At 37.6% G+C, this 144179-nt stretch overlaps 1 protein-coding gene across 2 annotated transcripts; it reads right to left on the bottom strand.

Moving 5' to 3' along the window:
- Positions 1-9103: 9103 nt before the first annotated feature.
- Positions 9104-106626, bottom strand: RDX (radixin). Of its 2 annotated transcripts, XM_059069489.2 has the most exons (16): positions 106432-106626; positions 92903-92976; positions 84312-84395; positions 72362-72457; positions 71572-71846; positions 65496-65579; positions 65142-65288; positions 63920-64016; positions 62885-63048; positions 57630-57760; positions 45405-45565; positions 43635-43727; positions 39144-39386; positions 38031-38191; positions 12449-12546; positions 9104-9724 (listed from the first exon to the last, which is right to left on the bottom strand). In XM_059069489.2, the coding sequence occupies exons 2-15, from the start codon at positions 92912-92914 to the stop codon at positions 12480-12482; spliced, it is 1815 nt and encodes a 604-aa protein (XP_058925472.1). In that variant the 5' UTR covers positions 92915-92976; positions 106432-106626; the 3' UTR covers positions 9104-9724; positions 12449-12479. The 2 variants fall into 2 exon arrangements, with proteins under 2 accessions (XP_058925472.1, XP_058925471.2); XM_059069488.2 differs by lacking the exons at positions 9104-9724; positions 12449-12546 and adding an exon at positions 18992-19078.
- Positions 106627-144179: the final 37553 nt, after the last annotated feature.

Consider the following 144179-nt stretch of genomic DNA (forward strand, 5'->3'; position numbering starts at 1 on the left):
AGGGGCGGGGCGGGTAGGGGTGGGCAGAGCAGCAGCTTTGGAGACACAGACCTGTCTGCCAACCTAGTGCCCCGTTGCCACACTTACAACCCTGAGCAGGTCCTTAATCTCGAGGCGGCTCAGCTACTTCCTCTATTAAAAAGGGGGATCTTTTTACCCACCTTCCAGAGGTATCAGTATAATTAAATAAGAACTAGAACCTGGGACATAATGGTGGCTGAAAGATGTGAACTCCCTTTCCAGCCAGAGCCCTGAGCCTGGCCCCAGCCTCCCTCTACCTCCCTGCCACCCCCAAAAGCTTGCAGGGCACACACGGCATCTCTGCAAGGCCTCCATGCCACCCTTTCCAGATCTCACTTCATCACCTCCTGCCCAGCCTCCCCACTGTGCTGGCTCAGCCTCCAGGAACCCTGCTTCCCTGGTCGACCTCCCTGCGCGTCCCCCCTCAGATCCACCCACTCCCTGTAGCCAGACCAGAGTTAACCAGCACTTCCTAGAAGCCTCTGAAGCCCCACGCCCGACACGCACACACTTCCTGTGTGACGCAGCCAGAACTCCTTACAATATTCAGAGCCCCCGTCACAGTGGTATCCAGTGCACCTCTGTCCCCCAACACCCGCCGTGACCACTGACCCTGCAAAGTATGTACTACAAGTGCTTTCATTCCTCTGGGCTGTGTCCTGCAGGCTCCTCCGCCTGGATAACCTCCCAGCAGACAGGAGAGCTTCACAAAGAAAGCAGCCTTGCACCTGGGTCCCAGAGGTCGACTGCTTTGGGGAAGCAGAAAATATAAAAGAAGAAACTGACCAGGCGGGGAGACGTGACAGAGCAGCTTCGGAGGACAGAAACAGAGAGGTTCAGAGCGGCCGAATGACTGAGTTCATGGAGAGGAGAATGGGAGGACAGCTTGTAGACACTCAGGGTGGGGGCCTTTAAACGGAGAATGACCAGTGGGGTGCGCATGCCTGGTGGGATGCCGGCTGCGCACGCGTGGGCACAGCTTTCTCGTGGTGCTTTCCTCTGACCGCCTCCAGCCGGGGCCGCACCCCCTAATCAGGTCATGCCTGGCTCCTGACCATTCGTGTTTGAGGTCCCCGCAAACAGGCGATACTGGGGCCAGTAGAAATACTGCAGATTTTTACACAGGATCACAATCTTGAGGAGGAGGATGAAACGATGGGAAGGCCGGCGATGGGGAGACAGCTCGCTGCAATTGCCCGCCCGCCTGAGGGTGGAAACAAGGCCCGTTCAGTGGGCGGGAGCGGAGGACGGCCGGACACGCCTCTGAAGCCCAATCAAACTGGGCCCTTTATGCGGGTGATGCTGACAAGGGCTTTGCCGCGTGGGCCTTCATGACAGTAAAATCCTGCGCCTGAGGCAGAGTAGCGACTAATGCCACACCCTAAAGTCCTGTGCTGGCCCAGAGCGGCTGCCCAGCAAATGTCAGTTCCCTGGCCTATAAATTCTCTCTAGGACATTAAGGCCTCATCGTCCCAATTCCACTTTTGCCCCCAGACCTACTCTCCACAGAGCAGCCAGAATATTCTGTGTATATATTATAGAGACAGTCACTCCGCTACTGAAAACCCTCCCTAGGGCACCCTTTATCCTTAGGCTTCTGCACACCGCTCTTGACAAAAACTACCCAGTTGCAAAATTTGAGGTCAAATGTGTAGATCTGCCTTGTCCTTCGGGTCCCATCATTCTGTGTGGCAGCCAGGTCGGACTACACCCGGTCCCCTCACTACGGCCAAGGATTTCCTGAACACCTCCAGCTCTGGGCCTGGACTTGCTCCTCCCCCACTGCACCTTGCAGAATCTGGGGGCCAGAACTGAGGCTGCTCCCGGCCGGCACGCTCTCCCATTACCTCTGGGATGGCAGGTCCCATCCTCCCGTGTCACCCGCTCCCCAGGCCGCTTCGTGGGCAACAGATAGCACCATGATCACCCTGGCTCTGCTCCGTGGGACTGCAGCCCCTGCACTGGCCTTCTAGCTGCTTCTATAGCTTCAAAACTAGGCACCCTCCTATCTCGGGGCCTTTTGATTTGTGCTTCCCTCTGACTGGTTTATCCTCCAGGTACCTGCATGGATCCTTCCCTCAATTTCTACTCCAGTGTCGCCTCCCCAGGGAGGCCTTCCTGACCACCAGTAATAGAACTGCAACCCCGGCGCTCCCTCAGGGACATGGCCCATCTCCATTTCTGAGCAGCACTTCTCACGACGTAGTATGTTTACTACTCATCTTCCTCAGCTGGAAACAGAATTCCATGAAGGCAAGGGCTTGATATGTTTGGTTGCTCAATACGTGTGTGATGAAGGAACAGATCACATTGCAGGCATCACCTGGGAGGGAGCCTGGCTCTACCTGAGTGAGCACTGCTCAGGTGGTGGTTGGGACCCAGACTGCACACACTCAGTGGTGCGGGGCTGCAGGTCCAAACTCTGAAGCCATGAGCTACTTGAGGTTGGCCGCTTCCACTGCCCTGGTCCTGGGGGGACAGGAGGTGGGGAGCTGGAGCCTCAGGGCTTGGCCAGCAGTGGGGCCAAGGGCCCTGTGCCCTGGGGTTACGATATGTGGATTTGAAGGGTTTCTCACCCTTCAATGGACAAAGTCAGGACCCAGCTGTGCAGTCCAGAGCTGAGCTATCATCTCCCAACAGAACGAGGAAAGGGAGGTGTCCAAGGCCTGGTCACCATGCAGACGAGGGTGACATTTACCAGAGCAGAGTCACTTTCTCTCTCTTTTTTTTTTTTTTTAAATTAATTAATTATTTATTTATTTGGGGCTGTGTTGGGTCTTTGTTGCTGCGCACAGGTTTCCTCTAGTTGCGATGAGCGGGGGCTACTCTTCACTGTGGTGTGTGGGCTTCTCATTGCGGTGGTTTCTCTTGTTGCAGAGCATGGGCTCTGGGCTCGTGGGCTTCAGTAGTTGTGGCACATGGGCTCTAGAGCACAGGCTCAGTAGTTGTGGTGCATGGGCTCAGTAGTTGTGGTTCGCGGGCTCTAGAGTGCAGGCTCAGTAGTTGTGGCTTACAGGCTCAGTAGTTGTGGTGCACAGGCTTAGTTGCTCCGTGGCATGTGGGATCTTCCCGGACCAGGGCTCGGACCCATGTCCCCTGCATCGGCAGGTGGATTCTTCACCACTGCGCCACCAGGGAAGCCCCAGCAGAGTCATTTTCCATCAGCTCCGGCATCCCCAGCAGCAGCCTGAAGAAAAGGGCAGTTTTTACTCCCAGGCATTGTTAGTCACCTCACACCTTGCACCAACAGGCACACCTGAGAGTAAACTTGATGACTGAGTACAAACACTCCTCACGTGGCCAGCTGTAGGCTCTAGGCCCCTCCCTGCCCTCCCAAAGCCCACTCTCCCCCTGCCCCCCCCCCCACTCCTGGTGGCTTCAGGACAAGGACAGAACATGGGAAAGGTAGCTGGTGGGATAAGACACAGCAGCTGGGCTTGCTGCTTGAGCAGCTTTCCTAGAGGAAATAGTTGCAGCTTCCAATTCTACCATGAATTATTGGCGAGTGAGGTACCACCGGGCCTGGCCCTGGCGCCAGGGGAAGTGGGAGGCCAGGGACCCCTTTCAACCACTCATTCTGAGACCACTGCCTGGGACCCAACAGATGATCCTAAACAGTTGTCAGAAGAATGAGTGAAAGAGCCGCCTTCTCTCAGGTGACCTTGTTCCCCATTATCACGCACATATGTTTTTCGACACTCATCCCAAATTCTTCATTTCTACCTTCAGGTCACCTTTTGGGCCAAGTGAACAGACTCCCCAGGGTGATAGGACTAGCATTGCTGCATTAAATTAAGCCAAAAGGAACCAAAAATGGGTTCTGAGCACCTACAGACTTTATTTGTGGGGAAATAAATGTGTTGTAAAAATCAATTTATTCTTTTATAAAAAGTACTTTCTGGGACTTCCCTGGTGGCGCAGTGGTTAAGAATCCGCCTGCCACGGGTTCGAGCCCTGGTCCGGGAAATCTCACATGCCATGGAGCAACTAAGCCCATGCACCGCAACTACTAGAGCCTGCGCTCTAGAGCCCACAAGCCACAGCTGCTGACCCCGCGTGCCACAACTACTGAAGTCCACGTGCTCTAGGGCCCATGAGCCACAACTACAGAGCCCACGTGCTGCAACTACTGAAGCCTGCACACCTAGAGCCCATGCTCTGCAACAAGAGAGAAGCCACGACAACGAGAAGCCCGTGCACCGCAACAAAGAGTAGCCCCCACTCACCACAACTAGAGAAAGCCCACGTGCAGCAACAAAGACCCAACACAGCCAAAAAAAAAAAAAGTACTTTCTATTGTTTATAGAAAGTAAAGCCCAGAGAGGTTCAACGAGTTGCCCAAACTCACAAAGCAGAAGATGGCAGAGTTGGAATTAGAGTGAGTCTCACTTCAGGCCACAGAGGCCAGTCCACTGTGAGGACAGGAAGAGTAATGACTCACACTTGCTAACATGGGCTCCTTGGTTCAGCCACCACACTGGGAAAAGGTGGTACCAAAGGGATGCGAGAGATTCAGGGTACAAGATATGTGGATTTGGGTCTGGGTCTGTGTGTTCACATTCCAGGGCCCCGGCTCCTCTCAGAGGCCCCTGAGGTCAGTGTTGCCCTGTGTGCAGTGAGGGTCTGCAGGTGAGGGACTCCACCCAGACCTGCTGTCCTTGGAGAGGAGGTTGGGTAAACTGTTCCTTGTCCCCTTCTTTCTCCACCACCACTCGATACCCTGGTCACCTGCTTCATTTCTATTAGTGGCCCCCTCGAAGGGACAGGCCACAGGCCACAGTCCAGCCTGGCTGTCTTCCCATGCCGTCGTGATCTGCTGGGAGTAACGTAAGATCTGTGCACAAGGGAAGCAGCACCTGGGACGGTGGGGCTCTCAGCAGTGGGGGGCTGGCACTCCTGGGGCTGGGTGATTCTTTGAGGGACACACTGTAGGATGTTTACCAGCATCCCTGGGCCCTCCCTGCTAGATGCCAGTATCTCATACACACTCACAGGTCCTAACAAAAAATGTCTCCAAGCATTGTCAAATGTCTCCTGAGAGGCAAATCGCCCTGGTTGAGAATCAGTGGTATAGAGAATATAAATACTGTAGGATAATGCAGAGGAGAGGGAGCGTGGTGAGTGCCCGAGGGCAAAGGAGGACAGAGTCTGGCCTGGAAAAGTCCAACCAACCAGCATAGCAGAGATAGTGACGCTCACCAAATATTCCCTGGGCTCCCCTACCTCTCCCAGCCCCCCTGGAGCTAAGAGGGGTCATGTGACTATTTCTGACCAGTGAAATACGAACAGAAGAGACAAGTGTCACACCGGGCAGGTGGTGGGAAGGCCACATGGGGTTTCCCAGTCTCTACCCACCTGCGACAGTGCCTAAGAAACCATGTGTTCTGCACGATGCAGGGAAAACCAGGTGCCTGCAGAGCCGCAGGGAGAAACATGCCCCCAGATGCACACAGAGCAAGGGATGAGCCTCAGAGGCCTGGGCATTGTAGGGGACCAGGCTTGAGCCCCACCCATTCTGACTAATGGAAACTGGGGACAGGAGCCTGTGGGAAGACCTGGGAGTGAGAAGCTCAGCTGTGACAGATGAGGGCAGGCCAGGAGGGGAAGACGCGGTGGTGAGCGGGGCACAGCCCCACAGCAGTGGCCGGAGGGGCCAGAGTGAAGTGCCGAGAGGTAAGCAACAAGGCACACTGGACACATGTGATTTTTAAGAATCCATGAGTCTGTTGAGTAAAAGAAACCATTCACTGAAGACTATGAGCGGAATGACTGCATTTATATAAAGAACACAGTAGTAAAACCTAGCTCTCCTGTTAGAATTCAAGACAGCACTTACCCTTGGAGGAGAATCTAGTAACAGAGAAGCACAAGGGTCTCTGGAGGGGAGAAATGTTCTCTTTCTGGTCTTGTGCTGATTCCACGAATGCATTCACTTTGTGAAGATTCTTCACACTGTCCACTAAACTGCAAATGTTTGTACTTTATATTGCAATGAAAAGTTTTTTCAATGCAGTAGCTTCAGCACTAACAAAAAGACCCAGTGAAATGCTGATTTGTGCACGGAACTCTGCAAGGTCTTATCAAAGGAGAACTGCACACACATCTTGGATTGTTTTTAAATCCGCATTTCAGGGCTGATTTATGGCTGGCATTGATTCATCTCGTGTTTTACTTAGAACAGAAATGAGTATAATCCATAACCATTTGTTCCTGCCCAAGGCTGTGGGCTAGAAGAGGACACTGATTTGCAAGAATTACTCATACAGACCGAAGAGTGTTTGCTGGCCCCAGCTGAGTAAAGGGCACCCAGCTGACTCAGACAGCCTTGGGAACATTCAGTTCTGGGGTTTAACGGGACTAGTAAACAGAACTCCTTCTCCCATTCCGGCGCCCCCTAGGTCTATAAGTGAGGTCCCCAGTCCAGGCGCCTCACCTGTGCACTTGGGAGAGGTACACATCCTTGGGCGCCACCCCTGACCTGAGAATCAGACACTCTGGGGGTGGGGCCAGCATCTGTGGTTTCACAAACCCTCCGGACGATAATCATGCTCATAAAGTTTAAAGTAAAAAGCACTGGGTGAAATCAATTCAGAATTAAAGCAAAAGAATGAGCAGGTGAAACCCACAAGATCACCCTTATCATTGATGAAGCTAATGCTGGGAATCTAGGCTTATGCCTAAGGCAACTAACTGGACTCCCTCATATCGAATCCCAAATTAGACAGGCACCCCGCTCCTGTGGGAGCCCAGGCCTGCCTCAGCAGAACTAGGGCATGGAGGAGCTGACAATAATGTGTGCTTCCTGTAGACAGAGAAACAGGACTGGGTACACAGCTCCTCTCCAAACTCACTGCTCAAGCAATCCATCCCACCTGCCTGGAAAGGAAGGCGGGGGCCAAGAGGGCAGGAGTGTTGTGCTAAAAGAGTAGTGTCTGCCCACCAATGCGCTCCTAAGAGTGGATGTGGATTATTCATGACTGGAAGAGATCAGCTTTTCTCCCTTTGGGTGGCTACACCCCTGTCAGCTTTGCTTGACCGGGACTGAAATCCAACAGTTCACAAGGGCCTGAGGTACTCTTCATGGCACTGCCCCATCTGGTGGGTGTGAGCAGTTCCTGAAGAAAAGTGGCTTCTGGTTCTGAGGCTTCAAGTCCCCACCTGTCCGTCCCAGCGCGCAGTGTAGACAGCAGCCTTTCTGCCCAGCACAGAAGAGAGCCCAGGAAGAATTCCAGCCATTTTCCTCTCCCATGGGAAGTGATAGCTAAACATGTTGTTTCCTCAGAAGTGGTGTGATGAAAATGGTGCTTTAAATTGTCATTATCTTCATGCATTTCTTGTTACCTGAAAATAAGCGATCTTCATAACTCTCCTCTGCCTCTCAGTTGCCCACCTATGCCATCCCATGAACTTCCTCTTTAGCATTAAAAGGAGGCTAACTCCTTTCCCTTTCCAAAGGAGGAGACTCAAAGAACAGAAAGGATCTTAGAACTCGTTTAGTCCAAACACCTCATTTTCCGGCAGACCCGTCAAAGGCCCAGGGCATTGAAGTGACCTATCCAGGGTCTTAGTCACGACCCATGCCCAGGCTTGACACCCACCGGATGAAAACCCTCAACCCTCCACAGCTCCACAAACAAGCTTATGAACTCCTGGTTATATGGCATTATCTATAATTATGTTTATATCATCGCACTATAACCAGAAGCAACTGATAATCTGTCCTGTCTCTTTTTTAATAGTTTCCCCCTCGGGCTTCCCTGGTGGCGCAGTTGTTGAGAGTCCGCCTGCCGATGCAGGGGACGCGGGTTCGTGCCCCGGTCCGGGAAGATCCCACATGCCGCGGAGCGGCTGGGCCCGTGAGCCGTGGCCGCTGAGCCTGCGCGTCTGGAGCCTGTGCTCCACAGCGGGAGAGGCCACAGCGGTAAGAGGCCCGCGTACCGCAAAAAAAAAAAAAAAAAAAATAGTTTCCCCCTGTATTACCAGTCTGGGCCAGACCAGTCTGTGTGTGGAAGAGGTCTGTACGGTGGTAGCACATGGGAATTTGCTGTGGCGGCAGCAGCCCACGCTGTGCCTTCTTTACCTGTTGACCTTGAGGCCTCAGGTTCTCTGATGGATCTGTTAAAAGGTGAAAGTAAGAATACACCTGGCATGATTTTTCAGACAGTTACCTGATCAGTGGTTCAAGGGCCCCAACCAGATGATTTCCTCAAGCGCTTCCAGTCTGTATCGTTTTAATACATAACAAGCAGTCTTTCAGGTGCTGCCTATGAACCTCGGCCACAGGACACCAGCTTCTGGCTCCACTTCATCTCCAGGCCTTAGGGCTGAATGGTTCTACACCACCTGCCGCTTATAATCGAGGAGAGGCCTGGCAAACAGCAATTTGATAAGAAACCACACAAAGTATGTGGTTATCTTTTAAGTTATAAAAATGCCTGATAAGCAAAGATTTCAAATAAATTATGAGACCAGTTTGGGAACAAATATGTCTTGATAGTAGACAAACAGCATTATTTCTGCCAAATAAAAAGTTTATTTGCTTATGTGTCCACTTTAGAAGGGCACTGTTTCTAAAACAACCAGACTTACTTAGTGCCCTTGAAAAACATCAGGGACAGATGGAAAATTCAATATCATGTGGGCATATTTTGTGTGTTTTTTCTGAAAATCTTTAAGGGGTAACTTTGTGACTGGCAGGTGAGTACCTGTCATATAATCCAAGCACAATACATTCCTGAAGGATTTAAGAGTGACTATAAAATAGCTGACTCCTGTTGCAAATTGTCACCCAATCCTCTAAGCTTCAGTCCTCAGACATTCAAGCCACCTCGGAGCGTCAGGAATAGCTGCAACCTAGTGAATTAATAATGTGGCTTCATGTCCCAGCTCTGCCACCGCACCCCTCAACCTTCTTTCTCCAAACACTGGCCAGCTCCAAGCTAACACTCTGTGAAATCAGAGAAGATGAGAAACTGAGAAGGGGCAGGCAAGCCCACTGGTCAGTAGGGCAATTCCTCGAGAATGTGATATTCACTGCCTACCATCGGTGTGCAGAATCAAGCAGAAACTAAATGCTCCAGGCTGATGTTAGAATATATTTATTGCTACATTTATATACAGTTATACAAACAGCCCAGACAGGAAAGGGAGTATTGCAACGATTTCTCCAGATGCCACAGATGTGTGCCAGGAAACAGAGCTGTGTACCACTAACTTTGCTCTCAGTTCGAAGCCCAAAATAAGTCACATACATATTTTTTAAGTGGAAAGTTCTTGGAAATTCTCTCCACATATTCCTCTTTACAAGCTAGTCATGCAGAAAAAACGTGGGTTCTCAGAAACCTGTGCCTTCAGGCATCTGTTGCGGGGATGGTGCCTTGCAGACAGGATGCAGAGGATGCTGACTTAGGACTGCCGGGTGCAGTGCAGAGTTCCCACGTCCTGGCCCATCTCTCTAAGGTCTGTCCCGAGGAAAGGCAATCGAGAGGGGTGAGGAGAGAGACAGAATAGCAAGAAAGGGAAAACCAACAGTTGACTGAGGTGTGGAAAGAACCATCAACAAGAGCCCTGATTGAGGGAACATTTGTCCATCGGGTTCCAGCTGAGATTCTGGACTTTGGGGGATACAGACATTCAGAACATCAGGCATGTCTTAGTAGGACCTTTATCCTAAAGCTCGCCATGTGTGTCAGATGCCAGGGACCTGTGTGAAGACACAGAAAGTGAACAGGAAAGTTAGGCAAGAAAGAAGAAAAGTAAACTTTTAAATATTACCATGATAGTGTTGAAAAGGGCACGACCCTGATCACCTTTCAGTAACGCGTAGCCAAGACAAGAGTTTACTACTGAATTATGAAGGGGGATGGAATGCCGCCAAGGAAACACGATGACGTACAAATTGCACCAAAACAAAGGTGGTTCCACAGGCTCTACACTCTGACCTCAGCCTTGCTAGAATTATTTTTGGTCTCAAAAGGAATCTAACATGGTAGATATTGCAATGTTCAGATCCAGAATCATGATGTGGATATGAGAACATGGTATAAACATACTCCCCTTCATGTCACAGTCTTATAAGCCTTTGTGACGTGAATCACAAGAGAAGTAAGCAGCCTGTGAGGCAGATGTCCCCAAGGGATTGGTCACCTTATTTACACCATCTCTGTCTTACCCACCTCAGGCTACTTCCTCCCCAACCCCCTGACCCCAGGGTCTAGGAAAGAAGGTCATCAGATCAGGTCTAACTCAGCCTCCTAAGCTAAAATCAGCCTAGCACCTCAGAGAAATGACAAGGCCTGAAGGTTGAGAGCAAGAAGCCTGTGTGTCTGGATGCACCAGACAACCAGAAGCCTTCGGGGTTGATTCAAGATTTGGATACAGCCTGACACCCGAGGCTGTAGGGTGTTCTATCCCTGAAGAAACCAGCCAGTTCGTCCAAGGCTATCCATGTACTTCCTCGCCACCATAATCCCGTGGGCCTGCCCGATCACAAGGAAGAGGGTGACGATTCTGATGGAGAAACCCTCAGGACAGTGGGAGTAGGACCGGAAACCTGTCAAAAGTTCCTGTCTTTTTTCTTGGGTCAATAACACTACAATCAACTAAGGAGGGGCCCAGCTGTTCTTCTGAGGCTGTCAACTATGTGACTTTTCAAGCTGAAGGATGCAGCGATTGCCAACTCCCTTGATCCTTTAATAAATTCATCTTTGGACAATTCAAAACCTCTGTCATTTGATCTTAACTTTTCTGGTAAGTCATGCAGAAACTTTCTTTTCCTACTTCTGAAGGCAACAGCAGAGTCACACTTACTCAAAGGATTTGCTCTAAAAAGCAAAAACACTAAAGGGTGAAAAATCAATGAGGAAAAATTGCAAAACATCAGGCAAACTTCAGTTGGAAGGATCTTACCAATCAGCAAACAAAATAGAAAGAGTTACATAAATGCCTGCACTGGAAGAAATTATTTAAAGATGAATAGCTAATAACAGTATTGTTTGTGACAATCTATGGATCATTAAGAACATGTTTTAGCCAAGGATTTTAGCTCAAATGTCAAGAATAAGATTAACTGGATTCTATGGAGTCACAAACACCCCTTTCAAAATGAGTGAAAGCAAACAATGATGGATGTGTCACAAGGCCTTCAAGTGGATTTTGAAACAATGAAAATATTTTGGTGATGTCATGGAATGTCAGAGATTCTTGCATGACCTTAAACTCGTTTCATAGCAATCCAAAAGTCAAGGTCATTAAAAAGAATGCAATAATGCCATTTGCAGCAACATGGATGGACCTAGAGATTATCACACTAAGTGAAGTTAAGTCAGACAGAGAAAGACGAATACCATATGACATCATTTATATGAGGAATCTAAAATATGATACAAATGAACCTATCTACAAAACAGAAACAGACTCACAGACATAGAGAACAGACTTGTGGTTGCCAAGGGTGAGGGGGGTGGGCAGGGAAGTATTGGGAGTTTGGGATTAGAAAATAAAGAAATACAGAAATAAAGTCAAGGCCAAAGAAGCAAATAATTTCTAAAAGCTCCCCAGCCTAAGTGAACGTATATCACCATTTTTTCTATGTCACATGAAAAGAACCTAAAAAATAATATTGTTATAACAGTTATTCCACATCTTAAAGTGTTATCTAAAATATATTCCCATATAGCTAGAGATTGGTTTATAGAATTGTGGGAGGTTTAATCAGCAAGTTGGGGGAACTCAAATATACCATTCAAGATCTACAAGATAAACCACATGGGTGTAGTTTTATTTAGAAATGGGATGGGTCAAAAAATCAATTAAAGAACTTTGAAACAACCTCTTATCATGGTAATCACATTGATCAACGATTTTTAAATATTTCCAAGTTGAGATCAATGTATAATACTAACCTGGCTTATGAACCAATTCTGGAATTTTTCTACTTAATATATAGGTATGGCACTTCATTTTTAAGTATATCTGAACATTTTTTTAAATAAGGAAAAAAAAAAACCTTCCAGCAGCACAAAAGTGTCATATGTGTGAGCTTGCACTATAATACTCTACATCAAGGGGGGATTTTCACAAAGGTAAGGAAACAGTCTAAAGTAGCATGTCTAATCAGCTCACCAAGATTATAGGTAAAATTTCATTTTAATAAATTCTATCTGACCTCAGTGTTGATTGGCAAAGAGCCAAAGAGATGCAAACAACTGAGAAAAAATCTGGAGGGGGTGGGATTAGTTGTTGTAATGGTAGGGCTGGCTCTGGGTCAGCTCTTTTGACTGGCATTTCACTAGATGAAAGGCTCTGGGCTGTGGATTAACAGATTCAGGTTTTACGGGGTCCCACCAGCATTTTTGCAGTGGAGAGGGTATAGCAGGTCTAATGGGAATGTGGGCTAGCCCTGGTCAAGGCTGCCAGCTGTACTTACCCAGTGAGGGAGGGAGCCTTCTTCCTAACTGTTACATTTGCTTTATACTGCTTTGGCAAGAACGCATCTGGAACAATGCATACAGTTTTGGTCCCCACCTTTCAAAAGAGACATCAAAAGGTTAGAAAGCATTTAGAACACAGAAGGAAGCCAAATACTGTAGTACAGAAGCCAGAAGCACCCTTGTCACCTTGCATTATGTAGAGCCTTCTAGGTAAGCAAAATGCCAAAGTAATCTCCTTCCTAATCTTTAACCTCTAACTTTTCTTTTTCAGTCACTTTTGAATCTCCACTATTGCAATGTGGAAATAAGAATAACTTTAAATCTCCCTTTTAAAAAGATGCTAGAGTTCTAATAGTTGCAGCAGCTCTGCACAAACTAGTCAGTTTCATAAGACTACCAGATCTCAAAGCCATCAAAATCTTTTTTAAGTAGTAGAGTAATGCTAAAGATCAGATTTTTTATTTTGAGGTTCTCTCTTGATTAAAATATCTTTCAGGCACCAACCAGACTTAGGTACCAAAACACTTCGTGGTGCCTACTTTAAAATCAACACTTGCTATCTATGAATAAGCAAAGGCTCAATATACCGTACCTGCCTACTAAGACTAGGGTGAGTAAGACAAACACACAATCAAAACCACCTCCCCTGCAGCCATGTTAGCATTGCAGCGGCTAAAGAGATAAATTTCAGCCCTACTTTCTCTGTTCTACCAATGAAGCTTATACACGTGTTAGTTTTCTGACTGGGGAGAATATTGTTTACAGTATTTTCTATGCTTGAGAGTTAAGCAATTGGAAACGGTAATCTCTATCTTATAAATGGATTATATATCAAAAGGGCATCTGTGGTGGGCAGTTTCCTACGGAAACCATGTTATAGGTGATTAATTTGGTTTCCAAGCAGTTTAATGCATAAGGAAAAACTGAGTCTTGCAGCAAAATACAGCAGAACCCTCACATTTTGATAAAGGAACACAGAAACAATGAAACAAAGCAGTTTTATAATTTTTCCTTAATAGTGAACTTTGATGTTAAATGGGCAGAATGAATTAGAAGGTGATTAAGTAGTACTTGAATTTAAGAACACTTTAAAAGAATTTTAAGTATTTTCAAGGCCTTTGAAAGTTAGCAGAGCTGACACTTTATTGTACCAAATATCATTTTAAAATGTATTGCTGTATCTTTTACCCTAGTAACCAGCACTATTTTCATCATTCTTAACCATAATTGAGGTAGATTTGCAGTACCCATAAAGGAACAAAAGGGGAGAGAGAAGAAAAAGGAAGGAAAAGAGAATGATTGGCATGAGTATACTGAAAAAAATTTGGAGGAGCAAGAGAAAGGAGGATGGGGGAGTAAAGTGAATAAATATTAAGGTACAAGAGAGAAAATAAAGTTAAATGAGGGGTTACAGTGATAACAGAGTAAACTACATGCATACAGTTGCCTAAATGAAAGGTGGCAGAGACATCATCAGAAATGTTGAAAGTTTGCCACCAGGTGGCGCCATGAAATTAAAATACCTCTAGAAAACAGCAACCCTTGTTGGAGGGGCGGTGAGTGGAAGATACATACAAATCAGAGGGGCAGGATATTCACAATACAGGTGACTCAGTGTTCGTGGAGTGCCAAACCACAGGTTAGGACATACATCATATCAAGTTATCCCAGGAACGAAACTTGGTTTAATATTAGAAATATCTATTAATTCAATATATTAACACACACAAAAGCACACACACATATAATCACAATATACACAGAATTTGCATTTGATAAACTTTAAACACCCTTTTTATTTTTAAAAAAACTCTTAGAAAACAGGTGTGTATATATATATATATATATATATATATATATATATAAAAGATAAAAGGAGGTTTCATTAACCTGATAAAGGTCATCTACCAAAACAGCAAACATATGTCATGGCACATGTTCTTAAATCAAAAATGAGGTGCATTTATGTTCAACATTGTACTGAAAGCTTTAGTCAAATCAACTCAGTAAGATAAGGAAAAGAAGTAAGCTATATGGATTGAGAAGACAGACTAAGAGCTGTATTATTTGTAGAAGATGACTATTTATGTAGAAAGCCCAAAAGGCTTCACAAATTATGAGAAAAAATAAGAATTGAGCAAGGTTCTTGAATATAAGGTCAGCAAACAAAAATCAACTTCATTTTTATATACCAGCCACAAATAGTTTTAAAATTAACTACTAAAAAGATAGTAAAAAATAAGATGCTTAATAATAAATCTAACAAAAGAAGTAGATGATCTAAATGGAAAAATTTAAACTTTACTGAGAAGTATTAAGGAAGACATAACTAAATGAAGAGATATTACATATTCATGACTAGGATACTTAAATATTGTACAGATATAATTTTTTTCCAAATTATTAATACATTTCTATCAAAACAAGGTGGAGAAACTTTTAAAGAAAACAAACAAAAAAAGTCACTTCAAAGAGGAGACATGAAAGTCCCATAAATTTAAGAAAAATTCTGAACTATATTAGTAATCAAGACAATGCAAACTAAAAGCACATTTTAAACCTATCAAATTGGCAGAAAGTTTAAAAAGTTAGTGATATCAGGTGTGCTGAAGTCAGTGTGGGCATATCCTTCCTCTGGAAAACAAGTTGATGGTTACATAGAAAAGTTGAAATGCCCCTGTAACTGAACAATTCCCCTCTCTAGGTAGAGATACTGCTGCTCACACTACTAGGAAATATGTTCAAGATTTCAGGCTATATTGTTTGTAAAATAAAAAATACTAGAAACAATCCAAGTGTCCATTATCAGGGGAGTGGATAAATTACAGTTCATTCAAAAAAGAGACACCCTTACAGCAGTGAAAATGAATGAACCACAGCTATATTCATCAAAATGGATGTGTATGTGCACATGTATGTAATCCAAGTAGGTAAAGTTCATAGGCATGCAAAAGAAGACATTATATTGTAGATAAAAACAGTTAAAATCAAAGAAAAGGGAGACATGATAGAGGAGGAATACAGAATGCCAAAGTTACTGGCAATGTAGTATTTTAAAAACTGATGCATGAGTACTTATTACATATATATTTACATGTATAATACTACATAAGAATATATACTATATATAATAACAGATTTCTTTATATTTCTCCTAGGCACTGTTGTAAAACAATCTCTAGTTTGTAAATGTTTAAAACTTTCAGAAATTGATGGAGGAAAAATACTACAATAGACAGGGAAGTTATAAAATTTGTTCCAATTATCTTTGGTCTTTGAACCATTAGAATTTTGAAGGTCTCAAATCGTCTAGGTAGAGAAGTTAATAGCTACTCTAAGGACACTGAGTAAAAGAAGCAACTGTGGGGGCTTCCCTGGTGGCGCAGTGGTTGAGAGTCCGCCTGCCGATGCAGGGGACGCGGGTTCGTGCCCCAGTCTGGGAAGATCCCACATGCCATGGAGCGGCTGGGCCCGTGAGCCATGGCCGCTGAGCCTGCGCGTCTGGAGCCTGTGCTCCACAGCGGGAGAGGCCACAGCAGTGAGAGGCCCGTGTACCGCAACAACAACAAAAAAGCAACTGTGTTATTCCCACCGTGTCTGACACCCTCATCTCTAAATAAGTGATTCTCAAAGTGTGGTCCCAGAACAGCAGCCTTAGCCTCACCTGTTAAAAATCCAAGTTCCTAGGCACCATGTAGACTTACTGAATCAGAAACTTCAGGAGGAGCCCTGCAATCTGCATTTTAACAAAGTCTGCAGGTGATAATGATGTATGCTAGTTTGAGAACCACTGCTAGAAGTTTCTCAAATGTGTAGGGAAATCTCGTCATTACTACAAAACAAGACCCCTCTACCATGAAATAAACAATCTAGACAGCTGAGAAAGCCACACCACTGGCCCTTGGAAGAACGTAACTGTTTTTAAAATCCTTTAATTCAGAGGTCAGCAAACTACGGCTCATGGAACAAATCCAGCTCCCCATCTTTTTCTGAATTTTAATGAAATACTCCATCACGTTTAGTTCTGAAAACTAGTTTAGCAATCTCCTCCACAGGCATTTCCTCAGGTGTTTCACTTCAACTGTGAGTCTATCTCAAGGCTGCACTGTGACTTACTTCTCAGGCCTCAAGCTGTGGCCACCTTCCTCCCTGGCTCTTTCCCAGGCTGAAACTCTCCAGGCAATCTGATCCTCAACCTCTTGATTTTTTTCTAGACCAAGTTCAGTTCTTATCACTGAAGTCCTGCTCACCACATTTCTGAAATATTTTATATAACATCTATTAACTAGCTCAAACAGCCTATTTCTATACATAGCCATCTTCACTTCAAAAATTGCATTTTTTTCCTAGATTTCTAAGATCCCTTGAGCACAGACCCTTCATTTGATTTCAAGGGCTTTAACACTCAATAAAAAGAAAAGGATGCTTCCTCACCCCCACGGGTGTAAATCATATATTTCAACTTCAAACCTTTAAGCTATACTCACCTTTCCTTGAAAATGGGAGCACTACACTCTTCACAGGTTGGCGTTACTAGCCCACACCAAACAGTGGAATAAGTCTGGTCCCCTATTTCATGGGGTTTGATCTCCAGGTCACTGTTACTCTGTATTCAACATAATATTTAGAGCATTCTTCTTTGGCCTCTAAACTAATGAACATTCACTTTAAGTTATGCAGACAAGAAAATCCTCTGAAGGGCACCGTCATGTAAACATGTCTCAATTGGAAAGTTGGCATTTTGTAGTTTAAAAAAAAGGGTGGGGGAAGATTTCAATGCAAAGAAACCCAAACCCAAATGCAGACTCTGCCACCATGGTGGCCTTTGGGCAGGTTACTGAACTCTAAAATGGGATAGTGCACCTGCCTCCAAGGACACCTGCAGCATTTATGATATCTTCGTACAGATTAGGAAAGTGTGTCCCTTCCTCCAGGCACAGGTGTGGTCCCAAGGTGCACGCTTGTTTGGTACACACTAAATTTGTATGTCTGTCCCTCCACTTCTGCCACTATGCTTGTGTGAGCTTCTTGAGATCTGGCTCCTTTCCAACTTCATCGCACAAACAACTCTCCCCTGGGCTCACTTAGCTCTGGACATACTGCCCGCCTTCCTGTTCCTTGAACCAGTAAGCCCTTTCTTGCCTCAAGGTCTTTGCATATGCTGTTCTCTCTACCTGGAATGCTTTAAAGCGAATCTTGTAAATTGGTGTCTAGTGGGTCACTTCCAGAGAGCAGATATATTGTTTGGCTTGCAAAACATTTTCTAAAATTTTTTAAATAGCTGACGTGTAAAATTGGAGAGATTTCACATAAAGTTACATTTCTACTTAAATATTTAAAGCATTATTCTTTGGATGCTTTTTTTAAAAAGCTGTTTGCTGGCTTATCTTGGAAAATCAAAGTAGCACTACTTTGAGGAGCTGCCGCCCTCTTTAGACAGGGCGGGAAGAGTCCCCCACCAGGCAGACTGTGCTCATTTGATCCTTCAGGGCATTTATTTGCATTTGCCATCTTGATTTAAATTTAAAAAGCTAGGCTTCTTTTTTTTCAGGTGGCAACTTATATGCCAGTTCCTCACAGAGACTTTTTCTGACCTTCCTATCCCCGGTTATCATCCCTATTTTCCCCAACTCAGTCCCTTGTGTCTTTCACAGCATTGATACAAATTTGCTGCTTTTATAGGTCAAAGATGGTTGAATATTATGATTCAATCTAATACGATTCACAACTTTTAAATTATTCTGCATGTGTTTCATGACTTACCATAGAAAGTAAGTCCATTAATAAGGATCTAGTCTTCTTCACTATTATATCCTCAATGATTAGCAGGTACACAGTACCTGGAAGGTGCTAGGCACTAAAATATTTGGATGAATAAATGCAAGGATTCCTCCTACCAAAAGTTCCTTAGTAGCTCCAGAACATACACAAAACCCATTTTTACCTATCCTGAGGTACCTAGAAGTAGCCCAAGTTATAAGTGGACTTTCCTAACCCACAGCCCAAGGCAGTCCTACTATCTCCTGCTCAACTCAAGAGCTGGTTTTAGGCCCAGACTTCATCAGCCTCTGCTTACATAGCTGACACCCCTGATTCAGGCACTGGAAATTACTCCTAAGGTATGATTTTTTTCCTGGAACCCTTGTGCAAACCAGCATTGAGATCACCATTGGACATCCACTGAGATGTTCCCTCAGCCCTAATGGGAAGCTGGGGGAAAATTGTACGTGTTCCTGAGATAACTGCTGACAACTGCAATAACCTCTACATCCTTGGAGATGTTAGAAAGGGGTCTGTTGTTCCCCAGATCTTTGTTTGTATTGATATCTCTTGTCAACTTGTCTGTCACACTATATCTTAACTCTTCGTTTCTTCCTCTAGACTATAAATGTTTTTAAAAATTATTTATGAATCCTCAGGACCTAACTTCAAGTACTTAACAAGTGCTCAGTGAATGAAATTATTTGAATGGATTAAATCATTCAAATGCCACATAATGCACCCCTAAAAGGTAAACATGCATACAGATTTTCACTTACTAGGTACAATCTCATGGACTGGAGCAGGGCTGTGGGGTGGGGTTCACGCCAGTGTCAGCTTCAGACATCTGGAGTTGACGGAGGACACTACAAGAAAGAGCATTTTCCTGTTCTGTGTTTGTGGAAAACACTTCCCAGAAGATACTGTACAGTTAAGCTAAGCGAGAAACTAGTCTAACTCCAAAGAAATTGCTCTCTTCAATGATTTTCTTACTGCCAAAGCCAGTGTACATTGAAACATTGTAACAGACCTGTTTCCTATGGCGTTGGTGGTTACCCAGGATGTTTAACTCTGCCCTGTTGTGTTTCTGCAGCTTTCTCCTGAACGTACTCCTCTTGCTTTGGCCAGCCCTTAAATGTTGGTGCTCACCAGGGCTCTGTACTAGCTGTTCTTTCCTTACACTTTCTCCTTGAGAACTCTTATGACATTCCATCAGCATTCCAAATTTAAAATTGTCCAAAAAAAGTATCACAGGCACATCCACACCTGCTTCCCCTCCTGATTCTCCAGTGTTTCATAGCACCACCTTCTGAATCTCAAAGTTTATACCTTCTCAATACAAACAGGTAGTTCCAGCACACTCCAAGTCTTTTTGTGCCTGAATCCCACTATCTGGATAGCCCTCCTATCTTTGCCCCTCATGCCCTCCTGCCATTAAGAATAACTCATTCTTAAAGGCTTGGCTTAGGAATCATCTCCTCCAGGAAGCCTTCCACCAAGATTAGATGCCTTCCTCTGAGCTCCCAGAATTCACCCACCTCATTCATTTAACAAAAAATATTGAGCTCTATCAGGCACCAGGCATTGCTCGAGGCACTGAGCACATTTCATTGCACAAAACAGCAAAATCCCTACCCTCATGAAGCTTACATTCCAGTGGGAGAAGACAGATAATAAACAATACAAATAGGTAAAAAAATATTAAAATATATAAAAATATAAAATACATATTAAAATATTAAACATATATATAGTGTGTGGATAGTAAGTGCTATAAAGAAAAATAATTAAGAGACATGGGTAGGGAATACTGGGGAAAGTATAATTTTAAATAGGGTAGTAAGGGAAGGCCACACTGAGGTGACATTTAAGCAAAATCCTGGAAGTGACAAGGAAGTGCATCATAAAAATACCTGGGGAGAAAAGGCATTCCAGGCTGAGGTAACAGGAGCACTGGCTAGTTTAGAGAATAACAAGGAAGCCAGTTGACCTCAATTCAGTGAGAAAAGCAGAAATCAGCAGATGAGGTCTGAGAGTGACAAGGAATCAGATGATCTTGGGCTCTGAATGACCATTGAGAAGGATATACCTTTTACTGAGATGGAAAAGGTCTGGAGAATTTTTGAGCATGACAGGCTATGACTTACCTTTTTAAGGCTACTGTCTTCATGACTGTAGAATATCAAGAGAGGAATCCAGAAAACCCATCAGAAGGCTCTAGCAATAATACAAGCAATCCTGGTGTGTGGAACAGGGTGATGGCTGTGGAGGATGTATGAAATGGTTATTTTTTGAATATATTATATATTTTGAATGTTGGGCCAACAGATTTGTGGTTGGATCAGGGGTGGGTTATGAGAGAAAAAGAAGAATCACATTACAGTCAAGGTTTGGGCCAGATCCACTGAAAGGAGGGAAGAAGAAGAGGAAGACTGAGACAGGAGCAAGTGGGCAGTGGGTGGGAGAAGACCTCGAGTTTGGTTTGACATAGCAAGTTTGAGATGCTTATTAGATATCAAAGTGGACATGTTAGGTAGATAGTTGGATATACACATCTGGAGTTCAAGGTAGAGGGTTTTGGCTGGAGATTTGAGTTTTTAGCATACAGATGGTATCTCAAGCAACAACACTGGAGGAGGTCACTAAGTGAACCAAGTGTAGATGGGTTAGACCTGGGCCTTGGCACACTCCAACATTAACAGGTTGAGGAGGGAACATTACTTACTCATACACACACATTATTTACTTTGTCTACTGGGAGTAGACCATGAACTCTTTACTGCTCAGGACAAACCATGTCTATTTTAACTCTACATACTTAGCACAGGGCCTGGCACACACTCAATAAACATATGCTGAGCAATACCGTCTAAGGAGAATCACAAATAAAATCCTTAAAATGCAAGAAGACATAAAAATTGGAATCCAAAGGACTGGAGTATAAATACTAATACCCACAATACTGACAGATGAACAAAAATATTACGAAAAACAAAATGACAGAAGTTAATAAACACCTTTAATATGCCAAGCTGTAAACAAACTATTCCATGTATATTATTACAGTCAATGCTCATAAAATCAATAGTAACTCCCATTTAACAGATGAGGAAACTGAGGTTCAAAATGGCTGAGTGGCTTCCTAATGTCACACATCTAGAAAGTGGCCAGGCCACAATTCAAACCCAGATGCAATTAACTTTAAATCATGCTGCTTCACATCTATTCCAAACACTCTAAATGCCAGTCAGACTGCCTGTGTATCTAATGTGCCGATAAAACCTGGATCTAAGTATCTACTGTAAAAAACAAAAACAATGGCTGAAAAAGCAAGAGAATCTGGGAAAGGATCCCTGAGCCCTTAGAATGGGGATAACCATGGACTATGAAGTCTGTAATTTGACTTGACAATTTCTGACTATGCCTGAAAACCTATGCAGAAACAGCAGGGATCAGAACTCAGTAGCATTAGGAAGCTGAAAGAGCAACAGAGAGCAACAGAGATGGTGAACACTATAGACTGAGGACCTAGACTTTATGAGCCTCTCCGGTACATCAGCCTAGAATTTATTGTGAATCTCAGGGAACAGGGGAAGAGAGGGAGACTGCAAACCACTAAGATCAGTGTTTCTTCTAGCTGATTAACATGAAATATCATTAGCACTTTGAAACTAATTAGGCTGTACCCCCCAAAATATTTGATACCCAAGAAAATCACTTAAGAACCAAAAGTACATAGGTACAAGAGCAATATCTGATCTGGAAAGTGAGGTGTGAAATCAAAGGACATTTTCTTAAAGTCAGAAAGAAAGATCACATAATAGGATGAATTAAGTTGACCTACCTCCTTAAAAATCAAAGAAAACTTTGATATTCTTTGAAATAATTTTCCTGTTGCTTGGTCGTGGTCGAGTGTTTTGCAATGATCTGAACTTGTCATTTTCCATTTTAATAAAGTAAGCAAATGAAAACTCTACACTGAGGAAATGGTGGCACTCAAAGGAAATTAAAAACCAAAGTACCTTCAGAAAGGTACTGATTTCCTTCTTTTTTAAAAAATAGCATTTTCTGACTATAAAATTTGAAGAAGTCAGAGAATTTTTATATACTGGCAGATCTTTTACACTTGAGCCCTCAAAAGTGAAACATTAAGGCCATTAGAGCTATGTACACGGGCCTCTCTCTCACTGTTGTGGCCTCTCCCGTTGCGGAGCACAGGCTCCGGACGCGCAGGCTCAGCGGCCATGGGTCACGGGCCCAGCCGCTCCGCGGCATGTGGGATCTTCCCGGACTGGGGCACGAACCCGTGTCCCCTGCACATCGTCAGGCGGACTCTCAACCACTGCACCACCAGGGAAACCCAGCTATGTCACCTTTTAAACCTGAAATACAGAAATCCAATTTATGAAAAGGAAAAGTGCCTACTTTTCTTATAAAGGTGCTTCAATAAGCACATACTACTATTTAAATTTTTTTAATGTAAAAAGTGCACCTACATCATTTAAGTAAAAAATTCCTAACACAATATCTTAAACAGGATAAAACAAAAGCAGTGTTTGTACAACAATACATGGTAGTATTGTATATAAAGCAAAGTAAAAATATAAATGTTCATCAGAAGTTAAGGGGATCCACATAATTAAATACTGTGGTATTTTTGTACTTCTATGTAACGATATCCAAAATACACCATTCAGTGCAAGAAGCACAACACTGTGTATACAGAATGTTATACCTTATGTAAACAACAAAAAGTATACAACATATGCATGCTTCTACATGTACAGGTAATTTCCAGGAGGCACAAGTTGAAAAAAATAGTTACCTTTGGGGAGAGCTGCAGGGCTAGAGGACAAAGCAAGGAGGCTTACATTTTGTGTTACCCTATTTTTATCTATCGAATTTTCTTTCATGTTCACTTATACATTTTTTTAAATTTTAATGATTTAACCAAGTTTTTAAAAAATTACACTTCAGTCATAAAGTAGCTAAGTATGGCCTAAAGCACCTTTAGTATTTGGCAACTTCAACACATAACATGGTAATACTAGAAGCCAATGAAAAATATGCTTTTCTTAAAATAGCTATAATACCTTATTTCTAGTTTTTTGAAAACAATTTTCTTTATGCATAGCTGAAAGTTGTTTCTTTAATAAAAAAAGGAGGAACTCTGGAAATAACAGTTATTTTAATGCTTAAAATAATCTCCAAAGAAAATAACCAGGTACTTCCCTGGTGGTGCAGTTGGATAAGACTCCATGCTCCCCGTGCAGGGGGCCCGGGTTCGATCCCTGGTCAGGAAACTAGATCCTGCATGCATGCTGCAGCTAAGAGTTTGCATGCCGCTACTAAGGAGCCATGGAGCCACAACTAAGGAGCCTGTCTGCCACAACTAAGACCTGGTGCAACCAAATAAATAAATAAATAAATATTTTAAAAAGCAAGAAAGAAAATAACCAAAGGGGGAAACAACAATCCTTAAATATCCCAGTTTTCTGAAGCTTTGCTATGATACAAACTATTGCTATATACATTTACAAAAATCAACAAAGACAATTAACCAGTGTCTGAGAAGGAAATTCTACCTGTACTGTTTGAGGTAATGGGTATCCTGGTATTTACTTATAGTAAAAAAATGGTAAACTTAGTGGCAAGTTAAATAAGTAATTAACAAAAGGGTTATAAGAAAACTTTAATATTAAATTACATTTCAATACTGGCTATTCTCATATAAACCATTATTATTAAGGTTGCTTACATTCAATAAATTCTATTATAAGAAAACCAGACACGTTGATATTAAAGAAAATGCAACTCCTTAGTGGCAGAGAACCAAGTTAACATTAGCTAGCCTACCAAGTGATTAATTTATAACTTTGATGCTCCCCAGAAGCTGTAATTTTACAAATGAAGAAAATATTTCTCAGCCTCATTAATCAAGTCAATAGCCTGCTTCTTTGTATGATAATTAGCACCTACTAACAACCTCTCTTAACTCCTGAACATTTTATCTCAATTTTTCTTTTGGTTTTTACTACTTTTACTTTCTATACCTTAATTTGAGTCAACGTCCCAAGTCCCTAACTACAATTTCCTTGACATGGTCACAGGGTCACATCTATCTCCCATAACTCTACCAGTGCTTTGCATAAATAGCAACTGCTCTGTAAATCACTGGAAGAAGGACTACATCTATGAATGCATATGTATGTAGGTATTAATCTTATTACTTTATGGAAAAAAATCCATGCCTCCTCATATCCCATTCAGCTTTCTTTTCATAGTATCATTAAACTGAAAACCTCTTAAATTTGTAATGCCTAAGAACTAAGGCATAATTGCTCAAAAATAAGGTAGTGGAGAACATTTTCCTACCTGTATACATCACATCAGTAATCTAAAAGACATACTGGTTTCCAGTCTTCCTAATGCTTGAGAATATTCCTAAAACATTAATGCCAATAATCTCCTCTAAAGATGAAACTATTTCTCCAATGGATATATTTTCTATACATTTTGATTCAAAGCCTTTGATACAGCCTATGTCCCCCAGTTCATTATAAACATTCTTAAAACATCAGCTTATGCTGAAATGTAATGTGGCCCAGCACATTAAACTAGATTATAAATTATTCAGATGGTTAGGTTCTGGGTTCTAATTTCAGGTTTTATACTTTTTGGTACTCTAGTTTTTACAAAATGGAGGTATTCTCTTAAGGTATTTTAAGAATACATATAAACTGCTAAATAGTAGTGATTTGATTTGATTTAGCCTCTACCAACAAAAACATTTTTCATACTTATAATCAACTACTTTTAAAAGATTTTAATATTTCTTGAAAAAAATGATAATTTAATCAATGTAAAAGTTCAAAGAAACTAAAATGTGCCATCATGCAGTACATTTGCAAACATTAATTAAAGAATTTAAAAGAAAGTAAACAGATCTTTGATTATGATTTCCTTTTGCATACACTGATTTTGTCTTTTGATAGAAAGTACTTTTAAAACACACAAATTAAGAAGTTGCAAAATTCTACATTTAATCTACATACCAATGATAAACCACCATATTTTAAAGTTAGTGGGGAGGAAAACCATCCACCTGTAACTTAGATTACCGAAAGATCACATACCTATATTCAAACTTTTTATGGCCTAAAAATTGAGAAGTATATTGTATTAAGAATTGTCTGAGGAAAACAAGCAAAAATAAGGGAAAAAAAAAACACCTAATGTATCATTTGGGCATAAACACATGAATCGAACCTAGCAAGAAAGTTAAGTTGATGAGCATAATCAAATGATTCTCAACTTTTAAAAACCTACAGAAATTTCCAAAGTAATTTGTTCAAAGCTATCACAGCCAGTGAATAGTTAATTGTGTGTATATATTCTGAGATAATCTTCATTGAGTTGTTTTGATGAATATAACCCCTTCATAATGATCTGAAAGAATATTTTTGCCCTAACCCCTTAAAACCTATTTCAAAAAACCCTTCAAGTTTCTTCCAGTCACTACATTATTAGAATCATTGACAGGAGAATCATATCATATCATTCCCATGACCACAGCTTTTCTTCAGGCTAATTACATTATAGGACTTTCTAGTATACTTTACACAGCAGCATGAATTTTCCTTTGGAGCAAAGTTTAGTTATTATTCCCTTTTGTAACTGCATTCCCAAAGGCAACAGATGTCTTCAAATCAAACTAAACCACCTCAGCAGAGGATTAAAGGCTCCATAAATTCCTGACCCAACCTACCCTAGTTTTTTCATCCTGCAGTCAATACACAGGAAATTACATTTTCTATTGTAGTCAAGACAGTGTACTTTTCATCTCTCTAGACTTTGACCATTGTACATAATCTCTCTTCTGTCTCTTTAAAAAACACAAGACTAAAAGCACAGGCAACAAAAGAAAAACAGATAAATTAAACTTCATCAAAATTAAAAACTTGTGCATCAAAGGATACTATCAATAGAATAAAAAGGCAACTCACAGAATGGAAGAATGTTTGCAACTCACGTATCTGATACGGGACTAAAATCCATAATATAAAAAGAACTCCTACAATTCAACAAAAAACAATTTAAAAATGGTCAAAACATGAATATACACTTCAGCAAATAAGATACAAATGGTGAATAAGCATATGAAAAGATGTTCAACATCAGAGAAATGCATCATAGGGAAATGCAAATCAAAACCAAAATGAGATACCAGTTCACCTACTTGGATGTCTATTATCAAAAACAAACAACAAAGGGACTTCCCTGGTGGTCCAGTGGTTAGGACTCAGCCACTGCTGTGGCCTGGGTTCAATCCCTGGTCAGGGAACTAAGATGCCACAAGTGGCACAGCCAGAAAACAAACAAACAAACAAGCAAACAAAAAATAAAAATTGTTGGTGAGGATGTGGAGAAATTGGCACCCTTATGCATTGCTGGTGGGAATAATGCAGTTGCTGAGAAAGACAGTATTGACAGTTCCTCAGAAAATTAAACACAGAATTACCATATGTTTCATCAATTCAATTTCTTGGTATATACTGAAGAACTGAAAGCAGTAACTCGAACAGATACTTGTACCTCAATGTACATAATAGCAGCATTGTTCACAATAGCCAAAATGTGGAAATAATCCAAATGGCCATTAACCAATGAATAAAGAAAATGTGGTATATACATACAACTGAATATTATTTAGCCTTAAAAAAAAAGATAAAAACAACTCTGATACATCCTATAATGTGGCTGAACCTGAAAAACATTATGTTACATGAGATAAGTTTGACACAAAAGGACAAATATAGGAGTCAGTCCACTTATATGAGGTACCTAGAATTGTCAAATTCAAAGGCACAGAAATTAGGATAGTGGTCACCAGAGACTGGGAAGAGGGAGGAATGGGGAGTTAGTATTTAATGGGTACAGAGAATCTGTTTGGGATGATGAAATGTTCTGGAGATGGATAATGGTGATGGTTGCACAACAATGTAAATATACTTAATGTCACTAAACACTTGAAAATGGCTAAAATGGTAATGTGAATATACTTAATGTCATTGAACACTTGAAAATGGTTAAAATGGTAAATCTTACATATATTTTAACACAATACAGTAATGAAGATTCAACTGAAATCTCCCAACTCCACTGAACTTCACAGTACTTAATACAGATTACTAATTACTATATACTGACTGGTTTGTCAATTGGGTATAAAAATGAATCTTTCTATAAAGTTAGAAAAACTTCTAAATTAGGCACTTTATTTTTTAGGATATCTTTAAATATTGATCAGTGCTTAAAATTTGACCTATAAAATGAAAATTAAGCAATTTATCAGAGAACAACCATACTTGAGAAACTGTGCTGTGGATTCTTATTCTCTACCAGTTGCTTATTTTCCTCTATTGCTCTTTATGTTGTAGTAGTCTCCTTCATGACACAGTGTATCATTTTATCCAAATTAGCTAAAATTTAAAAGCAAATTACATAAATGAAATGATGGCATATAAGACTCAAATGCTAGATCTGAATTACATAGACTTTTCAGTATAAACAAAAGGAAAGGGAGGGAGAAGGTAGTAGTGCCTTAAGAGTTTAAGACATACTTGCATTTCTAGGTCTAAAACGAAAGGTAAAACATTTCTTTTTTTTTTTTTGTGGTACGCGGGCCTCTCACTGTTGTGGCCTCTCCCGTTGTGGAGCGCAGGCTCCGGACGCACAGGCTCAGCAGCCATGGCTCACGGGCCTAGCCACTCCGTAGCACGTGGGATCCTCCCGGACCGGGGCACGAACCCGCGTACCCTGCATCGGCAGGCGGACTCCCAACCACTGCGCCACCAGGGAAGCCCGAAAGGTAAAACATTTTAATTTAAGTTGCAAAAAGTTAAGAGCTATCATGGCATACATTGTAACACAGCACAAGAAGAATTTGATATAACAAATCCGCATTTTATCAAAAGGAATTTTTCCAAGGATTATTACATAAATCTCAGAAATTCTGATCCCATGTTACCAAGATGTACATTTAGCTATATAGACTTATTAAAGATAAACTAAAACCAGTAACCTACTTTTAGGAGCAAACTAAATGACATGCATAATTACCAAAGTGAACCTAAATTTTAAAAATGTTCATTAAATATAAGTGAACAATTAAAACAGAGCAATAAATTACAAGGATGGAAGCAACTGACTAGACATAAGCATGGAGGAATCTGGGCATACAAATAACATGAATCAACAAAATGTGTTGCCATCTTAAAAGAAATCTAGTATTGTACCAGATTATTGCAAATGATCCAAGAAATAAGATAAATATTTGAAGTTTCACATTTTAAGATAAAAGGGTCACAGTCATTCTAATCTTGCTTCTATATCCTAGAATATACCACATACTTAATGAAAGTGTATTGGCTAAATGAAGGTCATTAAATAAGAACCTGGGACCGTTAGTAGCTAAGGAACTCAAGCCAAATATAAACCTGAATTTAAAATATGTGCCATGGGGTAATTATCTTATTCAAAATCGTTAACCTTAAAATTTTGTGAGGAATAATGATGGATAGGTACTTCAACTCCTAAAGCAGCATATGTAACCTCAAATCAGAAAACTATTGTTATCACAATGGAAGAGAGGTTAAAATATTGAGGCAATAAAGCAAGAAGTCATCATCTTTCCAGAGGGAAAACGGCAGCTCTTAAAATCACTAAAGATGGAGATATTAAGAAATAGGTCCAAGAGGGCAGACAGCAGAAGCAAGAACTACAATCCTGCAGCCTGTGGAAAAAAACCCATATTAACAGAAAGATAAACAAGATGAAAAGGCAGAGGGCTATGTACCAGATGAAGGAACAAGATAAAACCCAGAAAAACAACTAAATGAAGTGGAGATAGGCAACCTTCCAGAAAAAAATTCAGAATAATGATAGTGAAGATGATCCAGGACCTCAGAAAAGGAATGGAGGCAAAGATCGAGAAGATGCAAGAAATGTTTAACAAAGACCTAGAAGAATTAAAGAACAAACAAAAGGAGATGAACAATACAATAACCAAAATGAAAACTACACTAGAAGGAATCAACAGCAGAATAACTGAGGCAGAAGAACAGATAAGTGACCTGGAAGACAGAATGGTGGAATTCACTGCTGCAGAACAGAATAAAGAAAAAAGAATGAAAAGAAATGAAGATAGCCTAAGAGACCTCTGGGACAACATTAAATGCAACAACATTCGCATTATATGGGTCCCAGAAGGAGAAGAGAGAGAGAAAGGACCCGAGAAAATATATAAAGAGATTATAGTCGAAAACTTCCCTAACATGGAAAAAGAAATAGCCACCCAAGTCCAGGAAGCACAACGAGTCCCATACAGGATAAACCCAAGGAGAAACACGCCGAGACATGTAGTAATCAAACTGGCAAAAATTAAAGACAAAGAAAAATTATTGAAAGCAGCAAGGGAAAAACGACAAATAACATACAAGGAAACTCCCATAAGGTTAACAGCTGATGTCTCAGCAGAAACTTAAGAGCCAGAAGGGAGTGGCATGATATACTTAAAGTGATGAAAGAGAAGAACCTAAAACCAAGATTACTCTACCCAGCAAGAATCTCATTCCGATTCAATGGAGAAATCAAAAGCTTTACAGACAAGCAAAAGCTAAGAGAATTCAGCACCACCAAACCAGCTCTAGAACAAAATCTAAAGGAACTACTCTAAGTGGGAAACACAAAAGAAAAGGACCTACAAAAACAAATCCAAAACAATTAAGAAAATGGTCATAGGAACATACATATCAATAATTACCTTAAACGTGAATGGGTTAGATGCTCCAACCAAAAGACACAGGCTTCCTGAATGGATACAAAAACAAGAACCATATATATGCTGTCTACAAGAGACCCGCTACAGACCCACTACAGACTGAAAGTGAGGGGATGGAAAAAGATATTCCATGCAAATCAAAATCAAAAGAAAGCTGGAGTAGCAATACTCATATCAGATAAAATAGACTTTAAAATAAAGAATGTTACAAGAGACAAGGAGGGACACTACATAATGATCAAAGGATCAATCCAAGAAGAAGATATAACAATTACAAACATATATGCACCCAACAAGGGAGCACCTCAATACATAAGGCAACTGTTAAAAGCTATAAAAGAGGAAATCGACAGTAACACAGTAATAATAGGGGACTTTAACACCTCACTTACACCAATGGACAGATCATCCAAAATGAAAATAAAGGAGGAAACAGAAGCTTTAAATGACACAATAGACAAGATAGATTTAATTGATATTTATAGGACATTCCATCCAAAAACAAACACTTTCTTCTCAAGTGCGCATGGAACATTCTCTAAGATCAATCACATCTTGCGTCACAAATCAAGCCTCAGTAAATTTAAGAAAACTGAAATCATATCAAGCATTTTTTCTTTTTTTTTTTTTTTTTTTTTTTTTTTTTTTTTTTTTTTGCGGTATGCGGGCCTCTCACTGTTGTGGCCTCTCCCGTTGCGGAGCACAGGCTCCGGACACGCAGGCCCAGCGGCCATGGCTCACGGGCTTAGTTGCTCCGCGGCATGTGGGATCTTCCCGGACCAGGGCACGAACCCGTGTCTCCTGCATCGGCAGGCGGATTCTCAACCACTGCGCCACCAGGGAAGCCCCAAGCATTTTTTCTGACCACAACGCTATGAGATTAGAAATGAATTACAGGGAAAAAAAACGTAAAAAACACAAACACATGGAGGCTAAACAACAGTTTTACTCAATAACCAAGGGATCACTGAAGAAATCAAAGAGGAAATCAAAAAATAACTAGAGACAAATGACAGTGAAAACATGATGATCCAAAACCTATGGGATGCAGCAAAAGAGGGAAGTTTATAGCTATACAAGCCTACCTCAAGAAATCAGAAAAATCCCAAATGAACAATTTAACCTTACACCTAAAGGAACTAGGAGAGAGAAGAACAAACAAAGTTAGCAGAAAGAAAGAAGTCATAAAGATTAGAGCAGAAATAAATCAAATAGAAACAAAGAAAACAATAGCAAAGATCAATAAAACTAAAAGCTGGTTCTTTGAGAACATAAACAAAATTGATAAACCAGACTCATCAACAAAAAGAGGTAGAGGACTCAAATCAATAAAATTAGAAATGGAAAAGGAAAAGTTACAACAGACACTGCAGAAATACAAATCATCCTAAGAGACTACTACAAGCAACTCTATGCCAATAAAATGGACAACATGGAAGAAATGGACAAATTCTTAGAAAGGTATAACCTTCCAAGACTGAACCAGGAAGAAATAGAAAATATGAACAGACCAATCACAAGTAATGAAATTGAAACTGTGATTAAAAACCTTCCAACAAACAGAAGTCCAGGACCAGATGGTTTCACAGGTGAATTCTATCAAACCTTTAGACAAGAGCTAACACCAATCCTTCTCAAACTCTTCGAAGAAACTGCAGGGGAAGGAATACTCCCAAACACATTCTATTAGGCCACCATCACTCTGATATCAAAACCAGACAAAGATACTACAAAACAAGAAAATTACAGACCAATATCACTGATTATTAGATGCAAAAATCCTCAACAAAATACTAGCAAACAGAATCCATCAACACATTAAAAGGATCATACACCATGATCAAGTGGGATTTATCCCAAGGATGCAAGGATTCTTCAATATACGCAAACCAATCAATGTGATAGACCATATTAACAAATTGAAAAAGAAAAACCATATCATCTCAATAGATGCAGAAAAAGCTTTTGACAAAATTCAACACCCATTTATGATAAAAAACTCTCCAGAAAGTGGGCATAGAGGGAACCTACCTCAACATACTAAAGGCCACATACGACAAACCCACAGCAAACATCATTCTCAATGGTAAAAAACTGAAAGCATTTCCTCTAAGATCAGTAACACGACAAGGATGTCCACTCTCACCACTATTATTCAACATAGTTTTGGAAGTCCTAGCCACAGCAATCAGAGAAGAAAAAGAAATAAAAGGAATACAAATTGGAAAAAAAGAAGTAAAACTGTCCCTGTTTGCAGATGACATGATACTACACTTAGAGAATCCTAAATATGCCACCAGAAAACTACTAATCAATGAATTTGGTAAAGTTGCAGGAAACAAAATGCACAGAAATCTCTTGCACTCCTATACACTAATGATGAAAAATCTGAAAGAGAAATTAAGGGAACACTCCCATTTACCACTGCAAGAATAATAATAAAATACCTAGGAATAAACCTACCTAGGGAGACAAAAGACCTGTATGCAGAAAACTATAAGACACTGATAAAGAAATTAAAGATAACACCAACAGATGGAGAGATATACCATGTTCTTGGACTGGAAGAATCAATATTGTGAAAATGACTATACTACCCAAAGCAATCCACAGATTCAATGCAATCCCTGTCATATTACCAATGGTATTTTGTAGGGAACTAGAACAAAAAATCTTAATCTTAAAAATCTTAATCTTAAAAAATCTTAATCTCTTATGGAGATACAAAAGACCCCGAATAGCCAAAGCAGTCTTGAGGGGAAAAAAACAGAGCTGGAGGAATTAGACTCCCTGACTTCAGACTATACTACAAAGCTACAGTAATCAAGACAATATGGTACTGGCACAAAAACAGAAAGAAACATCAATGGAACAAGATAGAAAGCCCAGAGATAAACTCACGCACCTATGGTCAACTAGTCTATGACAAAGGAGGCAAGGATATACAATGGAGAAAAGACAGTCTCTTCAATAATTGGTGCTGGGAAAACTGGACAGCTACATGTAAAAGAATGAAATTAGAACACTCCCTAATAGCATACACAAAAATAAACTCAAACTGGAATAGAGACCTAAATGTAAAACCAGACACTATAAAATTCTTAGAGGAAAACATAGGAAGAACACTCTTTGGCATAAATCACAGCAAGATCTTTTTTGATCCACCTCCTAGAGTAATGGAAATAAAAAAAAAAAAAAATGGGACCTAATGAAACTTCAAAGCTCTTGCACAGCAAAGGAAACCATAAACAAGACGAAAAGACAACCCTCAGAATGAGAGAAAATATTTGCAAATGAATCAACGGACAAAGGATTATCCTCCAAAATATATAAACAGCTCATGTAGCTCAATATTAAAAAAACAAACAACCCAATCCAAAAATGGGCAGAAGACCTAAACAGACATTTCTCCAAAGAAGACATACAGATGGCCAAGAAGCACATGAAAAGCTGCTCAACATCACAAATCATTAGAGAAATGCAAATCAAAACTACAATGAGGTATCACCTCACACCAGTTAGAACAGGCATCATCAGAAAATCTACAAACAACAAATGCTGGAGAGGGTGTGGAGAAAAGGGAACCCTCTTGCACTGTTGGTGGGAATGTAAATCGATACAGCCACTATGGAGAACAGTATGGAGGTTCCTTAAAAAATTAAAAATAGGATTATCATATGATCCAGCAATCCCACTACTGGGCATATACCCACAGAAAACCATAATTCAAAAAGACACATGCACCCCAATGTTCACTGCAACAGTATTTACAATAGCCAGGTCATGGAAGCAACCTAAATGCCCACCAACAGACAAATGGATAAAGATGTGGTACATATATACAATGGAATATTACTCAGCCATAAAAAGGAATGAAATTGGGTCATTTGTTGAGACGTGGATGGATCTAGAGACTGTCATACAGAGTGAAGTAAGTTAGAAAGAGAAAAACAAATATCGTATATTAACGCATGTATGTGGAACCTAGAAAAATGGTACAGATGAACCGGTTTTCGGGGCAGAAGTTGAGATACAGATGTAGAGAACAAACGTATGGACACCAAGGGCGAAAAGCCGTAGGGGGGGGGGGTGGGGATGGTGGTGTGATGAATTCGGCTATTGGGATTGACAAGTATACATTGATGTGTAGAAAAATGATGAGTAATAACCTGCTGTATAAAAAAATAAATAAAATTAAATTTAAAAAAAAAAGAAATAGGTCCACTAGGAAAAAATGGGAATTAAGATTAAATTGGAAAGGCCAAGGATGGGATGGTGATAAGCTTTAATATATGAAACACGATCGTGAGCCAATTTTTCCTTGCGAACAGTGTAGAATGTGAGGAGTCATACTGCCTTGACATTTTATGAAGTTATCATATCTGCTGAATCACTGTGCTTTTGAAAATGTAGTAGAATATTGTCATTCTACATGATAAACCACACTAGAATATTTAATAGATTATCTCCTAGTTAAAAGAAGAATGAAGTACAGAATAAGAAAAGCTAAAGTTCTGTTCATTTAGAATAAACTTAAAGAGAGGACTGTCTACCAGTGTAGTTCCATATTTAAATGTTTCCCCTTATTCTTATTAAAGATACCTAAGCTTGGGTTTACTAATCAGTTCACTAAATTAATTCTAAAGGCAGTAATTCCTATACTTCAGTTTTAAGTTTTAGATTTTAAAAGACTATTTTCATTATGCATACATAAAATGGGATACTGTGGGATCTAAAAAATCTTTTATCTTCAATTCTAAAAATATCACCAATCAACAGGTAATAAGAACTGAGATAGAAAGTGATGTGCATTTTTTATTTTTAAACACAGCACTAACATTGGAACTCTTTCCAATGATAACCAGGAGTGAGATCCAATACAGTGTAAGATAACTTTCTAAGTGCTAATTCTAGTTCTTAAAAAAAGAACTCTAATTAGACATAAAGCAAAATCTTATACTACAGAATTCCCTTTTCTTTTCTAACAGGACCAGACTAAAGAGGTCACCACCTGTCTTTGAGAATAGAAATAATAAAGTGACGGTTAAATATTACTATAAACTGAGAAGACAACTGGCTTTTCCTAGCTTAGAACAGATTTATCACTTGTTATTTAAGAAGAATAATCTTTATGATAAAAATTAGTAAGAAGCACTTAGTATACAGTTCTTTAAAGAACATTAGCATTTTAATAGTAAGATCAATCAAGGACAATGAAACTGTTTCTTCCTTAAGAAAACTAAACACTCACTATACAAGAAAAGCAATGATTAGAAATCTTAAATGATTTTCTATTATGAAGAGAGTCGATTTAATTTAATGATTTAACTTTTCTGGAGAATTATCACTATTACTTCCATACGAAAAGAGATATATAATTTGGGGGAAAGAGTAAATGTATGAGGATTCTGAACTTTTTCCTACCCACTTCTCGTTTTTAAGATGTAATGATTTATGGATCTAATAGAGATTATAATATTCAGGAAATATACAAGAAAGCCATGTTAAATAACAACAGTGAAGCATGAAGACATGAACTTTTGTCACTTTATTGTTAACCAATGAATGTTATCCAAAATTATAGATGTAACTTAATTGTACAACACAAAATTATGCTAATGGTAAAAGCCTGTTGGAATTTACCAAATACTCATTAATATATTTTTACATTGCTATATGAACATGTGCTTCTCAAATGCTAATAATAAAAGTAATAATTGGTTTAATGAAAACCCATATTGCAAATAGTTGTTCCTGTTTAGAAAAATTCACACAGCTTTAAAAATGGATTAAATCCATTTTAATTCTAATCTACAAATAGATTATAAACAGCAAATATAACTGGTAATTTTTCAACACTGATATCAAACTGATGTAGGAATGGTAGTGCACACAATTCAAAATGAAGCAAATTAACAAAAATCTAATAAAAATCCAAGTTTTCACCTATTATGGCAATTGCTTTAATGCTTTGGAAGAGTGAACACATGCTTTAAACCATGAATAGTAGGGCTTATCATCTGTTCCTCTAATGTGCTGCAAGGAGAAATGTCCTCTTCCACAGTGTTTTGAAGCATGTGCGCAACCACCGTACAACAGTCACTTCAAGGTTAACCAGTTATCTTTTGTCCTACTAAATCGAAAAAATATATTAAATGCAACCTTTCCTTTTCATAATGTCTGCCCAGATTAATCCTTTTAAAGTCAGCAAAATCAAAAAAGCACAGAGATTTTCAGACACAACTTGAATCTATTGTGCATGAAAAATGTGTAACAAAATGGCAATTTTAATAGATAAATGTAAATTTGAATGCATAATACCAAATGGAAAGTAGCTGAACCACCCAGAGAAAACAAGGCTTTCCTTATCTCCAAATCTAAATGTTTTATAATAAAGAAAATGTTAGAACCTGTGAATATTGAACATCTTTCAAACTGGAAAGATTTCTTTGTAAAACATAACTGAAATTAATATAACCTATAAAATTATAATTTCTAAAACAGAATTAACTAAACAAATTTAAGTATTTTTAGTTAGATTGAAAAAAAATAAGCACAATGATTTAGAAACCAAATATGCTAAAATGATTATGTAATAATTACATCAAGAAATGAAGGTACAAACATTCGTCGTCATATGCTACAAGGGCAATCTCTCTCTCTCTCTCTCTCTCTCTCTCTCTCTCTCTCTCTCTCACACACACACACACACACACACACTTCCTTAGACATATAACACCCCTCTAGGAAGATAGTATACCAGTGAGCGCTAACAATTTAAATACAAATCAGAGTCCCACAGTTCAGTTCAACAAAAAGGCAGTTAAAATTTAGCACTCTAAGATATTCTGAAGGAAAAGGAAATCTCAAAAATATTCCTTCATGATTGACAGTATCACTATGTATTATAAAACATACGGCTTACACACTTCACTGTGTTTGAACGACCAGTCATCGCAGGTATAGTAGTGAGGTAGTATTACTGTCCCCTCCTCGGGACTGCTGTTTTCATATGCTGCCCTTCTAGCAAGGTCCAGGGTTTTATTAATGATGATAATCAATTACCAACAAATGTGCTTTTTCTTTTATTAAACATGTTTTTCTAAATCAATCTATGAAAGAATCTTTCAGAGACAACTGTTATTTGCAGTAGTGTTTCATCAATAAACTTTCCTAGGTAACTACTTACTACCTGCTGTCTATACCTTTGTAAGATCAATGGGCAAAGAAAACCAAATGATGCAGGAGATGAAACACCAATCAATTCAGCTGTCAAAGATGACCGTAATTAAGTAAGCAAATAACAAATATCCAATAACATTATTAAATTGGGATTAAAAAAATTAACCACTAGCTGTATACTACACTATTAAACATTCTAATCCTTTTCATGATTCATAGCCATCTTCTATACAATGATGAAAGACTGTCCACCCTGCCACCTATGCTCATTTTAATCACTGCCAATGATCTGTATAGTGGCAGCGCTATGGTTACAGGGCATATCAAGGTATGAGAAGTACACACTGAGAAAACATGAATGAGAGAGAATGTGGAAACACATGCAGGTAAAATATGGAAGAAGAAAAAACAGAGTGCCCTACCTAAACACTCATTAAGTCACCACCATCCTTTAAAATGTACAAAGTGCTTAAATCATACACACACATTTGTCAGACATGATAATTAGCGTTAATCTTCAACAGAAAAAAAAAATGGAAAATGAAAAATGTTAAAAAGGAGGTGATGGAACACTGTTCTCCATTCCCTGGCCCAAAAGAAAAAGAAAACCAAGCATGATATCACACTGCCTTAATGTTGAAAAGCTCCCCTTAAATGTCTTATAGCTACCACAGTCAAACTGGTGTAAGTGCTTTGGCAAGGTGAGATGCATTCCATCACATCTGCAAAGGCCTGCTTTTCTCTGTTGGTGGTTCAGCTTATGAAGAACATGTATGCAAAATAACAGCTCTCACATTGCTTCAAACTCATCAATACGTTGCTTTGTATTGCCTTGCCGAATCTGTCGCAGAGTCTTGTACTTATCACGGCCTGCTTTAACATTCTCAGCATGAAGAACATCATTTTGTGTTTTCTTGGTTTCATCTCTGGCTTGGGCTAATTCTGAACTTAATGCCTATGTTTAAAAAATAAAAAGTATGACCATTATTAACTTTTTTTTAGATTTTGAAAACCTATGGAAGAGGTTTAAAGACACAAAATACATATATAACAAATCTCTGACTTTTTAGTATATTAAAATTTCCACTGTGAAATCTTTTTCTTTAAAGTGTTTATATTTGTTGTACTTTTAGTAATGGTGGAGGGTAGTGGTTAGAGAGGAATACCCATGGCCTTTCATTTCTACATTCCACAACCATGATGAGTGTATTATTCTAAATTTCCTTAAACTTTCTCATCTAATACTTGAAATGACTTACAAAAGGTTCAATATAGCTGTTATTGAATGTTACTGTAAGTTCTAAATTCTACACCATGAGAGAAGCTTTCTCCAAAAGTCTTAATACATTTATTACAATCACCACCTCATTTTCTTTTATTAATATTTAAAGATTTCACCAATTTAAAAATTAGAGAACTGATTCTATGAAGTTCTCTAATAGATGTAATATTAAAATTTACTATTTTAATCTAATTATGTACATTTAATATACTGACCTTCTGCCATTACAAAATCTCAACAAAAAAATTCAGATTATGTAATGTCATACAGGTAAGTCTATTAAATTATTTCTTTTTAATGTATACTGTTTAAAAACGAAATTTACTTGTTTTTTAAACACAGTATTTTATGTTCTACTTTTAACATGGCTCAAGTTATAATTAGATAATAGCTTAATAATTAAGGCCTCATTACACAAGGCTAACAAACATCTGGTAATAAGGACATACAACAGAAAAAATGAAATAACGTGACTGTAGGCCAAGTACTTACAAACCAATCACAAGGCCAGCTAGAGGTAAAGGCTTCCAAAAATCAAATGTTCCTTTTTAAATAATTTTGTCTTAACAAATGGGGAAAATGCAAACTATATTTAAATGTGCATACTACTGCAAATTTTAAATACCTGGAGTTGTTTTTTAACACGCTCATTTTTCTGCATTTCTGTTACACGTTCCTCCTCACTTCTGTGGTTCATTACCCCGTCATTTGATAATTCAGCACTAGCCTCAGCATTATTCTCATCATGTTCATCATGTTCATTTTCTGTCGGGGGAATGACTGGTGGTGGTGGAGGTGGAGGAGGGGCAGACATCACAGTCTTTAACTCTTCTTTGGTCTTTTCCAAGTCTTCCTGGGCTGCAAAAGCCTGAACATAAAAAATAAGTCTATCAGCAACTTACTTTGAAAATTGGTAATTAAAAGAATCAAGTTATCGTGGGACTTCCCTGGCGGTCCAGTGGTTAAGACTTCGTCTTCCAATACAGGGGGTGTGGGTTCGATCCCTGGTCAGGGAGCTAAGATCCCAAGTGCCTCGTGGCCAAAAAACCAAAACAGAAGCAATAGTGTAACAAATTCAATAAAGACTTTAAAAATGGTCCACATCAAAAAAAAAAATCAAGTTATTATCCTTTCTTTCTAATATAAATTATATTTCAGGGTAATGAAAACAGGCCCTATTGATAAAAGCTTATTTTTATAGAAGAATGCCAGCAGGTACATGACAGAATTAAAGACACCACTGTGCAAAACCCTAATAAAATTAATTCTGGCAAGGATTATCAACTGTTGCTAAAATTGGTATACAAATGGTTGATGAGAAAACAGATATAAGTATAATGCCAAAGAATTCCACATTGAATAGATTACATTTTAGCAATGATAAAATATAACCAGACAATGGAGGAAACAGACTGTTATTACTCTAGTCCAATGATCAATTAAAACAACTAATGGTGGGTTAATCAGATATTAAATGTCTTCTGATATAATACAACAGGAAGTATCCAACATCACCAATTATTTGAGTAATGATATTGTGCTGGTTTGTCTGGAAAAGTACTGCTTTACACTGTTGTCCTGGGGTAATTATTAACAACATGCCCTTTCACTCTCAAAAGTGTTCTAGTTTGGATGATAAATTATCTGCAAGTCTCACCTATGAGGCATCGTAGCCAGAAATTTTTAACTTGAATCCTTCAAACTTTTAGGTTTATCTTCCAGCTTACAAGAAATATTGATGATAAAAAGACAAGCTGAATGACACCGTAAGAAAGGAATTAGACAAATACAGGAGGAGGGGCAATCTGTGGGTCCTTTTAATAAGCCAGTATCATAAAAAGAAGAACTGTCCTACTTTAAAAGAGACTTAGAGCAAACAGATGCAATGCAAAGTCCTACTTTGGACACTGGCCTGGCAAGTTAGCTATAGAAGACTCTTAGGTTCAATTCTAAATATAGTCTGCCCAGAAATAAACCCACACATATATGGTTAATTAATTTACAACAAAGCAGCCAAGAATATAGGTTGGGGAAAGGACAGTCTCTGCAATAAGTGGTGCTAGAAAAACTAGAGAGCCACATGCAAAAGAATGAAACCGGGCCCCTATCGTACACCATACAGAAAAATCAACTCAAAATGGATCAAAGATTTGAACGTAGGACCTGAAACCATAAAACTTTTGAAGAAAATACATGCGGTAAGCTCCTTGATATAGGTCTTGGTGATAAATTTTTGGATTTGACACCGAAAGCAAAAGCAACAAAAGCAAAAATAAACAAGTGGGACTACTTCAAACCAAAAGGCTTCTGAAAGCAAAAAATATATATATCAAGAAAATGAAAATGCAACATATAGAATGGGAGAAAATATATGGAAATCATCTATCTGATAAGGGGTTAAAACCCAAAATATATAAAGAATTCATACAACCCAATAGAAAAAAAAAACCTAATTCTATTTTAAAAACTGAGCAGATGATATGAATGGACATTCTTCTAAAGACAACATAGAGATGGCCAACAGGCACATGGAAAGGTGCTCAACATCACTAATCATCGAGGAAATGCAAATCAAAACCACAATGAGGTAACACCTCATACCTGTTAGAATGGCTATCATAAAAAAGACAAGAAATAACAAGTGTTGGTAAGGATGTGGAGAAAAGGGAACGCTTGTTCACTTTCACTGGGAATGTAAATTGGTACAGCCACTGTGGAAAACAGTATGAAGATTCCTCCTTAAAAAACTCAAAAATAAAACTACCATATAATCCAGCAATTCTACTTCTGGGTATTTATCAAACAAAAACACTAACTTGAAAAGATATATGCATTCCCCCCATGTTCACTGCAGCATTATTTACAATAGCCAAGATATATATGGAAGCACCCTAAGTGTCCATCAGTAGATGAACAGATGAAAAAAAACATGTGGTATAAATATTAATATACAGTGAAATACTATTCCACTATAAAAAAGGAATTTTTTAAAGATTTTTTTTTTGATGTGGACCATTTTTGAAGTCTTTATTGAATATGTTACAATATTGCTTCTGCTTTTTTATGTTTTAGTTTTTGGCCCCAAGGCATGTGGGACCTTAGCTCCCCAACCAGGGATTGAATATGCACCTCCTGCATTGGAAGGTGAAGTCTTAATCACTGGACCACCAGGGAAGTCCCAGAAAATCTTGCCATTTGCAACAACATGGATGGACCTTGAGGGTATCATGCCAAGTGAAATAAGTCAGAGAGAGAAAGACAAATTACCATATGATCTCACTTATATATGGAATCTAAAAATAAACCAACCAACCAAACAAAAAAAAACCCTGAGCTTATGGATACAGAGAACAGACTGATGGTTACCAGAGGCATAAATGGAAGAGGAATGGGAGAAGGGAGTTAAAAAGTACAAACTCCCAGCTATAAAATAAATAAGTCATGGGGACATAACGTACAGCATATGGACTACAGTTAATACTATATTCTTTATTTCAAAGTTGCGAAGAAAGTAAATCTGAAAAGTTTACATAACAAGAAAAAAATTTTTGTAGCTATACATGGTGATGGATGTTAACCACACTTACTGTGATGATTGCTTCACAATAGATACAAATATTGAATCATCATGTTGTACACCTAAAAATATGTTATATGTCAATTATATCTAAATGAAAAATTTTTGAATATAGTCTAATATTAGATGAGATGAAAACTGACTAAAATAGAACAGTATGTACAGTATGATCTCACTCTGGACATATAAATGGGTATGTATACATATATGCAAATAGGAAAAGATCCTGGAAGGATATGCACTACAGTGTTAAAATAGGGATCCCAGTTTGCAAGAATGTGATATTCTTTTGCATGCATTTTCTAATTTCTACAATTCCCAGGATGTGCCTCTGTGATATGTTATTTTTATAAGTTTATGTGTCCCTGAAGTTCATAAATCATCCCTAAAAGGGATCTATACAATTCTAATAAAGAAGTGTTAACAAAAAAAGTTGTGTTTTTCCTTTTGTAGAGTTCTATTGATATATACATATATACATAACTCTCAATACCAAAAACTTCCCTATGAAATCTGAAGTGCTACAAAGAAAATTTAAGAGGGAAACAAAACTGCTTTCTGTAATAAGTACATTTTGTTGTAGAAAAATCAGAGAACTATATACCTTTGAGTGTAAAAAATTATTATTATAGTTCCATTTAAGAGTTAACATTAAAGTTTGAATTAAATTCTCATTATCTTATATTCCCTACCCCTCCAAATAAAGCCTAATTTTTCACTTTTATGCCATTTCAGACAACAGTGGTTTCATCTACTTAGGAACTCAGATATCTCAATATCATCTTCATTGCATTCTTCTAATTCAACTTTACATCCAATCATTTGGTTGCCATGCCCCTTTGAGTCTACCACAAAATGTCCTTCAATAATTCCTGTTCCTCTTTCTTCTCAATGCCACATCCTTAGTGTGAGTCATTAGCTCTTAAGTAATCCTGCCCACTATCTCAATCCATCCTTCATGCTGATTACTAAGCTGTTTTATAAAACCATGCTTGATCATGTTACAATCCTGTTTTGAAATCTTCAGAGCCCAACGTCTACAAATATTTCCCAGCATCTTGCCTTAGCAGGGTATTTATTTAAAGCCTTTCACAACTTAATTCCCTCTCTAACTTTCTAGCCACAACTCTCAAAATTTCTGAAAACAGACTCTAAGTTTTGCTCACTTACTAGTTGACTTCAAATCTGTCATGTGCTTTTATACTTCCCATGCTCATTCAACTCACTTGATCTGGAATGATTTCCTCTTCAGTCTCCATTTTTCTACCCCCAAATTGAATGTATTATTCAAGAGCTGGCTTAAATGTATAAGGGTTTCCCCAATATCTGCCTCATTCGCTCTGAAATTAAACATTTCTTCTGTGTTCCCAAAGTACTTAGCTTATTATCACTAGATTAGTATTTACTACAGTACATACATATTCATACAGAGGTACCTCTTCCCCTCTAAATCATGACAGCATCTTATGTTTATCTCTATAAATTCCACATACGGCTGAATACAAAATAGATGTTCAATAGTGATGAACAAATGATTACTTTGTGTTGCCACTCAGTAGCTTCCTCCTCCTTTTTTTTCTTGGCTTCTTCTAGAAGCGCAATCTTGGCAGTGAATTCGGCAAGTTCTGCTGCCTAAAATAAACAAAACAATTACCAATACTAAAAAGTAATATATTTTCAGTCATTTATATTAAGTCAAAAAAGCTTTAATGTACATGGACTTTTTTTTTTTTTTTTTTTTTTGGTCATGCCATGCAGCTTCCGAGATCTTACTTCCCCGACCAGGGATTGAACCAGTGCCCCCTGCAGTGGAGCCTCAGAGTCCTAACCACTGGACTGCCAGGGAATTCCCACATGCAGTGTGTTGTTTTTCATAGATAGTCTTCTGTTTAAAAAAAGGAACTATTTCTTTAAGAGCATAAATATCTTACTTGTACTAGGTATAATGAGCTAATGCAACAAAGTAAAAAAATTTTTATTATTCTATATAACCATAGTTATTCCTGTTTTCATAGCAGGAACCTAGGAGCTTTTTTTTTTTTTTTTGGCGGTACGTGGGCCTCTCACTGTTGTGGCCTCTCCCGTTGTGGAGCACAGGCTCCGGATGCACAGGCTCAGCGGCCACGGCTCACGGGCCCAGCCACTCCACAGCATGTGGGATCTTCCTGGACCGGAGCATGAACCCGTGTCCTCTGCATCAGCAGGTGAACTCTCAACCACTGCACCACCAGGGAAGACCTAGGAGCTATTTTTAAACTTTCATCAATAAACTATCTGTTAAAGCCTACAGAAGGAAAAAGAATTCTATTTACATAATACTTTATAATTTAAACAGCACTTTGTCAAATAATCTCATTTGATTCCCCAACAATAATATTAGGCGGTATTATTCCTTTTCTCAAAAGGAGGGATCTGAGGCTCAGAAAGACCCAAAGACACATAGCAAGGAAATGCCTAAACCAATATTTAAATCCCAAATCTTCTAGGTGTCATGCCTACTCCTCATTATTTGCAAGTCCACTAAATACACAAAAAAACCCAATCAATTATGATCTATCTTATAGTTAACCTACGGTTATCTTACAGGGTTTAGAATATACATAATTGTCAACTTATCTAAAGCAAAACATGCCAGTGGCTTATACAAAATCTAAGCAAATCAGAATCATCTTTTTTTAGCAACAGGCTCCATGTATCTTTTATGGTTTTATTTTTGGGTTTCCTTTTAAAAGAAGAAATAAACATTTTAGACTTATTTCCACACTTTGTTATTTCCACACTTGTCTCTTTGGTTTGCGTTCCAGAAGGTATAATATACTTAATTTTATAAAAATGGGTTTTTTTAAGTTTCCATTATTTGAACTTATTTTATTATTTTATTGGTACTCATTAGCAAACAAAATTTTACTGCTGATTTTGGATACATTACAACACACTTTTGGTAGTGGCTGCACAATACTGATCATTTATTTACTGTACCAAATACTGCAACCTCCAAATTGTCTATTTTTACACTGGTATTTCATTTGTGATGATGGGTATTCCTCTGTCTGAATACAGAAAATGGTCCATGTAGTCTATGGTTTTCATAATTTTTTGTTATTCTACTTACTGCTTTAAAATACATTCGAATAAAAAGATATAAGTTCCTTGCAGTGAGTGCACACATACCACAGTGAGGGGATTTGAAAACGTAATTAACCAACACCTTTGTGCTCAGAGAATAAACACTCTGAAATTGCAAGACCGATTTCCTCCACGCTTTTGTCTGCATTTTTCTTTTCCCCTAACAGAACCCAGGTTCCCTACCAGCTGCTCCTGATTCTTCATCTGGTCGGCAGCCTGTTTTGCTATAGCAGATTTGGCCTCTTCAGCAGCCTGACGCTCCTTTTCAAGCCTTTCTGCTTCTTCTTTTGCTCGTTTTCGTTCCTGGTCCAGTTCTAGAGCTTTTCGAGTCTGTTCTTCTAGTTCTGTCAAATATACGTATCCCCCCAAAACAATGATTAATTCTAATTTTCTCATTATCAAAAGAAGTCAAAATAGTAGCAAGGAATCTAATCTGTACAGTTTCTTAAAATTAGCACATATGCAAATGAACATTACCTCGTTTTTAACTTGGCAAAAACCTAATAACTTTTAAAACTCTATTACACAATTCAAAAATGCAAAGAAATGCAAATTCTCTGTAATTCAAGTTATGTCATAAAGCTAGAAGCATATCCTTTATTTTATTTTTTAAAAATACTCTCCAAAAGGGAACCCTCCTACACTGTTGATGGGACTGTAAGTTGGTACAGCCACTAGGGGGGGACAGTATGGAGATTCCTTAAAAAACTAAAAATAGAACTACTATATGACCCAGCAATCCCACTCCTGGGGATATACCCAGAGAAAATCATAATTCAAAAAGATACATTACCCCAATGTTCATTGCAGCACTATTTACAACAGCCAGGACACTGAAGCAACCTAAGTGTCCACTGACAGATGAATGGTAAAGATGTGATACATATATACAATGGTACCTATATACTCAGCCATAAAAGAGAACAAAATAATGCCATTTGCAGCAACAGGGATGGACCTAGAGCTTGTCATACTGAGTGAAGTAAGTCAGACAGAGAAAGACAAATATCATATGATATTGCTTATATGTGGAATCTAAAAAAAGGTACAAATGAACTTATTTACAAAACAAGAAGCAGAGTCACAGATGTAGAAAACAAACATGTTTACCAGGGGATTGGGTAGGGCGGGGAGAAGGGATAAACTGGGAGATTAGTACTGACACACACACAATACTATATATTAAATAGATAACTAATAAGAACCTGCTGTATAGCACAGGGACCTCTACTCAATACCCTGTAATGGCCTATATGGGAAAAGAATCTAAAAAAAAGAGGGGATATATGTATATGTATAACTGATTCGCTTTGCTGAACACCTGAAACTAATACAACATTGTAAATCAACTATACACCAATGAAAATTTTTATAAAAACCTCTGTCCGAAGTTTTTGTTTTGTTTTGTTTTGTTTTTGCGATACACGGGTCTCTCACTGTTGTGGCCTCTCCCGTTGTGGAGCACAGGCTCCGGACGTGCAGGCTCAGCGGCCATGGCTCACGGGCCCAGCCGCTCCGTGGCATGTGGGATCCTCCTGGACCGGGGCACGAACCCATGTCCCCTGCATCGGCAGGCGGACTCTCAACCACTGCGCCACCAGGGAAACCCATCTCTGAAGTTTTGACCTAAACAAACTGCCATCTGTTTCAAAAGTCTATAAAATAACACACTTTAAAACTTAAATAAGTTTTTACTTACCTAAACTAAGTATTAGATAAGTAAACCCAAGACATTAAGACTGAAAACAATACTTACTGACTCAAATAGGAATTTTGATGTGAATTATATGAATTACTGAAAATTTTGAGTTATTAGTACATATCCATTCCTCAAGCATGAAGACAAGTAAGTAATATTTGGAGATAAAGGAGGTGAATTTTAATCCATAAGTGTACAGATCATAAAGTTAATTCTCTTTTCTTATTCTAATGAGTTGAGAAAGGAAAATACTACTAGCACAAAGCCAAAAGATTTGAAATCAATTTGAAAGTACTAATTTTAAATATTATTCTGACAATCTTTGTTCAACAGCAAGGACATTTGTGACAGAAGACAAGAGAATGTCATCTATTAAGATGGGGGCAATGTCCTACAAAGAATGACTCTCCCTTTCTGTATACTTTAGAAAAAAGGAAAAACTGAATATCTATGTCAAAAGATTTGAAAGCTAACTGTAATGTACAAATCACCTTATTGTTCTTCATTTTGTTGTTCTTGGTCAGAACTAATTTAAGTAACTGTAGTTAAGACTTGGGAGGTTTTGAGAAGACTGGGAAGAAAAATGACTTTAAACTCTAGATAAAATGTAAAAATTCTATGCAACTATTTGGCTATAAAGATGAAATGTATATAACGAAGGATGTTACTGAAGCTAAATTCTAGGATTATTCATTTTAGTATATGTCTTCTAAAACTTGGACATCAGAGCTAGCCCATCTAACTTTTTTTATGATCATTCTTTCCATCTGGCTAATACAAAAAATAAAGCTCACAAAGTTCACAGCTGTATCCTCCTTCTAAACAAGCAAACAAATAATAAGTTCACAAATGAAAACGCCTTATTTCCTCTCATAATAAAAATTCTTTCTGTACTATGAGCCAATAAAGAAAAATAAGTCTGGGTTACAAAGTTAAATTTCAAAATATTCTTTATTTTCAAACAGTTTTTTTGTACTAAGTATTAATTTGAGGAATAGTAGACAGAGCAGTGGTTGTTTTGTGGTATATTAAGAATTACACAAAACTCTAATTTTTTTAATGTTGAAAATGAACTGAAAACTTCAAATCTACTCTAGTCTCTAGTCTAGAAAGGAAGGTTTTGAAGTGCCATATATCCCACAATGATCTCTCTCTTTCCTCTCCAGTTAACTATGATTGGCAAACTATGGCTCAGAGACCAAACCCAACCCAATGCCGTACTTTTGTAAATAAAGTTTTACTGGAACACAATCTCATTCCTTTAGGTATTGCACATGACTGCTTTCATGTTGCAATGGGAGAGCTGATAGCTGTAACAGACCATGTGGCCTGCAAAGCCTGAAATATTTACTATCCAGCCTTTTACAGGAAGTTTGTGAACCCACAAATTAGAATATTTCAGGAGTTCCCTGGAGGTCCAGTGATTAGAACTAGGCACTTTCACTGCTGTAGCCCTGGGTTGAATCCCTGGTCAGGGGAATTAAGACGGAACTAAGACCCCTCAAGGTCCACGGCATGGCCAGAAAATATATATATATATATTTCTATGAAACAAACATCCCTCCAGACCTTGGATCCAGTTAGAAGCCCTTGAGGAGAAGGATTAGATGAGAAATGTGAATAGTATCAATGTTTTGCCTATCTGGGTCAAAAAAATCAAGAACCTACAATTTTTGAGGTCTGGCATGTGAGAAGAGAGTACAAAGGAAATCTGGCTTCTTTTAGAATCTCAGCTCTTTCAGGACAAAGGTGAAAGGTTACAAGAATAAATTGTTTCTCTCATTAACAGTACACAGTATATTGATGTAGATGGTTATGGAAGTTAATTAGGTGTAGACCAGGGAAGTTATTCTAAGTTCAAGCTAATAAAATTTGTGAAAGCTTCCCTTTCTCAAACAGGTTTGAACATAAGCATCACTTGATTTTGACAGGTCTAAGACTTGGCAAGCCAAATCAACTCTTATGTCAGCCCCAAGGGCAAAGATTTGAAGCTATAAAAATTATAACAGTATTAGTAAAAAAAAAAAAAAAACTCAGAAGATTATAGATATTTTTCTTCCTCTTTCCAGTCTAGGGCAATAGTTTATTTTTACCCTGGGAAAAGAACTAATACTATTATTTAAAAAAAAGCAAATAAAAGTTCTATTATCAAAATTCTTAGAAATCATAGAATTAAGAATATGATTACAAATTACTTACTGAAAAAGTAATTTTAGAATACCTGTACAACATCTAAGCAATGGTAACTGAAAACAGCAAGGTGTAAAAGGATATATGTACCTTTTGTTTAAGAAAGAAGTGGAAGTGGAGAATTCTGAGCCAGATTAAAACCCTATAAGGCCTCAGGCACTGAAAAACTATATCTAGTGCCTTAGTCCTACCAATCAAACTAAAAACAATACAAAGTCATAAAAAGATATAAGGAAGGCCAAAACTGTTTTGCTTTTTCTAATAATGACTTTTAAAAAACATTACCCAAAATGAAGATTTTAAAAATATGTATTATACATATTTATATAAAATCTATATTTATATAAATATACTTATTTATATAAATATGTTTATACATTACTTTTTTTTTTCCTGCCCCTCCTTAGCAGATGACAGAAACATGTGCATAGACAGACTGCATATTGGGTAATGCAGCCTGGGAGATGATTAGGAGGAAATGGTCAATCCTACTTCTTTCTCTATAGTGTCCATATGCTGAAGAATTTACAGATCTGCCCAAGACAAATGTACTTGGGGTTTTACACTAACGTAAGCCCATGGAAATCAAGCAGAAGAGAGGGTCAGTTCATATGTATCTGAATAGAACCAGTTTATGAGTCTCATTCATGGCTATTGTTCTGTACCCATTTAGAGTCAAAGCACTTGGGTCACTGCTTATTTTCTTATTTGATATATTCCCTCACTTCCATGTCTGCCTGTCCATTAAGTAAATAGCACATGTTTCTCATATGCCAGTGTTTCTCAAATGGTTTCTATCAGAATCTCCTGGATGACTTGTTAAACTAGATTGTTGGGTACCACCCCTACAGGTTCTGATTCAATAGATGTGGGATGGAGCCAGAGAATTTACTTTTCTAACAAGTTTATAGGGGATCTTCTGGTTGCTGGTCCAGGCAGTACAACCTAATATGCCAATTTTCCACAGCCAAACAATTAGAAGAGAATTGAGACAATAAATTAATTTTTAAATTCACTGAAGCAGACATAAGGAAAAATTTTGTACAAGTAGGATATGTTAATTATGAAGGGATAACCAGAGTAATTGGGGTGGGTGGTCTTGCTTTTGAATAAAATCTGAGATTATTGCCAACAAAAAAAAAAGAAGTGGAAAGAAAAACATATCTTTGTGTGTATATCATGTATTTGCTTACTTTATATGCAAAAAAATAGGTATATAATATTCCCAGTAGAGTGGAATAGAGGCAGAGCCTGTAGTATTCTATCAGGCTAAGAAGACAGAGGTTTAGACTTTGGGGCTGCCAAAGCATCCAACGCTTGAAAGGACAAGATCCTGAAAAGGAGTAAACAGAAAAGTCTCAAAATCTATGTGTATTTCCCCTCAAGATATTTGCCAACTCCTAAAATGTACACATACGGAAACAAGCAAAAAGCAGCTGTAAGAGGGTAAAAGGTGACCAGAGAGATTAACACTCTCTTGCAGCTTGGGAGTCAAAGGTTGGAGTTCAAGGCCCTCTAAGACAGAAGGGCCCCAGTAAATATGCAGTCTTTCAGACGATACCCCCAAAGGGCTACAGACTAGCAATGAGGGAAAACCAGAAAGAGACCAACGTTAACAAAGGCTGAAACCCAGCTCAACTCTATCAAGGTGATCTGCACATATTCTGCCTGTCAAAAGCAAATTAAATCCTCTCTAAAGGAAAGTAACACCATCCAAAGTCTCTATAACTTTTCATACACAATGTTGGGCAATCCCAAAAAGGGAAAACAGACTATAGAATAGGCCCATATCTTATCCAGACATTGGAATTTGCAAGCAAGGTCATTAAAATAACTATGATTGACACTGCTCATCTAGGAGAGGTGGGAAAAAAAGCAAAGCATGGGGAAGGAATCAAAGGCCAGAGGAAAACTGACAATAATGTAGAAACAGATTTTTAGGGGTCCTACAAACCCTCTGCAAAGATGCCAAGGGCCAGAGTCCCCTTTATAATTATAAAAGTTCAACTGATCAATCTTTTCCTTATGGTTATGAACACATTCTCTCCTTTACTATCTTCTAGAAACTTCATTCTACCTTTAACATTTAGGTTCACAATCCACAGGCCCTCCATAAAGAAACACCAGCTAAAAATTCAGGAGCTCTTTGACAGGGACCCAAATACACTACTAATTTTATTTTAGCAAAAGAGTAAGCCACTGCACTCGAATCATGCATTGAAGGGAAAAATAAAAGCCCCCTCCCAACCTCAAAAAAAATAAACCATTTATAACCACCAAATAAACAGCAATACTGCAAATGTGAAGAGCATGTGAAGCTCCTCCTGTGGCTGGGAATGAAAGATTAAAGGAAGAAAATCTGAAAAGAACAGACTTGGGCAGCAGTGGGAAACCCAACAGAAAAGCTATATTATTAATGCCAACTTAGAAGATAAATCAGAGTTACAGAGCTTGTCATCACATTGAAAAACTGTTATCACATCCTCAACCCACAGAAGTTTGCAGCAAAGACATTTCAACAGCTGATCTTCCATCTCCAGAACTTCCTCTCCAGGAGCTCTCTATTAAGAAAAGGATTGTGAATAAGTAGAACAGGAAGCTACAGCAGATGGGAGGAAAGGAAAAGTATAGTTAATACAGCAAACAAAGAGAAAACTACCAACCCAGGAATGATCTAGGAGGTGCATCACCTAGCAATACCATGGGAGGAGAGGGTTTATTCTGTGAAGTACACAGAATATTCAGTCCATTGACTTAAATGGAGAAGTTCAGTCTTGGCAGATATTAAACTCTTCTGGAGACTTAGTTTGTCCTGTTATAAACTAAATGGCTCACTGTATTAACTTTTTCAAGTAATTATTTTCCTTTTCTCAATTTCAGGATTATAATTTATGAAAGTATATAATGTGTAACAATTAACAACTAATACCATGAAAGATTAAAGATAAAAGATGAAGTTAAGTAACATGGGAGCCCAAGAGTTGCCTTGTCTTTGAAACCTGCTTCCTACCACTTTATTATATACCTATGACTTATTTATGACACATCAGTTAAAAATCTTTTTAGGTACAACTAGTAACTGAACACTGTGGCATCAGCAATAGGATAGACAAATAGATAAGTGGAACAGAACAGAGTCTGGAAACATCCATACATATAGACTTCTGGATTTGTGACAAAGGTGATGCTATGTATGGTACAAAGTCTTTGCAATAAATAGGTCTGGGTCAGTTAGAAATATGCACAGGAAAAAACAAACCTTGACTCTTATAAAAATCACTTACATATGGACTGTGGACCTAAATGTGAAAGGTAAAACAAAGTTTCTAGGAGATAGTAAACAATAATACATTCACAACCATAAGGAAAAAGAGTGATAAATGGAGCTTAAAGTTAAGACTGTCTTTTCATTAAATGACACGATTAAGAGAGTAAAAAGGTAAACCACGGAGAGATGCTTTTACAATACATTTAAAGAACTCCTACAGATCAATAAGAAAAAGAAGAAAATCCAATTTTTTTTTCGAATGGGCAAAACAAGTGAAAAGGCACTTCACAGACAGCTATAATCATTTGCTACGGTGCTCAAAATCATCAGTAATCAAGAAAATGCACTGTACTCGTTGTATTCACCAGAATGGCTAAACAAACAAAACAAAAAAGAAACCCTGATAATAATGAGTAGTGAATGTAATGATGAAGATGTAGAGCAGTGGTAGGAATGAAATTTGATACAACCACTTTGGGAAACTGGTGGCAGTATCTACTATAGCTCTATACAGCTGTGATCCCGAAATTCTACTCCTAGATGTGTACATCCCACAAACCAGTAGGTATGTACACCAAGTGCTATGTTCAAGAATGCTCATAGCAGCAGCCCCAAACTGGAAATATCACAAATGTCCATCACCAGTAGAATGCATAAACTGTGGTAAATACATGCAATAGAATATTACACAACAATGTGAAAAAACAAACTACAGCTACCTACAAAAGTTTGAGCAAAAAGAAGCCAAAAGTAAGTACACATGAATTCATTTCTATGTAGTTCAAACATAGGCAAGATGATTCTAAGGCATTACACTGAAAGCACAAGCAATAAAAGCCTAAATAAATAAATAAATAAATTGGACTTCATCCAAATTTAAAACCAAATTTAACACCATCAACAAAGTGAAAAGATTACCCATGGAACAGGGGAAAATATTTGCATATCATATATCTGATATATGATAAGGGATTTACACACAAATATTTTAAAAAACTTATACCTCAGTAACAAAAAAAAACATGATTGAAAAATGGGCAGAAAATTTGAAAATACATTTTTCCAAAGAAGATATATAAATGGCCAATAAGGATATGGAAAGATAGATATTCAACATCACCAGCCATTAGGAAAATGCAAATCAAAACCACAATGAGATACCACTTCGCACCCATTATCATGACTATAATCCAAAAGATAAATATTAACAAGTGTTGGTGAGGATGTGGAGAAAACATGCCTTGCTGGTAGGAATGTTAAATGATATATAATTGTTTTAGAAATCAGATGCACATGTCCTCAAAAAGTTAAACATATGACCCAGCAATTCCACTCCCAGGCTTATACCCAAAAGAAATGAAAATGTACAGATACATAATAACTTGTACACAAATGTTCATAGCAGCATATTCACAACAGCCGAACAGTGGAAACAACTGATGAAAAAGTAAAATGTGGCATTATACATATAAAGTCCTTGATACACGCTAAAACGTGATGGACCCTGAAAACATTATGCTCAGCGCAAGTCACAACAGATCACACTTTGCATGACTGCATTTGCATGAAATGTCCAGAAGGCAAGTCTATAGAGATAAAAAGTAAATTAGTAGCTGTCTAAGGCTGAGGGAGGGAGAATTGGGAATAAATGGGAGCGACTGCTAACAGGTATAGGACTTCTTTCTGCGGTGATGAAATTGTTCTAAAATTGTGATGGCGGCTGCACAACTATGCAAACATACTAAAAGCTATTAAATTATACACTTCAAATGGCTGTGTGGTATGTAAATTATATCTAAACAGAGCTATTAGAAAAAAAGGTAAGACTAAACCTCATGATGATATAAATCAGAATGATATGTCACATCTGGGGTGAAAAAATGACTGCAAAGGGACACAAGGTGGGGTTCCCTGAGGGCAGGTAATGTTCTCTATCCTGTTCTGGGTAGTTACAAAAATAAATTCACTTTGTAAAAATTCATTGAGCCTTACACCTAAGAGGTATGCACATTATTATACCTATGAAAAAATTTCAACAAAAAAAACTTTAATATCACTTTATATATCAAAAAATCTCAAAAAGCTAAATTAGGGATTATTTACCTCCATTTTAGAAATTAGGAACATAAGGAAATCTAGAGGCTAAAATGACTTGCTTATGGTCATAAGTTAATGACAGAATTAAAGCTTGGCTCCTATTTGTAAACAATGCATACCTAAACCCTCTCCTACTTACTATTACTACTTTTATCACATTATCCTATTTATCTCCTTCACAGTACTTAGAACTACATAAAATGATTTTTATTATCTGTTAATTTTATTACTCTGTCTTTCCTCAATAAACTGTAAGCTACATGAGAGTAGGAAACTTACCTGTTCAATACTATATCCCCAATTCCTAGAACAATGCCTAGAACAGTACTGGGTGTACTTATTAAGTACTATGTGCTTAACAAGTATCCAGAATGAATGAAATCACTATACCCCCAACTCTTTCCTGTGGTTTGTCTTTGTGAAGGTGGAAATCCACTTTGATATTTGTTGCAACAGTGACTAAATGCAAGTGTGGCTATATTGTATGTCGAATACAGTCACCAATATATCTTAAAGATGGTTAAAAGAATGATAAAGGATGCTAAATAATTTAACAATGATGAATTATGGCAATACAAAATGTCAGAATGGTTCTATTTAATGATTTATGTCATTTCAAATAATGACTTCAATAAAATTTTTTTTCAAGAAAATGACAATAATGAAGTATGGAAGTTTCTTTTCAAACAAAAACTTATAGGTCTACTAAATATCATGATTTAGATATGACCAGTTACTGCATTTGAATGAGAATTTAGCATAAATTGCAAGACAACCATGCAGAGTTTAGGACAGCCTGGAAAAGCTTTATTATTAGAAAAACAGGCTTCCCTGGTGGCGCAGTGGTTGAGAATCCGCCTGCTGATGCAGGGGACACGGGTTCGTGCCCCGGTCTGGGAAGACCCCACATGCTGCGGAGCGGCTGGGCCCGTGAGCCATGGCCGCTGAGCCTGCGCGTCTGGAGCCTGTGCTCCGCAACGGGAGAGGCCACAACAGTGAGAGGTCCGCCTACCGCAAAAAAAAAAAAAAAGATCCTTTATTATTAGAAAAACAAACAAAAAAACAAACTGGATGTCCTTCACCTTAGGATGACTGATTTGAAACTGTCTTGAAACAGGCATGCTCTATAGTCTTTCTTATGTTTTATCCTCCTTATATTCTTTGGTGCTTCTTTACTTGAGTACTTTTCTGTATGTAAATCATTAATATTTTTATTATATATCCTAAATAAATAAGATTGAAAGATTTAGTAAATAGATATCTCTAAGAAAATGTATTACGTAAATGAAAAAGTGCTATCCTTCAATCTTCTCTTTAAAATCAGAGCATTATCATACATTTCTTTAAACTTTCCTTTTTTAAAAATATTTATTTTATTTATTTATTTTTGGCCGCTTTGGGTCTTCGTTGCTACGCACAGGCTTTCTCTAGCTGTGTTGAGCGGGGGCTACTCTTCGTTGCAGTGCGCAGGCTTCTCATTGCGGTGGCTTCTCTTGTTGCAGAGAACAGGCTCTAGGGGCGCGGGCTTCGGTAGTTGCGGCACACAGGCTCAGTAGTTGTGGCTCACGGGCTCTAGAGCACGGGCTCAGTAGTTGTGGTGCACGGGCTTAGTTGCTCCGCGGCATGTGGGATCTTCCCGGACCAGGGCTCGAACCCATGTCCCCTGCATTGGCAGGCGGATTCTTAACCACTGCGCCACCAGGAAAACCCTAAACTTTCCTTTTTTAAAAAACACACTTTAGTATATTCGTTTTTTTTTTTACAGTATTCTTCCTCTAAGAGTATTGCTCATACTCTTCACATGGTGCTTAGTACATGTTACCTCACTTTATTAATATTTTTAATGTATACATCTCATTTCTGTCAACCACACAGGCTTCACTCCCATGCATGTTATGTATCTGTCTTTCGAAAACACAGCACAAAGTAGGCGCATCACAAATGTCTGCTTCAACTGATGAAAAAGCACCTAGAGTGGTAGAAACAGCATCAAGTTGGAATTCAGGAAACAAGTTCTACCCTTGTGTTATGGTCTGCCAATAAGTCTCTTTACTACCTCTGGGCTTTAAACTAAATACTTTCTAGGTCTTTTCTAGCTCTGAGAAATGAGGCTTCTAATGAGTCAGAATAAAATCCAGTGGTTGTTTTTTTCTATTTCTTCTCTTAGAAATATTATTTCCAATCATCTTGCATTGGAATGATCAGTTTGTGGATTTATAACAGTCTTCGGGACTTCTTCCTCTAGCTGCCCATCTGCAAGTTATTCTACCCACTGCTCAACAGCATCTCCCCACCACGGTAGGCTGATGTAAGGAATGAAAATAAACCTTAAATAAGACCATTAGCTATTTCCAACAGAAGTGAATGGCTGGTCCTACTAGTTGTCAGGAAAGCAGGTATTAATTTAATTTTATAAATAATGTAGATTTTCATGTTATCCCCTAGATCCTACTGCTTAGCAAGGAGCATAATCTTATTTTGCTCAATATCTTTTATCTTTTGTTCTCCCCACTATTTCTTGTTTGAAATTAGTATATTCTAGAGTTACTTTATATAAACCACACTCTCTAAATCCAATGTATCCTTTCTATATATACACTGCAGCATTTTGGTTACCTACTGCCTAGGTTGTAGGTTCTTCCAAACATGTTACCAAAAACAAACAAACAAAACACTTCTACTATGTGTTGTGCATTTTTTTAATATACCGAAATTAAATTTAGAGACAGTTCCAGAAGAGCTTAAATAGTTAGAATAGCTTAAAATGCCTTTAATTACCTAGATGCCTTAAAGTTCTTACATATCCATAAAATGCTTTTGTTTAAATACCAGAAAGTACTGAAAATGTGTTTTTGTTTATGGAATCCTGAATAGTGATAGCAATAAATTACTACATATAGTCATTCGTAATATATAATAAGGGTACACATAAAAATATTGGAGTGCTTAAGTAAATGAAAGACAAAGAATATATGAGCCTTGTATAGTTGAATGTGCCTTAAACGTGTTTATGATGTAATTCCACCAAGCATTAAATTGGCAATTAACTGTAATTATTCTAGATAAGACAAATAAGATTTAACAGTAGTAAGAAATACTATTAGCTGATGACAGAGCAACAATTTTGAATCCAGTGTCAAAAAGAAACTTTTACCTTTCTGGGCTTTCATTGTCTGTTCTTCAATTTGCCTCAGACGTTCCAATAGCTCTTCCTTTTCACGTTCTATTCTTTCCTTTTCCTTTTCTGCTATTTCTCTTTTCTTCTTTTCATTCTCTAATTGCGCCCTTAAAAGGAATTACAATTGTGCTTTCACAAATTAATATATGCAAATATTCATATGAAGCCTAAGTACTGGCTGTGAATCAACTAAGAAGAAACTACAGAATAAATATTTTAAGAGTCCTCATTATACTCAGATTTGTTCAAAACTCATATAGTTAAAAATATAGGACTATACTGTTACATACACAATTGTGAGGTTGCAAAAAATTTAGTCAATGACTGTTTAAAATGAACTCTTGACAGTAAATTATATGTCAGCATAAAAGGAGTTAACTGCACAGCTGCTATACCCAAGGACATGCCTTCTTCAGATTAGCAGGAGCCCTCCACTGAGGGAAGTAACAAAGGCTTGAAGGGAGTAAACAAGGCTGTTTCACTTTAAACAGCAAAATAATCTGGGAGGGCAACAATTTTCAACCATTAACAATTAATTAATAGAAGTTTAATTTCTAAGGTAGTACCAACTTATGCTTAGATACAAGATGACAAACCAGTTTAATCTCCTTTGACAAATCCCTTAGAATGATAGTACATATCTAAATATAGCCAAATTCATTCATCAAACATCTACCAAGGGCCTACTGTGGGTCGGACTCTATGTTGAGGGCCAGAAGTATAATGATGAATAAGAGACCCTATGTTAATTATCAGATAATACTGTCTACTTCAAGGGGAATAATTTTCTCTCGTTAAAAAAAAAAATCGATTACAATTTCATCTGACACTTATCTGAATATACCTAAATATTTCTAAAAGACATTGCTGCCGTTTGATGTCAATTCTGAATTTCAGGCCCAAACCATGTAGTTTCTCAACCTGCAGTCTCTGATAAGCTTAACAGCAAAGTTTTATTATCAATTCCTTACTCAATAAACCTAAACTTAAAAATTCCTACAGCTCCTAGTACCTATATGCCTCCAACATGAAAAGAAAATCAACCCACAGCTTTGGGATAAACAGGTACAGTTGTGGCAAGTCAGCAAGAGATAGGCCCTTAAGTGTAAGGGTGACCATACTTCCCCAGCTGGTTTTAATGAATCCTTACAGCATTTAATAATCTAGGGCTTGGAGTTCATTCATGCAAAGGGAGCTCCACCTCTGTTCTAGAATTCCCTACAAGGTATTTTCTCAACAGCCAAGAGTCAGTAACTAAGCACCCCTCTGCCACCAAGACTTGGAGTCACTCTGCAGCACATTCACCTCTTTCTTCCTATCCTATTCAACCTGTAAGAGTATACACAGGTAAAGAGATGTAAGAATTTGGGAGCCCCCACCCCTCTAGAAGACAGGGATGCTTGAGGTTTAAGGAAATGTTTGAGTTTCCCAACTTCCTTGAGCAAAGCAACGGCATGGTGGCCTCCGCAGAGGCTGCTGACCTTTCTGTATTCTTTAGAAAGCTGAAAAGGCAGGCTTGTCTGTGAAAGCAAGAGCACAGTACTTTTCAAGGAATTGCTAGTATAGCCAAGAGCTACTTTTTTCCTGGCAGACAGCCAGGCTGTCTGCTACTCTAAGATGTTGAATAGCCTACCCCCAACATTCCCCAGCCTCTGCTCAATCAAATCCAGCATTGCCACAGTTCTCCAAGACAGTTAGTTACCTTCCTCCCTCCCTCCCTGAGGCCCTGAGACACTTTATGAGGACTTACACCACAAAACAGATCTCAAGACCAAAGGCTGTAATAATATTCCATGAACTCAGAACCTTTCAGGTCCAGCTCTGGCACACAGATGGCCCCTTCTGGAGATAGGCACTGGTGTTATTTAGCTTTCCCTATTGATGTTTCATTTGTTCATCCTCAAGGATGGAGGTAAAGGAGATAAGGAAGCAGGAAATAAGACAGAAGGTAACAAGCAAGTTGGGGGGAAAATTTAGTCTTTGTACTGAAAAAGGGAATAAATGTATAGCCGATATTTAACTTGACTATAATATTTAAAGCATTTTGCAAAGTTTACTCTGCTGTGCTCTTATGAGGCTTGTGTCTCATATCTTAATAAGAATTCTCGCTTCACTACAGCCATCACCAACTAACATCCCATTCAATTAACACAAGTGCCTTTGGCTCTCCACATTTCTTAGTGATACCTAGTTTTTGCAGGCCTGCCTTGTCTCCCTTATGAAATTTAAAAAGCTTGCTTCTCCCCTAAACCTTGTTGGAGGACCAAACTGGTCCATTCACAGGCCACTAGGCATGCCGTGCATATCCTTATCTTTACACATTTGCTTAGGTTGGCTTCATCTTCTGAAAATATCTTACCCCTGTCTCTAACTCTCAAAATGAAGTCCCACTTGCCCCATGAAGCAAGCCTCTTGTGATTACTCTAAACCACAGATGTAAATATTTTTACTTAGAGTTTGGATTTGGAAACACTCATTTGACCAAGCTGTTCTATTTTAAGAAATAAACAACATATTAATAAACTATCAATTCTCTGTACTAATATACAAAAAATATTTTAAAATATACTACTTTTTAAAGAATATCAGATGGCCTCAATTACATTTTTCTTAAAGTGAAGATTAAAACTAACATATTCAGACTAACTTCTCAAACTAACTTCTATTCAGACTACGTATTAATAATATTAAGAAGTATTTACTGCTACTATTTATTAAAAACATCAGGTACTTTGCTAAATGTTTCTATACTGACACTAGTATTTCTCACAAAAACGCCTGAAAGTAGGACTATTATTTTCATAGTAAGGGCAAGAGAACAGTGGGTCAGAAGTTACTTTTTCAACAAGTGTCGGAAGATAATTCAAACCCAGATTTATTTAATTCCAAAGCCTGTATTCTTTGCATGACACCAGCTGAGTCCTAGTGATAGAGGCAGCCAGCCATGACACAGAATATCCCATAGCTAACCTACAATTGACATGTAGGTATCTGACTCTAACCTGTAAATTCAATTCAATTTGGATGCAAATAACTTAAGAACACAGACTACAGGGACCAATAACCCATGGAAAATAAGATCACTTTCACTATAAGAAAAAAAAGTTATCAGAGTTATGGGGAGAGAATATGGCCACATATGCCAACATACTGTAGGGAAAGAGGCCTCTTGCTGCCCCTTCCCAGCCACTGTTCTTGCCCAAGATATTCCAGCAGCACAGGCAGCATACCTCTGAGCATTCCCCCAAGTATGTCTGCTGGCTACTTTGTCATTGGGCTTGACCAAAATTGTTTCCACATACACAGCTGTCATTTCTCTCTGACCTGTAAAGCAGGGAATAAATGAAGACTTGGAATGCCATTTCTGAAAGACTGACAATCCCTATGTGGCTGGACTAATAAAAAACATCCTCTAGGCATTCAAATGAATTAAACAATTACTGAATTCCTACTGTGTACAAAGCAGTCAATAAATGCTTGCTAATTAAATGCTGGAACCTTTCATGGAATCCAAGAAAGGAACCATGGGGTTGTTACTGTTTAAAAAAAAAGAAAGAAACTTAAAATCTTCCACTTTCATCTAGGCCATAGAGTCACTAAAATATAGCACCATCGGTGTTTATTAATGATACTACACTCCTCTCTGTGTGTCAGAAACAAAAGACAAATAAACAAATATATTTACGTTAAGAATGTAAATAATACATCAACATCATAGACAAGCAGATTTGTTAGGACATATTACGGCTTGATGAGTATGAGATATAATTTCTCATTTAACTCAGATAGGAGACCTTAGAGGGATGGGAAGGGAAGGAAGGAAGAAAGGGGGGGGGGAGAGAACGAGAGAAAGAAAAAGTTTAGTCTTTGAGAGAGAAAGGGAAAGGCTATGCTGGATAAGAAGAGAAAGTAAAGCCCAATACAGAACTATTTTAAAAAGCAGGTAAGACTAGAACTACAATGTGATTCTAAGCTACATGAGAGCAGTGAAAAATGATGAGCCCAAAGTAACATTCCAACTTAGCATCTTTAATGGTGGGGTCAGGAATTACTGGAAAGTTTCATGCCTGTATAAAAAATGTTTTGTGGAGCAGTAAACTTCTCTAAAGCAGACAAATTGAGGGGAGCAATGTGAATTACTAAAATATCTGAAATACACAGAACATTTAAGAAAAATATATATCTAATACAAACACTAAAACTATAGGTAGCAAAATTATATCTGGCAGAGGGTCAATTTAATTGCTGGATTCAAATCATGTTATTGCCAACATGACATATGTTTTTATATATATGGTTTGGGGTCATCAATTTTATTTTCTTTAGGACCTACTCTATTCTTAAATTATTGTGTTACTCTACAAAGATTTCCTCAATAGAGCTTAGCTTTAATTTGGTCTCTAAATTTTTTCCAATAAAGCATAAAGTCTAAATTAATATAGAATCAGATTTAGGAATTATATTGCTGGACCCAGTAATGTGGTTACAGGGCCAACAAGGATTTTATTCAGTATTTTTACATTTCAAAAATCCCAATTTAATATATTTAACACCTTTTTCAAAAGTCTAAGTGAACCATGGTTAAAAATATCAGTGTCATTGGTAGGGAGTGCTATTGTTATTCAGCTCTGTATAGTGACTGTTCACTTCAGTTCTACAGTGTCACTGACACTGTTTCAAAGCAAATACTCAGCACATTCTTACCCTGAAAAATTAAGACACACAAATCACAAGCAAAACAAACTTGAAAATTTCAAACTACTACATCCATACCAAAGTCTGTCAGTAAAAAGCTAGCACAATAAAAGAAAAGCACATCTATGGAGTCATGAAAAGCCATTTTCTCAGAAACATTTGTCAAAGATTTCTAACTTGAAAATTATACATACTCATTTTAAAAGAGGATAGTGATAATACATGCTGCCATTCAATTTTTTAAAAAATATTTATTTATTTGGCTGTGCTGGGTGGTAGTTGCAGCAAATAGGATATTTACTTGAAGTATGCGGGATTTAGTTCCCCAGCCAGGGATCGAACCCTGGCCCCCTGCACTGGGAGCAGGGAGTCCCAACCACTGGACCACCATGGAAGTCTCTGTCATTCAATTTTAATAACAATGAATCTAATGTAGAAATGTAAATTTAGAGTATATTAAAGAAACTGATGAAGATTCTTAAATTTTAGATAACCTATTCCTATCAATTAAAAATGAAAGGCTATAAATTCCATACCTTTCCAACTGTTTCTGATGTTTCTCCTCCCTAGCCTGAGCCTTCATCTGTTGTACCTCAATAGTATCAGGCTTCCTTCTTCGCATGTATAGTTCATGGTTTCCCATGCATAAGGCCAAAATCCGCTTATTGATTCTCAGACGAGGTGCATAAAAAACAAAATCCTAAACATAAAGGAGCCCAAATTTAAAATCTTCATGAAGGAAAGTCACTCTCACAATAATCTGTACTAAATTTCAACCTGTGCTATGACTTCTAATGTCATATTCCATATTGTTTAGAAATCATAAAATTTCTTCACTCCTCATGTATATGCCATACTTTCACATAAATGGTTCCTCACCTTTTCATTCCCTACCAGTTTCATGGAGAAGCTAATGTTCTTACCCTCTCAGTGCATTAAATGTCATTTATTCTTTTTTCTTCTCCAAAGAAACTATGAGCATCAGTTCCTTCACCTCAGAAGAGGATTTTTTGTTTGTTTTGCCTTTTGCCATTAATCTCAAAACTGGACCTTTGTTCAAGGCTGTTAAGCTTTTTAACCTAGAAATGTTCTCCATATCTTTGTCTTTCCAATAACTGAGTTAAAATACTGGAGTATACTTGACACTAGAGGAATCAAAAAATCCACTTAAATATAAAGATTTCTTAAGTTCAAGGCTTCAAGTTATGAAAATACAAAGTTCACAATGCAAAGCTCTATAAAAATTTAGAGTAGGGCAACCTCTACTAATTCTAGCCACCAACATGTTTTTTTAAAATAGGAATGCTGATTATTTTCAACTACCTCCTAATAAATATTACCTACCTTATAGTTAAATCTCAGTTAAAATAAAACTCTAGTAATTTACATGTTGTAAAAAGATTAAAACCTTATATTCTTAATGCTATTTCATCATTGGGAAAGTTAAACTATGAAAGGAGAATATTCATCAGAAGCAATTCAATAAATGAACAATGCCATTCTTCAAGAGCTATCATAGCAAAGTGGCAGAAATTCAGAGTTAATACATAAAATGAAAGAATTTTACTTACAGGTGCCTTTTTGTCAATCGGCTTTATAACAAATTTTTTGTCATTAAATGAAATATTTCTGATTTCACTCCAGGGAAAACCAATTTTAGGTGTTAACCTTAAAAAATGAAAGCATCATTAAGATGAATGCATTCGCATTATAAAAAGAAACTGAACCATTCCAGTTAAGTCCAAAGTCCCCTTTGTCCATAATCCCCAATCCCAATCCCTCCCATCTTGAGCTAACCCCTCTTTCACATTCCCCATCTTTATCTGTAGTCATAACTATAATAGGTATTCTTACAGAAACTCATTCAAAATTTTTCCAAAGGAAGAAAAAGATTTCATCCACAAAAATTACTCGAAGTCATTTTTGCTTTTCATTCAAAAATTTCAAAATTTCCTCTTCTGAATGACATAGCATTTTAACTTGCTTTGTAATATATGAAAAAATATATCAGAGTAAAATTAGTAAAATCCTCTCTTTTAGAGTTATTCTATTTGCTTAGGAATGTATATTTTATTAGATATTTGTAAATAATGAAAATAAAATTCTGGAGCCAACCCAGAATAAAAAGAAATGTCTTAGGAGAAGGCATTACTGGCACAGACTTGGATGCTTATGTGATATGGTAAATTAAAGAAAGGAATAAAGCAACTGTAGCTATCATTACTGAAAAGTGCTCTACGAGCCTGACATACATATTCCTGGTCAATTTCAAAGTAAAATTACACCGTTCACTATGCATGATACAGGAGGAATATTCTACTTCATTGATGTCTAAAAATATTCAAAACAATTCCTATAAGATAAATGTTCAACAAGTGTTACAAAATACAGTAAATTATATACCTATTAATTCATTGTCTCACTGCTCCTGATGTATACATGTTAATTTCAATTTCAACCTACATGCCAGGTATAACATTTAAGGAATCACTCTTTACATGAGAACAAATTTTAATTAATTTACTAGACATAACTCACAAGACATCAAGAAGCACACTTCAAAAGTCAATCATTCTATTTAAAAAATACACTTGAGAACTCTGAAACTGCAAGATGTTGAGAAAACAGATATATGTTATCTGAGAGCCTATGTGGCACTAACGAATCTTTTAATTTGGGGGGGAATAAAGCAGTTAAGAGTAATTTAGCCCATAAAGAACTTTACAAACATAAGAGCAAAGCCATATAGACCAGTGAATAATGACTAGTTCACTATGCAACTAATTTACTTACTTGTCATCATGTTCATAAATATTCAGACCCAAAGCATCAACGCCTAGCCACAATTCAGTTCCCTTTTTATTTTTTATTTCAAAATAGTTGACTCCATACATTTCTAGATCCTGTGCAATCTTCAGGTATTCCATCATAGAATCTTCCCTGTTGAAATAAAGCTAATTTTAATATATATAAGTAAAAGTAATACCAAACAAATTACAAAAACACTCTGGATTAAAATTTAGTGCTTTATATTTATTTATATAAGTCAAATAATCTGTTGGGGATAATCTGATGTAATAATAAGTGTTATGAAAAAAAAAAACTTTAATTTGAGAAAAAATACTAAGAAAATAACCACCCAAATACCTTAGCATTCCTCTATGTTCTTCATGCCAGTTCTGTATTCTTTCTTCCCACTGTTCTTTTGTCAGCTTGTGTTGTTCCAAAACACTGCAAAGAAAAAGAAATCTATAAAAATGCCTCTAAGATTCAAATATTCTTTTCAAAAGTCTAGAATCATTCAGCACCTTAACTGTGGTGGTCACACAAAGCTATACACATGATAAAACTGCACAGAATTAACAAATATATACATACACACAAATGACTACAGTAACACTGATGAAACCTGAATGGGGTCAGTGGATTGCATCAATGTCAACATCCTGGTTGTGGGGCTTCTCTGGTGGCGCAGTGGTTGAGAATCCGCCTGCCAATGCAGGCAACACGGGTTCGTGCCCCAGTCCGGGAAGATCCCACATGCCGCAGAGCGGCTGGGCCCGTGAGCCATGGCCGCTGTGCCTGCGAGTCCGGAGCCTGTGCTCCGCAACGGGAGAGACCACAACAGTGAGAGGCCCGCGTACCAAAAAAAAAAAAAAAAAAATCCTGGTTGTGATATTGTACTAAAGTCATGTAAGATGTTACCATTACGGAAGGCTGGGAGAAGGAGGATATGCAGGACCCAGACCTCACTATCATTTTTTAACACTGTGTATGAATCTACAACTATCTCAAAATAAAAAGATTCTATGATCCTGAAACTATTTTACATAATATATGTTTTTAAAATAGTTATATGGCTAGTTTATGGGAATTCAAATGTTTGAAATGAATAAAATATTGGGCAAAAAAAAGGGAAAATGATTTCCTCATGATTAATAAAAAAAAATTAGACAAGAACAGACTGAAAATCAGAATTCTTGGGTCGTAATTCTTCTATGACTCTATGTATTTACTTTCTTTGCTGCTAAATTTAATTTTGTTATTTTCTATCGGTAATATTTTTATATAAGAAGTATACAAGTGGGGCTTCCCTGGTGGCGCAGTGGTTGAGAGTCTGCCTGCCGATGCAGGGGATACGGGTTCGTGCCCTGGTCCGGGAAGATCCCACATGCCACGGAGCAGCTGGGCCCGTGAGCCATGGCTGCTGAGCCTGCGTGTCCGGAGCCTGTGCTCCGCAACGGGAGAGGCCACAACAGTGAGAGGCCCGCATACCGCAAAAAACAAACAAACAAACAAAAAGAAGTATACAAGTGAAAAGGCATTTTTTCACCACCCCTCCCAACACTTCAAATAATTTATTAGTTTCTTTTGCATCCTTCCAGTGTTTCTTCTGGATATGTAAGCAAACACAAACATTCTCATTTTCAACGACTAATATTTTAACACCAAATGAGCAAATTCAGCATGCATATAATTTACCTGCTGTGTTCACTATCCTGCTATGTATTTCTATTCTCCTTGGAAATTATGATGATAATTATCCACCTTTATTGATGAATACTCAGATCCTATTTTACTGATAGCAAAAGCTGTGGTATTAAAATATTTTTTTACTATGTAAAAATTTTAAGGTAAACTCATGGATTTCTTAGCAACATAAAGGAATCTTGGGATATAATCTTCCCTTGGACAAGTTACTCACTATTTAGAGTGAATTCCTTAATGGGGCCTCAGACAGACCATGATGTTTTTACTACAAACCACTTTCTCTATGTATCCTCTTTTAAGCTCTTGCTTTTGAAGAGATTTTTTGTCTTCTTCTTTACAGCATTTAAGTTTCCACATTTTTCTTGTCTTTATACTTACTCTCTCTTGCCATCTGGCCTCTGTGCTCACCAAGAGGCAAGGCTTGAGGGCATAATCAGTGCAGCCAACTGCAGATATTACAATGTTAACTAAATCTGAAGGTATGGATTAATTAAATTAAATGTCACTAAGATTTATGTTCTAGCTTTTTATATTCTGAATTTCAAATCTCATTCGTTTGCATTTTGTATAATGTGCTTTTATTATTAATCTGCATGACTGGTTTGCAGATATCCAAAAATTCCCACTTTGGAAAAGAATCTGAAAAAGAATGAATATATATATATATATATATATATATATATATATATATATATATATATAACTGAACCACTTTGCAGTATACCTGAAACTAACACAACATTGTAAATCAACTATATCCCAATATAAAATAAAAATTAAATTTTAAAAAAAGACATAAAAACTAAAAAAAAAAAAAAAGGAAAAAATTCCCACTTTTTTTCCCCTTCTGTCCAGGAAAAAGGAGGAGATCTTCTTCACAGTATGGCTAATCTGTCCCACCTGGCTTTAAATCTATCTATTTGGGACTTTAAAAGACTTATCCCTCTATTTTCTCAGGATCTTCATTCCATCATTTATTGTCCCCTGCCTACATATATTACCAGATACAGGCATACCGCAGAGATATTTTCAGTTCATTTCCAGACCACCACAAGAAAGCAAGTCACACAAATTTTTGGTTTCCCAGTACATATAGAGGTTATGGTTATACTACACTGTAGTCTATTAAGTGTGCAACAGCATTACATCCATAGAGACAATGTACATACCTTAATTTAAAAAGACTTTATTGCTAAAAAATGCTAACCACCATCTGAGGCTTCAGGGAGTCATAATCGTTTTGCTAGTGGAGGGTTTGAAATATTGCAAGAGCTACCAAATGTGACACAGAGACATGAAGTGAGCTAAAGCTGCTGGAAAAAATAGTGCTAAAAGACTTGCTTGATGCAGGGCTGCCATGAACCTTCAATTTATAAAAAACACAATACCTAAAGCGCACAATAAAGCAAAGTGCGAAAAAAGGAGGTATGCCTATATACTTATTTGTGTTAAGAGGGCAAAGATCACATCCATGTTGCTCACCACTTATGCCCAGTGCCAGAACAAAAGAGGCAAAAATCTGTAGAGTGAATAAAGGAATTAATTATTTTCCATCTTTTAAAGAACATGTCTATAAACTCATGCTTCCCTCCTCTTAGTATTTTTCTTTGTCACAGCCAAATTTCTTTCATGAACTGTTCATATTCACAATCCTTCATTTCCATACCTCACATCACCACCCCCAGTCCACCACAATCTGGCTTCAACCCCCAAGAATCTACTGAAACTGCTCTTATACTAGAGATATTTCAAACTCAATAGGTTCAAAACTGAAATCTTCCTCCACTGAAATGTGTTCCTTCTCCTCTTACCTTGAAAAGGTATTACAAACCACCCAAATGCCCAAGTCAGAAACCTGGTACACAAAAACTTATGTATATCTAGCTCTTTTTAAAAGAGAGGGATGCTATCTGGTGGAGCTGATTATTCCTATCAGCAGACTGCTAAACTCTACTGTGGGAGAACAGATTGCTTATCTGGGTTTTTCAATACAAGAATTATAAACATCCAACAAAATCATCAAATTATTGTGTTTGATTTAGATTCACCAAATAAGCTGATTACTAATTTCCCCCAGATATTTAGTGATAAAAATTTGTTATATATTATACATGGAATAAATCAACGACTGAAGGTATCTTCTCCATTCTAAACCAACAATTTAGTATTCTGACTTTATGAGTCTCTTTTAAACTTAGATAGTTTGAATTAGTCCTCCTTAGACTAGCAACTTGAAGGACACCTGACTGGACCTTCAAAGTTAAAGACCAAAACTTCAACAGCATGTGCTATCTTCCTTCTTCTAAATAGAATGGGTTACAGCACATATGCATGTAAAAGAAGTTAAATTAATTGTGTTTACGTGATTCCAGTATCAAAAAAAAATTTTCTTAATCACATGACTATTAAATGTAAGCCAATTACTTCATCTGGTACTCACCCGAACAGCAATCTGATCTAACACTGAAAGAACAGCTATCTATGTTATACTTGTTGAGATAAAACATGACTATTTTATGAACTATTAAGAATTTTAAGGGTAATTTTGATTATATATAACAGTTACCTTATGTTCTGATTTAAAAGCTAATCGGCTAGCATTTTACTATATATAAATTATAACTCAATTAAAATAAAAACTTTTAACTGAAATGAAATTCTACTGTACCAGTAATCAGTTACTCAATTTAGTGCTTAAAAAATCTGAGACAGGGAATTTTGGGCTGAAACAATCACCAAAAACAAACAGAGACTAACAAGTATCTCATATTCCTGATTCTTTCAGTGAACAACATGCATTATTTTACCTTCTAAGATAACTATTATTGTTGCAATATTAAAGAGCACAACAGCATAACATTTAATAATCAATTATTAAAGCTACTGTACTTAAGGGTACCTATAAAGCATATAACAACAGAATATAACTTATTAGCCAAAAATAATTGTTAATGCTTACAACCAAAGGAAATTAATAAAAAGTAGACAAAGTAGTTTTGTCTTTCTTTATATTTAGTACCTATGAAAAAGAAATTACACCTAAGGTCTTAAATACTATGAGGAAGTGACAGAGAACTAAAATTTTAGGTTAATATACAGTTTTGCCTTTAAACAGAAATTTTAAAATTCAGGAATCTGAGCTAAGAATTGTAATAACTTCTCTGGATTCTAAAGAAAAATCCCCATGTACATTCTAATATCAGGGTCATGTATGCTACTATAATTAAGAACTGAGATACTTAAAAGTAACATTTGATGTACTTTCTAGATTTTATAAATAACACTACCAACTAACACTTGTATTCACAACTAAAACTGTAAAGCATACATTCATGAACTGTAATCATACAGTAAGGTTGACAGAGCACAACTGTTATCCCCAGTTTGCAGATTCAAACACTGAGGTTTAGAGAGTTTACTAAGGCCACATAATTAGCAAAGGGTAGAATCAGCATTCAAAATTTAGGTCTTCTTCTGCTAATGATGTTTTCCTATGCCATGCTACTTTAAAATAACTGTTATATTGAAACTGAGTCACCCTAAACCAAGTTCTCTTACTGAGTTTTTAATTAATCTCTCTATCCAAAACTTTATTCCCTTTCTTGTCCCCTCTAATCTCAATCCTGTGCTAACTGAACACTAATCAACCAAGTCAGATGACTAAAGTTGCTACTGTCCTACTGTCACTAACACTGTTAATGTACTAAAGTTGCTATTATAGATATCATCATTAATGTACAAACTCAGGTTGTTTCTCCAGGGCAAGATAAGCTAACAGACCCTCAAGCCACAGACCACTGGCCAGAGAATCTTAAACCACAGACTTCTGACTCCCAAACTGTCACAAGACAATGATTAATTCCAGCCTCTTTGTTCTTCCCCTTTAAAAAGCCCCTAACTCAAAGACCAAGTGGCAGTGGATCTGAGGCTTGTCTCCCACTCCCTTGCTTGGTACCCTGCAATAAATGCTACACTTTCCTTTACCACAACCAGGTGTCAGTAGACCGGCTTTCCTGCCTGGTCTGGTGAGCAGACCCGAGTTCAGTAGAGACAGCAGTATGCTGCAGATGAGAACAGAGCCCTAGACTAGGAGTCTGAAAACCGAGTTTAAAAAGCCTTTTGAAGTTAAGTTAGAAACTTAATTTTAATTCTATGGAGGAAATATAGCCTGGCACTTATTATTTTCAAAAGCATTTATTAAGCAACTATCTACCTGTGTGAGAAGTTTTACTAATGAGCAACAATAGTCATGTCTTCCTCAAGCCCAAATTATCACTGCCTCCATTTATTGCTTATCTTGTGGGAATGAGAAGAGGCAGAAACTTTAAGTAATTACAGAGTATATAAATCTATGTAGCTTCTGGGTCATAACTTTTAAAACTATACTCTCTGATTCAGCTGGCAACTTAAAAATCTAAAACAGGGCTTCCCTGGTGGCGCAGTGTTTGAGAGTCCGCCTGCCGATGCAGGGGACACGAGTTCGTGCCCCGGTCCGGGAAGATCCCACATGCTGCGGAGCGGCTAGGCCTGTGAGCCATGGCCGCTGAGCCTGCGCGTCCGGAGCCTGTGCTCCTCAACGGGAGAGGCCACAACAGTGAGATGCCCGCGTACCGCAAAAAAAAAAAAAAAAAATCTAAAACAAACAAACAACAACAACAAAAAACACAACCATTTACAAACTTCTAAAATATGATTTTTCAGAGACTATAACATAAAAGCACGTTTCACTTACCGCTGGGGTAGGAGTCTATCATTAGCCAGGTAGCCTGGCTTATGAATCTCTTTATTAAAATCTCCATACTTGGCTTGGACAGCATAGGAAGCCAAAAGAACTGCAGTTTCTGGTGGACAATATATCTCATCATTTAAGATAGCTTCTTTAACTTGCAAGAAGAAAAGTCTCTGGGTTATTTCTTGAATTAATTCCTCAGAAACATCTTCAGGAAAGAATTTAGCTCTAAATTTGAACTGCAAAGGATTCTCTTTTTTAACATCTTGCTGTGTCACCTGAAACAGTAATTTCAATTACTGTCAAAAATATTAAGTTCACAATAACTGACCACAGTCACATAAACTTCTCTTTGGAACAAAGTAGGATGTAAAACATAAGTAAGATTCTAAATCTATTAAGATTCTAAACCCGTAAAAAATGTATGTGTGAAAAAGTATGCTCATGAATGTGACCGGTAGTTCACAGATCCTAACTAATAAACAAATTGAAATTTCTCTTGAGAAGCTTATCCTGAAGATGTTTAAATTAAGGTCAAAGTACTAAGTAACACCTCATAATATTTTTTACTTCTGAGTTTTCAAATAGCAAAAATGAACATTTCTTCTTTTGAAGATGATAAGTTGATGGTACCTTACTAAATTAAAAGACATGATACCTCTAATGATTCAGAGAGAACTGTAAAAGGAAGCTTGAAATCAGTCAGACTCTGAGCTTTTCTGGCACAAATTCATGACCATGATAACTTCAAAGAACCTTAATTATTAGCTGGATGTTATCATACATGTTTTACCTTTTTATTTAGTTTAAGCCACGTAGAATAGCCCTTGCTGTCCACATACTGCAGCCCAAAAAACCAGACTTCACGCAAACCAACCGTTTTCACCACCTTAAAAAAAAAAAAAAAAAAAAAACAGCCAATTTCAGTTCAACATTCACATTATAACTGGATGGCACTATACTTCAAAAGAAAAACAAAACTACATAGAAATTATAGGTTTATTCTTTTGCTACAGGAAAGATCTTTCCTAAATTTAACATAGTAATTAAAGGAACGTTTCTGAAAATTTAAATTCAGGTTTTGTTTATTAAATTTTGTAGTGTCATTTCAATCTTATTTGATCCACTTTTTTGTATGTCCTTTTCCTTCTCATCTCCCATCATGACCCAAACAGATAAAAAGAATCTGGGAAACAGACACAGAGCTGTCATAATCCCACTTTTCCTATTTCAGTTTAGCACCCCACCCCCAAAACTATACTGTTAGGTAACCCAGACAATAGTATCATTTTGGTGATAAGAGTCTCTGAGGACATGTAAATGCCATGCTTCAGGGTATCCAGCTGCTGATTTCACCCCCATTCCCACTTCCCTTCATTCACCATCATATATTCTATGTTCTACCCTCACTGAGTAAAAAACCATCCTTGGAACATGCCATAAGTTTTACACTTCTACACCTTTGGTCGTGCTTCTTCCCCTGTGTAGAATGTTTCTTCTGTACTTTTACCACCTGTTAAATAATGTATTCCTCAAGGCCCAGGTCAACTAACATGCTTCCGTGAATGAAGCTTTCCTATCATCTAGACAAAATTAATCACTTGATCACTGATAATCCCATAGTACTTTACCTATACTGCTATTTGAACATTTATTCTATCATAATTAAATATTCTTAGTAGAGTGTCTATTTACCCTCCTTGACTGAAACTAAGGACAGAGATTATTGCCTTATTCATCTTAATATCCATGTCATCTCCAAGAATGATTAGCCTGTGGTAGGTACTCAGTAGTAGTAGGGTAAATAAAGTGGTAAACTAGGATTATTAATCCACACCTAGGATGAGGCCAACAAAAGCATATTTTTAATTCTATATTTAAAATAAAATGAGGGAGGTGAGAGTTTATTAAGATTTTAAAAGCTTTACAAAAAGATTCAACATTAGTTCTTAAGTAATAAACATCCTTGGTTTAAAATAAATATTACTTTTTTTGGCTTTAAAAACCTTTTTATTATTGAAAACTTCAAACATATACAAATAAGCAGTTAGTTAGAATAGTACAATAGTGTAAATGTACTCATCAGTCAGCTTTAATAGATAGAAACTCATGGCCAGTTTTGCTTCATCTACAGCACCTCTCCCCTCTCGAATTGTTTTGAAGCATATCCCAGATACACCATTTTAGTTGTAAATACTTTATTTTAAAATTCTTAAACATAACGAGTCTTATAAAAACAAAAATAAAACATTACAATACCATTATCACACCAGAAAGACTTAACAGTAGTTCCCTAATATGCTGAAATTTCTGTTGCTATTTTTAAAATATATATTTTTTTTAGTTAATTTGTTCCAGTTAGGATCAGAATGAGATTTACAAATTGCATTTGTTTATCCTTTTTTTTTTTTTTTTTTTTTTTGTGGTATGCAGGCCTCTCACTGTTATGGCCTCTCCCATTGCGGAGGACAGGCTCCAGACACGCGCGCAGGCTCAGCAGCCAGGACTCACGGGCCCAGCAGCCATGACTCACGGGCCCAGCCGCTCCGTGGCATGTGGGATCTTCCCGGACCGGGACACAAACCCATGTCCCCTGCATCCGCAGGTAGATTCTCAACCACTGCGCCACCAGGGAAGCCCTGTTTATCATTTTAAGTCATTTTTTCAAATTGTTTTATGCTGTGGTAAATTTGTATTATGACAATCTAAAGACACGTTTTGTTCATTCATACCCTCACAGAGTAGAATCTTTCATTTTTTAAACCATATTAAAATACCATTATTCACACCTAAAAAAATTAGCAGTTATTTCTTGCTATCAAATATCTAGAGCACAAGTTTTTCTTACGGTCTAATGAATTTTTCTTAATAGTTGGCTTCTTGAGCCACAATCCAAACTCCACACTTTTTATTTGATTGGTTTACCTCTCAATGTTAACTCTTACAGTTTTCTCTTTAGTTTTTTCCCTTTCTATCTTATTTGTGTATTTATTTTTTCACATCTTTATTGGAGTATAAATGCTTTACAATGTTGTGTTAGTTTCTGTTGTACAACAAAGTGAATCAGCTATACGTATACATATATCCCCATATCTCCTCTCTCTTGAACCTCCCTCCCACCCTCACTATCCCACCCCTCTAAGTCATCACAAGGCATCGAGTAGATCTCCTTGTGCTATGCAGCAGCTTCCCACTAGCCATCCATTTTACATCAGGTAGCATATATATGTCAGTGCTACTCTCTCAGCTCATCCCAGCTTCCCCCACCAACCCCTGCCGTGCCCTGAAGTCCATTCTCTACGTCTGCATCTTTATTCCTGACCTGCTACGAGGTTCATCAGTACCGCTTTTTAAAATTCCATACATATGTGTTAGCATACGGTATTTGTTTTTCTCTTTCTGACTTACTTCACTTTGTAAGACAGACTTGAGGTCCATCCACCTCATGACAAATAACTCAATTTCATTCTTTTTATGGCTGAGTAATATTCCATTTTTTGTATGTGCCACATCTTCTTTATCCATCCATTGATGGACATTTAGGTTGCTTCCACGTCCTGGCTATTGTAAATAGTGCTGCAATGAACATTGTGGTACACGACTCTTTTTGAATTTTGGTTTTCTCAGGGTATATGCCCAGTAGTGGGACTGCTGAGTCATAGAGTAGCTCTATGTTTAGTATTTTAAGGAACCTCCATACTGTTCTCCATAGTGGCTGTATCAAATTACTTTCCCACCAACAGGGCAGGAGGGTTCCCTTTTCTCCACACCCTCTCCAGCATTTATGTTTCTACATTTTATGATGATGGCCATTCTGACTGGTGTGAGGTGATACCTCATTGTGGTTTTGATTTGCATTTCTCTAGTGATAAGTGATGTTAAGCATCTTTTCATGTATTTGTTGGCCATTTGTATGTCTTCTATGGAGAAATGTCTACTTAGGTCTTTTGCCCATCTTTTGATTGTGTTGTTTGTTTTTGTGATATTGAGCTGCATGAGCAGCTTCTATATTTTAGAGATTAATCCTTTGTCAGTTGCTTCATTTGCAAATATTTTTTTCCCATTCTGAGGGTTGTCTTTGAGTCTTGTTTATGGTTTCCTTTGCTGTGCAGAAGCTTTTAAGTTTCATTAGGTCCCATTTGTTTATTTTTGTTTTTATTTCCATTACTCTAGGAGGTGGGTCAAAAAGGATCTTGCTGTGATTCATGTCATACAGTATTCTGCCTATATTTTCCTCTAAGAGTTTTACAGTGTCTGGCCTTAAATTTAGGTCTTTAATCCAATTTGAGCTTATTTAGTGTGTTCTAACTTCATTCTTTTACATGCAGCTGTCCATTTTTCCCAGCACCACTTACTGAAGAGGCTGTCTTTTCTCCATTGTATATTCTTGCCTCCTCTGTCAAAGATAAGGTGACCATATGTGTGTGGGTTTATCTCTGGGCTATCTATCCTGTTCCATTAATCTATATTTCTGGTTTTGTGCCGGTACCATACTGTCTTGATTACCATAGCTTTGTAGTATAGCCTGAAGTCAGTGAGCCTGATTCCTACAGCTCCTTTTTTCTTTCTCAACGTTTGCTTTGGCTATTCGGGGTCGTTTGTATTAACACACGAAATGTAAAATTTTTTGTTCTAATTCTGTGAAAAATGCCATTGGTAATTTGATAGGGATTGCACTGAATCTATAGACTGCTTTGGGTACTATAGTCATTTTCAAAATACTGATTCTTCCAATCCAGAAGCATGGTATATCTCTCCATCTGTTTATGTTATCTTTGATTTCTTTCATCAGTGTTTTAATAGCTTTCTGAGTAGAAGTCTTTTGCCTCCTTAGGTAGGTTTATTCCTAGGTATTTTATTCTTTTTGTTGTGATGGTAAATGGCATTGTTTCCTTAATTTCTCTTTCTCATCTTTTGTTGTTGGTGCATAGGAATGCAAGAGATTTCTGTGCATTAATTTTGTATCCTGCAACCTTACCAAATTCACTGATTAGTTCTAGTAGTTTTATGATGGCATCTTTAGGGTTTTCTATGTATAGTATCATGTCATCGGCAAACAGTGACAGTTTTACTTCTTTTTTTCCAATTTGGATTCCTATTGTTTCTTTTTCTTCTCTGACTGCCATGGATAGGACTTCTAATGCTATACTGAATAACAGTGTTGAGAGTAGACATCCTTGTCTTGTTCCTGACCTTAGAGGAAATGCTTTCAGTTTTTCACCACTGAGAATGTTTGCTGTGGGTTTGTCATATATGGCTTTTATTATGCTGAGGTAGGTTCCCTCTATGCCCACTTTCTGGAGAGTTTTTAATCATTAAATGGGTGTTGAATTTTATCAAAAGCTTTTTCTCCATCTATTGAGATGATCATATGGTTTTTATTCTTTAATTTGTTAATATGGTGTATCACATTGATTTTTTTGCCTATACTGAAGAATCCTTGCATCCCTGGGATAAATCCCACTTGATCATGATGTATGATCATTTTAATGTGTTGTTGGATTCTGTTTGCTAGTATTTTGTTGAGGATTCTTGTGTCTATGTTCATCAGTGATATTGGTCTATAATTTTCTCTTTTTGTGATATCTTTGTCTGGTTTTGGTATCAGGGTGATGGTGGCCTCATAGAACGAGTTTGGAAGTGTTCCTCCCTCTGCAATTTTTTGGAAGAGTCTGAGAAGGATAGGTGTTAACTCTTCTCTAAATGTCTGATAGAATTTGCCTGTGAAGCCATCTGGTCCTGGACTTTTGTTTGTTGGAAGATTTTTAACTACAGCTTCAACTTCATTACCTGTGATTGGTCTGTTTATATTTTCTAATTCTTCCTGGCTCAATCTTGGAAAGTTGTACTTTTCCAAGAATTTGTTCCTTTCTTTCAGGTTGTCCATTTTATTGGCATATAGTTGCTTGCAGTACTCTCTTATGATCTTTTGTATTTCGGCGGTGTCAGGTGTAATCTCTCCTTTGTCATTTCTAACTTTATTGATTTGAGTCCTCTCCCTTTTTTTCTTGATGAGTCTGGCTAATGGTTTATCAATTTTGGTTATCTTCTCAAAGAAACAACTTTTAGTTTCATTAATCTTTGCTATTGTTTTCTTTGTTCCTATTTCATTTATCTCTCCTCTGATCTTTCTTTCTAGTTACTTTGGGTTTTATTTTTTCTTCTTTTTCTAACTGCTTTAGGTGTAAGGTTTGAATGTTTATTTGAGATTTTTCTTGTTATTTGAGGTAAGCTTGAACTGCTATGAACTTCTCTCTTAGAACTGCTTTTGCTGCATCCCATAGGCTTTGGATCGTCGTGTTTTCATTGTCATTTGTTTCTAGGTATTTTTAAATTTCTTCTTTGATTTCTTCAGTGATCTCGTTATTTAGCAGCACACTGTTTAGGTGCCATGTATTTGTGTTTTTTACTGGTTTTTTTTTTCCTGTAATTGATTTCTAATCTCATAGCATGGCGGTTGGAAAAGATGCTTGATACAATTTCAACTTTCTTAAATTTTCGAAGGCTTGATTTGTGACCCAAGATGTGATCTATTCTGGAGCACATTCCATGTGCACTTGTGAAGAAAGTGTATTCTTCTGTTTTCTGGTGGAATGTCCTAAAAATATCAATTAAGTCTATCTGGTCTATTGTGTCATTTAAAGCTTGTGTTTCAGGCTTCCCTGGTGGCACAGTGGTTGAGAGTCCGCCTGCCGATGCAGGGGACACGGGTTCGTGCCCTGGTCCGGGAAGATCCCACATGCCGAGGAGCGGCTGGGCCCGTGAGCCATGGCTGCTGAGCCTGCGCGTCCGGAGCCTGTGCTCCGCAACGGGAGAGGCCACAACAGTGAGAGGCCCACGTATGGGGGGAAAAAAAATAAAAATAAAAAAAATAAAGCTTGTGTTTCCTTATTTATTTTCTGTCTAGATGATCTACTGGTGTAAGTGGGGTGTTAAAGTCCCCCACTATTGCTGTGTTACTGTCGATTTCTCCTTTTATGGCTGTTAGCATTTGCCTTATGTATTGACGTGCTCCTATGTTGGGTGCATAAATATTTATAATTGTCAACCTTTCCTCTTGGATTGATCCCTTGATCATTATGTAGTGTCCTTTCTTATCTCTTGTAATAGTCTTTACCTTAAAGTCTATTTTATCTGATATGAGCATTGCTAATCCAGCTTTCTTGTGATATCCATTTGCATGGAATATCTTTTTCCATCCCCTCACTTTCAGTCTGTATGTGTCCCTAGGTCTGAAGTGGGTTTCTTGTGGACAACATATATAAGGATCTTGTTTTTGTATCCATTCAGCCAGACTGTGTCTTTTGTTTAGAGCATTTGATCCATTTACATTCAAGGTGATTATCAATATGTATGTTCCTATTACCATTTTCTTAATTGATTGGGGTTTGTTTTTGTGGGTCTTTTTCTTCTCTTGTGTTTTCCGCTTAGAGAAGTTCCTTTAGCATTTGTTGTAAAGCTGCTTTGCTGGTGCTGAATTCTCATAGCTTTTGCTTGTCTGTACAGCTTTTGATTTCTCCATCAAATCTGAATGAGATCCTTGCCAGATAGAGTAATCTGGGGTGTAGGCTGTTCCCTTTCATCACTTTAAATATGTCCTGCCACTCCCTTCTGGCTTGCAGAGTTTCTGCTGAAAGATCAGCTGTTAACCTTATGGGGATTCCATTGTATGTTATTTGTTGCTTTTGCTGCTTTTAACATTTTTTCTTTGTATTTAATTTTTGATAGTTTGAGTAGTATGTGTCTCGGCGTATTTCTTTTGGGTTTATCCTGTATGGGACTCTCTGCACTTCCTGAACTTGACTATTTCCTTTCCCATGTTAGGTAAGTTTTTGACTATAATCTCTTCATATATTTTCTCAGACCCTTTCTTTTCCTCTTCTTCTTTTGGGAACCCTGTAATTCGAATGCTGGTGGGTGCATTTAATGTTGTCCCAGAGGTCTCTAAGACTGTCCTCTATTCTTTTCATTCTTTTTTCTTTATGCTGCTCCCTAGCAGTTACTTCCACCATTTTATCTTCCAGCTCACTTATTTGTTTTTCTGCCTCAGTTATTCTATTGATTCCTTCTAGAGTATTTTTAATTTCAGTTATTGTGTTGTTCATCACTGTCTGTTTGCTCTTTAGTTCTTCTAGATCCTTGTTAAATGTTTCTTGTATTTTCTTCATTCTGTTTCCAAGATTTTGGATCATCTTTACTATCATTACTCTGAATTCCTTTTCAGGTAGGTTGCCTATTTTGTCTTCATTTGGTCTTGTAGGTTTTTACCCTGCTCCTTCATCTGTAACATATTTTTTGTCATTTGATTTTTTTTTTTTTTTTTGATGGGTAGGGCTGTATTCCTGTCTTACTGGTTGTTTGGCCTGAGGCATCCAGCACTGGTGTTTGCAGGCAGTTGGGTAGAGCTGGGTCTTGGTGCCGAGATGAGGACCTCCGGGAGGCCTCACTCCAATTAATATTCCCTGGGGTCTGAGGTTCTCTGTTAGTCCAGTGGTTTGGACTCGGTGCTCCCACTGCAAGAACTCGGGCCCAACCTCCGGCTTGGGAACCAAGATCCCACAAGCTGGGTGGCATGGCCAAAAAAAAAGAAGAGAGAGAGAGAGAGAAAAAGGAGCAGTACAATAACAAAGAATAAAAAATAAAGATAAAAATATATTCGTAAAAATAAAAATATAATTGAAACAACTGCAACAAGGTAAAACAAAACCACAACAGCAAAAAAAGGGGGGGGGGGGAACAAGCCAAAAGGAGCAGAACAATAACAAAGTATAAAAAATAAGATAAAATTAGAAAAATAAAAGATTAGAAAAAATAAAAATCAATCAACAAGAAGGTAAAACAGAACCCCAATCTAAAAGAAAAAAAAAAAAAAGAATAAAAAGCCTTGGTTATGGGTGGCAGAGTTTAGGTGGGGTGTGGACTTAGGCAGGGGCAGGGTTTAGGGTGGAGTGGGGCCTAGTTGGGGTGGTGGGGGTGACGTCTGAGCGTGGGGCAGGGTCTAGGCTCAAAAAAAAATTTTTTTTGAATTTCACTTTTTATGTAGCAGGTTCTTATAATATCTATTTTACACATACTAGTGTATATATGTCAAAAATCTAAAAACATGTCAGGCGTTTGGTTTCAAGAGAGCAAACTGAAGCCTTCAGTTTACTCTCCCTGTTTAAAAATCTTACTAACATGATATACGCAAATAATTAAAAATAAGAAAAAACATTTAGCTGTGCTAGGAAAGGTTACATTAAAAAAAAAAGAGAAATTTCTGAATGGTATGGGATATAAAGACCCATACTGATGGCAAATGCCGATCAATACCAAACAACCAAAACTTTATTTTTAATTTTTATTTATTTTTTTGGTTGCATCGGGTTTTCGTTGCTTCTTGTGGGCTTTCTCTAGGTGCTGTGAGTGGGGGCTACTTTTCGTTGTGGTACACAGGCTTCTCATTGCTGTGGCTTCTCTTGTTGCAGAGCACAGGCTCTAGGCACGTGGGTTTCAGTATTCGCAGCACATGGACCCTAGAGAGTGTGGGTTTCAGTAGTTGTGGCGCACAGGCTCAGCAGCTGTGGTGCACAAGCTTAGTTGCTCCGTGGCATGTGGGATCTTCCCAGACCAGGGATCGAACCTGTGTCCCCTGCATTAGCAGGTGGATTCTTAACCACAGCACGACCAGGGAAGTCACAACCAAAACTTTAATGTGGACAAAAGAGACCCCAGATAATTCAATTTTGGCAAAAGATAGGTTGTCCCAACAGCTCCACAGAAAACATTCCAGCTCAGAGTAGCAGGAGTAGGAAATGTGAAGAGCAGCAGAGAGAAGTGTACCAAAGTGCAGGCCTCAGCTTCTGTTTCCAGGCTTTTTGTGATTCACAATGCTGCTAGGTAAAAGGAGGACTTACCACAGTGGGGCACAAGGGACAGTCTCTTAACTAACTTCAGACTATCACACAACACCAGGAAAAATAAGACAGCACAGTTGTGAAATTCCTTAAGAGGCCCCATCCTTCCCTACTTCTAAAAGTGTTCTAGGAAACTTTAAATCATGAACTTACAAGTAAAAACATACTTGGGCACATAACTGCATTATATGTATATTTATTTATAAGTTACACAATGCTATCACACTAATAAATTAGCATATTTTAAAAAATAATTTGAAAGAGGAAAGACAAAAATATAGACAAACATTTTAATATTTTTTCTTGCATCCTAACAGACCATGTTGAGTACTCCTTGGGGGTATTACTATTCTAATCCCACAAGCAGAAGCTGGAAGAGGAGGCCAGTGAAGAAAGAGTCAGCAGGGAGCAAACCAAAGGGCCTCAAGCACTCAACTAGAGTCCTCCACAGGGCAGATGGCCTCAAGCTGACATCCTAATCAGAAGTGAGGTTTTGTTACAGGTGGATTCATTTGAGAGAACTCCTACCCCTAGGTCTGTTCCTGGCCTGACCCTGAACCTACTGACCTGACAGCCCACCCATATACTCACTACACCCAAGGTAATGCCTGCTTTTAGATCCTAGCATTCTGGTTCTCGTTATCAGGAAATAGAACAGGGACTACAAGAATTAATTGCCGAGAGAGCCCATAACATATAACAATACTCTTTAATTTAGACCTCTTCATTTACAATATGAAATGTGTATAGTAAATACTGTTCTACGTACTTTACACAGAGTCTCAATTAGTTCTCAGAAAAACCTTCTGAAGGAGTAATGTTATCATCATCCTAATTGTACAAATGAGAAAAATGAGGCAAAGCAAGTATTTGTTTGTGTGAAGTCAAAGAGCTACAGCTGGGATTCTACTACAGGCAGCGTGGTTCCAAAGCCCACACTTTTCAACTACTACATATTACTGCATTATAATATATGTAGTTTCATTTTCCTTCATGTCCGAACTAAAGCAATTCTGCTTAGTAAAAAACAAATACTTTATTTCTCACTAACAAAAAGGCTCACTTGCTGATTAGTTCTTGACTAACACAAAACATTTTGCTCACTATAAATAACATTTCAATACGCTATGAAGTAGTAAATGCTAACTGCATCTACATTTTTATTCAAATAAGACAGACTATGTATTTACAAAACAGGAGACCTAGAAGAATCAACAGAAGTGAATATTAGTTCACAAAAGTAAAATATCTATAATGTATGGTGCATGCAGCTGCTTATGCTGTTGTCTTAAAAATTTGCTCACTCACACCAAAAAAAGCCTTTCATCTTCCAAACAGACTTTATCAGGGCGTTCAAGTTCATTAATTATCTAATCTAGAGATTAAGTTTACTACTTTGTCAAGAGAAGAAACAACTTCCCAGGAGTTTTTAAATTCTATTTCATCATATTTTGGATCAGTAGCTATCTAATATGTTATTTATTGCTGTAATGCCAGAAACTCTCTCTCCCATTTTCTAAGGTCAATAGTAAGCTTGATCGCAGACTATTGCTCTCCTGCTCGCATGTATCAATAAAAGTTTATGTAAAAGTTACCTTCCTCTTTTTTGCAATCAATTCACTTCTTAACCACTTGACCTCTGGTCACCAATCTCTTTCCTCCTTTTCTCAATGAAACTTGATTACTTACAACATTATATACAGCATTACCCAGGGAGCCTAAATAAAAATACTAATAGTTTAGAGCAGGTCCCAGACTAACAGAATCTCTAGAGGTGGTTTCCAAGCATTGCTTTTTTTATTCCTCTTGAAAGCTCCCCAGGTTGGCTCAAATGTGCTCTCAAGAGTGAGAAAAAAAAGACAATATCAGTAGTCCAAGTTCTTTAACATGTTCTAATTCCAGGCTAGCATATTATGAGCCAACGACATCAAACTGCTGTCAGGTGCCTGTTTATAGCCTGTGCCTTTGCTCCTGCCATCCCCTTGAAACCAAGTCCCCCTAAAACCGAGTTCCCCTACCAAGTTTAGGATTAACCTCTCTATCCAACTTTATTCCCTTTCTTATCCCCTCTGACCTTAATCCTGTGCTAAATGAACACTAATCAACCAGAGTCAGATGACCAAAATTGCTGTTGTTGATAATATCATTAATGTACTAAAGTTGCTGTTGTATCATCAGATATTATCATTAATGTACAGCTTACTTCTCCAGGGCAAGACAAGCTAATAGACCACCAAGTCATGGACCACCTGGCTAGCGAATCATAAACCAGAGACATCCTTTCTTCTACGATTAAGAAATGTCACAGAAAATGTCACTAGATGATGATTAACCCCACCTTCTTTGTTCTTTCCCTTTTTAAAAAAAACCTCTAACTCAAAGACCAGGTCGGAGTGGATCTGAGACTTGTCTCCCACTCCCTTGCTTGGGGCCCTGCAATAAACCCTTACTTTGCTGCAAACTCTCACTGTCAAGAGTTTGACTTTCTGTGCTGTGGGAACACAAGCCCATTGCTTGGTTACACCCTCTGTCTAGGATCTCCACCTATTCCACTCATGGACTATGGAGAATATCTTTGAATTCCTTTTAGTACTCATTACAATGATTTGTATAACAGATGTTAAATACCCGCTAATAATTATTTTTTAAAAGTCCTATCTCTCAAAATCTAGGAATGAGAAAGACTATCCCCTACAGTTGTTCAAGACATTTGAACAGGTACTATGAAATATTCCAAGTGCTACATTGTTGCATTATAAGTAAAGGTATAGAAAAACACAGAAAGAAGTATGCAGTAGCATCCACACTATGGTGTCAAAATTACATACTTCATTTGGTAAATGATACCTGGTCAAAAAGCTGTTTGCCAGTTGTGTTGGGCTGAATGGCAAATTCCAGCTCAGCATCCATTGTTGTTACTCTTACATTGATCTGCAATAAAAACAAAGGGAAAATCAGTAGAAAAGAGAAAATACTTTTATCTGATTTATAAAATAAAGTGGTATCATATGTAGGCAGTAAAAAGCAACTCTATAATGTACCTAATATTTTCTTTATTAAAGTGATAGTTTGATTTATTTATATTTGTTTTTGATTTATTGAATACTTAACATACAGTAGACACGAGGACCTGAGCTTTTCATTTTCATATTTAGCCTCTGCAACAATACTAGGAAATACGTGCGTTTCCATAGAAAAGTTCATTTCTATAGAAAAGTTTCCATCACTTGCCCAAGGACACATGGATATCAAATGGCAGGGCAGAAGTATAACTCCAAATTCTTTGAATGTCATTCACTATTCCATATTTCTTTCAATACAAAAATCAAATATTTAGTTTTATTTATACTGCAAATGTGTTATTCTTCACTTTATAAAAACCATTCATCTATTGCCTTTTATTTGCTAGACTTTTTTAAATTCCAATTTTGGGGTGGAAATACCTTTTCAGTTAGATATCTCACCAAAAACGTAACATGCCTTAACCAAAATAATTTTTACTCCAGAACAGCATCTTCACCTAGAATTCACCATGATATGGTAAAAACCTATCTTTTTAACTTTCAACTCACACTATTAGAACTCTAAATCAGACTTATTTCCCCTTACGTTTTACTCATGCTAACAACCACATGTACCTCCACACATGTACTTTTATCTGAAATACCTTCTCTAATCAAAAAAATCTTATAGAGCTCCTTCTTTAAAATAATCTTTTAGGAAATATTAATACACATAAAATACTTGTAACATATATAGACAACGAAGTGTAACAAAATAAAACCCACTGTAACATAACAATAAATATTTGGTCTTCATCCTGGTTCCTGGCAGAGCTCCTAAAATCGCTGGAATTTCCTGAGTGATAGATGTGAGAGGAGGATCTTTTGTTATTCATCAGCTCCTTTCAACCATAACGAGTTTATGCTAATGAGGTGACTCCAGGTGGGCCCTAATAGCTTCAGAACAGAGGCTGGTAGCCAAAGAAACCAATCACATGATTAGAGGATTGAACCTTTTAGACACCCACCACAACTGCCCAGGAGGGGAAAGGCTAGGGAATGAGCTGATCATCAATGTCCAATGATTTAATCAATCACACCTATGAAACTGAACCTCCATAAAACCCTAAACAAAAGGGTTCAGAGAGCTTCCCTGCTTCTTCCTGATGAGAGGGTGGTGCACTGCAAACTCCAAAGACAGAAAGAAACTCCTTCACTCGGGACTCTTCTGGACCTCACCTTCTTCATCTGTTTCATTTGTATCCTTTATAGTACCCTTCATATGAACTAGTAATAGTAAGTAAAGTGTCTCCCTGAGTTCTGTAAGCTGTTATAGCAAATTATAGAATTTGAAGAGGGGATCATGGGAATCGCCAAACTTTAGCCAAGTTAGACAGAAGTGTGAGTCACTTGCACTACCTGTGATTAGCTTCAGACGTCCAGAGCAGTCCGGTGGGTCTGCGCTAATTCTGGGTAGTTGTGTCAGAACAAATTAAATTGCAGGACACACACTGGTATCCACATAGAATTGGAGAACTGCTTGGTATGGAAAACCCACACATTTGGTATCAGAACACTCTGAATAAAGAAAATGTTTTCCTTTTTGGTGTCAGAACATTTTGAACAAAGAAAAGGTTCTCCTTTACCCATAAATCTACCATTCAACTTAAAAACTAGAAATGACAAAAAATGTCACCAGTGTATTTCTTCTTTGTGAATTTCCCTGAACCCAATGCCCACAGGTAAGTACTAACCTAAATTTTGTGTTTGTCATCCCCTTAGCTTTTTAAAAAACAATAGTTCTGTCACAAATGTAGGTTTCTATATGTAAAATATTGTTTAGTTTTTGATTTTTAGCTGTATAGCTGTACTAAAATTGTATAATACTTGCTAATAAAGTCTTTCTTGACTTTTGGCAATGATTACATATGTATATTTTATGAAAATTCATCTACACACATATATTCTTTTGCATATGCATATTCTATTTCAATAAAAGGTTTAAACAAAAATTTTGCTACACTATTGCCTTTTCACAATTATATTTCTAAGATTCACTGATGCTTTTGTGAGTAGTTGCAATTCATTCATCTTTATGTAACTAGACAGTAATTCATTTACCATTTTCCTATCGACTGACATTAAATTGTTTCCAATTTTTTGGTTATTAAGAACAATACTGCTATGAACATTCTTGTACATGTCTCCTAGTGCATGTGTCTGAGTTTCCCTAGAAGTATAACTCAGAATTTCTGGGTGATAAAGTATGCATAGCTTCAACTTTACAATGTAATGCTGAATTGTCTTCCAGCATGATTGTAACAGTTTACACTCCCATAAATAATAATAATTCCTGCTGCTCTATATTTTCACTAATAGTGGATATAATCAGATTTTTTAATGTTTAACAATCTAGTGGGTATAAAATAATATCTTAATATGGTGTTAATATGCAGGTTCTTGATCCCTAATGAGGTTGGGAACATTTTCTTATGTGTGATATGCAGAATTATAAGACAGCCCCCACGATCTCCTCCCCCCCACCCCCACCTTACTCCCATGATTATGTTAACATTACAAGACAAAAGGGATTTTGCAGATGTACTTAAGGTTACTAATCAGTTGACCTTAAGATAGGAAAATCAGGGCCCTCCCTGGTGGCACAGTGGTTGAGTCCACCTGCTGATGCAGGGGATACGGGTTCGTACCCCGGTCCAGGAAGATGCCACATGCTGCGGAGCGGCTGGGCCCATGAGCCATGGCTGCTGGGCCTGTGCGTCCGGTAAAAAAAAAAAAAAAAATGATAGGAAAGTCATTGTGAGTGGGCCTGAGCTAATCACATGATTCCTTTAAAAGGAAAGAGTTTGCTCTGACTGGTTGCAGAAGTCAGAGCGATATAAACTGTGAGAGGACTATGACATTAAAGAGGTTCTCCACTACTGAATTGGAGGGGGCATGAGCAAAGGACTGTCACACACACCATACTCTAGGACTAAGACAGATCCCTAGCCAACAGCTAGTAAGAAAATGGGGACTTCATTCACCAGAAAAGAAGGATAGATCATTCTGCAAGGAAATGGATTCTGCCAATGACAGAAATGAGCTTGAAAGAGAACCCCAAACTCCAGATGAGAATGCAGTTGAGCTACACCTTGATTTCAGGGTAGTGAGACCCTGAGCAGAGAACCCATTCATATCATCCCATATTTCTAGCATATAAAACTGTGAGATAATAGATGTGTATTGTTTCAAGGTACCAAATTTGTGATAATTTGTTATATAGCAATAGAAAAGTAATATAATATGCTTATTGACCACTCAAGTCGCCTCATCTTTCACAATGTCTGTTCACATGTATTGCTTATTTTTCTATTGGGTTGTCTTTTTCTTACTCATATGTGGGAGATCTTTATATATTCTAGATATTAACCCTTTGTCAGTTACTTGCATTACAAAGAAATCTACTAGTGTGTAGCTTGCCCTTCTGTTTTATGAAGAGTCCCTCTCTGATAAACATTTTTAAAATTTTAATGTTGAATTTATCAATGTTTTACACGTAGGTATCAATTTTTTGCCATATTTAAGAAAACCTTTAACGCAACACTGTAAATCAACTATACCCCAATATAAAATATTTTTTTAAAAAGCAAAGAAATCCTTCCCTAGTCTGCAGTCATAAAGATATTCTTATATTTCCTATCAAAGTTTTGTTTTTCATAGTTTGTCTTCAATGATTTTTGCTTATGATTTAAGGTAGAAATCCAATTTCATTTCCTAATCCCCAGAGGGATAATAATACAGTGATTTTAAACATCCAAACATGATGTATATTGATTACCTCATTCACTCTCCAAAGACTGCACTGTCACAAATCTAATATCCATAGGTATGGGTCTAATTTTGTGCTATTCTGTTGCACTGTTCAACTGAACTATTCTGCCAATACCATATTGTCTGAATTTCTGTATCCTTAAATAAGTCTTGATATCTGGTATGGCAAGTCTTCCCTTATTATTTTCAGAACTGTTTTGGCTATTCTTGTCTCTGTTCTTGCTCTTGACTCCACATATAATTATAAATTTTTCAAAACACCTCATTATGATTTAAATTGGAACTACACTAAATTCATCAGCCTCTTGGGGTAAAAAAATGACATCTTTTCAATACTGACTCTTACTATCCAGGTGTATGGTTCTTTCTATGCATTGATTTAGGTCTTCTTTAAGATCTTTTAAAACAATGTTTATAATTTCCTCCAGAAAAATCATATTAATAATTTAAGATATCTTTCTCCTATGGTTTTATATCTATTATAATTATAGGTTCATAATCCCATGACATCCTAAATGCATTGAAAACTCTAGTTCATTAGCTAATTTCTAGCAAAAACAATTGAAATAAGTCCACCTGGTGAATTAATTTATCCCACTTCAAATGAATATTCACACACCGATCTATAGTAATACTGATGTGATGCAACAGACCTTGATGGAAATTTCATACTACTACATATGCACATAATACATTGTATATTCACCTTTCTAAAATCCAAAGAATTCCAAATACTGAAACTCATCTAGCTTAAAGCGTTTCAAACACAGGGTCATAAATATGATGAAGTATCTTCCCAAAATGTTTTCTGGTTTTACTTCTGTAGAAATGCAATTGATTTTTATATTGATCCTTTGATCAGCTCCCTTGCCAACTGTTAAAATGAGTCTGTGTAAAATCTTGTATTTTTATAAACCAGGGGTCAGACAACTTTTTCTGTAAAGGTACAAATAGTAAATATTTCAGGCTTTGCAGAACATACTGTCTGCTGCATCTACTCAATTCTCCTGCTATAGAAGAAAAGCAGTTATAGTTAATAAACAATGAGCATACTGTGTTCCAACAAAACTTTATAGCCAGTATTTTATAAAATTTTCAAGTCATGAAATATTACAATTCTTTTGATTTTTTTTCAACCATTGAAAATGTAAGAATCATTCTTAGTTTGAAGGTTGTACAATAACAAGTGGTGGGCTGGCTTTGGCCTATGGGCCATAATTTGCCAACCCCTGATATAAATAGATACCTTAACATCTTCAAAGTGTTTCTTCCTTTCCAGTACTAGAGTTTTTAATTTTTCTGCACAGACTTTCTGTTCAATGTTGAACAGTGGCAGTGATAGTGTGTACATTTTGCCTTGTTCCTAATCTTAAAAGAAAAGCTTCCACTGTTAACACATTAAGAATTACTTTTGTTATAGGTTTTCTTCTATACTTAGCTTAAGAAGTATTGGTTTTTACTTTTAAATCATGAATAGTTGTTCAATTTTAGCAACTGTTCTTTCTGAATTTATTATATGATTTTTCTCCTTAAAACTAACCATATGATTGTGGCAGAGACTACTTGTTGTTTGACCACCAAAATCTAACAGAATTACCATCTGACATGGCTACTGAGCTACAAGAACATTTCTCAATGTCTCTTGCAATGAGGTATGGCTATGTGACTAAGGTCTCACCAACAGAACATGAGCAGAAGAGACAGATATAAGGCCACTTTTCAGGCTAGGCATAAATAGTGAGCATGCTTCAGTAGCTGTGGCTCATGGGCTCTAGAACAGAGGCTCAGCAGTTGTGGCGCAAGGGCTTAGCTGCTCTGCAGCATGTGGGATCTTCCCAGACCAGGGCTCGAACCTGTGTCCCCTGCAGTGGCAGGCGGATTCCTAACCACTGTGCCACCAGGGAAGCCTTATATATAATTTTTAATCCTTACTCTTAGGAATAATAAATGTTCTCCACTCAATTATTCAGTTTTCCAAACTACTTTTAACTTTCACATTCCTACCAGAAATGAGAGTTCTAGTTGATCCACATCCTTACAGGCAAGGTGTTATCAGTCTAATTATAGCCCCTCTAGTAAATATAAAGTGGTATCTCACTGTAGTTTTAATTTATGTTTCCGTGATAACCAAAGATATTGAGGATATTTTCAAGTGCTTATTGGCTATTGATACATTTTCTTTTGTGAAGTATCTGTTCAAAGTTTTTGCCCACTTTTTAAAAACTGGGTTGTCTTATTGAGTTCTAAAAGAATGCTATACTGCAATTATTTTCTCCCATTCTGCCTTGCCTTTTTACTTTCTTATTGTTGTCTTTCAAATAGCAAATTTTTTAATTTTGATGTTCAATTTTTTTCTAATGCTTCGAACTTTTTGTGTACTATCAAAGAAATCTTTGCCTATCCCATAACTGCAAAAATGTTTTCTATTTTCCTTCTAGAAGTTCTAGAGTTTGGGCCTTTTAATTTAGGCCTGTGATCCACTCAGAGTTAGTTTTTTGTGTAAATTGTGATATGAGTCAAGATTTGTATTTTTCTGTATGGATAACTCTTTGTTCCAACATCATTTCTTGAAAAGAATTTAATTTCCCATTGAACTGTGTGACAACCTTGTGAGTGGAGATGTATATTTGTTCCACTGATTCTATTATCTAATATTTTAATACCACACTGTCTTATTTTTGTTGCTTGAAAATAAGTGTTGAAATCCAGGAGTGCAAGTGCTCCACCCTTGTTCTTTTTTATTTATTATTTTATTTTTAAATAAATTTATTTATTTATTTTTGGCTGTGTTGGGTCTTTATTGCTGCGTGAGGGCTTTTCTCTGGTTGCGGCGAGTGGGGGCTACTCTTCAGTGTGGTGTGCGGGCCTTTCACTGTGGTGGTCTCTCTTGTTGTGGAGCACGGGCTCTAGGCACGCGGGCTTCAGTAGCTGTGGCTCAGGGGCTCTAGAGCTCAGGCTCAGTAGTTGTGGCACCGGCTTGGTTCCTCCGGGGCATGGGGGATCTTCCCAGACTAGGGCTTGAACCTGTGTCCCCTGCACTGGCAGGCGGATTCTCAACCACTGTGCCACCAGAGAAGCCCCACCCTTATTGTTCTTTTTTTTTTTTAACATCTTTATTGGAGTATAATTGCTTTACAATGCTTTCTTAGTTTCTGCTGTACAACTAAGTGAATAACCTATAGTATAAATATATCCCCATATCCCCTCCCTCTTGCGTCTCCCTCCCATCCTCCCTATCCCACCCCTCTAGGTGGTCACAAAGCACCGAGCTGATCTCCCTGTGCTTTTCGGCTGCTTCCCACTAGCTATTGCTTTAGCTATTCCACATAAGTTTTGGCTCTTCCATAAACATTTTATAATCAGCTAGTCAATTTTAACCAAAGGGATTCAACTGATTGGAATTACACTCAATCTACCAATATATTTGGGGAGAACAGACATTGTAATATTTTCTAGACCTATCTATGACCAGTTTACTTTTGTATATATTTTGGTCTTTTTAAGTACTTATAAGTTTTCAGCATAGAGATCTTGTACAGCTTCTGTAAAGTTATTCCTAAATATTTTATGTTTTCGATGCTACTACAAATGGAATTTTTACTTCATTTATTGAATTTTGCTGCTAGCATATAAAACAGAAAACTGATTTTTAAAAAATATAACCTTATGTCCAACAATCTTGCTAAATTCTGTTATTAGTTCTAATAGTTGTTTTGTAAATTCCAAGTTATTTATATAATTATGTCATCTGCAAATAGAAAAATTTAATTCTACTTTGTATTGATTATGCCTTTTACTTTTTTTATTCTTCTCTCCCTCCAACAATGCACTTTTTTGCCTGCTATCTTTAAAAGTAATTCAAAGGTGACATTCATGCCAGAAAATTCAAATAACCACAACCAATGATTTTCTTAAAAAGATAACTGGCCAAAAAATTCTTGAAAAAAAAAAACCCCAATTTTGTTAGATGAAGAAAAGTACATTTATCCTAAGATAAAAGGATAAACCTTAGTCACAAATTATATAATTATAAAACTTAATAAAATGATCACATATATACCATTAAATTAAAAATCTAGGACTATATATAATATCAGCACTGGTATCACTAGCATCAAAGCTAGAATTATGAGAAAATTAATACTGCATGGATCTTTCTGACCTCTCATTATTTTCTCCTGTTTAACACTAAGTTACTTTTTACTGAGCACTGAATGTACATGTACCAGGATCTTGTAATCCTCACCAGACTCTCCAGTAAGTAACTAATTATATCTCCATTTTATATGTGAAGAAATTAAGAATTGGAGAGACTGAACTAATCTAACAAAGGTCAGTTGGGTTAAGTGGCAGGGCGAGGATAAGAAGTAAGTTTGACCCCACAACCTGTAGTAATCTTAATTACAGTGTTACCTAAACCTCTTCATCACTGGCCCACATAACACCGTACTCTAGCCACATTAATCTAAAACAAACAACAGTAATATCAGTTGCTTTCTTTTCCCCCAAAACTCTACCATAATACTTTGCCCTGTTCCGAAAGGAACTTAAGGCCACTAATATTTTATTAAGTAAGCAGTGTCAAAAGTAATAAAATACACTTACTGGTTTCGGCATTTTCCTTCTCTTTTTGTCACCCTCTTTAAAAATTCTTCACTTTTATGAATTCTGTTGTTCTTCTGTTAAAGAAAAGAAAGCATAATTTATCTATTATCTTTTTATATAGTAATGCTTTTGCTTAACAATATAATTTGTATAGATTAAATAAAACTTTAACATTTTAAAATGTTACAATTAACATGGAGCTCTCATTTTATTCCAATTTTCAATGTCTTCTATTATTTCACATTCTTTAAAAATACTTATATCTGTGATTTAAAACAGCACACATCTCAAATAACATAGTATAAAGCATCTCAATCATCAACTAAAAGTTTTAATTTAATTACAGACAACACATAGCAAAGGAAAGATTACTAAGGGCCAAATGCTTTCTCTTTCTGAGTCAAGTTCACCCCTGTACCCAGACTGGTAGAGAAGAGGGACGGCAAAAAAGAGAACAGATAGATTCAGATTCTAAATAAATGAATTTCAGGAACACTTCTCAACCTTTCTTCTCTACTGCCAAAGACAAAAAAAGGAAATACTGATTAATGTAAATTACAAAAAGATAACTTTTTAAAGAAAATTATTTTTCCTCCTTCGAAGTTTAAAAGTCCGGGGCTTCCCTGGTGGCGCAGTGGTTGAGAATCCGCCTGCCGATGCAGGGGACACGGGTTCGCGCCCCGGTCTGGGAAGATCCCACATGCCGCGGAGCGGCTGGGCCCGTGAGCCATGGCCGCTGAGCCTGCGCGTCCGGAGCCTGTGCTCCGCAAGGGAGAGGCCACAACAGTGAGGCCCGCATACCAGAAAAAAAAAAAAAAAAAAAAAAAAAAAAAAGTTTAAAAGTCCAAGTAGAGACAAATAACATAAGAGTAACTTTTTCACCTAAGGTGGATAAAACAGCCATAGTCTGCACACTAGTAATCTGCATGCTACTCATCAGCAAGCTAATGGCCTTCACGGAAATACAGAATTGTCCTTAAGACCAATGTTAAATTATATCTTCTCCCGCTCAGGCAAAAGAAGTAAATCCAGGAAAAACAATGGGCTATTTTAGGGTAAATGTTCTCACAAACATCTAACAAAATTGGATTTTCCCCCTACAAACCTACCAAAAGATGTAACGTTTTTAACCATTTAGTTGTCCAGAAAAAAATTATCATTCCGATTTGAAAACCTATAGTAAGAAATATATTACCTGAAAATCAGCTTATATAAGTAATACCTTTGCCAAGAAATTTTATTCATTACACTATCAACTAAATTAATATAGAATTACTTTTGTATTTTAAAAATATATTATCAATTGCTTTTTAAGATACTATTATTAATAAAACTGAAAATTCTCCAAATTGAAATAAAAACAAAGGATCGAAGTAAGGTCATTTCTCTAAATTTTAGCCAATCACATGTCAATGAACCTCTCCCCATACAGGGAACTTCATCAAGAGAAATTTCTTATCTAATACAATAGGCTATGAAATTCAGTTAGAAGTATTAAATTCCTCATTTCCTAACTCTTAGCTAGGAAACGATAAATATTCCCTACCTACAATCACCTACCTTCATGAACCTAACTGTACTTCAGTCCTATCTTCCACTTCTAAATCCTCTTTTCATCCCTACTCTCAAATTCATCTCAGGTCTTAAAACAGCCTCAAAAACCAACCTTTTACATCATTTATAAACTAGTAACTCCCAAATCTGTATCTCCAGACTTGCTTGGCTAACTCAGCTTGCTCAATATCTAAATGATACCTCCAATACAACATGGCTAAAACATGGCTTAAATCCCTACACCCCACAGTCAAATCTGCTTTTTCCACAAGTCTTGGTGACATATTTCTATAAAGTTATTCATAGTATTCTCTCATGATTTTTTTATATCTCTACTACATCTACAGTTATGATCCCCTTTCCATTCCTAATACTGTTAATTTCTGCCTTTGCTTTTGCTTGATTAAACTTGCCAGAAGTTTGCTTCATTTATTGGTCTAAAAACCAGCTTTCAGTTTTGTTGATCTTCTTGTTTCTATTATTTTTCTGTTTTGTTAATTTCTGTCCTTTTTCTCATCATTTTTCTTCTCATTAATTGGCTTTTACTCTGAGGCTCATATTCTAATCCCTGAAATTGAAAGTTTACCTAAGTAATTTCCAATCTTTTTTTCAAGTAACATGCATTAAGGTCACAAACTAAATATGTCCCACCATAAGGCAATTCCAAACATAAAATGATCTCCTTATTCTGCCAGTGAAACTATTTTCAAGTAATTATCATCTGTTTATGTAAAATAATCTAAATTCCTCACACACCAGACATGAGCATCTATATCAAACTTCTGAATCACAGTAAATTTTCCAGATTACATAAAGTACTTTTTTAATCTATCACGAAAATTAAAATTTTTATCCCAAGCCACAATTACCCATTTATAGAAAACATTAGTAGGAGGTTATTTGTATTGTTGGAATATATTTTAATATCCACATTATATATATATATATATATTATATATATATTATATATCCACAATATATCATATTATAATATCCATATAACTAGATGTGCAGGTTTTTTTGTGGGGTTTTTTTGCGGTACACGGGCCTCTCACTGTTGTGGCCTCTCCCGCTGCAGAGCACAGGCTCCGGACGCGCAGGCTCAGCGGCCATGGCTCACGGGCCCAGCCGCTCCGTGGCATGTGGGATCTTCCCGGACCGGGGTTCCCGGACCGGGGCATGAACTCGTGTCCCCTGCATCGGCAGGCGGACTCTCAACCACTGAGCCACCAGGGAAGCCCCTAGATGTGTTATTTTTAAGTGACTTTTAAAACCAGATCTCCTCTAGACTTCTTAGCCTCTTTTTACATTTAAATCACGTATCAGATGAGCTCCATGAGCTTTCCAAACTGACATGTAGTAAAGGCATTTCAGGTCAATGTGCCTTTCTTAAACAGTACCTCCATGCTCAAGAGAAAGAGAACATCTTGCAAGAGACAGTTCCTATGAAACAAATATAAATCTCCTTTTGGAGGGAATAATTTTGGGGAAAAATACCTTATATTTAAAAGTCCACTATTTTCCTAAGTATCACTTTAGTGGCTTCCCACACAGGTTTTTATATATAGTTTTTTCATTATTGTTTAGCTCTAAGTGTTTTAGTTTCCAATTATGATTTCTACTCACTACTAATAAGTTTTAAATTTTCAAACAGAATGGTCAGAGGCCTGTGGGCAGAGTGCTGTCTTTTTTATTATTTATTTCTAAGTTCACTATATACTCTAGTCAAAGAATTCACTAAGATTTCCTTTATGTTTAGTGCTTGGTCAGTTTCATTTTTTTTGATTCTTCCAGCTATAAATGAAAATAATGTCTATTTTGCATCTGATAAGTTAGATCAAGCCAGAGTAAGTATTTAATGTTTTGTTTATAGTCTCTCTACTCTCAGTTTAGTCTAGTTAATCAAATCGAGAAAAATTGTATTGAATTTTCCCAACTCAGATTGTGGATGTTAATTTCTTCTTATAAATTGCCAGTTTTTAATTTATATGCTTTTAGGCTATGTTATTAAGTGAGTAAAGGTTTAGAATTATTATATCTAATGAATATTTCCTTTTTTCATTAAGTAATAATTTAATTGCATATAGAATTCTAAATTAACTGTTATTCCTTCAGCATTTGGAAGATAGTTTTCTTCTGGCATCCGTTACTGATGAGGAGAAGTCTGCTGACAATTTCACTCATTTCTCTGAGGTAATATGCCTTTTCTCTCTGCTTTCCTTTAAGATTTTGTGTGTGTGTATGTGTGTGTGTGATCTTCAGATTTGCTTTTATTTATCTTGTTCAAGATTTGGTAAGCTTCCTTATTCTGAAGACTCATGCTTTTCTTAAATTCTGGAAAATTATCAGCCATTGTCTCTCCCATTCAGCAATTCTTATTAGATACATACTGGATATCTTATTCTCTAATCCGTGCCTACTATTTCACACTTTCCATCTATTTACCTCTCTGTGCAACATTCCTCCACTCACTAATTCTCTGCAGGTGTTCTTAATGTTTTACCTGTCCACTAGTTTAAATTTTCAGTGATTATATACTTTAATTTCTAGAAACTCACTTTTAGTCTTTCAAAAACAATTTTAATGCTATACTATTTTATGATTTATATTGAATCCTCCTTTTACTCCTATAATATTTTATAATTTGTACTGAATTCTCCTTTTACCCCTATAATGTTTATTTTATGTCACTATAAAATTTTCTATTTCCAGTTCATTATGACTTGTTTCTTTATGGAGTTTGTAATTTTGGTCAGAAAGCTCATGTCCCTAACCCACTCCCCAGTGTGGGATTCCTGCAAGTCCTGAGCTGTCTATGTCTCCCTACAGAGGTATTTCAGGTTTGCTCCTACCAGCGTACAGTACCAGGAATTTTAATTGTCCTAGATCAATTTTTACATTACCTTCTTTTTTTTTTTTTTTTTTTTTTTTTTTTCCGGTATGCGGGCCTCTCACTGTTGTGGCCTCTCCCGTTGTGGAGCACAGGCTCCGGACGCACAGGCCTAGCGGCCATGGCTCACAGGCTTAGTTGCTCCGCGGCATGTGGGATCTTCCCGGACCAGGGCACGAACCCGTGTCTCCTGCATCGGCAGGCGGATTCTCAACCACTGCGCCACCAGGGAAGCCCTACATTACCTTCTTGATTTAGCATTCCATTACCACATCAGGCCCCATGGCCACACCCTAGAGAAGTTAGCAGATACTCAAGAGAGCTTGCTCATATACTGATCATTCTTGTTTGCTAAACCATTTGGCTGCTCTGCCCTTCCTGTGCCATCTCTCACTGGTAAGGAAGAACAAAGGGAAAAAGTGAACACTAACTGGATGCCAGACTATAAACTAAGTTACAGTACTCAAATTACAGAAAGAGTGCTCATCAAACACAGGACCAGCTAGGCAGGTAAATAAACATCACGTATGTCAGGTTTTGCAGAGTTTCTTAAGTTTTGTATTACTCAAATACTGGAACTAAATAAAGGTAGAGTTTTTTCCTTTTCCTTTAAGAAATAATTTATCCCAGTTTTCTAAATCAGAGTTACTTCAAGTTATACTCTATAGAAAAGGAACTTTCAAGCAAAATAATCCATATTAAAGTTTTAGATTTAATATGAGTGCTCTGGTGACATAAAAGTACAAATATATCACAGGCTAACATATATAAAACCAAGTTTATACACATTAAGCTTTTAAAATCTCCAACAAGCCTAAATTATCTATATGAACTGTGGGGAAGTGAGGGGCCTAACAAAAAGTCTTTGCAAATAAGGATATGGTTGACTTCTAAAAGAAGCTTCTAAAAATGTGTATTTTCAGACCAGTGTTCTCTCCTAAATATACCACAAATAAATAAATAAATATAAAACAAAGTAATCTGTACCAACATGTTCTCAGCAGTACAAAGATATTATAACAGCCAATGATTAAAATCAAAATCCAATTAATGTTGAAATTATGTGATAACAAGGGGGACAAACTGTGTCAACATTTACATAAGGATAAGTGAAAAGGCAGAATACGTACCCAACTTTTATAACTAAGTAAAAAAACAGGTACCCTTACAAAGGATATTTGGATATACAGAACTGAGCACTTAATACTAATCAAGGTCTTATTTTTGTTAAGTTACTAACTTTAAAAATCAGGTAAGAATTTTAAAAATATATTTCACTAAATTGTCTATATACCAGTTTATTCATAAGATATCATGACATATATAAGAATTCTACCTTAAATTTTTCAGGATGAAACTGTATAAATGTAGTTAAAATCCAAGTTTTTAGCCAATTTAGTGATCATTAAAAAATATTTATATCACGATAATATTATTTAACCTCAATAGTACATTTCTAGTCCTCCTTTGATTGTATTAGCACATTTTTTTTTCCTTGAAAATGGCATCTGTTAGTAGTAGAATGGACAATTTAATAAAATGTCACATGAAAAGCCAAGGTACCTAGATATATGTCCTGAGTTTGTACCTCTAACTGGTTCATCTTGAAAACTGTGTTTCGGTGCCTTCATTTCTTCTCTAAAAAAATGACACCATATAATCACCTAAACCACTGTATATCAAAGATGTATAATAAAAATCAACTCTTCTCCCCCCTATGCCCTCATAATAAATAATTACTGAAACAAAATTTACTCCTTCCTCCCCACTCTTCTTAAATTTCTTAAAGTGGTCTTACCCTACCTCTTTTCCACACTGACTCCCACAGAACCAATGAAGCACAGTCATGGCAAGCAGTGTTAAGAGATGTCACCAGCATATATATCACCCATTTCCAGAAAATATATGAATACGTACTGAAACAGTGCCACATTTCTCAGACGAAACATTCACATAAAACATTCTCTTTGTCCTTTAACTCTGAGGGTGACCCTAAAACAGCCTCTTTTCTGCAGTACAATGGAAAAAACAGCCTCACACTTAACACCTTGAGCTCTATTAGTCAGTGACACAACAACAGACTCTTCCCACCTGTCAGGTGGTAAAACAGGTGTTAAGTCTGTCCATACTGGGCCTACAGTGATGCTTCAATAATTTATACCAGGCCGCCTAATTTTACTCTTAAGAATTTCTTTTCCCCAAGTCTAACTGTACTTCTTTTTCTGTCTTTTGAGACACCTTCTCTGAACATAATTGTGGTCTCTCCGCAGTCCTCTGCCAACTTACTGTGGGTTTGGGAAGCAGGGTAACAAAGAGAAGTATAAACTGAATTAATAAGGTAATTCTGGCAGTCAAACTAACACAATAATGGCATCTACAAAAGAAAAGTTCTTAATCATTATTTTCCCCAACATGGGCCCCTCTGGTAAAGCCTATGAACCCCTTCCTAGAAAAGTATTTTTAAATGTACAAAATAAAATACACAATATTACATTAAAAAAATCAAGCATACTTATAATATCAAAAATATAAAAATATATGATACAATAATATATATGCTTCTTTGTTAACCTTTAAGTCACAATATCTACCAGTGTATCTAATAATTAAACTTTAAGTAATAATGGGTATTAAATGTCATTTTGAGATCTGCAATAACAGTTATGCATCATGAAAATATCTGCAATTTCTATTAGAAACAGTCTCTGCTACTGCTGCCCACATTCGTAATGGAAGAAAACGTGTAAATAAAGATGCAACTTTTTTCACTATTCAAGTTCACAGACCCACAGGTTTAAAACCTCAAATATACAAAGAACTACGCATGCTGATTAAATTTTTTAGCTCTGTTAAGTACTGAATTTAATAGCAATAATAATGTACTTTTACCTATATAATGCCATGTGACTCCACAAGTGAAGAAGAGGACAAGAATTTTTAGTTCCATTTTGCAAAAAAAGAAATAAGGCCAAAAGCAAGGATAAGGGTAGTAAATGGAATTATCTGTAGAATGCTCACTCTTCAGCCACTTTACCTACATTATCTAATCTTCCTAATAACTGCCCTTCCTCACTCTGCCCAAGATAAGTATCACAATCCCCTGTTCTTCTAATTAAGGAAATTAAGATTCAGATAAGTCACTTGCCCAAAGTAATAAGGCTAATCAACAAAGTCATAGGTCCTTCTAAATTCAAGTCCTGTGCTCTTTTGGCTATCCTATTCTGCCTTCCTCTGACATCATTTTAGACAAGCTCATCCCAATTACCAGAGCTTTTCAAGAAGTGAAAGCTCTGTTGTTTTCAGGTCAAAAAGACTACCTCTAAAGATCTGTTGTAAGTGCACATTAATACTGGTATAGTCACCTCTGTAAATTAATATCCTGTAAGGGTGACAGGCAGTTCTAAATAAGGTATTAAGTGCTTGCTTTTGTAGGAACTGACTTTTGTTCAAGGAAATAAAATATTCAACATTTTAAAGCAATACACACATTACTGGAAATGCAAAGCAAATTTCCAGCACTTAAAACAAATATAAGGCACAAAGCAAAGTTTTACACTGAATTTAAATTCTTTTCTAAATGAATTTTGTAAATTTAAAAGAAACACCATACCTGTATTGCTTCCTAGGAGGGTGGAAAAACAATACATTACCATTTGCAAAAATTAAGTTTAAATGATAAAAGGTAAGAAAGCTAAATCCAGTCCAATTTCTTCATCTTACAGTTAAGGAAACATCAAAAATTCATATAATAAATGCTTAAAAATGGAAAAACAAAGATAGGTTCATGTAAGTCACCTAGGTAGAAGGAAAGAAGAAAAGTCTCAAACTGACCTGAGGAAATCTCACAATTGTATATATGTTTTGAAACACTAGCTATTACAGTAGCTTATTTTCAAAACAGAATAAAGTTAATATGTTTCTTAATTATTTTTAAAATTAGATAGTATTCGCTCATGCAGTCAATAAGGCTATATGGCAGTTCTATCATTAAGTTTCTAACTTTTGAGATATTCAATCCCCCTTTTGAGAAACTGGAATGGTGTCTGGCTCACAGTAAGCCCTCAGATGTTTGTTGATTTTGTTGGTAAATTAAGTTCATATATAATACTCACTTGATTATTATCAAGGGTAATACTTTCCTCTCGTCTTTTACATTGTAAAGTGAGCGAACTAGAAAGCAATAGGCTATAAGAGACAGCAACCATGAACGTGCTAGGAAAAAAAAAGAACTTCTCCCAACGAGGTCTCCCAAATTCAGGCCTTTATCATCTCTACCTAAGTCTCTTTCAATAATTTCATTTAATTTGACAATCAAATTAAATGTAAAGGCCACCTAATTTGACACATTTAATAATATCTATAATTATCATGCTGCTTGATGATTAGATGTAAATAGTAAGCACTTTAGGTATACAGTCATCCCTTGGTATCCACAGGGGATTGGTTCCAGGACCCCTCTACAGATACCAAAATCTAGGGATGCTCAAATCCCTTACACAAAATATATGTACATTTATATACATATATATAAATATAAAATATTATATTTGCATATAACCTACACACATTCTCCCATATACTTTAAATTATCTCTAGATTACTTACAATACCTAATACAATATAAATGCTATGTAAACAATCGTAAATACAATGTAAATGTTATGTAAATATTTGCCAGCATGTGGTAAATTCAAGTTTTACTTTTTGGAAATTTCTGGAATTTTTTTTCCAAATATTTTCAATCCAAGGTTGGCAGAACCCACAGATGTGGAGTGCCAACTGTATATACCAACTTTGCTTAATAACCAAACTAGGTTTTTATAGTTTCCTTAAGTCTAGAATCTAGAGACAGCTTAAATATCAAGAGCGCTCATGATGTCTAACAAAGTTTATTCCATCCCACACACTCAATAAAAGCCAAAGGGTGATAAGATTCAATTAACCATGGCTGAGATTTCCTATGTCCCCATTCTCCCTTTTATTAATGGTCCCTCTATTATACTCGTACCCACATCATTCTGAGTACTAATAGGATTTTCAGTTACAAACAACTACTCTGGTTAATTTATCAAAAGGTTATTAGTTAATTTACAGAAACAACAAGAAGTTTTGGGGTTTTTAAAGTACAAAACAAGAAACACCCAGAATTCACATCACAGAAGACTATGCTTACAACACTGTTACACTGAATATGAACTCCAGTTTATACACACAAAGAGCACTTAAGCAAAAACAATTTATGGTATACAAAATGGCACAAGTATATTCCCACTAGAGTGTGATGTTCTCATTATCTTACTGAACAAATGCAAAGAACATCTGGCATACGATTATAAATGTCTGAATGTATGAATAATACCTTAAAGCAGGGGTCAGCAAACTTTTTCTGTAAAGGGCCAGATTAAGTAAACTTTTTAGGTTTTGTGGCCCATACAGTCTCTGTTGCAACTACTCTGTTGTTGTAGCACAACAGCAACAATAGATAATATGTAAACCAATGAGCCATCATGTGTTCACATAAAACTTTGTTTACAAAAAAGGTAGTAGACTGAATGTGGCCTTCAAACCAGTTTGCTGACCTCTTCTCCAAAGGGTTAACAGTAAAGAGAATATTATTTTCAAACAAATCAAATTTACTAGAACCCAAAAGTTTCTTATTTCAAATATATGTAAATTATGTAGAAAAGCAGAAAAGGAACCAGTGTTACCAGAGCATCCTATTCATATGCATACTGTATTTACATATATAACTAGCCTCTATAAAATGTACTTTAGAATTCTTCTAAAAGGTAACTGATACTGCAATAGTTAAAAAATAACTGTGAATTTGCAAGAGTTTCTATATACATACTGGTTATTCAAAGAAAAAAAAAAAAAAACCTATACAACTACTAACCTGAAAGAACCCCTCTCTTCCAGGAAGTTAAAGCTAGGATTCACCATTAAATGGAACAAAGAAATAAAGAACTGAATCATATGGACCATATTTCCTTTCCAAACAGTTCCCAGGTAAAAAGCTACATATATAATAGGGACATTTCACTACCCAAAATCATAAACCCTTTTTTAAAGGACACCACTTTTCAGTGTCAGTTATATACCATACCCTAGAAGAAAAAAAAAAAAAAAAAAAAGTGAATTCACCTTCAATCATTAATCAAGAAAATTTGCACATGTACATGAACACTTTTGAGATTACCAGAAATTACATTTTTATTTCATTCAAATGATGAAAATCTGAGAAATACTAATTACTTAATGCTCAACACAGTAATGAACACCCTTTCAATGTCTGTTACAAAATAACCTTATTTTTAAAGACTTTAAAATCGCAAATAATGGATATATATAAAGTATATGTTTACCCTTGCATAAATATTGGCATTTTCCATATACTACAAGGAATAGCTAATAGCAATTACCTCTGAAAAACAGAGACCGGGACTGGGAGAGGTGTGGGGGTGGGTTCTGGGAAGCTGGGGAGAACTTTTACTTTTTCCTTAACATCTTTCTGGTTTTTTTAACTTTGTCATAAAATTTATTAATTTTATAGTCTTTAAAAATGGTTTAAAATATGTTCATTATTAATTAATATTGAAAAATATACCAGGAACTAATATGAACAGTAAAGGCAGGATTCTTCTGAAAGAGGCTAGAATTTCAGGAACTCTCTGGGGTCAGACTGGCCATTTCTGTCACACAACAGGTGAGGATATACTTGCATAAGTTAGGGAAGTTCCCTGAAGGGCTTTTAACACCATGAGGTTTAAAATAACCTTGTAAAGCTGGAGTCCAGTCTAGTTCCACTGAATCCAGTACCCCAAGGATAATATCAGGGTCGTGAGAAGTGCCCACTAGCTCCTGGTCTGCAGGAGGTCCAAGCCATCCAAGAAAGGGTGACTTCCTCAACTTCCCAGATTCACAGCAATAGCACGATATGATATTAACTCTACCCTATCAAGTATGTTCACCAACATGGCTATCTTCACAATCTTAATAGAGCACATTTTTTTAGGCTTTGGTCTTTGGGAAATATTGGTTAAAATTTGCCATTTTTAAATTGTACAAGTTGAACTGAATCAAGTTAAAAATGGAAGAAAAAACAAGACTCCCATCATCATTCAAGATTTCAGGCTCCATTGTATTAGACTACACACAGATTACATCAGAAGATTGAGAACTGAAATTAAGATAAAAGTACATAAAGACTTTCATTTCAACTGCCTGCCAAAGATAAAAATGAATAATAAAATCCAATTCTGCTCTTGGGAATAGTGAAGCAAAAAAAAGAAGAAACAAGCCTTGTTCTCTCCCTGAGACTGAGAGTTAACAAAAGAGAGAAAGAACAGCAGTCTGTCATTCCTCACCGCCACAGAAAAAGGGATATCAGTTTAATTTCCAGTTAATACAAATGTCCAAAACAAAGGACAGACTAAACATACTTTCCCCACGCTGAAATTAATTACATTTAACTTCTGAGCCTCTCCTACATGTTCTACCATGCTTGGGAATACAGGCGTGAACAAAACAATGTATAATCCACTAGGGCAAGAATTTAACATTCCTAAATGCCACAAATTTTGTCTCATTTAAATAATACTGTAAAGAATTCCAATGCATGTCTATTCATTCCTCACTAATAATGTATTGTTTATTGAATCCCATCATATATAAAAAAAAAGTGGTTTAGCAAAAGAAAGTCAGTGCAATCAACTTTATAGGATACCATTAACTTCAAAAGAAATGTTTTATTCAATACATTTTACCACATTTGAGGTAATTAGTCTCTGGAAGATAAAGCCCACTGGTTAAAGTAATGTAATACTGAAAAAAAAATTTTTAAATGCAATCCTGAATATTAGTCTCTCTTCTTAAATCCATCGATAATAATGCTGTTATGGCAAATGGATTAAGCCATTATTTATCCAGCAAAATGAACGGGGCAATTGTTCATTCAGAGCTCCGTCCGAAATATGAAAGAGTATTTAGTGTTCTAAAAAATGTATGCTCCATAAACAATAGATTGCAATGTCAAAGTCCAAGTGCTCGTTTATCAAATAAACCCTTATTATCTTGGGTTTTTACATTTACATCATGCCCGTCTTAGTGCCACAGAACTCATTAAAATTTCCTCTACACAAATCTCAACTGTATTTTAAAATGTATCTTTGATGAAGTTGACTTTTAACCTATTTCCAGCCTCATTAATAACCACTCCTTAATGGTAAAGAACGCTAAATACTTGTTGTGAATGGTTAAAGAACCATGCCACATCTGTATAAAAAGTGAAGTGCTCTATTTAAACTGCAATAATACAGTGCCCCCCCCCCAACCGCTTTCAAAGTTAGCCCGGGAATTAACTTTACAACCCTTTAAAGAAAGGGGGGACTGTAATGTACTCAACTTGTCTACTGGGGTCTAATATACTAAACTGGGCTGCCTCAAAGGCCGAAGAAAGTTATGGGGATCGGAGGCCGCCTTCAGCAGTAGAAGCAGCAGGTAGAGCCGGGGCCAGAACGGCGGCCCCCGCCGCGCGGGTGCTGGTGGCTAAGGGCGGTTCGCGCCCCAAACCCCGTAATGCAACATCCCTTTGCCACCAGGGCGGAACACACGTTCTCTAGTAATTCAACACCCTTACTTTCAAACTGTAGGCCGGGGAGAAGAAGTTGTAATAGATTCCTTCCCTACTTGGCAAAACGTAATTTTTCCTAGGCTAAAATCTGTATTCTCAAACTGCCTAGAAGGGACGAGCCAGGCCGAGCCCGGGGCCGCACCCGATCGGCGGGAACGCGACCGAGCTCGAGGCGGAGGGGGTCCGGGGCGGACGCTGAAGGCGGACCCACGCCCGAAGGGAGGACAAGCGCGCGCCGGCGTGTTCAGGCCGCAACCAGACTCGGGCAGAGCCTCGCGTTTCCCGCGGCCCCGGATGCGGCCTGGCCAGCAGGGCTGTTAGGGCAGCGACACCGCGGCCCTCGCGGCGCGGCCGCCGGGCAGCACTGGGCCCCGAAACTTCTCGCCGCCACCTCAGCGTCTCCGGCGAAGCCCGGGAACGGGAGTGGGGGAAGGTACGGCGCCGGCGGCTTACCTCGAGAGCAGGCTGCTCCTTCCCGCCCTGAGTGTGGCCGAGGCGCTGCGCGGCGGCGCCGGGTGTCGCGGCTGCGGCAGGGAGGGAGAGGCGGTGGAGGGAGCGATGGGCCGCGAGAGACGAGAGGCGCCGCCGCCACCGCAGACAGCTCTGCAATATGGCTGCCTGGCGGCTCCTCGGGGGAAAGGCGGGGCTGCCCCTCGCCCCCCGCCTCCCCCTGCCGGCCGGCCGGCCTCGCGCCGCGTCCCGAGCAGCGACGCCGCAGTTGCCGCCGCCACCGACGCCACCGCCGCTGCCAGACCTCCCGCGCCCCGCCCCCCGCCCCTCCCAGCCCTGCGGGCTCGCAGCCGCCAGCCGCGCGGGGCGTCTCGTGGGGTCCCCATCCCGGGCGGGGACTCTCGAGGGCGGGGCTGCGGCTCCGGAGCCCCGAGGGAAAGAGGGAGAGCGCGGGGGTGGGGGACTCCTTCCGGGGAGGACTGGGCCTGAGCTAAGCCAGATGCTCAGGGAAGAGGAGCCGCCCAACCCGGAGCTGGGAGTGGGCCCGCCGCCTCCCCTCGACGGGTGGAAACTTGAAACTCCCTCTGGTGCCAGAAAACTCACCGAGGGCGTTTCTATCGCCCCCAAGGAGGAATTCTTCCCCGAGGGAATCCAGAACCGAGTCGAGCGTGTTACTTGGCTGTTCAGCTTGAAAATCCTGGACCTGGAGAGAGAAAAAGACCTGCCTTAGAGGAATTTATGCATGCAGTAAAGAACTTTACATTATTTTGGCAGAATTTACCCAACTAGAAAAACTTGCTTTTTCAGGGGCAATTTTTAAACCCCCACCGAAACCTCGATGGATATGGCCCCAATCGAGAGTGCAGATTTTTATCCAGGCAAGGATATTTGATAAATTTTTATTATCTCTGGCATTCTTTGGCAGTTGGAAGAAGTCGGTTAAAAGGAAAATGTTGGAAGTGGGACGCCAAAGAGCAGCCAAACCTAAATTATCCTAGACTTTGTGAAAGTTAGGCATTTGATTATGGTGTGACTCTAGCCCACTCACTTTAGTGGTCGGGACTAGATAGACTTCTGGTCGATGTTGTGTCATCTACTCCCAAGCCCCTGGTATTTTCTGCTGGGATTCAAAGAGCAAAACTTGCTCTGAGTATAGAAAGAGAAAGTGCACAAAATCAGATTCGCCGAGCTTGCTCCGTTTGCAGTGCTTTATATACTTTTTATTAATAAACTTTAGATTCAAATAAAACCTCACGAGTGTACTTAACTTCTATAGAACAAATAATTCATATCCTTCCTGCCTTAGCCTTCCCTGAGACAATAGCTTTTCCAGGAACTCTCTCCCCGATTACTTTCACTAAATTTACTCTTTAGTGAGTTTCTACCATTGCGCTTTGAGACCTCTCTGAACAATTAAAAGCCCCAAGAGTTAACTCAAAAGCCTTTAGATTCCTCAAGAATGGGAACCAGGTGTATGCTTTTTTTTTTTAACTATAAGATTACTCCCTGACCTTCTCCCTGGGTGCAAGAGTTAGCCAGGTGACTGTCCCGCCTTCCACAACGAGCTGCGTGGATAAAGATTGTCAAAGTATTTAAAGATAGTCAAAGTATTGTGTAAATTCCTAGATAGTACACTAATCGAACATACTTTTGCAACAGAAAATGAAGCATTCATTATCGTTTGTCACATGCCAGGCACTGGTGTGAAATGCTTTACATGACTATTTCTTTTAATAATTACAACAACCTTGAGTTTGGGGTAAATATTATTATTGACCTTTTTAAGAAACCAATGAATAAAGAGAGCCTCAAAGGAGTTAAGTAGGGACTTCCCTGTTGGCACACTGGTTAAGAATCTGCCTGCCAGTGCAGGGGACACAGGTTTGAGCCCTGGTCTGGGAAGTGTGCCACGACTACTGAGCCTGAGCTCTAGAGCCCGCGAGCCACAACTACTGAAGCCCACGCTTCTAGAGCCCATGCTCCGCAACAAGAGAAGCCACCGCAATGAGAAGCCCGGGAACCGCAACAAAGAGTAGCCCCTGCTTGCCTCAACTAGAGAAAGCCCACGGGCAACAACAAAGACCCAACACAGCCTAAATAAATAAATAAATTTATTTTAAAAAAGGAGTTAAGTAATTTGCTTGATGTATTTTAACAGAGCTAGGAAGTTGCAGAGCTGTGACCAAACCCAGTATTACTTGACTCCAAAGCCTTGATTTTATCCTATACTATTCAACAGCAAGCAGACCAAAAATTGTAATACTTCAGTCAGCCATCATATTAGTAAATATTTAAGTAAAGGATAATATTCAATGCTAGTGAGATCAAAAGGGTACTCCCAGACATTGTGAGTGGGAGTGTAAACTGAAACAACCTATTTAGAAACAATTTGGTGCTGTGATTCAACCTAAAAAAATGTTCATACTCTGAGATTTTTTCTGAATGAAATAATCTGAAATAGAGCAAAAGTTTTGTTCATAAGCTGTATGTCACAATATTATTTATAAGATGCAAAAATAAAGATTATGGAAACTAAATGTCTTAAAAGTAACCATAAATACTTTGTAGCATTTTAGGTAACAATTGAAAAAGTATAGTATTAAGTGAAAAAAAACCCCACAAGTTATGAAACTAACCATGTAGTATGATCACATTTATGTTTAAAAAAAAAACCCTAAGGGGCTTCCCTGGTGGCGCAGTGGTTGAGAATCTGCCTGCTAATGCAGGGGACACAGGTTCGAGCCCTGGTCTGGGAGGATCCCACATGCCGCAGAGCAACGAGGCCCGTGAGCCACAACTACTGAGCCTGCGCGTTTGGAGCCTGTGCTCCGCAACAAGAGAGGCCGCGATAGTGAGAGGCCCGTGCACCGCGATGAAGAGTGGCCCCCACTAGCCACAACTAGAGAAAGCCCTCACACAGAAACGAAGACCCAACACAGCAAAAATAAATTAATAAATTAATAAACTCCTACCCCCAACATCTTCTTAAAAAAAAAACCCATAAAACTATGAAGTGTTAGGAAAAAGGAAAAATTGAAACCCAGCGTTGTCTCAGGATGATGTTTCTATGGGCACCCCTCCCCCCCACCCCTTATTCTATTCTTCAGTATTTTCTGTATTACTTTTGCAGTGGAAAAAAAAAAATAAGGCTTAATTGAAAATTTTCTTTCTCAGTTTAATTCCAACACTTCAGATTTTAAGTGGTAAAATCACATTTGCTAAAACTACTTTTTTTAAGAAAACTGATATTATCAGTAGTTACAAAATATTTTTTATATATAGCACATAGTATGCATAAAAAAGAAAGACAAAACCAATCTATTACAATCTATTACTAAGTCTTCCATGCTAGAATCCTGCTCTACTCCACCACAATATATTGGCTAATTCTGAATTCTGGGAATCCAATGATTAGTTATAAAGCATTTGTCTCACTAGCTCGTATAAGTCTTTCTTAAAAATGAAGAAAATTCATTTTTGCAAGTATGGTTTATAAATGGAAGGTTGTTTTTTTTAATCTAGAATTAACATTGAGTTCCAGGCCTTTACTAGTTTGAATAACAGTTGGTCATCGCCCTCTAGATTCAGTAATGGGAAAGGCAAACAAACAATGCTGTGTAATATGCACCATGATAAAGATAAACACATTATTGTCAAGGAGACAGAAGAGAGGGTAATTAACTCTGCCTAGAGAAGAGAAAGATAAGCAGAGAAGGGGAGAGTGAAGGAATGAGTAGAAGTTCCCTAAGAGAAGTGAGGGGAAAGGCAATTAGCTTGGGAGGCACAGTGGAAAGATGACACTGATGTTTAGACATAAGAATATTTATAACCAGAGACTTCAGAAAGCTAAGTTGAGGTCCATTCGGGAAATTCAGAATTTGTCCTTCATCCTTGAGGAAATACGAGTCCATAAGAGGTATTCTTTTTTTGTTTGTTTGTTTTTAGTTTGTTGGTTGGTTTGTTGGCCACACCATGCAGCTTGTGGGATCTTGGTTCCCGGACTAGGGATCAAACCTGGGCCCTTGGCAATGAAAACACAGAGTCCTAATCACTGGACCACCAGGGGATTCCCATAATAGGTATTAAGAAGAGGAATAATGTGATCCGATTTATGTTTGCAAAGTAACTGGCAGCCATGTAGATTGCTTGGGAGAGAGGTTCAATGACAGTGAAAGCGCATGTTGAGATTCTGAGGGATGCCTTATGTAGACAGTTTTGCCTCTAGCACAAGAGGATGAGGGTCTGAATTTGGGAGGTTTGTGAGGATGAAAAAGAGGAACTAGAATCTTTCAAAAGATTTGAGAAGTAAGAGAAAAGGAGAAGTGAAAATGTTTTCAGGGTTTCTGATGGGTACCATTAAGATAAATGCAGATTGTAAAACATGTAGAACTGAGAGATGAAGATAATTAGGCAGGTTAGGAAGATGCTGACTTTTAAGTGTCTACAGGCGCTCTAGGACTCAGTAACTGGAAATATATGAACTACAAGTGCAGCAAATGAGACATCCAATAAATACTTGTTAAAGAAATGAACATATAACATGCTAAAATAGGCCTTTCATTTCCAACTATTTCTTTGGAAAATATAGTTTCGTTCACTACAGTTTAGAATTAAATTAATCTGGAGCACCATAACATACTAAAATATTTTTCCATCAAAAAGTTTTATTCACAGGACTTCCCTGGTGGTGCGGTGGTTAAGAATCCTCCTGCCAAGGCAGGGGACATGGGTTTCCCTGGTCCAGGAAGATCCCACATGCTGCAGAGCAACTAAGCCCGTGTGACACAACTACTGAGCCCACGTGCCACAACTACTGAAGCATGTGTGTCTAGAGCCCGTGCTCCACAACAAGAGAAGCCACCTCAATGAGAAATCCGCACACAGCAAGGAAGAGTAGCCCCTGCTCACTGCAACTGGAGAAAGCCCACGTGCAGCAACGAAGACCCAACACAGCCAAATTAATTAATTAATTAATTAATTTAAAATTTTATTCACTATTTTTAAAAAGCTACAACAATGTAAAATCACTATTTTTAAAACCTATACATAGAAAAAATACAAATGAGAATCTTCTGTTGTAAACTGTGATATTTCATACTAGTCACACTATCTTGCATATTTAAGTACATATTCACAATGTGTTCACCAATATAACAGACCTCAGTAAAAACAGGCAAAGTAAATAAAACTATCTTATCATCTGCTTTGTATGCCTAGTAAGCCATACAAATTTAACTGCTGATATAAGCTATAAAATTTCAGTACAGTCAATAGAGGTTTGATGTCCAATGTACCTAAACTAAGAGTCAAGAAACCACAGGTGGATTCCTACCTTTATTCTCTCCCTATCTAAGATTAAATTACATAGGTACATAATTCATAATGTGATCACAGATATGAGCATATAGTCTTCAACAAAGACAAGGTAAAAGTTATTGCTTAATCCTCTCTGCTTCGGTAATAAAGCCAATTTAGTTCATGATAAACAGCAATAACATTTCAGAGGTAAGTAATAAATGGAGTGGAAAGGGTCCAAGTGAGGAAATCTATAACCTTGGCTTTATTCCCAATTCCTACCAACAAGTTGCTAAGTGACCTTGAAAGAGCCAATGGACTAGTCTGTAATTTATTTCAAACAATGTTAAAAGAGGGAGAATGTTACATACACCTTTTGGGCCTGTCCCAGAGATTGTTTTAAGACATTGTAGATTTTCAGAACTAGACAAGGAGCTCAAAAAGCACTAAATCCCCTCCCCGGTATTATGCTGAAATGTCCATCCATCCCATCAGCAGTGGCTTCCTGCCACTGACTATGTGAGACTCTAGGAACATCTTTTCCTTTTTTTCTTTTTTTTTTTTTTTAATGGACTCAGTTTTCTCATCTACTAAGTAAGGGAGCTGGATTAGACAGACCATCTGTAAGCTTTCTTCAAGCTCTAAAATCCTTCAGTTCTGACTGTGACTCACATATAAAATATTTGATTCTCATACATAACAATGAGTAATTTCTAGAATTCATTATGTATTTTACGACATAAAGCATTTACATGGAGGATCACTTAGCATGATATTTCACAATTTTTGACTCAAATATCCATTAGTTTATGACCCATTAAGCTTTGTACATTGTTAGACTTTCCTTGCCTCATTACAGAGCTATAAATAAATAAATGATAAATATTCACCCTGAACTTAGCATTGAGTATTCTAGGCAGCTGTTTTCTAGTTTATAACACAGTTTTATTTTTGTGATTTAGTTTTATTCTAATTTAAACCTATACAACAGTGTTATTTACTGTCAAGGAAAGGTACCCAGCACTTTGCGAAGTGTCAAGATTTAAACTTTTCTGTGGTAGTTTTCAAATATAACCATAAATTATTTGATACCCATCAAGAGATGGTGCCTAATTTCCCTTCCCAGGAATGTGGGCTGGACTTAGTGACTTGCTTCTAACAAAAGAATAAAGTGGAATTGATGGCATGTGACTTCCAAGACTACATTATAAAAGGCACTGCAGCTTCCTTCTGGCTGGTTCTCTGTGGGATCACTTGCTTTGGGACAAACCAGACACCATGTCATGAGGACACTCAAGCAGCCTTATGGAGAGGCCCATGTGGTGAGAAATGGAGCCTCCTGCCAGGATCCCGTGAGGATGTAAGGGCTTCTGCTTACAGCCCTGTGAGTGAGCCACTGTGGGAGCAGATGAATCTTCGAGCCCCAGTCAAGCCTTCAGGGGACTGTAGCTACTACCAACATTCTGAATGCCACCACCTGAGAGACCCTGAGCAAGAACCACCAGCTAAGCTGCTCCTGAATCTCTGACCCACAGAAATTGTGAGATAATGTCTGTTGTTTTAAGTCACTGACGTTTGGGATGATTTTTTTAATGTAACAACAGATAACTAATGCATTTACCTATAAGAAATTTCTACTCTAATTAGGCCACTCCTTATTTTTTTCAAAAAATGATTGAATTACATAACACAATCACACAATTTTACAATAGAACTGGACAGGACTTTAAAGTTTGCCTCTTATTTTGCAGAAACAGAAATTAAGATCTGCAAAGTTTGTCTTGCTCAAGTCTGGTGTGCTTCCATTATTCCCTATCTCAGCTAGAAATGCAGGAGCCATCCTAACACTTTCCTTCACCTCCTTCATACCCAGCCTGTTACTATTTAATCCTGTTGCTTTTACCTCCTCTTGTGTCTGTCCACCTTTTCATATCTATCCCACTCCCAACCGGCTCACACAACAGTTACCTCTTCTGGACTCCAGCAGTAGCCCCCTAACTGGTCTTCTCACGTCTACCTGTGCCTTCTACAATTAGTTCTCAGTACTGAATCCAGGGTTAATTTGTTGAAAAAATTATGATTATCTCACTTCTTCCCATCTCCCTGCCCCTCCCTACCTCACACTCATTTGTTGATTCCTATTTCCGGTCATTGGTTTGCACTTGTTCTCTGAGCTCAAGCCTATAATTCCTAGAATATGCCTGATGTCCCACCCAGGGTACTGGGACTTTGCATACACACTTTCTTCTGCCCTATTCACCTAGTTGACACCTAACCATCTTTTAGATGTCAATCACAATCAAGCCTGTACTGACCACCCTACTACCCTGGTCCAATCTCCACGTAACTTTTCTTCACAGTGTTTAATAGCAGGTACATTGTTAACACATAGATTTTTTTCAAAATTAACATCTGTCCTCTTAAACTACCAGTCTAAAAATGTAGATACAATGTCAACTTCTTTTTACTCTTGTATCCTAGCACTTAGCATGAGGTCCAGAACATTATAAGGTGGCCAAGAAATATTTGTTGAATGAATGAATGAAATCACCTAAGAAGTTAGTGTGGGACTAAAATCCAGTTTTCCTGACTTCAATTTTAATGTTATTCACAACCCCTGCTGCTCTCAATTTGACGTATTCAACTCTAAGTACCAATACAATACATTTATTAAGTGCAAAGAAAATCATTGACATTCTTCAAATATTGTTTTTGGCAACACGAGTGGTATACAATATCTAGGCATAGTTACTGTATTATAGTGACAAAACTGTCATGTAGACTTATTTACTTTGTGACTTTGCCACTTATTTCCTGAAATACAACTGTGATGGTTAATTTTATGTGTTAACTTGAAGTCTAGATAGCTGGTAAAAAATTGTTTCTAGGTGTGTCTCTGAGCGTGTTTCTGAAAGAGGTTAACATTTGATTGGATAGACTGAGTGAAGAGATCTGCCCTCACCAATGTGGGTGAATCATCCAATCCATTGGGGGTCCAAATAGAACAAAAAGGTGAGAGAAGGGTTAACTCTCTCTCTCTCTCTCTCTTTTTTTTTTTTTTTTTTTAGCTGGAGGTGCATCTTCTCCTGCTCTTGGATGTCTGAGCTCCTGGTTCTCAGGCCTTTAGATTCTGGGACTTTTGCCAGTAGTCCCCTGGTCCCCAGGCCTTCAGACTCAGACCATATTACAACACTGGGTTTCCTGGCTCACCAGGAGGCAGATCGTGGGAATTCTTCATCTCCATAATCACATGTGAGCCAATTCCTATTTAAAAAAAAAAACAACAACAACAAAAAACTCCTCTTATACATATCTCTATATATCCTATTGGTTCTGTTTCTCTGAGAACATTGAGTGAGCGATACAACAACCATTACTTAAAATAACTAAAACACAATTTGTACTATAAATTGCTTTACACAATACTAGATTTATTAAGTTAGTAATTGAATGTATGAATACTTTTTTTACACAAGAAGCTAACATACAATATAAGTGTAATGATTACAGAAAAGTTGGAGGCACTGTCTGAATCAGAGTTGGCTATTGCTCATAAATATCTAGCTGTTATGATAACTATGTGTGAAGAAAAGGGACAAACTCTAGGTCCTCTGCAAATCCACTTAAGTCCTTGATCTGGTCCAATTATTAGTCTCTGGAGTTCTTTTCAAGTCACTGGGTTGTGCCTCTGCTCCCTTCCTCAAGACTCCTTCTATAGGCATTGTAGTGACCTGATTCCAAAAAAGGGTGCCTAGGGTGGCACTGAAGAATTGAGGTAGTGACCACTCCACACTCTGACCGACTCTCAGTTGTAGGGTAAACATGATGGCTTCCAGGGTGCAGGTACAGGGCATTATGTAAGTTCTTCATGGGAAACATAACAGAATGACATTCCCAACTAGTGAAGGACCTTTGGTTCAAAAATGTGGTGTAACTAATTTGGAATTTGAAAAATGTCCCCCACCCCACCCCCGTGGAAATGATTTTGAAGGGTGGTTCAATTCTGAGGCTAGTCTGCAGAAGCTTATTAAAACATAATGCAGCTGGACCCACAGTAATGTGCAACCAACTGAGGTTTGTTACCATGTTTCCATTGGAATGTATATTGGAGTTTCAACTTGATATGAAAAAAACATGTCCCTTTTTTAACAGATTGAAATGCATTCATTCATTTATTTAATCTGTTGCTCAATCACTGAACAAACATTTATTGAGCATTGGCTATGCTGCAGGCTCTGTTCTAGGTGCTGGGAACCCAAGATTAACAAGACCCCTTTGCCCCCAAGAAAGTCTACTGGAAGGGGTAGTGTCAAAGCAGAAAATTACAAAATAATTTGAAAATTACTCCAGCTAAGCCCTCTTCCCAGGCTTATATATTCATTTCCTGCTTAACATCTCTACTTGTTACTCAGGAATCTCTCAAACTCAACATGCCCAGAGCTGAACCCATCATCTTCTTCATTAAACTTCTGTTTCCCCTTTCCCTTCCCCCTCCTCCTCCCTCTTTTCCTCCTCCTCCTTCTGTATATGTTCATCTCAATTTGTGAAACCATCTTCCGATGAGACATCCATCATAGAAGCCTGAGAATAATCCTGAATTCATTCAAACCCCACATTCCATCAGTCATCAAGTCTTACTAACATTATCTCTTAAAGAGTCTTCTAGCCCACTCCTCCTCTCTAACTCTGCTACCTACCACTGTCTGAATCCAGGATACTGGCAAACCTCCCAACTAAAATCCCAGACTAGGGTTCTTTCTCAAACATATCCTTCATAGAGTGCTATTACTTAGGTTTTCTAACTAGAGAGCTTAGCACAGGGCTTGACCCACATTAAGTACTATTGTAATTAATGCCATGTATTCATGCAGATGAGAAGCATTGACAGGCCAGGTTTCTGAATGGGTAGCATTTTATTTGTTTTATGTTAGTCTGGAATGTCAACATTCTGGTAACTCAAAGGTGATCGGGTCACTGATATCTGGCTTATATAATCTAAATTTGAGAGAGGTAGTATAATGTAACGGTAAAAATTTTGGCCTTTGAATCCAGTGCTGCCATGTAAGGAATATAAAATGACACTTGATGCTATTTTTTCTTCCTTTTTCTTTTTTTTATTCCAAAGAAAGTCAATTTCCTACTGGACCAGTTAGGATTAAGCGCAGCAGAAATTGACTAAAAGCCCCAAATAACAGTGGTTTTGAAAAGATAGAAACTTCTCTCTTAAAATGATATCCAGGTAGGCATTCTAAAGCTGATGTGGTGTCTGCCCAATCACCAGGAGCCCCAACCCCAGCCTTGTTAACTTCATGCTCCACCATCTTCAACATGTGACTTCCAACTCATGGCAAAAGATGGCTGCCCCAGCTCCAGCCATTGTATTTACATTAAAGCCAGGAGGAAAGGAGAAAGCCACTCCCATTCTTTTAAAGGCATTTTCCAAAGTGTATATGTGTGTGCATCTTATTAGATCTTATTATCTACATTATATATTATTATAATGTAATATATGTTATTATTATTATATGTATATATAAATAATAATTTTCATTGGTCAGAACTTAGTCATATGACCAAGTATAGCTGCAAGAGAAGTTGCATACTACAGGGTTTACTCTGGGCAACCATGTATTTAGCTACAAATTAAAAATACTATCTTATATAAAGGAAGTAACAATGGATATGATAAGTGTCTTAACATGGGTTCCCCAGAAAGCAGAGGGTTGCATACTACAGGGTTTACTCTGGGCAACCATGTATTTAGCTACAAATTAAAAATACTATCTTATATAAAGGAAGTAACAATGGATATGATAAGTGTCTTAACATGGGTTCCCCAGAAAGCAGAGGCTGAGACAAAGTGAATGGGCTCCCATTTACTGCGGAAGACAAAGCCGGGAGAGAAGGAGTGAAAAGAGGGTGAGTGAGGCAGGGAAGGAGAGAGAGCCAATGTCAGAGTCTTTATTGAATTGGCCATCGCTTTGTATCAAGCACAACTAACCACTTGATCTTATATGGTAGCCCTCAGAGAGGAGTGTGAATGACCACATCTCAGAACAGTCTGTCCAGGTGAGAAAGAAGGAGAAATTCAACCTCCGGTTCCTATCTCCTGTCATCTGAGATTCACCCCATCAGGTATTAACCTCCTTGCAATTCCAGCTGTTTGCCTGGGTGCTGTATGGGTCCCATGGCATCTCATGCTTCAGCATCAATAGTGGAGCTTCAGCAAGAGAGTCAGTAGGCGTGTGCATGGGCATGAGGGGAGTCACCATCACACGGCATCTGCATGAAGTCAGAGTACATGCAGAGCTGGTACTGCAGCAAGAGCTGGGGCCAAACAAGAAGTTGAAACCCTGGAGACAAGTGAGGCTGACAGATCTCAAGGGGCATCTGATGCAACAAACATCCAACAGTCTCTCTGCCTCACTACTTTAAATTGGGGTTAACCTCTCACTGACAAAGCCAGTAAGCCCCTGGTACATATGCCCCAAAATGAGATACTTATACAACTGAATTTGTAACAACAATAACATTTAGCAACCACCTGCTCTAGACCAGGTAGTCTGCTAAGAGGTTTGTATGTACTATTTCATTGAATCCTCACAACAAACCCAGATGGAAAGTGTTATACTTTTTCTTTTACTATTGTTTTTTGCTCTTAATTTTCTATATGAGGAAATGAATGGACATATTAATATAGTTAGTAATTGGTGGGGCCAGGATTTATACTCAGGAAATCACCCAAGGCTTATTTGGGTGATCTCCTGAGGCAGGGCTTCTCTGAGGCAGGGCATTAATAATGAGAAAGTTGCAAAATCAGTGTGGGATTAAAAGAAGATATTTTCAGGAAAGGAAACTTCATGATCTTAAAACACATGTCTGTATCTGATAGAAAAAAAAAAAACTAATGATTTTTTTTCTTCTGTGCTGTAGAGTACATCCATCTATTCCTACCCAGAAACTAGCAGTGCCTTTAGTAGCAAAGTTCCCTGCTAGTGATAATTCCTGAGGACATGTCTCCTTGCCAGGCCTGGCCCTTTATTCATCCTTTTCTCCCAGATGATCCAAGTCTGACCCTAGGTTTCTTCTGGCATCACTCCTCATTCCCCAGGCTGAATTTTCTTCCCTCTTTGACTCTGAAAACAATATCATTGTTTATTTCCTCCCTTCCTTGTCTATATGCCAGCAAATGACTCAGAATAGTGTTTCTAAGGAGTTTTACAGCTTTCAAAAGAAGAAAAGCATTTGGGGGGGAGGTGGTTAAAATAGCATCACAGAGAAATTTCAAACTTATAAGCAGCCTTAAAACTTGATAGTTATACTACTCACTCATTTTTCCTTAGAATGTAAACCTAACTAGGTCAGACTATCTAAGGTTTCTTCTCTTTTCTGGCCCAACATTTTGGTAAAAATTGGATCTAGACAATCCAGTTCCTTGATCTCTTATCTACCCTCAGCACTGGAGCCTCTGAGACCTCCTTCCTTGGCTAAGGAAGACATCATTCTTTCCACTCAACCAAATCTCCTCTATAAATCTGTATGGAAAAGAACAGAAATACTGAGGAGGGGATGAGGTTGACAAAGGCTCAAGCGTGATTTATTTAAACTTCAAAGAAAATTCAGACTGCTCATCTTCACATTCATCTCTTCTTTCTTCACACAGAAAATCATCTAGGGCTATTCTGAGCATAACATCCAAACCCAAGGTGTCAATCTCCTTTATTGTTGTTTTATCCTCCATCTTTTTTCTTGACTCCAAGATAACAATCATTTGTTCATCCAGCAAACTTTTGTAAAGAACCTGCAAAGCACCAAGCACCATGAAAGGCAGCAGGGGTAAGTTACTTGCACCTATCATTTCAATACTACCCTTCATCATTTCAACATATTTTTATAACATACTGCAATTTCTAATGAATATACACATTATTTACTTTTAAATCACATTTTAGATAATTTCTCTAAGCAGGTTTCTGTAGACCTCATTCATAGTATATTTATTCATTCTTTGGCTTCAAATAGTATAACTTTTTGTCTGCTTCTTTACCATTTTTCTTTCCAAATACCCCACCAAAAACTGACACTGGACCCATGGACCTTGGCCCAGCCTGGATTCCCTCTGTAATGCTTGCCCACCAGCACCACAGACTGAGCCTACACCATTTTCTGAGTGCTGGACCAGCAAGGACAATCACTTGGGTGAAGGTCAGAGCTGTCAAAGACCCAAAAGATTCAGCATTCTATAGAATGTACAAAAATGAAAACGCCCTAAAACTTGATCTTTGTCTTAGTTTTCTTCCTGATATAACACAGTTTAAGAAAAAAACAGGAAATATATCTAGATTGTAGATTCTAGAATGACTCTTCACGGCTTTACCTATTCATAGTCTATATTCATATTCATAGTCCATAAAATTTATACTTGATATCTATAGCTAAGTAATTGTTACTCCTCACCAAGTGACAATTCTCTGCTGGAAAATAATAAAACATTAAGAAAAAGAAAAAGAAATTTATCATTTCACAAATTATGCCTTAAATTTTTACTTGTTTGTGTATCAGAATCAGAAACTATAGATATATGAGTTACAATGCAATGCAGTGTTGATGAATTTGACACTACTTGTCTCATAAATGTAATGCTTTGGTTTTTACTTTTCTGCAAAACTGACTCATGTCTTTTAAGTAGGATGTCATATCAAAATAATAATTTCCTTGAAGGAATTTCCTTGTTTCCTTAGACAATGGTTAGGGGGCGGATAGTGTTAAAATTTAAAAGCTCTGTAAGATTCAATACTTTGGAGAATATTGTAAGATCAGCTCTTTCATATACTTTTATATACTTCCAGTGGGATGTGAGTTGGTACAATATTCCTGAAAAACAGTTTGGCACCATGGGTCAGGAGTCCTAAAAATATTCATGCACTTTGATCATTAATCCATTTCTAAGAATCTATACTTAAAACTAAGGACATGGTTTAACACACACACATACAAAGATGTTCAACACAGCATTATATAAATTAGTGCAAATTTGAGAACAACCTAAATGTCCCTATATAAGAAAAGTTAAATAAATCATGGTATATCCATACAATGTAACATTTATTATACAATAGAAAAATTGCATATTTGGAAATTATATAATTACATGTAAAATGCTTTTAATGTAATGTTACATTAAATTCAAGATACAAAACATTACGTATAACATAATCCCAATTTTAAAAAATATTATTATTTTCATATATGCATGAAAAAGTCTGAAAACAAAATAACAGCTGTTATTCCTGAGTGGTCAGAAATATATTTAATATTTTTTTTCTATTTTCCACATTTTCTAAAGTAACTTTTAGTAATAAAATGTTATTAAACCATGTTTAGACACTTAAATATAACTTTAGCTTAACTAAATAAATATTACGAAGACTTTAAGTATGAATTTTGAAATGTTGGGTTAAGCACATGCTCTTGGATTGCTAACATTACATAATTCACAAACAAAGGGGTAAGAAGAGCAATGTTTACAAAACATTTTCCCCCCAGCTTTATTGAGCTATACTTTCCGTACAATAAAGTGCACACATTTAACGTATAAAATTTGATGAGTTTTGACATATTGAGCCTCACAATCCATCACCATCACCACAGTCCAGATAATGAATACATACCATCCCAAAAAGTTTCATGTGCCCTTTTTTCCATCCATTCCTCTCTTTTCCCAACCCAGACCCAGGCAACCACTGAATCACATCTTTGTTGCTATAGATTAGTTTGCATTTCCTAGAAGTTTGTATAAATGGAATCATTCAGTGTGTATTTTTTTTTTTTTGGTCGTGTTTCTTTCACCTCAGAATAATTATTTTGAGATTTATTCATGCCATTGCATGTATCAATGGTTTGTTGCTTTTCATTATTGAATAGTATTTCATTGTATGGATGCATTGTAATTTGTTTTTCCATTCAATTGTTGATGAACATTTGAGTTGTTTCCAGTTTGGAGCTGTTACAGATAAAGCTGCCATAAACATTTGTATATAAGTTTTATATGGAATATATTTTCATTTCTCTTGAGTAAATACCTAGGAGTGGAGTGATCGGGTCAAATTGTAGGTATATGTATAACTTTTTAAGAAACTGCCAAACTGGTTTCAAAGTGGTGGCACCACTTCACATTTCCACCAGCAGTGTATGAGAATTCCAGCTGCTTTATATTTTCACCAACATTTGATATTGTCAGTCTTTTTAATTTTAGCCATTTTAGTGGATGTGTAGTGATACTGCATTGTGATTTTAATTTGTGTTTCTCTAATGACTCATGATGAGCTTTTCATGTTCTCGTCACTCATATATTTTCTATACTAAAGTGTCTGTTCAATTATTTTGCCCATTTTTAACAAAGGTTTCCATTTGATTGGTTTATGAGATATTTTAAAATTCTAAAGTCCCATGCATGATAAAAGTTTTGCAACGATTTTCTCCCAGTCTGTGGCCTGCTGTTTCATTTTCATATCAGTGTCTAAAGAGCAAAAGCTTTTTATTTGGAAGAAGTCCATTTACTAAATTTTTTCTTTTCCGGTTCATGCTTTTTGTGTCATATTTAAGAGCTCTTTAACAAACTAAAGGTCATTAAGCTTTTTCTCCTATTTTTTTTCTAGAACTGTTATAGTTTTAACATTTATATTTAGGTCTGTAACACATTGCAAGTTAATTTTTGCACGTGATGTGAAGTAGGATTTGAGGTTCATTTTAGGGGTTTTTTTTTTTAGTACTATTTATTGAAAAGATTTTCCCTTCCTCAAAAAATTGCCTTGGTACCTTTGTAGAAAACCAATTGAATCTATTTCTGGACTCTCTCTTTCATTACATTGATCTAAATGTCTGTTTTATGACAATTCCTCACAATTTTGATTGCTGTAGATTTATAGTAATTTTGAAACCAGGTAGTATATATCTATTAACTTTATTCTTTGTTTTTAAAATTGTTTTGACTATTCCAGGTATGTTGCATTTTCATACAGATTTTAGAATCAGTTTATGAATTATTATAGAAAAAATAATGCTAATATTTTGACTGGAATTTCACTGAATGTATGGATCAATTTGGGAAGAATTGATATTTTAACAATACTGAGTCTTCCAATTTAGGAATGCACTGCACGTCTCCATTAATTTAAGTCTCAGAAATGTTTTATAGTTTTCAATATATAGGTCTTAACATGTTTGGTCAAATTTATTCCTAAATATTTTTTCATTCTATTATAAATGGTATGATTATATAAATTTCTTTTTTTTCAAAATAAATTTATTTATTTTTCACTGCATTGGGTCTTTGTTGCTGCACGCAGGTTTTCTCTAGTTGTGGTGAACTGGGGCTACTCTTCGTTGCAGTGCATGGGCTTCTCATTACAGTGTCTTCTCTTGTTGCGGAGCACGGGTTCTAGGTGCACGGGCTTTAGTATTTTGTGGCACACCAGCTCAGTAGTTGTGGCTCACAGGCTTTAGAGCACAGGCTCAGTAGTTGTGGTGCATAGGCTTAGTTGCTTCTAGGCATGTGGGATCTTCCTGGACCAGGGCTCGAACCTGTGTCCCCTGCATTGGCAGGCAGATTCTTAACCACTGTGCCACAAGGGAAGCCCACTTTTATAAATTTCAAGATGAGATTGTTCTTCACTAGAATGTAGAAATATAATTGATTTTTATATTGGTCTTGTATCCTACAATATTACTACATTCAATAATTAGTTCTAGTGGCTTTTTTGTAATTCTGTAGGATTTCCTATAGGTGATAGTGTTTCCTGCAAATAAAAACAGCTTTACTTCTTCCTTTCCAATCAATGTGCCTTTTATTTCTTGTTGTGGCTTTATTGCACAGCCAAAGACCTTCAGTACAATCTTGAATAGAAGTAGTAAGAACAGATATCCTTGCCTCACTCCCAATGTTAGGGGAAAAGCATTCAATATTTACTATTAAATATGATGTTTGCTGTAGGTTTTTCATAGTTGCCCTTTATAAGATTGAGGAAGTTTCTTCCTATTCATATTTTGCTGAGAGTTTTGTTAATGATGTTGGATTTTTAAATATTTTGAGCATTATTTGAAGTTTGAGCAATTACTTTAATATTAATTTAAAAATTTGCACCAAATACACACAAGAGTGAGTCATGTTTAATATTATTTATAAAATTTGCAATGGATTTATAGTATCTCCAATTCAAAAAATGAAGAATTTTTCTCATTAATATTAAAAATCAAATTTTTGACTTCTTTTTTTTTTTTTTTTGTGGTGCGTGGGCCTCTCACTGTTGTGGCCTCTTCCGCTCTCCCGTTGCAGAGCACAGGCTCCGAGGCCATGGCTCACGGGCCCAGCCGCTTCGCGGCATGTGGGATCCTCCCGGACCAGGGCACGAACCCGTGTCCCCTGCATCGGCAGGCGAATTCTCAACCACTGCGCCACCAGGAAAACCCCTATTGACTTCTTTATGGCAGCTTTAGTAATAAATAGAATGTTAAGTGATTTGAGGTTGAGGTTTTCTTTTCACAGTCAACAATTTAAATTTTAGTTCCATATGTTGTGACAATGAGGAAAGTTAATTACTCAGCAGTTACTCCAATGTGCTAATAAATACAGATATTTGGTTTCAAAAACACATGTGTGACCCTAGAATTATACACTGCAGGTGATGTCTGGGTAGCAGTGCTGTCTTTGCTTCGCTCTCCTCTTGATTGTGTGGAGACCAGGCTGCAGTATAGGCAAATCAACTCTCCTTATTTATTGCAATGGGGCATCACAAGTCACATATTTTAAGGTATTTAGACTCAGGTAATGTCAGCCTTGATGTAGACTAACACAGTCAAGAGAGAACCATTGAAAATAAAATTCCCCAAACATCCAGACTCAAATAGCTGATACCAAAGTCCCATTGTTTATCACAGGTGCATGATGTACCATTTTATGAAAATATGAAAAGATATTATCATAACTTCTAGACAGATTGTCAGGAAATCCTCTTTTTAAAAAAAGAAAGAAAAGAGCCACACCTAATTTACTATTCTTTGGAAAAATCCATTGGTTTGTATGATAAACACTAAAATAGACTTATTACACACCTGGCTAGGTGCCAAGGTATTCTTCTGTGAACACTGAGATAATGGACCTTCATTGTTTTGTGTGTTATCGTTGCCAGTTCCTGTCAGACTGGTCCTCAGCAGTTACATGGGCTTCTGCCATTTATCAAAAGTCTGAGGCTTAGAAGTCTTTCTCTACTTGTCTGAAGCAACAATTCATTTGTTTAACAAACACACATTTGATAAAATTTGCAAGGTTCACATGTGACTGGTAAACTGTAAACAGAGAAAATGTGTAAAACCATATCGCTTTAGGAAAAATTATAGAATTGGCTACGTTTATCTTTGGTAGAGACATTTTCTCCTTTCTTTGATTTGACAATGAATCATTTTAGATTTCACTAAAGTAAGAATTTTCTATTGTTTAAAGGCAGTCCTATTTGGTAAAACATAAGATAACAAACTCCAGCACACAGAGTTAGTGACAGTGTTACAAAATTATATAACCTTAAAGCAAAAAGGGACCTGATTTCATTTAGGAATAAATTTCCATGCTAGTTTTGTTTTTCTAGAGATGAAGATTTCACTGTGTCCTTTGGTCTTCTTTCTGCCATTTAACTTCTAAAATACCAGGATCATAAAGTTATTTTGCTGAATTTTTTTTTCTATTTTAAGCACAAAATCCTCCAGTTCTGCCCTTTTTAGAAATAAGAACTATTTAGTCAATTAGACTCTGAACCTGCTAAACTGCATTTTTACAAATCTCTAAATGTGCGTTTATAAATCAGTGATAACATCAGCTCAGTAATTATCCTATGTAAACTTATAAGTGTGTTTTCCTTTGGTTTGGGTGTGTGAGTATATTATAGACTAGACTGCAAAGGAGGACAATGAAAATAGGAAGACAAAGACATAAGTCTTGCATTCAGTTCCTAAATTCACTTTGGAAAGCTATTTTTGAAAAGTGAGCATCAGAAATAGAAAGTGAAAAAGAAAAAGTAGGGAATTCCCTGGCAGTCCTGTGGTTAGGACTCTGCACTTCCACTGCAGGGGGCATGGGTTTGATCCCTGGTCAGGCAACTAAGATCCTGCATGCCGCATGGCATGGCCAAAAAAAAAAAAAAAAGTAAAAAAGGAAGTAGGATTGTAAGATATTTATGTATTAGTTACAGAAAATGATAATGGGTTTTTGTTAATGTCACATTTTATTTGCTTAGATCCTACAGAAGAGATTAAGAAAAAAAAAGGTATAAAATTCTAACACAAAGGAGGAAAAGGTTTTTGTTTTTAAACTAGGAATAGATTTTTTAAAAGTCTCTCAGTCTCTGGGCAATTTCGGAATTGTGAAAGCAGCTGTGTGTCCCTTACAGGGTATCAGGCACTCTCTGTTAGTAAGACAGGGTGAGCTGGAAGGCAAGCTGGGGTTGCCTGCACTCTTCCTGGCTTCCTTCAAGTTCTTAAATATACTAAGAGTTCACAGCAATTTTTGTCAATGAGTTACATTTCTCATTTCTAGGGTTGAGCCTTAATGCTCTGCTCAAGAGCATAGCCTCCCACATCCTGCTCCCTGGGAAGGGAGCAGGAAGAAAGGACAGGGCAGAAACGTGCTGGGATCAGGTGAGAGTGTTTAGTTTCATGGTCATTTTTGACCTGAGCAACTGTGGGGGGTTGCTTTTGAACTTAGCCACCATTCATAGATGGGTGCCCACAGATAGGTCACCAAACCTTCCTGTTTTGGTTTTCTCTTGTATTAAACGCACTAATTTCATTGTGGTCACAACACACACTTATATCAATTCATCCTGTTGTATACCTTAAGCTGACACAATGTCAATTATATCTCAATAAAGCTAGAAAAAGATAAGTAAGGGCACTGAAGACTACTTATTTCAGAGGAAGTTCTGAGATAAGATGACAGGATTTCCCTGTGAGAGAAGATAAATGCTTTTCTTTAGGATAATAAGCATTCCACAATTCCATAGAGGCAATCCTTTATTTGTTCCTCCTGCCCTGACAATGGGAAGTCACAAAGCCTCATTCACCTCTTACCCAAGGTCATCATGCAAGCACAAACTTCAAGGGAAAGGATAAAGATAAGGTAAAAATCCTTAGGAAGGAGGTAGTAGTATAACCTACTGTTCAGAACTCTTCCACATCCTTCTTCCATACTTTTTGCTCTGCCTCAGATTCCCTGGCTCTGCCGCCACTGTATCTGCCTCTGGAGCATTTCCATTATTTATCCTGATTTAGGTATGGGAGATCAGTTTTTCTCTGGGTTCAGCTGAGACTTAGGTAGAATTGGGGGTGGGGGGGCGGTGGCGGGAAGAACTGAAGGAAAAGAAAGCAAATATGAGAGCAGAGAAATGGATAGGTTTACAAATCCCAGATTTTTTTATCCTAATCTCACCAAGGTTCAGCTATAGCCTGGTTAGATTGGCACTGTATGAGGAGCTTACCCAGCTTCAATTCTTTTTCCTGGCCTCCACGCTGTCTGGCCAGATAGGGTGGAGGCTAGATTGAGCTCCTTGGATTTCTGGCCCAACGTCACTTTGGAACAAACGATCTCTGGTGGAATCTCAGGAAGGATTTTTGGTTCCTCCGGAGCTTGCCTCTGTGTCTGTTCTCTAGGATCAGCTCTCTGGCTGTCAGTTCCAGTTTGGGGATCAACTGATTTTCCTTCACACAAATACCAGAATTTTTGGCTCACCTTTGTTTCTCTGTTTTTCTAAGTAGAAAAAACATCTTCCTCCCTGATTTGCAAGGATTCTGCCCCTAATCTTCAGGCATTTGGAATCAGTTCCAGCATTCCCATTCATGTTTATGGCTCTGGCCTTTGGAAATTCTACTTTTGCTCTAATCCCTTCCTTTCTGCTTGGCTTGTCTCAGGTGAGTAGTTAGGGCTGGGTTTACCTTTGGGTGTGATATAGTACAATTTCTTCATTTTATACTAAGTCAATATCTGGGCTTCTCTCATGTAGCTTGGGTGGCCACAGTACCCTAGAGCTTTGTCTTCCTCAAATGATGAGAAGCAGACATCTTCTCTATTTCTGTTTGAAAATACACATCACTCAGGGACCTCACCACTTTGTGGGAGCACGCTTACTGAATGTGACCCTTTAGTTGTACGATTAAAACACACACACACACACACACACACACACACACAGAGTCCTGCTCACCAGTGAGGAAAGAGTTTTCCCAGCTCCAAGATTTTTTTCTGCAAGGTTTTAAAATCCCTGAACAAACAGTTTGGGAGCCCTGGCTATAGTTTTTACACCAAACAACTGAGCTTCTAGAGGCTTACATGGGGGTCAAGCACATTGGCTCTGGAAGCAGGCCATTGGATTTGAATATTAGCTTTGCTACTTACTAGCTAGTTAACTATTGGCAAATTACTTATCCACTTTGTGCCTTAGTTTTCCATCTGGAATATGGAAAGAAATAATAGCAACTACTACTATGGTTTTTGCGACTGTTACTTAATACCTGTAAAGCATATAGAACAGGGCCTGGTACATCGTAAGTACTTGGTAAATGTTAGCCCCCCGTTATTACCACTGTACAGATCTCTTGACTAGATAAAATTTTAAAAAGTAATGGTTGGTATAGTGGTTTTAGCAGTAGAACTGTAACTAAAATTTAGAGATTAGCTAAGGGTAACTCCAATGAACAAAAATGGACTGTGAGAGAGGATCCTTACTTGAAATGTTGAATAACTGTGTTTCAGTTGTAGGTACAGGAACCACCCAACATTTCTGCCCCATTTTATATTTGTGCTAGTATTTTTTTCCTGTCCAGGAAAGTACCCACCAAAGTTATTTCTGTTTATGACTGGTTCTGCAGCTCAACTAGCTCACTACAAACTCAGATTCCATCTAACATGGGGCTGGCTGGCCTAGTCCCCTGCTTAGTGTCAACAGGCATGCATATCCAAGGGATTCCAAGAAAACCTGTTATAAAAGACCTAACAAGCCTTCTTATGGGATAGATCAAGTAGTCTTACCCTCTTCCAAAACAAATCCAAATACATCTTTCATCAAAGCCAAAACTCAGATGAGAAGGTTCACTTCCTTAGTATGAATAGATTCTAATGTAATGGCATCAATAACAGTGCTGAGCATGTTCCAATACAAATATACCAACCAAAATGTGAAAAACAGACACTTATCAGAACAGAATCCATATAATTTCTCATTATAACATCGACTGGGGACTTCCCTGGTGGCGCAGTGATTAAGAATCCACCTGCCAATGCAGGGGACACGGGTTCGAGCCCTGATCTGGGAAGATCCCACATGCCACAGAACAACTAAGCCCGCGCGCCACAACTACTGAACCTGAGCTCTAGAGCCCACCTGCAGCAACTACTGAGGCCCACGTGCCTAGAGCCCGTGCTCCTCAACAAGAGAAGCCACCTCAATGAGGAGCCCGCGCACCGCACGAAAAGTAGCCCCCTCTCGCTGCAACTAGAGAAAGCCCATGTGCAGCAACGAAGACCCAATGTAACCAAAAATAAATATATGTATATATAAAAATATATAAAACAAAAAAACAGCAACCGTACAAATGCAAACAAATATGGAGTCACGCTTCCACATGGAAAAGAATGAATATACATATGAGAATTTATTTGAATCATTTACCCATCACTTCCTTCCTCACTTTTCCCCTTCAGATCTACCGTGCTCTTTCCCAGAGCATCAGCACAGAACTTTTCGTTACAAAGATTATAGCTTTTTTCCCTCCCAAACACCCTTATCCACCACTAGTTCAAGGAAGGTCATTAGATTAGTCTAAAAGGACTTCTTTTTTTACCTTTCTATTTTCTTTTTCTATTTTTCTTTTTTCCTTCCTTTTAATAAACCTATGGATTTTAGGGCAAAAACATTCAGACTTTCACCATTAAGTATCATGTTAGCCATAGGTATTTTATAAATGTTCATCAAATTAAGGAAGTTCCCTTTTAGTTGTAGTTTGTTGGCATTTCTTTCTTTTTTTTTTTTTTTGTGGTACGCGGGCCTCTCACTGTTGTGGCCTCTCCCGTTGCGGAGCACAGGCTCCGGACGCCCAGGCTATGGCTCACGGGCCTAGCTGCTCTGCGGCATGTGGGATCTTCCTGGACCGGGGCACGAACCCGTGTCCCCTGCATCGGCAGGTGGACTCTCAACCACTGCGCCACCAGGGAAGCCCTGTTGGCATTTCTATCATGAAAGTGTATTGGATTTTGTCAATTGCTTTTTCAGTGTCTAGTGAAACGATTACATGGATTTTGTCCTTTATTCTACTAATATAATGTATTTCATTAATTGACTTTTGAATGTTAAAGCAATTTTACTTGCTTGAGGTAAACTCTACTCGGTTGTGATGCATAATCTTTTCTATACATTGCTGAGTTCTGTTTACTAATATTCTACTAAGAATTTTTATGTCTATGTTCATGAGAGATATTAATCTGTAGTTTAATTTTCTTGTGATGTATCTTTAGTATCAGGAAAATGCTGCTTCATAATATGGTTTAGGGAAATGTTCCCTCTTCCTCTACTTTATGAGAGAGTTCCTGTAAGACTGATATTATTTGTACTGTAATGTTTGATAGAATCCAACAGGAAAGCCTTCTGCGTCTGTGATTTTCTTTGTGGAAAGGTTCTTAATTAAAATTCCATTTAATTTACATGATATAGATCTTCAAATTTTCTATTTCTTCTTGAGACAGTTCAGTTAGCATGAAGTAGTTTGTAGTATTCCTTTTAATTTCTGTTGGGTCTTTCTCATTTTTGATTTAGGTAATTTGTGTCTTCTCTTTTTATACTTTGTCAGTCTAACTGAAAGTTTATCAATTTCGTTGATTGTGTTAAAAAGTCTACTTTTGGTTTTACTGATCTTTTTTCTATTGTATCCTTATTTTCTATTTCATTCATTTATTTATTTATTTTACTGTGTTGGGTCTTCATTACTGCATGCAGGCTTTCTCTAGTTGTGGTGAGTGGGGCATACTCTTCAGTGTGGTGTGCGGGATTCTCACTGCGGTGGCTTCTCTTGTTGTAGAGTGTGGGCTCTAGGTGTGCAGGCTTCAGTAGCTGTGGCGTGTGGGCTCAGTAGTTGTGGCTTGTGGGGTCTAGAGCGCAGGCTCAGTAGTTGTAGTGCATGGACTTAGTTGCTCCGTGGCATGTGGGATCTTCCCAGACCAGGGATTGAACCCATGTCCCCTGCACTGGCGGGTGGATTCTTAACCACTGAAATAGGGAAGTCCCTATTTCATTTATTTCTTCTCTGACTCTTTATTTTTTTAATTCCATCTATTTACTATAGATTTGATTTGCTCTTTTTCCAGCTTCTTAAGATGAAAACTTACATTATACATTTTAGATCTTTCTTCCTTTTTAATAGAAGCATATAAAACTATAAATTTCCCTCTAAGTATTGCCTTAGCTGTACTCCATAAATTTTGCCATGTTGTGTTTTCATGTTTATTCAGTTCAATATGTTTTCTAATTTTCTTTGTGATGTCTTCTTTGACTCATGATCATTTAAAGGTGTGTTGCTTAATTTCCAAATATTGGAGAGTCTCCAAATTTCTTTCTGTTGTTGATTTATAATTTGATTCCATTGAGGTCAGAGGACATAGTTTGTATGATTTCAATAATTTTTAATCAATTGAAACTTGTCTTATATCCTAGCATATTATCTCTACTAGAGAATGTTCAATGTCTTTGAAAAAAGCATGTATTCTGCTGTTTGAGTAGAGAGTACTCTATATATCAATAAGACCAAGTTGGTTGGTGGTTCTGTTCATGTCTTCTATATCTTTACTAATTTTCTGTCTACTTGCTCTATCAATTAATTTGAGAGGAATATTGAAATCTCAAACTACAATTGCTGAATTGTCTATTTCTCCTTTCCATTCTGTCAGTTTTTGCTTTATGTATTTTGTAGGTGTTTGTTTGTAGGTGTTATCTATTTACAATTGTTAACTACTCCTGGTGTACTGACCCTGTTACCATTATGAAATGTCCCTCTTGGTCTCAAGAAAAACTTTTCTAAAGTATATTTTGACTGACATATCCAGTCCAGCTACCATATACTTTCTGTTTGCATTATCACTCTTTTCCATACTTTACATTTTATTTTACCATTGAGTCTTTGAATCTAAAGTGTGTCACACCTAGACAAAGAAAGAGAAAATCTTATCCATATTTTCTCTTTGTTCAGATATAGATATCTTTGTGTTTATCTTACTTAGGATTATTTGTGTTTTTTGGATCCATAAATATTTGTTTTTCATCAAATTGGAGTCTTTGGCCATTATTTTTTCAAATATGTTTTTCTGTACCATTTGATCTTTCTTTTTTGGGGGGATTCCCGTTATATGTTTGATGTTATCCCATGGGTCTTTGAGACTGTGTTCATTTTTCCCATCTTTGTTCTTTTTTACTCTGTGTTTAGATTGAACAATTTCTTTTTTAAAAATTTATTTATTTATTTATTTATTTTTGGCTGCATTGGGTCTTCATTGCTGTGTGTGGGGGCTTTCTCTTGTTGTGGCAAGCAAGGACTACTCTTCATTGTGGTGTGCGGGTTTCTCATTACAGTGGCTTCTCTTGTTGTGGAGCATGGGCTCTAGGAATGTAGGCTTCAGTAGTTGTGGCTTGAGGGCTCTAGAGCGCAGGCTCAGTAGTTGTGGCACACGGACTTAGTTGCTCTGCAGCATGTGGGGTCTTCCCGGACCAGGGCTCAAAGCTGTGTCCCCTGCATTGGCAGGCAGAGTCTTAACCATTGCGCCACCAGGGAAGTCCCCAGACTGAACAATTTCTATTGCTCTATTTTGAGTTCACTGATGCCTCCTTCTGACATCTCAGATCTGCTGTTGAGCCAATTTAGCAATTAAAGAAAAAAATTTAGTGTGGCATTTTTCAACTCTAGAATCTCATTTTTAAAAATAGTCTATATTTCTCTATTGGTATCCTCAATTTGTTGAGGATATATATTTTATATATATATATAATATTGTCACAATATTTTTAAAAATTATTTGAACTTATTTATAATAATATCTTTGAAGTCTTTTTGTGATAAATCCAACATCTGAGCTCACGAAAAGTCAGTTTCTGCTGATTACTTTTTTACTTTCCTTCTTCTTTGCATATCTCATTTCCTTTTTTTAAAAACTAAAACTAGACATTTTAACTAATATGTTGTAGCAAGTATGGATTTTGAGATTTGTCGGGGGGAGGGTATCTCTCCTGGACTTCACCTGCAGATTTTGTCTTCCCCGCAGTATGCAGCTGTTGATATGTCTGCTGACATTTTCATTGCAATTTTTATTTCTTTCAGCCTAACCTCCTAGGGTTTACTTTTGTATTTTTATGACTTAGTAGTCAGCCAGTGATTTGGACAAAGTTGTTTCCAGATACTCCAAGCCTATAAAGCTTCCACACTCTGCTGATCCTTTTGTGTGGTGATTGGGTAGGGCATTCAAAGCTTAGCCAATTGTCAAGTGTCCCTTGGCTTTTGCTTTCTACTGAGCTCTCCTGTGTCTCCTTTGTGTGTGTGTAGAGTTTCCCAGTCATCCAGAGATGTGTGAAGAATTTATTTAGCAGATATGAGATGAGTAATTCTTCAGTGGTGTCACATGCAGATGCAGAAAGAAGTAAAAATCATAAAGGCGTAAGGCATTGATGGACTCATAAAGAAGCATGCTTGGGAGAGTAAAAGGTGAAAACAATTACTAGTTAGTATAACTGAAAAGGGAACACCATGAAGTCACTTTACCAACTGGTAAGGAGATGGTTTTTGTGTATCTCTTAAAGTGTTAGGCTTAGCTTAGCATATTATGACCTAGTGGATCCTATACATAGAGTTTAATTTTTTATGTGGTATAAAATGTCCTTCAAGATCTGGCCCAATGTCTTCTTATCAGCCACATTTTTCATGTCCCATCATTTTCACTTCTGCATGCAGTCCCACACATCATTTCATATGCCTCAATTACTTCATATGTCTCTATTTGTCTCATCATTTAAGATCCAGAGAAAATATTATAAATTTTTGATACCATTTCTGATTTCTGAAAGCCAAGTACTCTTCCCTGTGTGTTACAAACAAGAGGGAAGGAAAGAATGTTCACTAAATGATGGGGTTTTGGCTTGCTCTGGTACAGAGTAAGATTCAACTTATATCCTCATCTCCATTCACACACCAAAATAAATATATGATAGATATTTTTTAAGTGAAGTATAAAAAAGGATAAGAGGGATTTCAGTTAAATATGATAGACTGAACAAAAGAAAGGACTTCTGACTTTTCTCTTCAAAACTCACTAAAATCACCTAAGTGCCTAGTTAGGTGAGAAGGTAACAAGTGAAATAGTCTCAGCCTTTGAGCCTTTGAGTTCCAGAAAGATTCAAGCATGTAGTCTTCAGCAACCTTTGAAGACAAGGGTACAGGGTTGGCCTGAAAACAGAAGGATTGGTTGAAAGGAGCAGTTAGTACATCCAGATCTCCTCTTCTATTCTATGACCCCTCCTTTGCTTGTGCAGAAAACTTGAGCAAAATTCATTCTCTGGAGAAACTGAACCAGAGGCTTTGAACTCTGGAAAATGAGGCATAGATGAAAGTGGGGGTGAGCCACCAACATATTGAAAAGAGTAGGTTTTGGAGGTGTCAAATTAAAGTCTTATTAATTAGTCCTCCATCTATAGACCAGCTATTCACCTATCTATTCTGGAAACGGTGAACCACTTCTGCAGACCAGCTCTGGTCCAGACCCTCTGGCAAGCTTACACACCATGGACAGGCTGTGTCTTTCTGTGGTAGCCATGCTCTCTTTGAAGAGGTTTCACGTCTCTGCTCAATCTCTTGTTTCTACATTTTCACTCTTTCTTAGACTACAGCTTCTTTTTTGTACTTGCTACTTATGGATATTTGAGTCATCTTTACCCTTTTTAATAGTTAACTACCTTTTATTAGTTAACAATTCTTTATTTTAAATTTCCCTTGCTCTAATTACTGGCATGGTTTCTGTCTCCTAACTGAACCCTGACTGCTATAGAATTCATATCTGGGGTGGTCCCAGGAGACAGACCCGAAAAGATGAATTTGAGGATTGGGTAATGTGTTGGGCTTCTTGCCAATGGGAAACAAGATGCTAGTAACCCATGGAATGCACCAACATTACAATTAACTTATCATCTATGGTTAATTAAGTGCCAATTAAATAAGTGTTATGGGAGTCCACGCAGCTGTATTTGACTATTATAGACTCTTCTGAGTGCATTGGAGTGCCTACAGAAAGAAAATGAAAATCTCAGGTTCTATAACACTTAGTTAAAATCATGGTCTTAGAACAACAGAACTATGACATCTTTAAAAGAAGCTCAGTTCTTGTCGCTATAGAGCTGATGTTGAAAATCAAACATAAAACTTAATAATGTGGGTTGCAGAATTATAACATTGGTTAAATTTAAAGCCTCACTAAGTAACTCATGTGAAAATTAGGGCATTGATTGGGACATTATGGCACCCTGAAACTTGATATGAGAACATCTAGTTAGACTCATATGAAACTGAGAATCTAAGCCTCCCTTAACCCCAGTCATAGCTTTCTATCTTATGTCTGAGATTACTAGTCTTCCTGTGATAATCTCACTTCAGACATATGGTTTACAAGAGGATATTCTTTCTTCTCAATACCCACCACAATCACTTTCTGTTTTCATTATACCTGTAACTATGGTCAAATTTCACCATATTTCGAAGGGCCAAAACATTTATGGGAGATAATAGATTGCACACCAAACCAATTGCAAGATTTTATGAATATGTTCCAGCAGAAACTGGAAATGGATTCTAAAGGTATTAGACTAAAGAGGGAAGATATGAAAATAGGCTAATTAAATTAATATGGATGCACTTACTGGAGATTTCAGATTTAATATGTTAATTCATGCAGTTGTAGTTGCATCTAGTAACTTACCTGATGGATTTACTGAAACTTGGACTGATTGGTGACAATGAGATTGAGATGCCAGAGCTTCCCTGCATGATGTGCAGAAGGGAACCCAAAGGTTTAGGGAGATAGGAAGGTTGGAGTGGATTTATTATGTGTGACCTGCAAACCTACCATTAAATTACAGTCCCTTCTAAGTCTTGGCACACTTCCAGGGGTAACTGTCCCCCAGTTTGAAGTCCCTGATGTAGAGATTATTTCAAGACACTGGCTCTAAAGGGAAAAAATAAAATAGTAACTTGAGAGGGATGTAAAGTCAAGAGAGTTTATTTTATTTGTTTTTTTAACCAACATTCTTAAATATGTTAAAGAGGCAGGTAGAGGAGACAACAGGTAGAGAAAATGAAAATCCAGGCAGGAGGTTATATAAATACATCATAGCACATGTCGAAAAAATATAGTCCTGAGGATAATATTTGAACATGGCAAGGTTATAGCTCCAGGAATTAATCTGTTGATTTCTGGTTTTCCCCCGCTTCCTTTCCATACCTCATTGGTATTGGAGGACACTTTATTTTTCTTCCCCAGAGCACACTTAGTGAGGCGAAACAAAAGGTCAAAGAAGGAAGCTGTGGAAGCTTTATCTTCTAGGGCTTACATGGGGAAGGCAGGGGAAAGAGTGTAGAAACTAGGTTTGGAAAGATGAGGAAAGGACACTTTCAGCCTGTGAAAACAGACTGGATACAGAGCAGCTTGCCACCAACAACCTGCCCGTGCCCCTGCTAACCTGTGCTGCAACCTCCTACCCAGCCCTCCTTGCCTATCGTCAGCCTACCCTGTAGCGTTCTTATACACTAGTGAGCCTCCTCCTCTGGACACCTTGTGATAGTTGTAGAGGTGGTGTATCTCCCTCCCAAGGTAGGATGGAAAGAACCAATTGGAAATTTCCTTATGCACTGGGCTAGAGTGGATATTGGGCCCTGTTATTTGTGTAGGTCATAGCTGTGTTTTGGACAGTGTTATGGTGCTGCTAATCTTTTACACAGAAACAAGTTAATTGTTTCTTGAGCTCCTATCTGTAGGTTTTCAGTAGTTTTTATTTGTTACAGACTGAATGTTTGTGTCCCCCTGCCCCCAAATTCATATGTTGAAACCCTACCCCTTGATGTGATGGTCCTTTGGGAGGTAATTAGAATTAGATGAGGTCAAGACTGTGCAGCCCTCATGAATGGGATGTGTCCTTTTAAGAGTCACAAGAGAGCTTGCTTTCTCTCTTGGCTCTCCAATGTGAGGGCACAGTGAGAAGGCAGCCACCTACAACCCAGAAGAGGGCTCTCTCCAAAACCATGCTGATACCCTGATCTTAGACTTCTACTCTCCAGAACCGTGAGAAATAAATGTTTGTTGTTTATAAGCCACACAGTCTATGGTGTACTGTTATACCAACCTGAACTAACTAAGACATTTTTAGAAGTAGTGATTGTATAAACCTGGTGACTGGGCTCAGGAGTTAAAACTTGGAACACCTACCTTATGAGAATTATGACTTTGTTCTCATTGACACATAACGCTGTAATGGACATAAACAAACAAACAAAAATTTACTTAAGTCTTGGAGGCTTATAGAGCTATAAATTAAGGACACATATATTTAAAAATATATAAATACTTTTTTTGATACATATTACCTTTGAAGTATGACTGATGACCTATATGGAGACATACAAAAGCAACTGAAAAACAAACAAATAAATACAAGCAAAGATGTGTGAATTATATATTTGCAAACACTGTACCATTTCGAACAAGGTCTGTGAAGAACTATTCACTTTCTATCTCAAATATATTCCAAAAAAATGAATCTGTTATCTGCCTGAGAATTGAGGAACACATACATTGATTACGATATACCTTTGGGACTCTGTTGGAAGCATGGCTGCATTCTCCTCATATTGTACTTTTTAGTGTCAGTTCAAAAAATAAGTGCCATAAGTTTGGAAATAATGTTGGAATATATATGTTGTTAAGTGTCTAAGAGTAGATCTTAGGCTTTCAGAACTCTTAAAATGCTTCTGCTCTGTTTGACTGAAGTTTAGTTTAATACATAGGCCATTATTACAAAATTTGGTACCAACATGTAAATAAGCTTCAAATGAAGAGCTAAACAATAAAGTCAAAATACATGTTTTGAATCATTTTTATATTCAATAGTAGTACTAATGATGATATACAGTCCAAAGAGGAAGGAACATTCCCAAACTCATTCTATTTGGCCAACATCACCCTGCAACAAAAACCAGACAAGGATTCACACACACACACACACACACACACACACACACACACACACATACACACACAGAGAAATTATAGGCCAATATCACTTATAAACATATATGCAAAAATTCTCAATAAAATATTAGCAAACTGAGTTCAATAATACATTAAAAGCATTATACACCATAATCAAGTGGGATTTATGCAGGGATGCAAGGATGGCTCCATATCCACAAGTCAATCAGCATGATACACTACATCAACAAATTGAAGAATAAAAGATCCATTTCAATAGATGCAGAAAAAGGTTTTGGCAAAATTCAACATCCATTTATAATAAAAACTCTTCACTAAGTGGATATAGCAGAACATATCTCAAAATAAAAGAGGCCATATATGACAAGCCCACAGCTAACATCATACTCAATGGTGAAAACCTGAAAGCATTTCCTCTAAGATGAGGAACAAGATCAGGATGTCTACTCTTGTCACTTTTTTTCAACATAGTGTTGGAAGTTCTAGCCACAGCAGACAAGAAAATGAAATAAAAGGAATCCAAATTGGAAAAAAAGAAGTAAACCTGTCACTGTTTGCAGGTGACATGATACTATACATAAAAAATCCTAGACACCATCAAAAATTACTAGAACTCATCAATGAATTTGGTAAGGTTGCAAGATACAAAATTGATATATGCAGGATACAAAATTGATATACAGAAATCTATTGCATTTCCATACATTAACAACAAACTATCAGAAAGAGAAATTAAGAAAACAATGCCATTCACAATCTCATCAAAAAGAATAAAATACCTGGAAATAAATCTAACTAGGGAGGTTAAAGACCTGTACTAAGAAAACTATAAGACACTGATGAAAGAAATTGAAAATGACACAAAGGGAAAGATATACTGTGCTTATGGATTGGAAAAAAATTAATATTGTTAAAATGACCATAATAACCTAAGTAATCTGGGTATTAAAATATCAATGGCATTAAATTAAAATACCAATGGCATTTCCCACAGAACTATAACAAATAATTGTAACAAATAATTCTGTATGGAAACACAAAAGACCCCAATTAGACAAAACAATCTTAAGAAAGAAGAACAAAACAGGAGGTATCATGCCCCCTGATTTCAAACTATACTACAAAACTAATTAAAACAGTATGTTACTGGCACAAAAACAGACACATAGATAGAACCTAATAGAGAGCCTAGAAATGAACCCACACTTACATAGACAATGAATTTATGACAAAGGAGGCAAGAATATACAATGAGGAAAAGACAGCCTCTTGAATAAGTGATGTTGGGAAAACTGGACAGCTACATGTGAAACAATCTAACTGGACTATTTTCTCATGCTATATAGAAATAAACTCAAAATGAATTAATGACTTAATTTGAAGACCAGAAACCATAATAATTCTAGGAGAAAATATAAGCAGTACACTTTTTGACACCAATCTTAGCAATATTTTTTTGATATATCTCCTCAGGCAAGGGAAGCAAAAGCAAAAATAAGTAAACAGGACTACATCAAACTAAGAAGGTTTTGCACATCCTTTCCCCATTCATAGTTATATTGCACAAAAATAGAAGAGCCGGTAAGTAAACAGGAGGCCTGGTCTTTAATCTACATAGTTGCTGGAGGCTACACTTGATCTTTCAGTACCACATTATGCCATTTTCTTTTTTCTTTTTTTTTTTTTTTTGCGGTACGCGGGCCTCTCACTGCTGTGGCCTCTCCCATTGCGGAGCACCAGCTCCGGACGCGCAGGCTCAGCGGCCATGGCTCATGGGCCCAGCCGCTCCGCGGCATGTGGGATCTTCCCGGACCGGGGCACGAACCCGCGTCCCCTGCATCGGCAGGCGGACTCTCAACCACTGTGCCACCAGGGAAGCCCATGATGCCATTTTCAATTGCTCCTCAGTATTGCTTCACTGGGAAAGTGAAGAGATACACTTTACAATGATCTTCTCTACTGACCACAGACTCAGCTGCAGAGGACCCTACCTCTGCTCTCAAAACTGTAGTAGTTGGTGACACAGGTAACACCCACCTGAGGTTCTACCCCTCTAAGGCACTCAGTAGTAGCCATTCAAGGACATTTGTAGAACCTGTTTCCCATCCTTCCCAGTCTTGTGACTCTCTCTCTTCCCCCAGACTAGATCCCTCTCTTCTCTTAAATAAGTCAATTCTGTCCTCCAATTAGCCTACATTAAAAAATAAAAACATCTTCCATGAGCTCTTCCGTGGTGACCAAGAAGCCCTAGTCTCAATTTACAAAGGCCTGGGTTCTTTCTTTAGAGGGGACTATGGTGTGGTGGTGAGGGAGTTCCTGTGTATCACTTAAACTTGCATTCACCCACAAATAACAGGAAAACCACCTAAAGTTGCTTAAAAGATAGAGGTTCATTTTTCTCACTTATCAAGAAGTTAAATGCTGGTCTTGGTTCTCTAAGTCAGTGATGTCACAGTGGACACATCTATCATTTTTCTGACTTTTTCTTTCCAGGTTACAAGATGGCACTGCAGATCCAGCCATCAATTCTGCATGAGAAAGAGAAAGAATGGGGTAAAGGGAAAGAGGCAACAACACTGGTCTCATCAGTTTTCTTTTTGCAGGAAAGTAGAATCTTTCTCAGAATCCCCTCTCCCTTGACCAGTAGGGTCCAGTTGTGTCCCATGCGCCAGCACTGGGTCCTAGGGCCATGTCTAAATGCAAAGAAAGATGGAAAATAATGTATCTTGCTTTACAGGCTGTATAGTAGGAGGCATAAATGGATGGGTGAGACGTTTGGGAATGGCTTAGTAGGAGCCATTTAACATTATCTTCCACTACCCCTCATTCTTTCCTGCTGAGTAGGAAACAAGGCAGTCAATATCTCAAATACAATATGCTAGCACTTGTACCATAGCAGTTTATTACATAAATGTGATGCCCAGACACTGCAGATAAGAGCCACTGTACTCCAGTAGGTCACAGAAAAGGAGGAGCAGAGCGTATTGTGCATCAGAAATGAGGAAAAATTGGCAAGAGGACAGCCAAGTGTTGGAAGAGTTAAGAGTGAAATGGGAAAGAATCACAGAGACGTTGATATAGAGAAGCACACAGAAAATGACAGCCTGAGGCCCAGCACCCAAAAGGCCCATGTCAGGAGCAGAAAGGGAAGAAATGTAGATGCTGCAGACCAAGCATCACACTTGAGAGCACACTGAAGAGCATGCACCTGGTTGGAAGGGATTAAGGGATTCTGAGGGCCAAGTCAAGTTGATACTGTTTGTTACTGTCATTTTGATCTCACCATATACCTGGACTGGAGTGAGAAAACATATTACACAATTAAATTTGATATATCAATAAAGTTGTACTTGACAAATATAGTTCTTTTATCATTTTGAAAAGAAGATACTTTGTCATAAATAAGAACTATCTGGTGGTTGAGAGATCACTGAGACTATAAACACAGAAGTCAGAGAAAGGAAGATAAATTCTCCATTCAATATTCCAATTCCATAAATTACAATTCTTTTTATGCTATTAATTAAATTCCTTTTCTTCACATAGGCTCAAACCATTAGGAATCATACCTGTGTGCGTGTACATGTGAATTCACATGTATTCACATACAACAAAATCTTCTTTCTTGTTCCCTTTTCTCTTACCAACTAATTTATCAATTCAACAGTTATTTTTAGAACACCCACTCTTTCCTTCTACACCTTTTCTACTTCTTGCACTGCCCACCTAAAGGGAGTCATGATGGGAATTACAGGTGGTGGTTTGGGTTGAGAAGATATAACAGAAAACATCCACTCTGGATTGATATGTAGAAATTTCTCTCCCCCATCTCCCCCACCTCCTCCCCACCCCGCATCTCAGGTCCTAGAAGCAGAGATTAATAGTAAGCTAGAAGGATTCATTACATGTCTAGCTCTACTGCTATCATGCTGGGTATGTCACAAGACTTCTCTCTGTTTCATTGCCTTTTTATTAAGACAAAACTGGTATTATTCCTTTCTTTCCCCCTTTCCTTTCATCTCTCTTGTCTGACTACGTAACAGATCTGTTACACAGATAAATGAGATATTGCTGGTCACATTTCTCTGGGAAAAAGCAAAAGCAAACTATACATGAAAAACATTTTTCTTCAATAGAGCTTTTATGCCTACCACTAATGGGTCAGCTCAGAAGGAGGGATGTGCAACTGTCTTGAGAGTATTAGAGAACTCTGTTATACACATTTGTGAGCTGCCTTTTCTACTTATACATGTTAACCAGAAGGCATGATTGCTTCCTTTACTGGCTTCCCTGATACCTCAATCTAAGTTGCATAACTATGTATGATATCTTGACATGCCCTGTAATTTTCCTTTTTACTATCATCACATTCACTTATGTAATCTACATTTGAAGAATACTTAGAATGTGTCAGACACTCATTGTTCTAGGCATTGGAATACAAGAGTGAATGAGGCAAAGTTTACTGTGCTCTTGAATCTCTTGGAGAGACACACAATAGACACGCACATACACACACACACACACAATGTCAGGGAGTGATAAGAACTAGAAAGAAAATAAAGCAGGTCAAGAGGATCAAGAGAAGGAGATGGAGAGGTTGTGCTGTTTTAGTAGTTTAGTTTAGTAGTAAGGGAAGTCCTCTCTGAAAAGTTAACATTTGAATAGAGACACATATGAACTGAAGAATAGAGCCTTGAAATATCTAGGTGAACAATATTCTAGGCAGAGGGGCACAAATGAGAAGGCCTCAAAGTGGGAAGGTACAGAGCAAACTCCAGGAATAGCAAGAAGAGTAGGAGGGAAGGTGAGCAAAGAGGTAGGCAAAGACCAGATCGTAGAGTCTTATACGTCATGGTAAGGATTTTACTCTAAGAGTCATGGGGAGCCATGGAAAGGATATAAATAAGGAAATGACATGATGAGACTTTCAAAAGTCTCTCTCTCACTGTTGTATGGAGAATAGAACAAAAGAGTGGAATCAAAGAGATGAGTAGGGAATCTACTGGAATAATCCAGATGAGAGAACATGTTGTCTTGAACTAAGATAATACTGAGGAAGGTGGTTGGAGACAGTAATATTGTGATATAAATTGAAAATAAATCCAATAGTGTTTTCTGGTCAGTTAAATAAGGGGTATGCTGGGTCGTATGGTAGTTCTATCTGTAGTTTTTTAAGGAACCTCCATACTGTTCTCCATAGTGGCTATATCAATTTACATTCCCACCAACAGTGCAAGAGGGTTCCCTTTTCTCCACACCCTCTCCAGCATTTATTGCTTGTAGATTTTTTGATGATGGCGATTCTGACTGGTGTGAGATGATATCTCACTGTAGTTTTGATTTGCATTTCTCTAATGATTAATGATGTTGAGCATTCTTTCATGTGTTTGTTGGCAATCTGTATATCTTCTTTGGAGAAATGTCTATTTAGGTCTTCTGCCCATTTTTGCACTGGGTTGTTTGTTTTTTTATTATTGAGCTGCATGAGTTGCTTATAAATTTTAGAGATTAATCCTTTGTCAGTTGCTTCATTTGCAACTATTTTCTCCCATTCTGAGGGTTGTCTTTTCGTCTTGTTTGAGGTTTCCTTTGCTGTGCAAAAGCTTTTAAGTTTCATTAGTTCCCATTTGTTTAGTTTTGTTTTTATTTCCATTTCTCTAGGAGGTGGGTCAAAAAGGATCTTGCTGTGATTGATGTCATAGAGTGTTCTGCCTATGTTTTCCTCTAAGAGTTTGATAGTGTCTGGCCTTACATTTAGGTCTTTAACCCATTTTGAGTTTATTTTTGTGTATGGTGTTAGGCAGTGCTCTAATTTCATACTTTTATATGTACCTGTCCAGTTTTCCCAGCACCACTTTTGAAGAGGCTGTCTTTTCTCCACTGTGTATTCTTGCCTCCTTTATCGAAGATAAGGTGACCATATGTGTGTGGGTTTATCTCTGGGCTTTCTACCCTGTTCCATTGATTTCTATTTCTGTTTTTGTGCCAGTACCATATTGTCTTGATTACTGTAGCTTTGTAGTATAGTCTGAAGTCAGGGAGCCTGATTCCTCTAGCTCCATTTTTCGTTCTCAAGATTGCTTTGGCTATTCGGGGTCTTTTGTGTTTCCATATAAATTGTGAAATT

Source organism: Kogia breviceps, chromosome 7 (genome assembly GCF_026419965.1).
Source record: "Kogia breviceps isolate mKogBre1 chromosome 7, mKogBre1 haplotype 1, whole genome shotgun sequence".
Taxonomy (NCBI): Eukaryota; Metazoa; Chordata; class Mammalia; order Artiodactyla; family Physeteridae; genus Kogia; species Kogia breviceps.

What these genes read in the sequence shown, in the direction of transcription:
- RDX (XM_059069488.2), bottom strand. An exon ending in TGAAGAATCAGGAGCAGCTG is followed by an intron (nt 43,728 to 45,404) that starts GTAGGGAACCTG and finishes TGTTTATTTTAG; the next exon opens with GCAGCAGAACTTGCCGAATT. An exon ending in ATTGATGAGTTTGAAGCAAT is followed by an intron (nt 19,079 to 38,030) that starts GTGAGAGCTGTT and finishes TCTTTCTTGTAG; the next exon opens with TGTCCTCCGTCAACTCCAGA.